At 46.4% G+C, this 144,179-nt stretch overlaps 1 protein-coding gene, 2 long non-coding RNA genes and 2 pseudogenes across 5 annotated transcripts; 2 read left to right on the top strand and 3 right to left on the bottom strand.

Moving 5' to 3' along the window:
- The first annotated feature begins 24,175 nt into the window (after window positions 1-24,175).
- Window positions 24,176-38,901, top strand: LOC144371702 (uncharacterized). The gene is made up of 2 exons (XR_013431705.1): window positions 24,176-24,538; window positions 38,245-38,901. It is a non-coding gene; the product is annotated as an uncharacterized LOC144371702 (long non-coding RNA).
- Window positions 38,902-42,735: 3,834 nt separating this feature from the next.
- Window positions 42,736-94,693, bottom strand: LOC110597949 (uncharacterized). Of its 3 annotated transcripts, none has more exons than XR_013431703.1 (6): window positions 94,448-94,693; window positions 83,875-84,066; window positions 80,253-80,318; window positions 75,373-75,440; window positions 49,286-49,362; window positions 42,736-43,863 (listed from the first exon to the last, which is right to left on the bottom strand). It is a non-coding gene; the product is annotated as an uncharacterized LOC110597949 (long non-coding RNA). The 3 variants fall into 3 exon arrangements; XR_013431704.1 differs by lacking the exon at window positions 42,736-43,863 and adding an exon at window positions 45,727-46,523; XR_013431702.1 differs by lacking the exon at window positions 49,286-49,362.
- A 1,321-nt stretch (window positions 94,694-96,014) lies between these two features.
- Window positions 96,015-97,187, bottom strand: LOC101975764 (L-lactate dehydrogenase B chain-like; annotated as a pseudogene).
- A 23,156-nt stretch (window positions 97,188-120,343) lies between these two features.
- On the top strand, window positions 120,344-120,973 carry LOC144371618 (ORM1-like protein 1; annotated as a pseudogene).
- Window positions 120,974-134,809: 13,836 nt separating this feature from the next.
- LOC101964922 (RNA polymerase II subunit A C-terminal domain phosphatase SSU72) lies at window positions 134,810-136,639 on the bottom strand. The gene is made up of 2 exons (XM_078033983.1): window positions 136,556-136,639; window positions 134,810-136,094 (listed from the first exon to the last, which is right to left on the bottom strand). Exon 2 carries the CDS (start codon window positions 136,003-136,005, stop codon window positions 135,379-135,381), a length of 627 nt encoding a protein of 208 aa, XP_077890109.1. The 5' UTR covers window positions 136,006-136,094; window positions 136,556-136,639; the 3' UTR covers window positions 134,810-135,378.
- Between the last annotated feature and the right edge of the window lie 7,540 nt (window positions 136,640-144,179).

Raw genomic sequence — 144,179 nt, 5'->3', positions numbered from 1 at the left:
CTTTTTTTTTTTCCAATACTAGAGATTGAACCCAGGGGTGCTCTACTACTGAGCTACATGCCCAGTTCTTTTTATTTTGTATTTTAAGACAGGGTCTCACTAAATTGCCCAGTCTAGTCGCAAACTTGCCATTCTCCTGCCTCTGCCTCCTCAGTAACTGGGATTACAAGTGTGCACCACCACACCCAACATGAGGGATTCTTTTTTTGCATGTTTATCATAAAATCAATTTTTTTTCTTTGTTTTGGAATAGTTTTTCACAATTCCTTTGATAAGGATGTCTTCTTTTCTAGAAGTAGAGTGTTAGCAGAAGTCATTGCATAGAATTTATATGCTAATCATTGCTGGGTGCAATGGTGTACTCCTGTAATCCCAGCAATTTGCAAAACCCAGGCAGGAGGACTGCAAATTGCAGGCCAGCATCAGAAATTTAGCAAGACCCTAAGCAACTCAGCGACACCCTGTCTCAAAATAAGAAATATAAAGGGCTGGGGATGTAACTCAGTGGTAAAGTGCCCCTGGGTTCACTCCTCAGTACCAAATAAATAAATAAATAATAAAAATAAAATGTTTATCATTTATCTATACAAGTCTTTTGCACGTACTGCTAGGTCTTTAGAAGTTGATAAATTGGAGTTTAATACATCCATGCTGGGAACTGAACCCAGAGTCTTATGCATACTAGATAATCACTCTATCACTGAAGTATACCCCCAACTCCTCAACATATAATAAATTTGTATTACAGGAGCATAGCCCCTCAGCTTGCTCATAAATTTCAGGATCTTTCCAAATACAATCCACAGGCAAATAGAGGGCCATCCCCAACACCAACTCCCCACTATCCCTTCTACCTGGATAATAGGATTATTCAACTTCTAACTTTACTATACTTAACTGTTTAAACAAATTACTATGTGAGAATGCTCAAATTTATGCCTCTCAATAAAAATTAGAATTTTTCTATTGCACCGTGAATTGTCTAGCATCCATAAAGAGATGCTACACAAAATCAGATGGCAGAATTATATATACTACAATGGCATTATCCCTGCACTGGCTAACCAAAACACACATGTAAAATATTACAAGTGGAATGTGCAAGGTTAAAATGCAGTGGTGTTTGCATGTATTTTGGCACATATCCACCATTATAGGTACCATACACAAGTGCAGTATTATGCCAGAAAGACCATCTGGCCAGGTGCAATGGCGCATGCCTGTAATCTCAGCACCTCAGGAGCATTGCAAGTTCAAAGCCATCTTCAGCAACAGCGAGGCGCTAAGTAACTCAGTAAAACTGTCTCTAAATAAACTACAAAATAAGTCTAGGGATGTGGCTCAGTGGTCTAGTGCCCCTGAGTTCAACACCTGGTAGCAAAAAAAAAGACCATCTGAATGGTGAACTCTTCTAAAGCATCCTGTTCCAGCCCCTACCTCTGCCAGTTCTCAAAATAGGTCCAAATAAGCCTGAATATTTATAATGAACACTCTCAAGTCCTATCATAGAAAGATAACACATTTATTTATTTTGGTGCCAAGGATCAAACCCAGGTCCTTATACATGCAGGGCAAGCACTCTACCAACTGAGCTATATCCCAAGCCCCACATGTCTTATTTGATCTTGGTTGCCAATGCCATCTCAAGCCAGGAGAACACACACACAGGATGACCTCAAATTCTTTCCCAGATCTGAGTCTTCATTCACATCTGGCTACCCTGATAGCCTTGAAAGATCTCTGGTTACTGAAGTAGCCTTATCTTTCTGTACTCCAAGTTAAGCACTAATAACATAGCCAAGGTACTAATTGAAGACTAATGGACACACAATTTCTACCAAACCTGAACAAGTTGAACTAAGATATTTCAGAAAGTCTTGCCTCTAAAACTCAGGAATTCTGCTTTAATTTAATAATGGCTCTGAGCCTAAACTGGTTCAGGGGTGTTGGAACTTATCAAATTAAGTTGATCTTTCCAATTGCACAGGGAGGATTCTCACAATCATCACAATTAACAATGAATAGCTATTGAGTATACATGGACACTGTGCCTACCCCAATATTAACAAAGAAGGTTTTGATGGTACAGGGAAGATAGTAATGCTGCTGAAGGGCATATTTGTAACATGTGACCAATGCTGCCAGTGGACCAGACTTAGGACCTTGACACAAGGCACTGTGTCAGGGTACTGTAGCAGAACCCCTTGGTGGTGTTTCCATCTGCACAGGTGGTGGAATGGAAGCAGATTCCCAGAATGTAGTCCCACAAGACGGTGTCTAAGGCCCATTCCCAGAAGCAGCAACAGAAGGAGCTGCTTCTGATGTCCCTGTCCCATAAACCCAGATCTAAGTCTTCATTCACATCTGGCTACCCTGGGAAGAGGTGGGGCTTTGCTAAAATATAAAGCTTTTCCTGGGGACAGAAGGCAGAGATGATGTGTTCTTGAGAGTTGTCAATCCCTATTTTTCTTCCTGCTTCAAAGCAGGATCTTAACTTCCTTTTCCATCTCATGGAGGAGTTTTTTTCAGTACAATCTGCTGGGTTTTATTATTTTTATTTTATTTTTGCATTATGCAGAATAAGTGTCCCCTTTGGAATTTGTTTCTGTCACTATGAAACTCTTTGAGTCTGTCTCAGTAAAAGGATATTGGTAATTACCCACCTTTTTGTTTCCACCCACAACAGTGTAATGACTACAGTTAAGTTCAGGCCATTTCTGGAAAAGCAAAGGAAGATCCTGTTGGAAGGAAGGTCGCAGGATAATTCACCCAAAAGTTTTCTTCTTTTCGCCATCTGGAGTGCATAAAGGTGTTGCCAGTTGACAAGCTGAAAAGTATTACTCTTAGTAATTTGAAATTTGATGCTATCAAGGATTGATCCAACCTAAAAGCCCCACAAAAAATAATTGGTCAGTGGTTACACATTGTGTCACTAAGTGCAGAGAACTAGAATTTCTTGTTTGAATCTTATGGCAACTTATCTTAGGACAACAAATTTTATTTAAACAAAATTCAAAATGCTACTGCATTTTCCTCTTTTTTTGTGTGGGATTCTGGGGATTGAACCCAGGGCCTTGTGCATGCAAGGTAAGCACTCTATCAACTGAACTTATACTCTCAGCCCACCTAATCTCTTCTTGAACACTTTATACCTATGTTGTCTTTGGAAAGAATCCTAAATTTTTCATTTTATTAGGTTTCAGGGCAGTAACTCATTTTTAGTGGGAGGAGGGTACCAGAGATTGAACTCAGGGGCACTCAACCACTGAGCCACATCCCCACCCCTATTTTGTGTTTTTATTAGAGACAGGGTGTCACTGAGTTGCTTAGCGCCTCACTGTTGCTGAGGCTGGCTTTGAACTTGAGATCCTCCTGCCTTAGTCTCTCAAACTGCTGGGATTACAGGTGTATGCCACCATGCCCGGTTGCTAGTGAAATTTTTAAAAGTATATAGTCCTTTGGCATCATGCTTACAAAAGGAATTGAATTTTTATTTGATAGTAATTTATATAAAGAGTTTAGAACTTTATTTTTTTCTTTTTGGTACTGGGGATTGAATCCAGTGGCATTTTGCCACTGAGCTACATCCGCACCCTTTTTATTTTTATTGGGGGACAGGGTTTTGCTAAGTTGCCAAGGTTACCAAGGCTTGTGATGAATTTATGATTCTTTCTTAGCCTCTTCAGTAGCTGAGATTACAGGTGTGTACCACTGGGCCCTGCTAGAGTTTTCATTTTTTCAGTTATCCCAAACCCATTTGTATTTATTTGTAATGCACTGAGGATAGAGAATTAATTAGGTAAATAAGGCTGTGCTTGGCCTAAATCAGTGTCCAATCTTCATCTGTCCTTGAAGTCCAGGAGTCCAGATCACTGCAAGTTGGCACTAGCTGTGAATTTTCTTTAATACCAAATTAAACTATCTTTAATTTTCTTATAATACCATGACTTGAACAACAAAACAAGTATTATTAAATACCTTTGCTACAGATAAAACGGGAAGGTGTAAACCCCATATTTACCTCATACAGTTTCTTTCTCCTGCTCAGTTTGTTGCATAGAATATGGAACTAGTCATCATTATTGATATCTTATTGGTTGTATTCATAGCTTATTAATTGTATTTTCTCAATCTCCCCTAGTAGAATGTGAACTCTATGTGAGCAGGGACTTATTTTTGTCTCTTTCAGGGCTGTACTTCCAACATGAAAAACATGATTGGCATATAGTAGGTGCTCAACAAATGTTATTGAAGGAATTAATGAAAATTATCTTTGGCCAAACACCCTAACACTTATACCATTCCCAGAAATGACCCTGTTAACACTATAGTGTGCTTCTTTCATAATTTTCTTCCACATATATATGTTCTGATACAAGTCTCCATTAAAAATGAATACCATGTCCCTCAAATGAGGTGCTGAATATTTCTACAAGTTTTCTTTCTTTCTTTATTTCTTTCTCTCTTTCTCTCTTTCTTTCTTTTTAAGATACTGGGGATCAACTCAGGGTCTTGTGCATATCAGGCAAACACTCTACCAGTGAGTTATACTCCCAGCCCTCTACAATTCTTTATTTTTTAATTTTTTATTTTTAGGTGAACACAATATCTTTATTTATTTATTTATTTTTATAGCAATATTTTTTTAAGAGAGAGTGAAAGAGGAGAGAGAGAGAGAGAACTTTTTTTAATATTTATTTTCTAGTTCTTGGTGGACACAACATCTTTGTTGGTATGTGGTGCTGAGGATCGAACCCGGGCCGCACGCATGCCAGGCAAGCGCGCTACCGCTTGAGCCACATCCCCAGCCCTCTTTATTTTTATTTTTGTGTGGTGCTGAGAATCAAACCCTGGGCCTCATGAATGCCAGACGAGAGCACTACCACTTGAGCCACATCCCCAGCCCCCTCTACAATTCTTTAAACAAAAATTACCCTTCTTCATTCCCACTTGGAGACATAACCAATTAAAGCTATAAATGTAGCTATAATCAGTTCTTTTAATTTTGGTATTTTCACTCATATTTCTCAGTAATGTAGTTACATTATAATTTAGTTATTCTTGTTTATTTTTTTGTACCAGAGATTGAGCCCAGAGGCACTTAACAACTGAGTCACATCCCTAGTCTTTCTTATTTATTTTACTTTGAGACAGGGTCTTTCTAAAATTGCTTAAGACTTCACTAAATTGTTGAGGCTTGCCTCAAACTTGCAGTTCTCCTGTCTCAGCCTCCCAGGTTGCTGGGATTACAAGTGTGCACCACCACATCCCGCTCTTATTTACTCTTTACCATGGATACTTTTAAACAAAATAAATGGAACAATATATGGAAAACTTCACATACCCATGAACCAGCTTAATAGTAATGAATATTTAACCAATAATATTTTATTTGCTATTTTGTTACTAAAGTTGTATTTTTTTCTTTTTTCTTTTGTACTGGGGATTTAACCTAGGGGCTCTTCACCACAGAACTACATCCCCAGTCCCCCAGTCCTTTTTTTTTTTCAGACAGGGTCCCACTAAGTTTCTGAGTTGGTCTCGAACTTGGGAACTTGGGATCCTTCTTCCTTCTGCCTCAGCCTCGTGAGTTGCTGGATTACAAGCATGCACCATTGCACAGGGCTTTACTGGATTATTTCAGATTATATTGCAAGTATCATATAATTTTATGCATGAAATCAAACAAATTATACAATTCTTAGTCTATTTTATTTTTATTATTATTATTTGGTATGAGGGACTGAATTCAGGGGCACTTTACCACTGAGCTGGATCCTCAGTCCCTTTTATTTATCTTTTAAATTTTTTTTAATATTTATTTTTTAGTTGTAGGTGGACACAATATCTTTATTTCATTTTTATGTGATGCTGAGGTTCAAAGCCAGTGCCTCATATGTGCTAGGTGAGCACTCTACCACTGAGCCACAACCCCAGCCCCTATCTTTTTAAATTTTGAGACAGGTTCTCACTAAGTTGCTGAGGCTGGTCTCAAATTTGTGATCCTCTTGTCTCAGCCTCCCAAGTCACTGGGATTACAGATATGCACCACTGTGTCAGGTGTTCATACAATCTATTTTAATATATATTCTAACCGATAAGGACTTTGGATAAAATGATTAAAATAGCATTACTGTATTTAATAACATTATAGTTATTCTCTAATGACACATGAAAACTTCCATTTCCAATTTTCCTGTTTGACCTAAATGTATCTCTTAAATTTAATGTGCTATTATTAGGATTCAAAAATTATTGTACATGAAATTGTCAAATAAATATTTCCTGTTCTTCTTTTAATCTACAACACATCCTCCCCTTTTGTCTTTGTTATTCCTTTAAAGAGACTATATTATTATTATTATTATTATTATTATTATTATTATTATTATTATTATTTTGCCAGTACTGTGGATTGAACCCAATTTCTCATGTATGCTAGGTAAGAATCCTATCACTGAACTATATCCCCAGCCTGTGTGTGTATGTGTGTGTGTGTGTGTGTGTGTGTGTACACCAGGGATTGAACTCAGGGGCACTGGACAACTGAGCCACATCGCCAGCCCTATTTTGTATTTTATTTAGAGACAAGGTCTCACTGAGTTGCTTAGCACCTCGCTTTTGCTGAAGCTGGCTTTGAACTCTCAATCGTCCTGTTTCAGCCTCCTGAGCTGCTGGGATTATACGTGTGCGCCACTGCTCCCAGCCAGTTTAATTTTTATTAAAAAAATAAAAGGTACTGAGTATTGAACGCAGGGGCCATGATACTATGTTCCCACTGAACTATATCCCTAGATAGTTTTTATTTTTATCTTGCAACAAGGTCTAAGTTGCCAAGGGTCTCACTAAAATTACAAAGGCTGGCCTCAAACTTGAAATTCTCTTGCCTCTGCCTCCCCAGTCACTGGGATTACATGCATACACCCCCACACTTTGACCAGAGGGGATTATTTTTGTCCTATAGAGTTATTCTCATTCTATATTTCACTGTGCATATCTTTGTGCTGAATGTGTTCTACTACAAAGTGCATATATTGTACTCATATGTATTCACTTGGTTAGATTTAGGCTCAATTATTCTAGGAAGAATAGTTGATGCTTTATACTCCAATTGCATCAGATTACAGCCAAAGTTTCCCATATTTCCCATCGTTTTACTGTAAAGATTGATCTGTGGTTTGCATATTCTTACCTTGATTTGACACATTATAAATTTTGCCATCCATATTTTGCCTGAATTTTATTCATTGGTGTACTAGTTTGCTATTTTGTTGATGTACAGTCCATGTATCATATAATTCACAATATTGAAGTGTACCAGTCATTGTCTTTAGTATGTGCACAAAATTGTATATCATGATCAATTTTAAGCACTTCCATTCCCAGAAAATAGCCCAAACCCAATATCTGTCATTCCTCATTCTCTCCTTCTCCAGACCCTGGCAAACACTAATCAACTTTTTTTTTATTTATTTACTTTTATGGTGTGTGTGTGGGGGGACACCAGGGATTGAACTCAGGGGCACCAAACCACTGAGCCACACCCTCAGCTCTATTCTGTATTTTCTTTAGAGACCAGGTCTCATTGAGTTGTTTAGTGCCTCACTTTTGCTGAGGCTGGCTTTGAACCCGTGATCCTCCTGCCTCAGCTTCTAGAGCTCCTGGAATTACAGATGTGCACCACCAACGCCAGCCAATCAATTTTCTTTATCTATTGTAAAGATAAAGAAAATTCCATAATTTTATAATTATACAATCAGCCATAGTATGGATTAAACATTTTGTTTCACATTCATCAGCTGATGGGCATTTGGGTTTTGTTTCCCCTTTTGGCCTTATGAATAATGCTGCCATAATCATTTTTGTGACAAGTTTTTGTTTGAATATCTGCTTTCAATTTTCTTGGCTGTATAACTGAGAGGAAAATTGCTGGATTATGTGGTAACTCTATGTTTAACTGTTAGTGGAAGTGCCAAACTGCTTTTCACATTGTTTGCACCATTTTTATATCCCACCAGCAGTGCATGAGGATTCCAATGTTTTTCCACAACCTCACCATTCTTGCGATTTTACTTTTTTTTTTTTTTCTTATTCTAGCCATCCTAGTAGCCATGAAGTGGTATCACCTAATGGCTTTGATTTGTATTCCTCTAATGACTAGTGATGTTGAGTACATGGAGAGAGCAAAGGATTTGCAGCCTGGAAGCCCTGTGCATGTGAATCCCCCCTGGTTCACCTTGGCAAAGCCATTCATCCACTGTGGACCTCAGTTTCCTGGCACAATGAGTAGTTACTGAATCTGTGTCTGTCCAGGATATGAGGATAGGACAAAAAAAAAAGGCTTTGACTTGACTGAAGGAGGAGAAAAATTGGAAAGAATCTCATAAAGGGGGTCCTGATTCATAGCCCAGGTGTTTGTGGTATAATTCCCCCTGGGAGAAGTTGGAAGATCTTTTCCCTTCCTACTACCTAGAAAGAGGAATTTTGACAGAGTGTTAACCCCTCCCCCAACATGTCCCTCACCAAAAGGTAGGTGGGTGGTGTGAGATTTCCTGTTTACCTGAAAGCAGGAAAAAAGGCCTTTGCTTAATCAGGAGTTAGTATCACATAGGCCTCTTTATTGTCCTCACCCTGCCCTGGTTAATTCCTACCCATTTTTGTCTAAACAGCAATAGAATGGATAAGAAAAAAGGAGTTTGAATCAGAGCTGAGCCCAAGGCTGAGAGTAACAGCCAGCAGGTGGTCTTGAGAGCAGGGTTCAGATGGTGAGGGTTGGGGAGGAGAGAAGAGTAATGGAGGCAGGAAGTAATGTTGAGTTACAGATGGTCAATGCCCAGTTGTGCTGCCCTGGGGGTTGATGGGTGAATTTCTTTAAAAAGTGTTTATGAATAGTTACACTAAAGAATGTGACTGGGGCAGGAGTGACTTTTCTCGCTGGAAACACTCCTATATTTGTGAAGGTTTCTTTTGTTGTTGTTAAAAACAAACAAGAAACAAGGACTACATTGTCTGTGGAAATAAAATAAGGATAAACAAAAATGCTTCAGAGGTCAATTGTTTGGTAACCAAATACCTGGTAGGCTACACAGGGCCTAAGGAGCTCAGAGATTAATGTTTTAAAAGACTGCTCCCTCCAACCCATTCCACCCCTTAGATAAGGTGCTGGGTGGTTACAAGCCATACTTCAATATTTTCACTTCTTTAAACATAATTACATGTGTCTCCATTATGTGAACATTTTGTTGCAAGAGAACATATCCCTTTTTTTCAAAAGAAAGGAAGATATATATTAGGGCACCAGTTTGGCAGAGGAAACCTAAGAGTTTTTGCATTCCCTTGGACCCAACACATCCCCACCCACCTAGGTGGTGTGCATGCCACCTTGAAGCAGCCCCTGAAAGGGCTTAGAAAAGGTGCTGATCGCTTACCAGTTGCAAGGAATGAACGGGAGGTGACACTTGGTCTTGGAAAATCACTTCTCAGTTGGGGAAGGTCCAGTTAAGTCTTTATACAAATGGTAAATTTAGAACAACATCATTTGAAAGTGTACTTTTTAAACTTCTTTTTCCTCTAAATATTTTTGCGAATGTTGAATGGTATTTTTTTTTGGTGGTGCTGGGGATTGAACCCAGGGCTTTGTGCATGCAAGGCAAGCACTCTACCAACTGAATTATATTCCCAACCCTTGAATGGTAAATTTTCTGTCTTATTGTACCTTCAGTAATCCTTTGACCTCTCGTCAGTAGGGGACCTTACTTAAAGGTGACAAATAAGTTCTTCTGAGCAACTAGCAAGAAGAGATATTTGCCCCTGGAGTTTCTCAAGCCCACCTTTCCCCGCCCCTACTTGTACCTGGAGTCCTCTAGGATTTCCCACTCCTCCCCTGGGCGGGGCCGGTACTTAAGATTTCTCCTGCCTCTCTGCTCCTTGGATTCTTTCAGCCCTCACCCCCAACCGTGAATGAGAAGTAAGCGTGAAGCGCACTGAGAGCTATCGGTGTCAGCCACCTCAGGTCCTCAGGCAGCATGGCCTCATCCAGGTAAGTCCTCAGAGCCTTTTCTTTCATTGATGCGGAAGGCTGAGGCCGGGCCCGGGTTGTAGCCATGGCAGAGCCGGGGCCTGGGTCAGAATCAGGAGTGCTCAAGTATCAGGGGATGTCCTGAGCCAAAGTAGGGTGATTTGGACCCGCCCGTGTCTTGTGTTTGGGGGGCATTAAATTTTTACCATTGCCTAATTTTGGGGCTCTGGCAAGGGTAGGGAGAAACTCTAAGAAGAGCCCCTTTGGCAGGCCCCATCGGTGGGCCCGGTAGGTGTCCCTGTGGCCAGAAGGCCTGCGGGGAACCAAAGGAGAGGATGTTCTGGAGGTATTCCTTCGCTGCAAGCAATTTCTCTGCACCCACTGCACTGGAATCTCGGTCGCTTTGGGCCGAGTGGTGAAACGGCACTGATGCCCTTCGCTCAGGGTCCCAGGCTCTCCAGAACTTACCTCTAGAGCACGAACGTTTACTTTAATGAATGTTTGATCAAAAAGATCAAACATTCATTAAAGTTTCTGCTTTTTTTTTTTTCCTGTTTATTTATTTAACCCAGGGGAAGTAAGCCACTGAGCCACATCCCCAGCCCTTTTTATATTTTTAGAGACAGGGTATCGCTAAATTGCTTAGGGCCTCGCTAAGTTACTGAGGCTGATCTGGAACATGTGATCCTGCTGCCTCAGCCTCCTGAGTCGCTGGAATTACAGGCGCAGACCACCATGCCTGGCTTCATATCTTAATCAGAAAGACAAATCCCCAAATTTTCAAGGTGGTCTCACAATTTCATCTTTCTAGTTTTGTGAAATAGGAGGATCTGAAATATTGATCAGCAATACTATTATTTTTCTGAACTGAGGCAGGAAGCCAGAACCTCTGGCATGCTAGTCAAGCAGTCAGCCATTTTGCTACACCCCTAGTTCATAATTAGTAATGAAAGAAATAAATAAGGAAGCTATTCAAAGAAATAATTTCAGATACCAAAGATTATGAAACTTAATGGGAATAATACAAGATATCTCTTAATTGAACAAATTATATGAAGTCAAAACCTCCAAAAGGAAAGAAAACACATGATGGTTATTTCTTTTAAAAAATATTTATTTTTAGTTTTTGGTGGACACAATATCTTTATTTTTTTATTTTTATGTGGTGTTGAGGATCAGGATTGAACCCAGCACCCCGCGCATGCCAGGCGAGCCCGCTACCCCTTGAGCCACATCCCTAGCCCCATAATGGTTATTTCTAGTCAAGTATCTGTGTGTGTGTAGGTGTGTGTGTGTGTGTGTGTGTGTGTCTGTGTGTGTGTGTCTGTGTGTGTGTCTGTGTGTGTGTGTCTGTGTGTTTGGGCTGGGAAAGTATTCCTGTGTATGCTTGTGTTTCTTGTTACCTTTATTGAGGCAGAAGCATGATATTATTACAAAATTTTAAAACCTATGGAAGTTCTAAGGATTTTTAATTTTTTTTTCCTGTTTGTCATTGGTTGCTTGACTTGGATTTTTTGGTTTTAGTATGGGGGATTGAACTCAGGGACACTCAACCACTGAGCCATATCCTCAGCCCTATTTTGTATTTTATTTAGAGACAGGGTGTCACTGAGTTGCTTAGCACCTCTCTTTTGCTGAGGCTGGCTTTGACTCATGATTCTCCTGTCTCAGACTCCTGAGCTGCTGGGATTACTAGCCTGCGATACCACACCAGGTTATCAGCCTTTTTTAAAAAATTTTGAGACAGGCTCTCATTACATTGTGTAGCTGGCCTAAATCTTGCAGTACTCTTGCCTCAGCATTGCCAGGAGCTGAGATTATAGGCATTAGCCACTGTGCTCACTTCTTCTTCCTCCTCTTCTTTCAACAAGATGAATTTTTTAAAAACATTTATTTTTACTTATACGTGAACACAATACCTTTATTTTATTTTTATGTGGTGCTGAGGATCAAACCCAGGGACTCACACATGCTAGGCAAGTGCTCTATCTCTGAGCTACAACCCCAGCCCCCAGTTTTTATTTATTCATTTATTGATTTGTTTGTTTGTTTGTTTGTTTTGGTGCCTGGCATTGGACCCAGGGTGCTCAACCACTAAGTAGCATCCCCAGCACTTTTTAAAATATTTTATTGAGAGACAGGGTTTCCCAGAATTGCTTAGTGCCTCACTAAATTGCTGAGGCTGGCTTTGAACTATGGATCCTCCTGCTCAGCCTCCCCAGCCCCTGAGATTTCAGGCATGCACCACCATGCCCAGCTAACAAGATAAGTTTTTTGTGTGTTCATATTTATCCATGTTTTCTTTGATGAATTTTGAGTCAAATATAAGAAGACATTCCTCAGTCTGTAACCATATAGGAATGAACCTAGGCTTTTAAAAATTGCTCACTATATATTTAATTCTTGGTTCTATATACAATTTATCCTGGTTTCTTGTATAAGATATGGAACTAAGTACTTTTTTAGATATTTTATTAGTTGTTGTTGACCCTTTATTTATTTTTATGTGGTGCTGAGAATCGAACCCAATGTCTCACACATGCTAGGCAAGCACTGAACCACAATCCCAGCCCTGAACTAAGAGCTCTTAGTGAATGGATAACACTGTCCCTCCTCACTGGGGAGGTTACCTTCCCATTTATTAAAATTTTGTTTATCTCTAGGTAAACACTTCCATGTTGTGTTCTACCATATATTTTCATTTGTGATGTTTCTAATCATTTCACCAAATATGTATAAACTGTCATATCTCCCCCTGGATATTCCTATTGGTGTATTTTCCTTTATTAAAAATGGGGGGGGGCAGCTGGGGAAAGAGTCTCAATGGGGGGAGGAGTCTTCAAAAGTCCTTTGTACTTTAATTGGTTTTAGGATAAATTGAATAACTGATGATCCACATAATCATGAAAATGAATCTTTTTCTTGTAGTTGCTGGTAAGTGAACACAGGACCTTATGCATACTAAACACATGCTCTATCACTGAGCTGTACCTTTGCTATTAAATCCTTTTTAAAAAATATTTTTTAGGACCTGGGATTGTGGCTCAGTGGTAGAGTGCTTGCCTAGCACCGGCAGGACCCAGGTTCGATCCTCAGCACCACATAAAAATAAAGGCATTGTGTTGTGTCCATCTACACCTAAAAAATAAAATATTAAAAAATATACATATTTTTTAGTTGTTGATGGACCTTTATTTTATTTATTTGTATGTGGTGTTAGAATCAAACACAGTTACTCACACATGCTAGGCAAGCACTCTTCCACTGAGTTACAGCCCCAGCGCCTATTAAATGTTTAAAATGAAAAATATAGTATATTGTACATTTATTCATGAATGTCTACTTCCTGTTTGTCAAGAAATGTACAGTTTACTTCATGTAGATTTGTGTTTTGTTTTGTTTTGTATTTGAGGACACACAATCATTGAGCAAAATACCCTGAACTTTTCACTTTTTATTTTATGATAGATCTCAGTTGCTCAATCTGGCCTCAAACTTGTGATACTCCTGACCCAAACTACAAAGTAGTTGGAAATACAGGTCTGAAAAACTATGCCTGGATATGTAGATTTTCTTTATTTTTGTTAGATTATTGTTGAACATGTGAACATTTATCTACGTACATTGAATACTTTTGTTCCTATTTTCTAATTAGACATAGATTCCAGGAATTGTATCAAAAAAAACTTTGATAAGTTCCTTCACTGTAAGAAATTTTAGTAACTAGAGTTAAGAAGAGAAGGTGGGACAGAGACAGACAGAAACACAAACAGGACATAGAGACAGGGCTACCAGGGGATATATACATTTTGGTTGCTGGGGAATGGCAAAAAGGCATAGTTCTGTTTCCAAGTGCAGGAAGAGGGCAGGCAGGAAGAATCTAGTATATACTGTTTCTTTTCTCTTTCACACTCTCTCTTTTTTTATACTTTTTTGTATGAGGGATTTTTTTTTAGTGCCATGGAGTGCTTAACAACTGAACCACATCCCCACCCCTAATTTTATATTTTATATTTTTTATATTTTTTATATTTTGATTAGACCATCCATAAGTTACTCAGGCTGGATTTGAATTTCCATACTCCTGCATTAGCCAAGCTTCCCACTGGAATTAGAGGCTTGCTCCACCCTGTCTTCTCCTGACAGTATACTTCTTCAAAGCTACCCTGTGGGCAGTCTGTCCTCTCCTTTCAAAACATGTTGGGGTACTACCAGTATTAATCTTGTCCAGGCAAAAAAAAAAAAGGAACTATCAAATTCCACTTGATTTTACAGCAGGCCCTTGGGAGGGGGTGGTGGTGGTCTTAAAAAGACACAGTCAAATTGTGCCTTGGTGGTTGACCCCAAGTACACGAAGTATAAAAAGGACTCCTCAGGGCATCTAGTCCAGCAAGCATGGTGGGACCTGGGGACAAATGAAAATAGGGCTGGTTAGAAGCAGGAGTGTGTGACAGTGTGGGTACCTGGGTATCTTCACAAAAGACTTACAATAGCAGATATGGGGTTGGGGGGATTCTGTGAGCACAAAGGCTCAGCCATCAAAATTTCAAAACACAATGCTGCCTATGGTTTCTGAGCCTTTCATTGAGTAAAAGACAAAACTAAGGAGCAGTAATGGGCAGTGCCTTCCTGCACTACCCTCTACTCAACCACCTCTAGAGTGGAAGGAAGGCATAAAGTGAAAGAGGAAATAACACAGTTTCGGAAACGAGGGACCAATGAGTGACACACAACACTTATATAGTTGGGTGTCAGTCCAGTCCAACGCTAGCCATGGCACATTTCACCTGGAGATCCTCTCACTGATTAAAGAGAACAGTGAAGTGATACTACCAGGGAAGTGTGGGAGGAAGAATTAATTCCTAATATTACTTTACACTATACTATGGACAAAGGGGTTGGGTCCTATGTGTTCAGAAACATTGAGGGTACTCCCAGTAATACAATGCTTCAGGCAGAAGGAGGGGCCCATCAAAGGGACTTTAATGCGCAAAGGGGTGAGGTTGTTGTTGGTGGTCATGATGGTAAAAAGTCACTAAGTGACCTTGAGGGAGTCCGAACCCTACAGAAGGAAGCTAGGGTTCTCTAGTGGGAGCAAAGGTAACAGAAGAGGTCCCCGAGGGGCAGATGTGGGGTGTCCCTCCATTAGAGTGAGGACCATCCAGGGAGACCCACTGGAATACAGGTACCTGGAGTGTTTTTCCAATGGCACACTCCCGCTGGGTGGACATAGGCTATGACACCAAGACCCCATGGATTCAGTGCCTGGGGTGGGCTTTCCCAGGAGGAACAAGACCAATTCAACAGTGACTTGGGGCCAAGTGGGGGGTGCTGAGAGAAGGTGGAAAAGGCACAGGCAGTTGTACTAAGCGGGCCTTGACATTGATTGGAAAACGGGGATGTGGGCTCCGGGTTCCCTGGGTTGGTCCTTCAGGGTCCTCGCTGTCTCTTGTAAATGCCTCTCTGATCCTTCCATGCCTGTGTCCTGCTTAGAGGTGAAGTGGTCCTGGTCTGGTCCCTGGAAGGGAAGAAATCCAGAAAGACCAGGAGAATCTCAGGAGAGAAGTATCAGAGAGAAAGGTATGGAGAAATCAGAGGGAGCAGAGGGTAGAGGTAAGGGGGGGAGAGAGTGAGAAACTAAAACACAGAGAGAGAAGGACTATAGATAGATAGAGAGGGCGGGTTCTGGGAGAGATGCGGGGTGGGGGTCTGAGCTCAGGAATAGGCCAGGCAGGCAGGTGTCTATATATAATGTGCTTCTACTCTCCACAGGATACTTCTTCCAGGCTACTTACTCTCTGGGCAGAGAGGTTGGGGTCCTATGTGTTCAGCACCGGTTGGGGGGACTCCCAGTGATACAGTGCTCCATGCAGTAGCACTTGATGTGGGAGCAACAGCTGCACATGGTGGGGGGGGGCGGCGGCGGTGGTGGTGATGGTAAGAAGTCACAACGTGGGATTCTGCTGTCCACCCCAGGGTTCAGGGTGTCCAAACAGGAGGGAGGCCCTTAGGTATCCAGCCAGGCATACCTGGTGGGAGTTGGCGAGGGACGCCCACTGAGATCAGTCCACTTGGCAAGGAGAACTGTGTGTGTGTGTGTGTGTGTGTCTGTGTGTCTGTGTCTGTGTCTGTGTCTGCCATCAAAGTGCATCTGGGTATCCTCCCAAGGGACCTACCCCTGGCAGGGTTTGGGAGTTGGGTGGGTGGGAGGCCTGTGTGAGCAAATGGGTCCGGGTGCCACCGTATCAGCCCTGACTTGACTCCTGTGGTTGTCTGTGTCTGTCCTTGAGCCCACGCTGGAACAGGGCCCCGAGTGTGCCCTGTGAGTGTGCCATTCACGATGCTTCCAAGCCCCAACTCCCCAGCCACCCAGGGTAGGCATTGGCCTTGGCAGCAACGGGCGGTGGGGGGGGGGTAGGGCAGTGCCCTCAGCCCAGCCTTTCCTGGTGGACTCTCCCAAGCAGTGCGTGCCAGGCCAGAAGGTGTGGCCACTGCAGCGGGTCAGGGCTACTGGCTATTGTGTGTGTGTGTGTGGGGGGGGGGGAATCCATTCCCTTCTTTTCCCACAGGCCGTGGCAGAGGGCATCCCCTCGGGTCCCTGCCTTGTGGGTCAGAGCCCCGGAGCCCAGGAGCCCAGGAGGTGGGATGGAGACCGACCCGGGAAATCTGGCTTCCCCAGGGTGGACAAGATGGCATAGCCGCTGCCGCCATGTTAAGAGTCCATGTTGTCCTCCCCTCAGAAGCAGATTGGCGTTTTTTACTCAGCAAAGGGCGGAGGGAGCAGACCGCAGCGAGGGCAGTTGGCATTCCTGGAGCAACACTGCCATCAAGAGGCACCCGTTTGCCTTCCCGCCAGTATGGCGGGTGCCATCTTGGTAACTGGCGGGTGGGGAAGGGGCGCTCGGGGACCCCGGCTATCAAGGGGAGCGAGGAACACTGGGCTCAGGGCAGGAGCTTGGAAGGCCTCCCTGGGAGGTCCCTCCAGCTCTGGAGGCCAGGCAGAAGCCAGGAGGAAGGAGCCCCCGTGGCCGCTGGGGACTGCGCAAGCGCAAGCTCCAGGGCAGGCAGCCCGCGGAGGCGGTCAGCCATTGTGGCTGGCGGGTGCCGCTCGCTCGGGAGTCCCAGGATCAGGAGTCCTGGGGCGGCTCCCTGTGTGAGGGATCCGGGTTGCTCCTCTCCCGAAGGGTCCCACGAATCCCAGGGGTGCCGGCCTGGGGGCCGGGCAGCCCTTTCTGGGTTCGGGAGGGGGCGTGTCCTTTCAGGCGGGAGGGCGGGTGTGGGGGGCTCTGGTCCTCAGCCTGGGCCCTGCCACCGCCGTCCCCAGGGCGCAAACCGCAAACCCTGAGACCACCAACCGCCACCCAACCTCCAGACCATCCCGGGCGACCCCACCCCTAAGCCCCCACCCACCCGCTACTTCCTTGGGGCCTGGTGGCTGAGGGGATCAGGCCAGTGGATCAGAGGCGTGTGTCTCTCCACCCGAGGGGATTCCAGAAAGTCAGCTGGGGTCTGAGTGTGTGTGTGTGTGTGAGGGGGCGGGTCGGGCAGGTCAGCAGGCATTAGGGCGTCCCCCACGGGGTCTCCGTTGGTCCTGGAGTTTGGGTGGGTTAGCCTGAGCAGGCAGGAAGGAAATAGGTCCCCTTGGGGGCAGAGAGCCAGCCTGCAGGCCCTCCTCCCCACCACCATGCAGGAATGCCCACCCGGGTCCAAGGGGTGACAGGGCGGCCGGAGATGCTTGGCGAGTGCGGGCTCATCTCCGCAGGTTCCACAGAGGGAGCCGCGAGTGGCACCAGAGGCGATTCCCCACCCGTTCCCCTGCCCCCCGCAGGCCTGTGCCATAGCACACAGGTCAGGGACTGCTAGTTGGACTTCTCCCTTCCAGTCACCTTGCGGGAGAGGCCCAGCGGCCCCCAGGAAGCCTGGCCCGGGCGTCACCGGGAGCCCAGCCCCTGGGTGCCAGCCTGGTTCTGTGCGGTGCCAGGTGGGCCACAGGGGAGGGGAGAAAGCTGGGCAGCAGTGATGGGGAGGGCGGCCCTCCTCTGCCCCTCTGCCCGCAAAGTGGGAAGGCAGGCAGGAAAGGTCCAGAGGGAACCTCGGGCTCCACCCTCCGCGAGGGCCCCCGTTTGTGAAACTTGGGATGGGCTTCCTTCCTAGGGGGTCCGCTGCCCTGGGCGGCGGGCAGTGGCGCCTTTCACCTGCGCGCCCCCGCCTTTTCGGGAGCTCAAGTGGACGCCGGGTGTGAGCGTTCTATATCCACAGGCCTCCTCATCTTGGATAGCACCCCCGCGCGTGCAAGCGTGCCCGACTGTGGCCCTTTCCCCTGGCCTTCTCCGACCTGGGCGCACCTAGGTCTGGCCAGCAGGGTGGGTTTCCTCCTGGCTACCTTGATCTTTGCGTGGGTGCTTGAGGAGTGGTGGGGAGCGATTCCTAGGAGGGAGCAGCAGACTTGCGCCTTGCCCCTGTAGGTCCCCCCCCCCCAAGGGTGGTGGAACTCTGGAGCGCCAAGGGACCTCTCTGGACTCTCTGGAGGACACAAGTTGGGGTGTGTTGTTACTCTTGTTTGTGGACTTGGTGGGGAGAGCCACAGCTGCACATGGAGAGCTGTGGTGGTGCTGGTGCTGGTGGTGGAGGAGGTGGTGGTAAGAAGTCACAAAGTGGTATCCTCTTCCGCTGTCCACCCCAGGGATCGCGATGTCCAAAGAGGCCTTTAGGTGTCCAGCCAGGCACACCTCATGGGAGTTGGGGACAGACCCCCACTGAGAGCGCTGTGTGTGTGTGTGTGTGTGTGTGTGTGTGTGTGTGTGTGTGAGAGAGAGAGAGAGAGAGATTCAGCGGTGGACAGTAGACCGAGGAAGTGACCTTGTGGAGTCCGAACCCTCCAGAGGGAAGCTGGGGTTCTCTGGTGGGAACCAAGGTAACAGAAGAGGGTCCCGAGGGGGAGATGTGGGGTGTCTCTTGCATCCAGTGAGGACGATCCAATGGGACCCACTGGGATGCTGGTACCTGGAGTGTGTGTTTTTCCTAGAGCAGACTCCCGCTGGGTGGACATAGGCTATGACACCAAGACCCCATGGATTCAGTGCCTGGGGTGGGCTTTCCCAGGAGGAACAAGACCAATTCAACAGTGACTTGGGGCCAAGTGGGGGGTGCTGAGAGAAGGTGGAAAAGGCACAGGCAGTTGTACTAAGCGGGCCTTGACATTGATTGGAAAACGGGGATGTGGGCTCCGGGTTCCCTGGGTTGGTCCTTCAGGGTCCTCGCTGTCTCTTGTAAATGCCTCTCTGATCCTTCCATGCCTGTGTCCTGCTTAGAGGTGAAGTGGTCCTGGTCTGGTCCCTGGAAGGGAAGAAATCCAGAAAGACCAGGAGAATCTCAGGAGAGAAGTATCAGAGAGAAAGGTATGGAGAAATCAGAGGGAGCAGAGGGTAGAGGTAAGGGGGGGAGAGAGTGAGAAACTAAAACACAGAGAGAGAAGGACTATAGATAGATAGAGAGGGCGGGTTCTGGGAGAGATGCGGGGTGGGGGTCTGAGCTCAGGAATAGGCCAGGCAGGCAGGTGTCTATATATAATGTGCTTCTACTCTCCACAGGATACTTCTTCCAGGCTACTTACTCTCTGGGCAGAGAGGTTGGGGTCCTATGTGTTCAGCACCGGTTGGGGGGACTCCCAGTGATACAGTGCTCCATGCAGTAGCACTTGATGTGGGAGCAACAGCTGCACATGGTGGGGGGGGGCGGCGGCGGTGGTGGTGATGGTAAGAAGTCACAACGTGGGATTCTGCTGTCCACCCCAGGGTTCAGGGTGTCCAAACAGGAGGGAGGCCCTTAGGTATCCAGCCAGGCATACCTGGTGGGAGTTGGCGAGGGACGCCCACTGAGATCAGTCCACTTGGCAAGGAGAACTGTGTGTGTGTGTGTGTGTGTGTGTGTGTGTGTGTGTGTGTGTCTGTGTCTGCCATCAAAGTGCATCTGGGTATCCTCACAAGGGACCTACCCCTGGCAGGGTTTGGGAGTTGGGTGGTTGGGAGGCCTGTGTGAGCAAATGGGTCCGGGTGCCACCGTATCAGCCCAGACTTGACTCTTGTGGTTGTCTGTGTCTGTCCTTGAGCCCACGCTGGAACAGGGCCCCGAGTGTGCCCTGTGAATGTGCCATTCACCATGCTTCCAAGCCCCAACTCCCCAGCCACCCAGGGCAGGCATTGGCCTTGGCAGCAACGGGCGGTGGTGGTGGTGGGGGGGTAGGGCAGTGCCCTCAGCCCAGCCTTTCCTGGAGGACTCTCCCAAGCAGTGCGTGCCAGGCCAGAAGGTGTGGCCACTGCAGCGGGTCAGGGCTACTGGCTATGGTGTGTGTGTGTGTGTGGGGGGGGAGAATCCATTCCCTTCTTTTCCCACAGGCCGTGGCAGAGGGCATCCCCTCCTCGGGTCCCTGCCTTGTGGGTCAGAGCCCCGGAGCCCAGGAGCCCAGGAGGTGGGATGGAGACCGACCCGGGAAATCTGGCTTCCCCAGGGCGGACAAGATGGCAGAGCCGCTGCCGCCATGTTAAGAGTCCATGTTGTCCTCCCCTCAGAAGCAGATTGGCGTTTTTTACTCAGCAAAGGGCGGAGGGAGCAGACCGCAGCGAGGGCAGTTGGCATTCGTGGAGCAACACTGCCATCAAGAGGCACCCGTTTGCCTTCCCGCCAGTATGGCGGGTGCCATCTTGGTAACTGGCGGGTGGGGAAGGGGCGCTCGGGGACCCCGGCTATCAAGGGGAGCGAGGAACACTGGGCTCAGGGCAGGGGCTTGGAAGGCCTCCCTGGGAGGTCCCTCCAGCTCTGGAGGCCAGGCAGAAGCCAGGAGGAAGGAGCCCCCGTGGCCGCTGGGGACTGCGCAAGCGCCAGCGCCAGGGCAGGCAGCCCGCGGAGGCGGTCAGCCATTGTGGCTGGCGGGTGCCGCTCGCTCGGGAGTCCCAGGATCAGGAGTCCTGGGGCGGCTCCCTGTGTGAGGGATCCGGGTTGCTCCTCTCCCGAGGGGTCCCACGAATCCCAGGGGTGCCGGCCTGGGGGCCGGGCAGCCCTTTCTGGGTTCGGGAGGGGGCGTGTCCTTTCAGGCGGGAGGGCGGGTGTGGGGGGCTCTGGTCCTCAGCCTGGGCCCTGCCACCGCCGTCCCCAGGGCGCAAACCGCAAACCCTGAGACCACCAACCGCCACCCAACCTCCAGACCATCCCGGGCGACCCCACCCCTAAGCCCCCTCCCACCCGCTACTTCCTTGGGGCCTGGTGGCTGAGGGGATCAGGCCAGTGGATCAGAGGCGTGTGTCTCTCCACCCGAGGGGATTCCAGAAAGTCAGCTGGGGTCTGAGTGTGTGTGTGTGTTTGGGGCGGGGGGGTCGGGCAGGTCAGCAGGCATTAGGGCGTCCCCCACGGGGTCTCCGTTGGTCCTGGAGTTTGGGTGGGTTAGCCTGAGCAGGCAGGAAGGAAATAGGTCCCCTTGGGGGCAGAGAGCCAGCCTGCAGGCCCTCCTCCCCACCACCATGCAGGAATGCCCACCCGGGTCCAAGGGGTGACAGGGCGGCCGGAGATGCGTGGCGAGTGCGGGCTCATCTCCGCAGGTTCCACAGAGGGAGCCGCGAGTGGCACCAGAGGCGATTCCCCACCCGTTCCCCTGCCCCCCGCAGGCCTGTGCCATAGCACACAGGTCAGGGACTGCTAGTTGGACTTCTCCCTTCCAGTCACCTTGCGGGAGAGGCCCAGGGGCCCCCAGGAAGCCTGGCCCGGGCGTCACCGGGAGCCCAGCCCCTGGGTGCCAGCCTGGTTCTGTGCGGTGCCAGGTGGGCCACAGGGGAGGGGAGAAAGCTGGGCAGCAGTGATGGGGAGGGCGGCCCTCCTCTGCCCCTCTGCCCGCAAAGTGGGAAGGCAGGCAGGAAAGGTCCAGAGGGAACCTCGGGCTCCACCCTCCGCGAGGGCCCCCGTTTGTGAAACTTGGGATGGGCTTCCTTCCTAGGGGGTCCGCTGCCCTGGGCGGCGGGGAGTGGCGCCTTTCACCTGCGCGCCCCCGCCTTTTCGGGAGCTCAAGTGGACGCCGGGTGTGAGCGTTCTATATCCACAGGCCTCCTCATCTTGGATAGCACCCCCGCGCGTGCAAGCGTGCCCGACTGTGGCCCTTTCCCCTGGCCTTCTCCGACCTGGGCGCACCTAGGTCTGGCCAGCAGGGTGGGTTTCCTCCTGGCTACCGTGATCTTTGCGTGGGTGCTTGAGGAGTGGTGGGGAGCGATTCCTAGGAGGGAGCAGCAGACTTGCGCCTTGCCCCTGTAGGTCCCCCCCCCCCAAGGGTGGTGGAACTCTGGAGCGCCAAGGGACCTCTCTGGACTCTCTGGAGGACACAAGTTGGGGTGTGTTGTTACTCTTGTTTGTGGACTTGGTGGGGAGAGCCACAGCTGCACATGGAGAGCTGTGGTGGTGCTGGTGCTGGTGGTGGAGGAGGTGGTGGTAAGAAGTCACAAAGTGGTATCCTCTTCCGCTGTCCACCCCAGGGATCGCGATGTCCAAAGAGGCCTTTAGGTGTCCAGCCAGGCACACCTCATGGGAGTTGGGGACAGACCCCCACTGAGAGCGCTGTGTGTGTGTGTGTGTGTGTGTGTGTGTGTGTGTGTGAGAGAGAGAGAGAGAGAGAGATTCAGCGGTGGACAGTAGACCGAGGAAGTGACCTTGTGGAGTCCGAACCCTCCAGAGGGAAGCTGGGGTTCTCTGGTGGGAACCAAGGTAACAGAAGAGGGTCCCGAGGGGGAGATGTGGGGTGTCTCTTGCATCCAGTGAGGACGATCCAATGGGACCCACTGGGATGCTGGTACCTGGAGTGTGTGTTTTTCCTAGAGCAGACTCCCGCTGGGTGGACATAGGCTATGACACCAAGACCCCATGGATTCAGTGCCTGGGGTGGGCTTTCCCAGGAGGAACAAGACCAATTCAACAGTGACTTGGGGCCAAGTGGGGGGTGCTGAGAGAAGGTGGAAAAGGCACAGGCAGTTGTACTAAGCGGGCCTTGACATTGATTGGAAAACGGGGATGTGGGCTCCGGGTTCCCTGGGTTGGTCCTTCAGGGTCCTCGCTGTCTCTTGTAAATGCCTCTCTGATCCTTCCATGCCTGTGTCCTGCTTAGAGGTGAAGTGGTCCTGGTCTGGTCCCTGGAAGGGAAGAAATCCAGAAAGACCAGGAGAATCTCAGGAGAGAAGTATCAGAGAGAAAGGTATGGAGAAATCAGAGGGAGCAGAGGGTAGAGGTAAGGGGGGGAGAGAGTGAGAAACTAAAACACAGAGAGAGAAGGACTATAGATAGATAGAGAGGGCGGGTTCTGGGAGAGATGCGGGGTGGGGGTCTGAGCTCAGGAATAGGCCAGGCAGGCAGGTGTCTATATATAATGTGCTTCTACTCTCCACAGGATACTTCTTCCAGGCTACTTACTCTCTGGGCAGAGAGGTTGGGGTCCTATGTGTTCAGCACCGGTTGGGGGGACTCCCAGTGATACAGTGCTCCATGCAGTAGCACTTGATGTGGGAGCAACAGCTGCACATGGTGGGGGGGGGCGGCGGCGGTGGTGGTGATGGTAAGAAGTCACAACGTGGGATTCTGCTGTCCACCCCAGGGTTCAGGGTGTCCAAACAGGAGGGAGGCCCTTAGGTATCCAGCCAGGCATACCTGGTGGGAGTTGGCGAGGGACGCCCACTGAGATCAGTCCACTTGGCAAGGAGAACTGTGTGTGTGTGTGTGTGTGTGTCTGTGTGTCTGTGTCTGTGTCTGTGTCTGCCATCAAAGTGCATCTGGGTATCCTCCCAAGGGACCTACCCCTGGCAGGGTTTGGGAGTTGGGTGGGTGGGAGGCCTGTGTGAGCAAATGGGTCCGGGTGCCACCGTATCAGCCCTGACTTGACTCCTGTGGTTGTCTGTGTCTGTCCTTGAGCCCACGCTGGAACAGGGCCCCGAGTGTGCCCTGTGAGTGTGCCATTCACGATGCTTCCAAGCCCCAACTCCCCAGCCACCCAGGGTAGGCATTGGCCTTGGCAGCAACGGGCGGTGGGGGGGGGGTAGGGCAGTGCCCTCAGCCCAGCCTTTCCTGGTGGACTCTCCCAAGCAGTGCGTGCCAGGCCAGAAGGTGTGGCCACTGCAGCGGGTCAGGGCTACTGGCTATTGTGTGTGTGTGTGTGGGGGGGGGGGAATCCATTCCCTTCTTTTCCCACAGGCCGTGGCAGAGGGCATCCCCTCGGGTCCCTGCCTTGTGGGTCAGAGCCCCGGAGCCCAGGAGCCCAGGAGGTGGGATGGAGACCGACCCGGGAAATCTGGCTTCCCCAGGGTGGACAAGATGGCATAGCCGCTGCCGCCATGTTAAGAGTCCATGTTGTCCTCCCCTCAGAAGCAGATTGGCGTTTTTTACTCAGCAAAGGGCGGAGGGAGCAGACCGCAGCGAGGGCAGTTGGCATTCCTGGAGCAACACTGCCATCAAGAGGCACCCGTTTGCCTTCCCGCCAGTATGGCGGGTGCCATCTTGGTAACTGGCGGGTGGGGAAGGGGCGCTCGGGGACCCCGGCTATCAAGGGGAGCGAGGAACACTGGGCTCAGGGCAGGAGCTTGGAAGGCCTCCCTGGGAGGTCCCTCCAGCTCTGGAGGCCAGGCAGAAGCCAGGAGGAAGGAGCCCCCGTGGCCGCTGGGGACTGCGCAAGCGCAAGCTCCAGGGCAGGCAGCCCGCGGAGGCGGTCAGCCATTGTGGCTGGCGGGTGCCGCTCGCTCGGGAGTCCCAGGATCAGGAGTCCTGGGGCGGCTCCCTGTGTGAGGGATCCGGGTTGCTCCTCTCCCGAAGGGTCCCACGAATCCCAGGGGTGCCGGCCTGGGGGCCGGGCAGCCCTTTCTGGGTTCGGGAGGGGGCGTGTCCTTTCAGGCGGGAGGGCGGGTGTGGGGGGCTCTGGTCCTCAGCCTGGGCCCTGCCACCGCCGTCCCCAGGGCGCAAACCGCAAACCCTGAGACCACCAACCGCCACCCAACCTCCAGACCATCCCGGGCGACCCCACCCCTAAGCCCCCTCCCACCCGCTACTTCCTTGGGGCCTGGTGGCTGAGGGGATCAGGCCAGTGGATCAGAGGCGTGTGTCTCTCCACCCGAGGGGATTCCAGAAAGTCAGCTGGGGTCTGAGTGTGTGTGTGTGTGTGAGGGGGCGGGTCGGGCAGGTCAGCAGGCATTAGGGCGTCCCCCACGGGGTCTCCGTTGGTCCTGGAGTTTGGGTGGGTTAGCCTGAGCAGGCAGGAAGGAAATAGGTCCCCTTGGGGGCAGAGAGCCAGCCTGCAGGCCCTCCTCCCCACCACCATGCAGGAATGCCCACCCGGGTCCAAGGGGTGACAGGGCGGCCAGAGATGCTTGGCGAGTGCGGGCTCATCTCTGCAGGTTCCACAGAGGGAGCCGCGAGTGGCACCAGAGGCGATTCCCCACCCGTTCCCCTGCCCCCCGCAGGCCTGTGCCATAGCACACAGGTCAGGGACTGCTAGTTGGACTTCTCCCTTCCAGTCACCTTGCGGGAGAAGCCCAGCGGCCCCCAGGAAGCCTGGCCCGGGCGTCACCGGGAGCCCAGCCCCTGGGTGCCAGCCTGGTTCTGTGCGGTGCCAGGTGGGCCACAGGGGAGGGGAGAAAGCTGGGCAGCAGTGATGGGGAGGGCGGCCCTCCTCTGCCCCTCTGCCCGCAAAGTGGGAAGGCAGGCAGGAAAGGTCCAGAGGGAACCTCGGGCTCCACCCTCCGCGAGGGCCCCCGTTTGTGAAACTTGGGATGGGCTTCCTTCCTAGGGGGGCCGCTGCCCTGGGCGGCGGGCAGTGGCGCCTTTCACCTGCGTGCCCCCGCCTTTTCGGGAGCTCAAGTGGACGCCGGGTGTGAGCGTTCTATATCCACAGGCCTCCTCATCTTGGACAGCATCCCCGCAGGTGCAAGCGTGCCCGACTGTGGCCCTTTCCCCTGGCCTTCTCCGACCTGGGCGCACCTAGGTCCGGCCAGCAGAATGGGTTTCCTCCTAGCTGCTGAGATCTTTGAGTGGGTGCTTGAGGAGTGGTGGGGAGTGATTTCTAGGAGTGTGTGTGTGTGTGTGTGTGTGTGTGTGTGTGTGTGTGTGTGTGTGTTTGTGTGGGGGGGCGTGGGGAGGTTGGGAATTGGGGAAGTGGGTGATATGTGTATGTTTTTGTAGAATGTCCAGGAGCCCTGGTTGGTGGTTCCCAGTGCATAAAAAGGCCTTGTAAGTAACACGTGGTGTATATGCTGTCTTCCTTCTTTTTACACTATGTTTTCTCCTGGTTACTGTTTTTTGTGGCCTGTCTTATCCACCAGTTCATCCCTTGTTTTTACTGTGAGCTTAAAATGGTCCATGCCCAGGGAGTGGTGTCAAAGTTTAGTAGATTTTCTTGGCAGCTACTGTGGCTGGGGTGGAGGTGTTAGTGGTGCTTGGAAGACAGAGGTGTTGGCTTCTGTCCTGGCTGTCCAGCCAAGCATTCAGGATGTTCAAACAGGATGCCTCTAGGCATCCAAGTGGTTGGCCTGGTGTGAATTGTGGAGTAACCTAGTGAGAATAAGCCGGCCGCTAAGTGTGTGTGCGTGTGTGAGTGTGTGTCTGTCCCTGGAGTTGTACCCGTGTGCCCTTTTAAAGGACATAGGTTTGTTGTATTTTATTTTGGGATTGCAGAGTCCAAGCCCTAGGTGTGGAAATGGGCCCCAGGCAACAAAGGTTTAGCACACACTGATTCCTCTGGGTGCCTGTTTCCGTCCTTGTGCCTGAGGTGGAAGTGACCAAGGAGTGTACCCTGCCACTGTCCCAGCCACAATGGTAAATCTGAGGGCAGGTGGAGGCCTTGGTCACAACCAGGTACCCAGAGTCCAGGAGCCCATTGTTTACCTGAGGACTCCCCCATGCAACTGGTGCCAGGCCAGGGGGTGAAGGCACAGAGGCGTGCAGGTAGGCACACTTGCTTGGGCATCTGGGGTGGGGGATTCCTCTGGTTTTTCTCCCTTGCATACCTCAGGTTGCAAGACCTGGATGTGAAGGGTCGGGAGAAGAGGGCTTCTGGCTTGCTCTGGGCAGCCAAAATAGTGGCTTGTATAGTGGACCCAATAATTTTAATGCACAGTGGAGCCAAACATGGGAGTAATAAACAGGTTAATAGCACTATACCCAGTATACATACCAATTAAGTTTTAACTCTACCAAGAACTGAAAACCATCTCCCAAAAGTGTATTTGGGACCCAATCTTTAATGTTTTTCTGGGTATGAACTATCATATATGCTAGTTTTTTTATGTTGTTGGCTATATCCTTAACTGTCTATTGGTCATTTATTTGGATGCAACAATCTGAGCTGTTGAACTCTCCACATATTTCTTTTTTCTCAGCCAGTAAGTAATCTAATGTTAAGCATTTTTGATAGTTAGGCACTTGCATCTGGGTGTGTTGTGTGGTTAGGAGGTCAAAGGCTGTGGCAGTCTGATTAATAAAATTTTTTTCCATCTGATATTTAACCTCTTGGCCAGTACACCATGTGAGTAATTGTGTTTAGCATATCAATAGGATTCTATCACTTCAACTGCCATTCTGTGCCCAGGTAGTGGTACGTACCATAAGTGGCAATAATCCTCTGGTGTGGCTAATTATCTTTACCCCAACATTGGTGACCTCCTAAATCAAATTCCTTCCCAATGGACTTCTATTTGTTTTCCAAAGAGTCATCCATTATAGCATTCTTCTGGCAGGACAGGTCCTAAATATATGTTTTACCACCTCTTGGTTATAGTGGATTGTCTTGACACATAGTTCACATAATCTCCATGGTTGGAATAGGAGTAGTGCAGAACCCCTTAAGGTTATTAAAAGAAACCAAACCAAACAATAGAGTATCATTTTGGTTAGCATAGGTTAAACAGCATAAATTAACTTATAAACTAAGCCAAATAATATCCAACAAATCCTAGAAACTTACATAAGCAAGATTAAAAAAAAAAGTACAAACGCAGTTTTGTTACTCAGAGTCCAGTCAGTAGTAGTTACTGTTATTAAACCAATTGCAAAAACCAATTAGAGAACTATTTGTGTATCTAGAAGCAAGGGGTGGTAATGCATTACAGTATAAAATCTTAGAGGTTGAAAGAGTTCATTAGTCCTGGGGGAAGTTTATCTTTCACTACGCATTGATCAGCCAGTCCCTTCCATGTGATTGAAACAGGGCCGAAGTCTCCTCACGCTTTGGCCATGAGTAGACCAGTCAGCTTCCTGAGTGACTGGAGTAGGGCTGTTGTCTTTCTGATCTTCAAGCTTCTCTGGTGCTCCTTTTTTTTTCCAGGTAGATGGTTAGCTTCAAGGGCGTAGCAGCATCTGGAGTGCATTCCGCAGCTGCAGGCTTCAGTGTGATGTAATGAATCCAGGGACCTATCTCTACAACCTTACTGCAGTTTGGGTGGATAAAATAACAGTGAAAGGGCCCTTCCAAAGAAGTTTAGGAGTTGAATATTCCATTCTTTGATCCAGACTCAATCTCCAGGCTTGAAGGAATGTGCATCTGTGGTCAAACTTACTGGCAATCTTTCTCTAACCCATTGGTTGAGAACCTGTAAAGTTTTCCCTAAGGCCTAAAGCTGTCATCTCAGGGCTAATTCTCCTATCTCTCTTAAGTCTTCCAATGGTCCCCTAATAAGAGGGGGGCCTCACGTACATTATCTTATAAGGAGAGAATCCAGTCCTCCTAATGGCAGTGAATCTAATCCTCAACAGTGTAATAGGGAGACGTTCATCACCATGTGTGTCTCCTGACACAGCTTACCCAATTGACACTTAAAGTCCTGTTCATCCCTTCAACTTTACCAGAACTCTGCAGCCTATAGGCAGTATATAACTTCCATCTGATATTTAAACTCTTGGCCAGTAATCACCTCTGCCCAAAGCTGGCCAATAGTTATTGGGATACCAAATCTGGGAATAACTTCCTGGAGAAGCATCCTGGTTACCTTCCTAGCCTTTTCAGCCTTTTGGCTTCCACCCAGTCAGAGTATAAGCACACAAAAACCAAAAGTTATTTATAGCCCTGTGAGCTGGTAGTTTGGTGAAGTCTACTTCCAAATCTTCAAAAGGTACTCCTCCTATAGTTTGGATTTCTGGTGGAAGCTTTGGCCCCTGACAAAGATTGTTGTGAGCACAAACCTCACATTGTTTACAGATGCTTGTGAGCCGGGGGGACATAGAATGTTGACTCAGAACTGTCTCAAGAGCTGTATGTCCAACATGTGTACTCCTGTGGAACTGTCTGATAAAGGCTGGCGCTAGAATCTCCGGGATGGCTATGCTGGTCCTCAGAAATCTCCACCATCCACCTGGGAGAAAATTTTCTCTTTCAGTCTTAAACCATTTACTTTCATGTTAGGAATATGGCTCCCATTCTATTAGAAGGTCGGTCAGGCAGAAGGGCAACATTAACCTGGGGCTGGATTTTTTCCCCATTTCTTGCAGGCAGCTAACCTGGCCTCTCTGTCAGCTCTCCAGTTGCCCTGAGCAACCACAGTGTTTCCCTTTTGATAACCATGGCAATGTATAATTACAACCTCTCTGGGAGCCCACGCTGGGTTCAAAAGTTTAAGAATTTCTTGCCCATACATTATGTGTGGTTTTTTTTTTTCTTCCTGAGCTAATTAGCCCCTTTTCCTTACATAAGGCCCCATGAACATGAAGGGTAGTGAACACATATTTTGAGTCTATGTAAATATTCACAGACTCCTGCTGTCAACTGAGGTACTCAAGTCAAAGCAATAAGTTTTGCTTTTTGTGCTGAAGTTCCCTGAGGCAGAGGTTCTTCCTCAACAGGGGAGTCCAGGATGACCACTAACACATACAGAAAAACATACCCGATCTTTTATAATACTGCTTTCATCTGTGAAGTAGTCCACATCAGGGTCCCTGAGGGGCAGATCTGTCAGGTCTGATCTGCTAGAGAACACTTCATCAATGACTTCAATATAGTTGTAATCAGGTCCAATGGGCAGCAAAGTTGCTGGGTTTACAGTCCGGATGACTTCAATATGGATATGTGTATTTTCACATAACATGTCCCGGTATTGACCATTCTCTCATAAGTCAACCAGTATTGTCCATTGTACTCTAACAATGTCAAAATTGAAGGAGGAACCCTGAAAACCAATTTTTGTCCCATAGCCAGTTTATCAGCTTCCAACACCAGAAGATCTGTGGCTTCAAGGGCCCATAAACAAGGTGGCCAGCCTTGGGCTACAGAATCCAGCTATTTGGATAGATGTCCATGTCCCCAGCACCTGAGTCAAGACTCCTACAGCCACTCCAGACTGTTCATGGATATACAGAAAGAAAAGCTTTGTGAGGTCAGGGACCCCTAGTCTAGATGCACTGGGAATGCTTGTTTAATGTCCTCAAAGGCCTTTTGCTTATTTGGCCCTCATATTAGAGGATCCCATTCTCCCCCCATTGTGCGTTCATAGAGGGGTTTTGTCATAACTGAAAGTTGGAGATTTGTATATGGCTGAATCCAGCAGCCCCCAAGAATTCTCTAGTCTGATGGCAGGTTGAAAGGACTAGAATTGAGCAGATCTCCTGTTTCTTTTGAGGTCCCATTGCTGTTGTCTGTTCTGTTGCTGAGTCAGATGGTAATCAAGGTATTTGACTTTTTTCTTGATAGATGTGGGCTTTTAAGTCAGAGTCCAGTGCTGTCCCAAGGATGGTGTACCCAACCCCCTAAGCGTACATAGAGCCTCTGGCGCTTTAAGATGCAGATTTTTATTTTATTTTTGTTATCTCCCAGTGCAGGATCTTGGCTAGTGGGATTTTCCAACTCTTAAATCTAATGTAAATCTTAGCAGAGATTGATGACCTGGGACATCATTTGTATAAAAGGCACCTATGTAAATCTCTGTTTGGGCTGTTTGCTGAGGTTGGAGGGCAGTAGTGTGGTCCCCTGCATGTCCTGGTAAGGCAGCCACGTTGTGCCCACCTAGGAGTTGCTCTTTGCGTGGTTTCCTCCTCCAGGTGGGAGCCTGCTCTAATTGTATATAGTAGTTGCCGCGCTTGTGTTTTTGTTCGCTATGTCTGGGTGCATGGGACTCTGTGGCCCTTTCTGCTGGCTCACAGCATGTAGCTTGGAGCCAGGGTGGCATCTCCTTTTGGAGTGTGTGTCCTATGGCCCACTATTGGCTGTTAACATAAACTTATTCCCAGTGTATTCTTGGGCCTGCAGCAGCTGAGCCCTCCTGAGGCCCTGGGTCCTGTACATCAGATACAGCTGTGTGCATCTATCGGACCCCTGCCGTTTTCCTCCCTCATCAACTTCCAAGCAAGTGGGAAGAAACTGAAAGGAGGGGCTAGGGCCAGAGGCTGGAGGAACACATTCGATCCTACTCTGTTCAAGGCTTAGCTTTTGAGCATGGTAGTGGGTCCTTGCCCGCCGGGGCCACTGGTGGGTTCCCTTTTTATCTAGCCACTTTTTTTTTTTTTAAATAAACATTTGGACCATTGGCTTTTTTTTTAGTGAGACGACCCCCCCCCTTTGAGTGACCTCTAGGTTTCTGGTGAGCGCAGCTGTAAGGAGTTCCATCCTCCTCTTTATCTTTTTGGTCTACCTGTCTTTGAGTTTCTGGGTCTCAATTGATGAAAACTGGTGGCTACCTTAATCAGCTCACTGGCATACTACGTCTCAGTAAAGCCCTCTAGTTTTTGCAATTTTGGGGAAATGTCACTCTGAGCCTGTCCCACAAAGGCTGCACCTATTGCTTGCACCTGTACATTTCCTCACTGATAAACTTGCATTGCAGCTGCTGTGCTTGTAGGTGCCCCTCCTCCCCCAGGTGCCTCTGGGCAAGGAGAGGGGTGGGAGCCACAGTGGCCTGGACACTCAGCTCTGAGTTACTTGGGCACATCTCTTTTGATCATTACTGCCAGTTTCATAGGGCAAAGGGGCCTTAGGCAGATGTGGGTGGGGCTGAGAGAAAAGTTCAGGGCTATCAAGGGTGAGAGAAGGGAGATGCTGGAGCAGCAGGAGGCTTTGCTGGTCTGTCTACAGATGCGCTCTGGTTTAGGACTGGCTCCGATTCCTTATTACTCTTGGGCACAGGTTTGTTTGTTTGTTTTGTTTTGTTTTCCTCTTAGACTTCCAATGAGGGCATCTTGATATCTCTTTACCTTTAGATTTTCTTCTTTGTTGGGGCCCCATCCTAGGTCTGGATAATCATATCATATCAGTCATGGTCCAGGGTTTCTCTGTGTAGGAGGAAATATGATTTTCCCAGCTTATGAGCTCAATGGTGGAGAAAGGCTGGCACACAAAACTGCCTTGTCTCCCTCAGACGTTTCCCTTATGGTCAATATAGGCAGGTCCTTTAGTCCCTTGCAGGGGCATCTGGAGTGCTCTCATATTGTGGCTCTGGTCTTGACAAATCTCCCATCTTAATCTCGGGAGGTGAAAGAGTCTTTGGTTCTAGGAAGCCTTTGGCTCTGAGGACATCAAGGAGGAAGGAATAGCCAGTATTGAGGGCCATCATTTGTTGCCTCTGAGGATGAGGAGGCTGAGGGGATAGTCTGCTGTCCCAGTGGTCTTGGCAAAGTTGGGTAGAGTGGCACATAAGGTGGTGGGTCCTCTACTGGCTCGTGGGGAAAACTGTTTCCCTTCCTGTCTTTCCTCTCTCAGGTTTTCTGTTTAGCTGCTTTCCACTGGGTCTTGGAGACCACCATGCTCCTGGCTAACATCAGCTTGGACTGTCCATCTAGACAAGCTCTAAACCAAGAGGTCTGTTTCTGTACTCTCTCTCTCTCTCTTTTAAAATTCTTGCTGGATTTTTAAAAAATTTTTTTTATTATTTTTTTATTATTTTTTTTTTACTGGTTGTTAAAAACCTTACAAAGCTCTTGACATATCATATTTCATATATTAGCTTCAAGTGAGTTATGAACTCCCATTTTTACCCCAAATACAGATTGCAGAATCACATCCATTACACATCCACATTTTTACATATTGACATACTCATGTCTGTTGTATTCTGCTACCTTTCCTATCCTCTACTATCCTCCCTCCCATCCCCTCCCCTCCCATCTTCTCTCTCTACCCCATTGGATTTTTAAAAAATATTTATTTATTTTTTTTAGTTTTTTTCAGCGGACACAACATCTTTGTATGTGGTGCTGAGGATTGAACCTGGGCCGCACGCATGCCAGACGAGCGCGCTACCGCTTGAGCCACATCCCCAGCCCTCTGTACTATCTCTTGCCAGCAATCAGTATAAGAGAATTGGGTCAGAGGTTCCAACAACAATCAAATGAACCTCAGCAATGACTCTCTTGGGTGGGCCATTCTAATTCATAGAGTGTGTGCAACCTTTGTGGAGTGAATTTTGCCCCACAGTTACCATTTTAACCTTCCTAAAGGTTTCTAACACACATTTCAGAAGGCTCAGTTTCCTTTGTATGCCTCCCATGTTCCAGCCTGCATGGGTGTCGCCCATTTAGGACAAGACTCATCTCCAGCCGTTCTCCCCTGGGGACTTAGGGCCTTCTTAGCCTTGCAGGTCAGTATCAACCCCCGACCTGGAGCTTTCACCTAGACATTGGTTGGTGAAATTCTGCCATAGACTATATGAGGTGCCACAGAACCACAGATCAGGACTCCGCACTTGCTTCGGCCTTCGGGTTGGGTCGGAACCCTTCCCTTTGTCTGTCTCATTCATATACTTTCACACAGACAATGCCAGAACAAAATTTCTATACCATCCAAATTCCAACAATTCCAAATCAAACAAAAAGGGAGTCACAGTTTCCCCTCTGCTCACTGACCCCAAACAGAGACTATTCAGGCGACACCCCAGGTCCGTTTCAGCTCCAACCACTTTGGAGGGTACTCAGGACCCAACAGAGGTTGATCAAGCCTCTCTTCCACCTGCTTAGGCCTCTAAGGGGAAGTCAGATGGGCTGCAAAAACAAATGGACCTGGGTCCTACTTGTTCAGTTGGGTGGTGCTCCAAACCCTAATTCTGGTTCCTGCTCCTTGTGGGTTCCATTGTGCTCCAGGGCGGTAGCTCCAGGGTGCCAGTTGAGTGGCCTCTCCTTCAGGCCAAGATTTGCCTGTGCATGCTAAGGGGAAATACTGTCTCCCACTGCCCTGGGGAAGCTGGTCCCCTGAGACAAGAACGGCAGAACAGCAATCCCTATGTCTCATGTCCCATCTGGGTCACCAAAAATGTTGTAAGGACAGATAGGGCAAGGCACTGAAGATACCAGGAAGCAGTTTTATTTGGCTACAGCCAGGTTCAGAGGACACAGATTTTACCACAATCAATCAATCCCCTGAATCCGGTTCAGGTAGTTTCAGAATTTTATACTCAGCATATAAGGGGAGGGGCTCAGAAGTTTACAGTCTGCAGAAGTTCTCATAAAAGCAGCTTTTTCTTTCACTGTTTTGAGCAAGTCAACCCTTCAAGGACAGTACCCGAGAAGGAAAGAGCTTCTTCTCCCCTTTCTTTCCTCCCTCTGCCAGCTGTTACCATGGAGCCCAATTGGTAACTTCTCTTATTTTAGAAATGTAGACACCTCTGTGAAGCCCCAGCTGAAGGCCAGAGGCCTTGCTTGAACATTTCTACAAACTATTGGGTACGTTTGTGAAAAATTAGTAAGAGGGTGTCCAGCACCCAGTAGCCAAGTAATACAGGGCAACATGAAAATAGGAAGTTTATCTACAATGAACTCTTTTGTAGAGACTCTTTTGCTGACAGTACTAAGATAAGCCACGGTTAAGATTTCTGGAGAAGCCCAGTTAGGAGTTTTCTGTGGAAAAAGGGGGTGCCACTACACTGGCTTAGGAAGGGAGACCCTCCAGGGCACCAGTGGCTAGGGTCCTCCTCTGCTTATCCCCTGTCACTGACCCCCTGACCCATCACACATCATCCTTCCCCCCCCGCTTACCACCCCAACAGACCAGCAACTGCCACGTGATCGGGCCATGCCTCAGACCTCTCATACAAGGGACCCAACTTCCCTCCAACCCTGCCCCACATCCTTCCCCCACTTCCTCCAGGCCACTGTGGTTGGGGAGCCTGTCCTGTCCTGTCTGTTCAACCCTGGGTGGTGGTCCTCCCAGGCTTCACTAGGGTCCAGGCCCAAGAAGTGGGCTGTCAATGTCCAGTAGACGTCCTCAGTAGATGCTGCGGCTGGGGTGGCGGTGGGTGTTATTGGTGGTGGTGGTAAGAAGACAGAGCCGTCGGCTTCTGCCTGGGCTGTCCAGCTCAGCCGTCGTGGCGTTCAAACAGGAGGCCTCTGGGGGTCCAGGTGGTGGAGCTGGTGGGAGTTGGGGAGGACCCACTGAGATGAGGCCAGCCAGGAGGTGGCAGCATCTCTGTGCGGGCGCCTGTGCGTGTTCATGTGTGCATGTGCGAGTGTGTATCTGTCCCCAGAGTGGTAACTGGGTGCCCTCCCAAGGGACATCCATTTGGTGGATTGGAGGTGGGGTGGGGAGAGACCAAGCCCTTGGTGTGGAAATGGGCCCCGGGGCAACAAAGTTCCAGCACACACTGGCTCCTGTGGGTGTCTGTGCCTGTTTTTGAGCCCAGGGTGGAAGCAGACTCATAGTGCTCCCTGCCACTATCCCAGCCACAGTGGTAAACCCGGAAGGCAGGCAGAGGCTTTGGCCGCAATCGGGCGCCTGGAGACCAGGAGCCCGGCCTTTCCCGGAGGATTCTCCCAAGCAGCTGCTGCCAGGCCAGGAGACTAAGCCAAGGAGGAGTGCCACTCAGGCGCTCTGAGGGCGGGGAGGATCCTCTGGCTTCCCTGCCTTGCAGGCCCTAGGCAGGGAGACCTGGATGTGGGAGGGATGGGAGAAGAGGGCATCTGGCTTGCCCTGGGCAGCACAAACAGCAGAGCTGCTGCCATGTTAGACACCAACAGGGACTCCCAAGTAGCTTTTCTGCTCTCTGCAGAGGGTGGAGGGAGGGAACCTTAGGGATGGCGGCTTGGCCTTCGTTGACCAATTTCAGCCATCCAGAAAACTAGGATGCTGTGCCACCTATCTGGCAGGTACTATTGTGGAACTGGCGAGCATGGGCAGGGGGTCCATCAAATCACCCCGGCCTACCCGCTAGGCACTCAGCCAATTCCTGACCAGGATCCTAATTGGGACAACAATACCACTGCAGGATTAGCCCTGAGACACCAATTTTCCACCTGCCTAGTTGTTTGGTAATGGCATATGCCATCGTCTCCCTCTCAGAGGTCATAGAAGCCAAACCTGTACCACCCCACACGACTAACCAGCAGTTGGAACTCATGGCAGTCACCTGCACTTTTCAACTAGCTGCAGATGTTTCCCTCTATATACTGATTCCAGGTGTGTCTTTCATATTCTCCTTTTGCATTTGGCCGTATGGAAATAGAGGGGACTGTTGACCACCAAAGGCACCTCCATAACTAAATCAAGCTTCATCATTGATCTTCTCAGGGCATCTATGCTTCCTTCAGAGATTGGGATTGTTCATTGTCAGTCCCATCAGTTTGACTCCTCACCCATCACTATGGGTAATTCTAAAGCTGACCAGGCTGCCTGGCAGGCAGCCATGTTACCATGCCCCACTATTGCTGTCATAATTTCAAGTATACCCCCCACCTCATCCCCATCTAAACGGGACCTCTTCTCCTACTTACATTCCCTGTTCCATACTAGCCCTCAGAATCTCAAATTCCTCTTACAGACATTCTTCCCACTCACCTCAGATGATGCTAGGCTCATCCACAACTCACCACTAAATGCATCATTTGTCAAAGAACGAATCCTAATTCCCTTCTCAAGCCAGTCTCCTTTCCTGCCCACCAGGCTCTATCTCCCATCCTTGTAGACACCTTCTCAGGATGGGTGGAAGCTTTTCCTACCACCAACAAAAGGGCATCTCCGTTTGCCTCCGTTTTGCTCTCTGGTATCATCCCAAGATTCGGGGTCCCCACCTCTTTGCAATCAGATAATGGCCCTGAGTTTACCTCTCAGATCACACAATGAATTGCTGGGGGCTCTCCACGTTCCCTGGAATCTACACATACCCTATCATCCCACCTCTTCAGGCAAGATAGACTGTGTTAACTGCACCCTAAAGGAGACCCTCATCAAGCTCTCCCTCGAACTACATCTCAACTGGGTCAAACTGCTCTCAGTCACCCTGTTTTGCCTACGGGCATTCCCCAAAAGACCAACTCAAACATCCCCTTTTGAGGTGATGTATGGACTCAGACTCCTACCATCTGGGGTGACCCGTTCACCCTGAATTCTTTCAGAACATCTCAGTCATCCCCTTCTTAGTCTTGTCTGAACACAGATTTGGAAACACCAGGAAATTCTATTACCTGATCCTTCCAGGTCACACGTCTCTTTCCCCTTAACCCTAGGTCCTCCTTCTGGTGACATACCTACCCTGACACCTAAATAGAAGGGTCCCCTAAGGGTTATATTGTGCACTCCCACCACTGCCCGACTACATGAATCCCCAGGCAAACTGACTTCATGGATTCACATTTCCAGGCTGAAACCGGCCCCGCATCTGACCAAGGGAGCTCAGACTGACCGTCCACTGTCCCTCCCACAAATACGTCTGCTCCACCACCCCTGAGAATCCTTTAAAGCTCCACATCTCACTCCTGAGGATTCCTTCCCCCCCTTCCTGAGAAGGACCTTCCTCAACCTGAGAATCCCTCACAACAACATGCCTCACTCTAGTTCCACCCTTCTCTTTGCCACCCTCCTGGCATCTACTTCGCTCACACATACCTCCTCTGCTTCATGAGACATCCCAGATTGCCCCAATAACTGGGATTTTCTTGTTTGGGGCCTTTATACCATGTATCATAAAATTCCTACAGAATCAAATAGGCAAAATATCAAATCAGACTTTAACCAGCTTCTCAGGAATTACTAGCTACTTGCTACCTCTGAGAACACCCATCCCTTACGTGAAGGCCTCACCAACTGCTGATGGAACTTCACCATCATGGATATGGAACTACAAAAGGGAAGCAACTGGGGAACTTCACTAGCTTGTCACCCAGGATTTCTAGGCCCATTCACATTTGTGTGCCTCGTCCTGGCAGCTGGTCTTTTCTCAGCCAGTCCCTCTCACTGGACCTCTGGACAGAAGCTAATGTGGTGTCTCCTCTTCTCTCTTCTTCTCCTTGCCTTCGGGTATCTTTGGTGTTTTTAGCTTCACCGAGTGGCACTCCCGGTTCCTGCAGTTTGTGGAAGCCCTCCAACAGGACAGCTGGCTGATTCCACCCATTTATAGGGACAAGGATTGGATCGAGGCTATCCATGACCTATGGCTTCAAGGAACTTTCATCGATTTCAACGCCAAGGAAATTCGCATCTTCAGCGCCCTGGCCTTTATAGCTATAATTCTCTTGTCCCCCCAACCTGACCATTCCTCCCTTCCTTCAAACTCATCTTCCCTCTCCAATAGGAAGTAGCCAGATGATTTCAATGCCCTGAGTCCAAACACAAAGAAGAAGGGAGGAATGTTGGGAGACCTTGACATTGGGTTTTATTTGCCCCATAGGGTCACTCCCCCACTGAACTTTCTGTTTCTACAGAAAAATATTACACAATCCCTTACCCCTCCACCTCTTCTCTCAAGAACGCCAAAGTCAAAATTTTTCGCCAAAAATTCCCTCAAGACACATTGTCCAATCACTCTTTCCTACCAAACCCTGCCAATCACCACCATTGCTGAGTCACCCTGCAAATCAGTAACCACCACATGGCCTAATCAACACGTCTAAAGCCAAAACTGGCTCAAGGGGATGCACTCTACCTCTCCTTTTCTTCTCCTTCATACAAACCTCAATAAAATCTCTTCGTTCAATTACCGTCTCCTGTGAGTCACTTGAATATCAGCAGGTACACTCCTACAACTGGGGAGGCTAGGGAGTACTCCCTGACACTCTCCCAGACGCAATGGTAAAGCAAGAGGCAGAGAGGCCTGGGCCAAGGAGGCCCAGGGGCACTGGCTAGGGCATCAGGCAATCCTGCTATCCAGAAAACTAGGATGCCCTGCCAGCAGTCTGTCGGGCAGGTACCTTCCTGCAACTGGCGAGCAAGGGGAGAGGGCCCTGGGACCCGCTCTGGGAGGGGAGTGCAGCCTCCCTGGTCTCAGAGCCTGGGGGGCCCTCCAGGCAAGAGGTAGAGAAGCCTGGGGCAAAGTGGCCCGAGGCCGGCCACTAGGGGGCTCCGCCAACGCTAATGGCAGTGGGCAGGGGAGCCTGGTGGCCACTGTGGCTGGCTGGCGGAGGAGGTGGTGGGGGTGGGGGGAGGGCGAGACGGGAAGCCCTGGCCCAGGAGTGCTGTGGCAGCCAGCAGTTGGGGGGATGCGGACGCGGGATGGGGGATGTCCCCCTCCTGTCGCGTCCCGAGATTCGGGGGGGGGGCAGGGTGCCCTCTGTCCCTCTCTGGCTTAGGAAGGGGGATCCTCCAGGGCGCGGGCGGGCTGCTAGGATCCTCCTCCCTCAGCTCATCCACCCCCCACCCCCAGGCCCCACCCGCCACAAAGGACCAGAAACCATCATCCTGCCAAGCCAGCCATGCCAGCCATGCCACCCGGCCATGCCGGAGACATGTCACAGGAGGGACCTACCCCCATACCCCCCCCATGCCGCCCCACATCTCCCCTCCCCCAGATCCTAGGGCCCCGGTGTCTGTGTGCATCTTGGGGAGGCAGGGACTGCATAGGGGAGGTGTTCTAAGTGAGGAAGTGTTCCAGCGTTCCCTGTCCCCCGCAGCACCTCTCCTGGCTGGACTTGGAGTCCGGGTGGTTGGTTGAGTGTGAGAGAGGGCAGGAGCGCAGTCCGGAAGGGAGTGGGCCCCTTCAGGGCCGGCTAGATGTCCCTCAGTTGCTCCCAGTGGCAGCGTGCCCCACAGCGGCCAGGCGCCCCTTCGCCTCAATGGACCGCGACCTCAGGGTCCCCGGGCGCCAGGGCGTGTTTCCTGGTGGCTGGGCAGTTCTGGGGGAGGGGGTGGGGGGCCGGGGTTGCCGAACAGGATTCCCTGGAGAGGGCAGAGTGTCGCAATGTCCCGGCGGTGGTCCCTCCGCCCGAGATGAGTTGGGTGCCAGTCTGGAGGCCAAGGGGCCTCTTGGCTTGAAGGGACAGGTGGGCATGTGCCCTGGGTTCCCAGAGGTGGACCCTGGAAGGAGCGCCTGAGCCTCGGGCGTGTGAGCCCTCCGGGGCCAGGCGCGGGCTCTCTGAAGGGGGAGGCAACGAGGCAGAGAAGGCGCCCAGGCCCACACTGGCTTCCCGAGGGGAGGACAGGGCTCCTCTGCTTGCGTGCCAGGTGCCCACAGGCACACAGTCAGCTGAGGAAAGAGAGTCTGGTCCTTCCCGGAAAAGGACACTTGGGCTCCCTGGCTCCAGCCTTGGGTGGGTCTCTCCAGAAGGAGCAGGACCCAGCCATAGCGTGGCCTGGGGGGGGAGGGTGGGGGAAAGTGGGAGGGGGTGCGGGCAGTGGGGCTGGGGTGGCCGGGGTGATGGGCTCTGGCTTCCCTGAGGTGGGCCTCCAGGGGTCTCTCGGTCTGTTCTGAACTCCCCTGGGAGCCTTCCATGGCCTGGGTCCAGCTGAGGGCTGATGGGGTCCTGGGCCAGGGAGGCAAGAGATTCTCAGGCTGGGGTGCAGAGCGGCGAGGAGAAGTACAGAAGGGAGGGATGTGGAGAGAGAAGAGGGGGGCACGGGGTGCTGGGAGGTGGAGTGGGGTGGGGTGGGGTGGTGGGGGAGAGGACAGGAGAGGGAGAGGCAGGTAGGTAGGCAGGTAGGTAGGCAGGCAGGCGTGCAGGCAGGCAGGTCAGCCTGAAGGCCGACTGCCAGCCAGCCAGCCAGCCAGGGGCCTGGGCCTGATACACATTGGTTGCTGGAGAAGGGCGAGGAGGCCTGGTTGGGGGAGTCCAAGCGCAGAAAGAGGCCTGGCAGTCGGCAGGCAGCAGCTGGTATATTCTGTCCTCCTCCTCTTGACAGTATACTTCCTCCAGGCCACTGTGGTTGGGGAGCCTGTCCTGTCCTGTCTGTTCAACCCTGGGTGGTGGCCCTCCCAGGCTTCACTGGGGTCCAGGCCCAAGAAGTGGGCTGTCAATGTCCAGTAGACATCCTCAGTAGATGCTGCGGCTGGGGTGGCGGTGGGTGTTATTGGTGGTGGTGGTAAGAAGACAGAGCCGTCGGCTTCTGCCTGGGCTGTCCAGCTCAGCCGTCGTCGTGGCGTTCAAACAGGAGGCCTCTGGGGGTCCAGGTGGTGGGGCCGGTGCGAGTTGGCGAGGAGGACCCACTGAGAGGAGGCCGGCCAGGAGGTGGCGGCGTCTCTGTGCGGGCGCTCCTGCGTGTCCCTGTGCTCGCGTGTGTGTGTGTGTGTGTGTGTGTGTGTGTGTGAGTGCCTGCCCGTCCGCGGGGTGGTACCCGGGTGCCCTCCTAAGGGACATCCATTTGGTGGATTGGAGGTGGGGTAGGGAGAGACCCAGCCCTCAGTGTGGAAATGGGCCCCGCGGCAACAAAGTTCCAGCACACACTGGCTCCTGTGGGTGTCCTCCTGTGGGTGTCCGTGCCCGTCCTGGAGCCTGAGGTGGAAGCGGCCACGGAGTGCTCCCTGCCACTGTCCCAGGCACAATGGTAAAGCCGGAGGGCAGGCGGAGAGGCTTGGCCGCAACCTGGGCTTGGGGAAGCCCAGCAGCCCAGCCTTTCCCCGAGGACTCCCCAAGCAGCCGGTGCCAGGCCAGGAGGGGAAGCCACGGAGGCGCCCCCGCCGCCGGTCAGGCGCACTGGCTGGGGCATCTGGGGGTGGGTGGGGGGAATCCTCCGGCCTCCCTGCCTGCAGGCGGCAGGAGGGGAGAAGAGGACACCTGGCTCGCCCTGAGCGGCCAAAAGGGCAGAGCCGCCGCCGTGTTGGACACCAACAGGGACCCCCAAGTGGCTTTTCTGCTCTCTGCAGAGGGGGGAGGGAGGAACCTGCGGGCCGGGTGGCCGCTTGGCCTTCCTGGAGCAATCCTGCCATCCAGAAAACTGGGTTGCCGTGCCCCGCCCGGGTCGGGCGGGCAGGTACCTTCCTGCAAATGGCGAGCAAGGGGAGAGGGCCCTGGGACTGGCTCTGGGAGGGGAGTGTGGCCTCCCTGGTCTCAGAGCCTGGGGGGCCCTCCAGGCAAGAGGTAGAGAAGCCTGGGGCAAAGTGGCCCGCGGCCGGCCACTAGGGGGCTCCGCCAACGCTAATGGCAGTGGGTAGGGGAGCCTGGTGGCCACTGTGGCTGGCTGGCGGAGGAGGTGGTGGGGGTGGGGGGAGGGCGAGACGGGAAGCCCTGGCCCAGGAGTGCTGTGGCAGCCAGCAGTTGGGGGGATGCGGGCGCGGGGTGGGGGATGTTCCCCTCCTGTCGCGTCCTGAGATTCCCGGGGGGCCAGGGCAGGGTGCCCTCTGTCCCTCTCTGGCTTAGGAAGGGGGACCCTCCAGGGCGCGGGCGGGCGGCTAGGATCCTCCTCCCTCAGCTCATCCACCCCCCATCCCCAGGCCCCACCCGCCACAAAGGACCAGAAACCATCATCCTACCGAGCCAGCCATGCCAGCCATGCCACCCGGCCATGCCGGAGACCTCTCACAGGAGGGACCCACCCCCCATACCCCCCCAACCCCCCCAACCCCCCACCCCCCCCACACGCCGCCCCACATCTGCCCCCCCCCAGATCCTAGGGCCCCGGTGTCTGTGTGCATCTTGGGGACGCATAGGGGAGGTGTTCTAAGTGAGGAAGTGTTCGAGCGTTTCCTGTCCCCCGCAGGCCCTTTCCTGGCTGGACTTGGAGTCCAGGTGGTTGAGTGTGAGAGAGGGCAGGAGCGCAGTCCAGAAGGGAGTGGGCCCCTTCAGGGGTGGCTAGATGTCCCTTAGTTGCTCCCACCTGCAGTTTACTGAGGATGGAGGTGCTTGGGGCGAGGAGGTTGCCTGAGTCATCTCAGATGTTTTCGGGGAGGGCGGGGGTGCCTTTTCCAGTGCCTTCCTCTGGGCTATTTCCTGGGAGCTGGGCATAGTTGGGTGCTGGAGGCCTGGACCCCTCAGGGGGCTCAGAGGCATTGTGAGGCTTGTTTGCTGTGGACCCGCCCCTTCTTTGGGGTGAGGCTGCGTGGAGGTAGACACTCAGCCATACAGACTGGGGTCAGGGCCTTGGGCTTGGCTTGATGTGTGTTGGTTGCTGGGGAAGGGCGAGGAGGCCTGGTTGGGGGATTCCACGTGTAGAAAGAGGTTAGGCAAGCAGCAGCTGGTATATTCTGTCCTCCTTCTCTTGACAGTATACTTCCTCCAGGCCACTGTGGTTGGGGAGCCTTTCCTGTCCTGTCTGTGCAACCCTTGGTGGAGGTCCTCCAGGCTTCACTCTGCTCCAGGCTTAAGAAGTGGGCTGTGAATGTCCCAGTAGAGGTCTCAGCAGCTGCTGCGGCTCGGTTGGGGGTGTTAGTGGTGGTGGTAAGAAGACAGCTGTGTCTTCTGTCTCGGCTCTCCAGCTCAGCCATCCTTGAGTTGAAACAGGAGGCCTCTGGGGGTCCAGGTGGTGGGACCTGTGTGAATTGGGGAGGGATCCAGTGAATGTAGCCTTTCTCAGAAGTTATTGGAGAAGAGGGGTAGAGGTGTTGGTGTGGATAGCTTGTTGTGTGGAATAGCAATCCAGAAGATGTAGGCAGTGTGGTTGTGCTGGGTGCGTAGGGTAGTTTTTAGTTTGGTGTCTACGTTGTAACTCATTTCTTTTTGTGTGTGAGTTGCGAAGTCGGAAATCTGTGATTTTCTGCCTTGGAATCCAGAGTCTTGAAGGTCTGCGTGTCCTAGAAGGTGGAGAAAGAGATACCTGATGTTGGGAAGCTCTCTGGAAATATATACCCTTAAGTCCTGAGCAAGATATATTGAAAAATTATCGTGCTGTGCAATAACTTTGGTTTCCCTCTGCTGGGATAATGAGCCTTGTCTCCAGGAGTAGAAGGCACCTGGTGGAGTTGAATTATACTCACCTGTTTCTTTGTAATCCTATCCCTTTGTCTTTTTCACGAATTCTTGGAACCTACCTTTGTGTGTCCCCTATATAAAAATAAAGAATTCCAGTGGCTCTCTTTCTTTTCATGGATCCCTAAGGGCAGACAGCCGTCTCTGGATTTTCAAAATGTACTTTTGTGATTTTGCGTGCTTTCTTCACCATTTTCTTAAGTTAACGGCATAATCATTTGTGAACGTAGCACAGTTTATCAGCTAGAATAGATGGCAGTAAATATAGGCCCTACTGGGAATCTATGAAGGTAGTTGGTAAAATGTATATGTTTGAAGTGTAGCCCTATCCCATAAACAACCTTTTTGTGACCTATGGTTTAACTAATGTGGAGTTTTTGTATTTCAAAATGGCTAAGTAAGAAGTTTTGATTTTATGTACTTGAAATTAATGTGTAGAGAATGAAGGGAGAGGAGAGGTTGTTTTATTTGTGGGATGTTAAAATTCTAGAAGTTCTCTGTTCATTTTATTTTTACTTTCTAGATTTATTTAAGACAATTTGGCAAATAAATCTGCTGAGTGTCTCACTACATCCTTACCAAAAATTAAAATTGAGTTAGCTATAACTCAGCTCCTGTCACACAGATTCAAGGCTCTAACCTGCCCTTGGCAATCCTTTTAACCTTTAGATAACCTGGGGTGGGTACCAAACCCACACTTGGTGGCCAGCATCTTCCGCTGGAACCAGCTTTTGAGTTGGGAGACTTTTGGGGTGCCCACAAGCTTTGAAGGGAGAGTGCAAAAGACAGAGGCACAACTGCTCTGCGAGCTGGCTAACTGGTGAGGACAGTTCACATAGAGAAGGCAGGCCACCTCCTACCCATGGGATCCTGCCCAGGCATGGGAAGTCTGTGGCGCCAGGGGAAGCTCCGCACAGCCATTTGCTCACCTTTTTCATGGGCACATGCCCTAATGAGATGGAGGCAGCACACAGGGAAACCTGGCTTTCCGTTCCCCCTTCTTGCCAGCTGGCCTGTCAGTCAGGGGAACACAGTGCCACCACTCGAACCTCTGGGACCCCGGAGGGCTGGTGAAATGCCTACACACTGTGGCCATAGAGGGACTCCATGCAGGGGAAAGCAGACAAATCCAACGGAGTTCAACCAACAGAGGAAGCTCTTTGGAGGCTTTCCCAAGACCCTGCCTTGGGCAACAAGTGGACTCAAATGGTAGAGGGAGCTTCGCAAGGCAGTAGCAGCTGGTGGCTGCTCCCAGTGGCCACATCCACAGGCTCCAAGCTGTTTGGTCAACATGACAAGTGCCCTCAAAAGCACATACTAAATGGTGCAAAAGCCTTGGCAGGATTTCAACCCTGTAATCTGACATGTGAAATGGGTCGGGCTCTGCCTCCATGCTTCTAACATTCTTCTTTCTCACACAGGCTGGCCACAGGAATTACAAGGCCTGCACCCAAATGTTATAAGATTCCTTCATAATTTTTATACATTGTAACTAAATACGACATCTCTTTTTCAGGCAAAATCAGGTTTCACAAGCTTTTATGTTGCTGCCCTAATCCTAATGTGTTCTCAAAGAGATTTAAAAAATCTGATTTTTAACCCTCAATAGGTTTCCTTAGAAATTCTTTATGGCTGTGTTATTAAGGAAAATTACAGAGATAATATTACATTTATGAGTGATGCCTGTGTTTGGTTTTTATTTTTGGTTTTTATTTTTGAAGATTATAAGAGTACATTTGATCATCATGTGATTTAAAAAAAGACCAGCAATCTGAGTATAATTTTCTCACAACCTCTCATGACAATGAAATATCTGTATTCTCCTTGGTTTCTAACTATGTAAATACAGAATATAGACAGATATGTGCACAGAAATTTTGAGATTAGACTGTACTCCTAGTTAACAATAAGTTGAAATGGATCCAAATATTTTGAGAAGCATGTGGTTTCATAAGATAATTATAACTATACATTTTATTGTTAATACATATTTTTCCAATTATTTAATTAATCTATATTCTTTAATTCATAGGATAATTAAAATATATCTATTTGTTTATTTAATAGGAGTCTATTTTCTTCCAATTATTTTTCAATAGAAAACACATAATTTATACCTTTTTTACATGCATTTATCTGACACTATGCTTTTTTGGTTACAAATGTTTAAGATAAATATATTTTACTAGAAAAAAATTTTTTTCAAGAGATAATACAACCATCAAGTAATCTCTAATTCTCAAATTATTATTTTTTTCTTATTCAAATTATTGTACAAAATTTTATAAGATTATAAACAAATATGATTCTGTCAACAGAAATGTCCAAGGGCTTTAACTATATTTTCATTGAGATATTTCTTCTTATCAAGGTACAATAAATTTGTTTAGATGCTAAGATTTACAGAAATTCTTCCAAAGTGTAATAAAGAAATATTCTAAAAGGAGAAGATACTTTTACAGAGAGGAAGCACACATTGGAGGTCCTACAAAGAAGAAAGAAATCATCTTTGGGTAAAACATAAGTCTTTATATTCTAGACTTTAATGATAAAGGGATCTTCCTAAATAGGGAAATATTTATATCATTATCTAGACAGATTATTTAGAAAGTTAAAACAATTGAGAAACAGATTTATGTATAACTGTACTGGCTATATATATAGACTAATCAATTCTAGGATATTTCAGGCTATTTCCTTGACTTTGTTATGCTGATGTAAACTAAGATTTTTGTCTACATTCTGACATGACAGAGCTTATTAAAATATTAAGCTTATACCTAATAATTCTTGCTGTTTGAACAAGGACCAATTTTTAATGAATCCAATTCATACATCCTTAGTCAAACAATAAATGAGTTAAATTCCAATATTGACACTTCTCCTTGGAGGCTAAAATTGATTGATTCAGACATCAGTAATGATTACTGCTGATTCTTATGTATTACTTCTGTTTGTTGGATGTTTGTAGGATTTGGGAGAATACTCTATTAGGACTGGTGTCCTCCAAATTAAAGTCAAATGTTAGTTTTGAACAATAAATGTTACAAACTTTGTGGGAAATTTATTGTATTACATAAATTCTCTGATTGAACTTATAATCCATGAAACATTGTAAGACTTGTATATTGCTCCCTACACTGGGAAGTAACTTTAATCATATTTTTTAACACACAATTAAGAGTCACTTATCTAAAGATATGAGGATATTTTGAGACCTTGTCTCAGATTGAGAGTTCTTTTTAAATTGTCCGTTTGCATGTAACATCAAAATTGATCAACTAGTCTATATACTAAAAAATTACAATGATCAATAAAAGGTATGTCATTTTCTTTTTAAATATTTAATTTCTAATTGTAGTTGGACACAATACCTTTATTTATTTATTTATTTTTTTATGTGGTGCTGAGGATCGAACCCAGGGCCTTGTACATGCTAGATGAGCACTCCACAACTGAGCCACAACCCCAGCCCCTGTCATTTTCATGTGTAGCCTCAGCTACTATTAACAGAGATGGCTTTAAAAAATCACCTACTGGAAAGAAAGATCAAAGGGAACCTCTCAAACTTAATATAGACCAGAACAAATTCAGGGAGATTTTTGAGAAATCCAAATTCACATGTATTGTAATATTTCAAAATTTATGCCAGATGTCTAACCTTACCTAGAGAGATATTATGCTACTACTTAGCTAAACTTTATAATAGAGGGCCACCTTAAAAACAGTTTTAAAGGAGGTTTACCTTAACCATGTCCCAATAACACAGAATAGGAACAAACCTGATAATCTGTCTAGAGCACAGACAGCTCCCCAAAACAGATATCCAACAGGTAAGCAGAATCTCTAAAAACTAATTTTAGTAAGCCTTTACAAAAATCCTGTTTTCATAGAGAGACTCAAAAAGACAGTACAACACCCTGGATTTATAGGGGGCCACCCATTTTCAAAAGATGAGTTTATCATCCAGTTAGCCCTAGAATTTCCAAGGGATTTACAAAGGTTAATATAGTCCTAGCCAAGTTTGAATGTTACACCATAGTCAAATGGAGACCAAATGAAGAAAAGGAAAGACAAACATACAGGCAGAAAGAGATTAAAATGCTAATTTTACCCCCCCCCCCCAAAATAAACTTCCTGGTTAAAAATTTTACTCCTCTTCTAAGTTTTAAACAGATTTTGGAAGCCTCTAAACATTGAAACAGGGCCTTATTTCAAGTCTTGTCAACAGTTTGTCACTGAGGAAAATAACCCTAAAAATTGTTACCCCTAAAATATTAGCCAGACAGCCATAAATTAATCAGCTGGATAGCCAATAACTTCTTTCTTTTTTTTAAACTGAGTGAGGCACTGGATTAGATTCTGAGCACCACATATAAATAAATAAATAAAAATAAAGATCTATCAACAATTAAAAAAAAAGAAATTTAACATGATAGATCTTTTCTCAACTTTAATGAGATGATGCCCTACATACATTGATATTTTTAAAATTGGTAAAGCCATGAATTATACATAATTATTAATTTTACTACATTAAATAATGTTATTAAAGATGATCATACAACTGTTTCTTTATATACAAAGATTGTTTTGACATAAAATCCCTAAAAATGTTATTGCTATCTCAATGTCATATAAAATTCTAAATTAGATCACTGTCTTAAACAAAACTGTTGACTTGTCTTTACCCATTAATATTTGAGATGCTAACTCACCCTAATTAGGTCAACACTAAGTTTGATAATAATAACAACAGTTTTACATAGATTGGTAAATAAAAGACTATTCATTTTTTGTATTAATGGTAAAAAACAAAATATCTTCTCTAGACTTATTTAACTTGTATACTTCCTATTCTGGATATATGTTTATATATTTCTGATGCCCCTAGTAAAGTCCACAGCTGCTAAGTTTTCTCTGTCACTAGCCTTACCCCAAATTAAGATAATTATTTAAGTAAATCTAGAGCTAATTTCAAAGCACAAATTTTTCATATATAATTTATTATATTTTCCATTTTTGATAATTCTATTAAAGTAAAAATCAAGTCATACAATTAATAAAAACTAAGTTTCTATTTAATATAGCCCCTTTAAGTGATTTTTGCCCAAATTCAAGACCAACTAAAGATGTTAAATCTTTTCTTATTATTTAAATACTTGATTTTAGCCTGCGACCCGCGCTGGCTTCATGAAAGAAGGTTCCAATCCTGAGAAACCGCTAGGGAGTCAAGACTCTAATTACCTTTAAAACCAGCTCCAGGACAGATCCTCCTAGCTCCAGCCTGCAGCCACCTAATGCGGTAGCGGTAGCGGGGTTTACTGGAGAGGGAGAGAGAGGGAGAGAGAGGGAGAGAGAGAGAGAGGGGGGGGGGGGAGGCGGAGGGGGAGGGGGAGGCGGAGGGGGAGGGGGAGAGGGAGAGGGAGAGGGAGAGGGAGAGGGAGAGGGAGAGAGAGGGGATTTTTATTGGGGAACAAAAAATAATTCTGAGGAAAATCCCATCCAATGAAGATTAAGGGGGGCAGCATCCCAAGGTCAGGGTGACTTGGGTCTTCTGGGTAATGGCCAGACAGGCCTCTGTACTGACAAGTCCTCGGACTTGGAGAAGGGTGGGGAAAGCTCTGACACAGCTGTGCCTAAGCGCCTCTCACCCAGCCAGGGAGGTAACTCAAACCACATGTGGGGATGGCCTCCCACACTTGGTATTCTAAAATTTAAACTAATGATATTATGACTTATGCCAGTCTTTTATTCAGTGTTAATAAATTTAAAAGCAGGAAAATAGGACCCCATACGCACACCCTAGATCTTACAAAATACTTAAGATTTTTTTCCTTAAATTGTAATATTGAGAGTCTTACTGCTGCTGAACATGATTCAATAACTTAAATCAGATTTCAAAGGAGAGTTTAAACCTGTCATCATGAAAATGACTGAAAAAAACTGGTACAGGAAGGTAAATTTCCAGCTGCAGAGTTTACAACCATGCAGCTTCATGAGTTTACCAGGTAAGTAAAAATTACAAAGAGACTCTGTGGATCCACTTCTCAGGTCCACCTTTAATGAGCCTTGCAGTGTGGACTGGAAAGGCCACCCATAAAACTAGAGTGATTGTACTGACTGTAATGGTCAGTTATACCTATATGTTGATCTTATGGTAAACAAGCTGTCTGGGAGTATCTTTTGAGAAAAAGATAGCATATGAGAAACCTAAACCAGCCAATCATGCTGGTCCTTAGAAATTAAGACTATATACCAAGACAATTGTCAAAATAGATTGTTGAAATAGATTTTTCCTATACAGGCCAGTTATTTACATAAAATATCTACCAATGTATTATTGCCCTAATCATTCTATAATAGAAATTGGCACTTTTCCTAAGTGGATTGGTTGTGCAAATGTCTTGCCAGTATAACAAAAGGTGTCTAGAAATAGTGGATATATTTTAGGCTGGTCTCCTAGAATTACATGAGGATGTCATAATTCCTAGCAACTTTAACCCTTCCTGAGATGGCATCCAAAAGGATGTTTGATGTTTGACTTCTGCCTTCAGAAGTTTTACATTAATGAAAGACCTATAAGACTCCTTAAATGTGAGAATTGAGAGAAAGGATGATTAAATATCCTGTAACCTATAAAATATGCAACTTGCCTAACTTTATCATTAGTTATAGTACAGAAAAAGGACATTGATCTTTCATCAACGTTCCTTTGTCCTATTGCCAGCTAGTATGCTTAAAGTTAACAGTTAGGCTTTGAAACAGGTGCATGCCATTAACCAGACCTAGGCAACTCTTGATCTTTTGGTCCTTCTATAATAAATAAATATTAATAAATAATAATATTATTCATTGTTTCTACAATTACAGCCTGTGGGAGGCCACTCTGAATGATTCGCATCTTCCGTCTTGGAGCAGAGAGGCTTTGACCGTCGCTGCATCTCGCAGTAACTTGGACACTGCCACTGTCCCGAAGTTTGAGGACATGTCTTCAGATATAGACATCACCCTACAGCCCTTGGGTCGAATTACACTAACAACTCCCTTGTAACCCCACCTCTTCTACCATTTTTGGATGGAACTTTCTAAGAATGAGGGTTCTCCCAATAAAAGCCTACTTCTGAACGTGTTCTCTCTCTCTCTCTCCAGCCTCTGGTGACTTTCCTCGCTCTCCCATTTGGGGAGCTTGAGGCTGAGTGTGGAGGAGCCGTCCTGAAGCTTGTTTTAAGGTAAAGTGTATGTCTGCATTTTATTTGGTATCCCTGGAAATTCACACGAGTGACCTTCAGTTCAGCTGCCTCCGCGGGCCAGGGGTGGCAACAGCCTTTATGGCTATGTTTTAAAACTTATGACAGCATGCGAATTTTCTTAATAATTTGACTTAAATTACTCCCAAGATCCTTCATAGATAAGTGCTGATAGAAGGACTGGAACTAAGTTAAATGCTCTAGAAGCCACTATAAAGAATAATGCAGATAAGCCCTCTGCTGTATGGTTTGAGGAAAGGCTTAAAAGCCATGCCAATTAAATATGTCTGTGTTACTATGGCCAAACACAATGCTTCCCAATAAAATTGGGAAAAGATTAAGAATCTTCTGATGAGTATTTGGCAGAGTAATAATAATAACCTGATCTTTTAAAGTTAATTAAATGACTTTAATCCTAAAAAAAGTTCAAATATTCTATATGATATATTATTCAAATAATATTTTTTTTTTGTGTGTGTGTGTGGTGCTGGGGATTAAACCCAGGGCCCAGGGCCTTTTGCATGTGAGACAAGCACTCTACCAACTGAGCTATATCTCCAGCCCAAATAATATGTTTTCTACTAATTCCTTTTGTGTCTCAGTAGTAGGTCAAGAAGACCTTGAACCAATAATCCAGTGACTGGAAGATATAATTCTCCAATTGCTTTTTTATATTAAGAAAGGGGAAATATGTTGGGAGCGCTCTGGAAATACACACCCTTAAGTCCTGAGCAAGAACTACTGAACAATTATTGCGCCCCACAATAACTTGGGCTTTATGTACATAGGATAATGAGGTGTGGCTCCAGGAGTAGGCATCACCCATTGGGGTTGAGTTATACTCACCTGTTCCTCTGTAATCCTATCCCTTTGCCCTTTTTTGGGAATGTTCCAAGGAACCTCCCCTTGCGTGTCCCCTATGTAAGAATAAAGAATTCCAGTGGCTCTCTCTCTTTCCATGGACCCCTAAGTTTAGAGAGCCTTCCCCGGATTTTGAAAAGGTACTTTTGTGTGTTTGAGAGCTTTCTTCACCATTTTCTTAAGTTACTGGTGTTAGATTGGTGGTGTTGACTTAGAACAAAGCAGCCCGCATGGGAAAGGAACATCAATCAGATGCCAGCAGGAAAGCCTGTCAATCAGCTAGATCTCCTGACTAACACTTGTCAATCATCAGGACCCCCTGGCCAATCCTGGAGTTCAGCCAACTCCCCTGACCAACTCCAACGGGACAAAGGACCCTAAAAACACCTTTTCCTGTCCCAAGCCCTTCCCTTCCTGATATGTTACTCAAATAATATGTTATTTGTCAAGCTTCCACGTGGTTTCTCCTCAGACCCTTCTCCTGTCCACTCTTGTCTGTCTGATGGAGTTCCACGCGCGTGGGAGTGTATCTCAATAAAGCCTCTTTAGGCAGCCTTTTTCAATCTGCCTCTTTTGGTCGCCGCCTGCCTCGCCTGATCTGGCAATTGGAATAGTTAAATTTGTGAACCCAGTATAGGTCACCAGCTAGGATAGATGGCCACAATATGGCATCCCCTGTGTGTTCATAATGGCAGAACTGGTGTGGTGCTGGAATCCTTGTTGGTGCACCTTGAACAAAGGTTGTCTTTTTTTTTTTTCTCAGCAGAGGGCGGAGGGAGTGGGCCTGTGGGAAGGGTATGTTAGCATTCGTTGAGCAATACTGCCATCCAGAGGAACTTTTGAGCAGGCCCTCCAAAATGGTGGTCGCCATGATGGCACCACCATGGACTGCGTCCAGACTGCCTAAAAAAGGGAATGTAACTCTGGGCAGGTCCATGAAAGGTGTCTTGGAGATTCCTCAGGTTACGGATTCTAGGCAAAAGCCATAGGAAGATGAACCAAAGCCACAGGGGTTTGGGCAAGCGCCAAAGGCAGGCAGCCATTGTGGCAAGTGGGTGGGACACCGGAAGTCCAGGCTCAGAAATCCTGTAGCAGCCAAGAGGGGGAAACTCCCAAGAGCTCTGAACATTGTAGGAACACCATCCTTTGGCTTCCCTGAACCCAGACTCCCTTTGTGAAGCACAATTTCCCAGAAAGAAAACTAGGAGAGCTGGAGGACTGGCAAATGAGTTTCTATTGATGATAGTATTGTATCAAGAATGACAACCCCCCCCCCCAAATGAACAAATCAGATTAAATAAAAAAGTTAAAAAAAGGAATGACAGCCCACCCTTTCCCCTAGGTGTATTCCTTCTGCCTCCCAGGGACTCCTTAATACCTCCCCACTCTTCCACCCACCCTTGACCCCAGCATCTGTGCTCAACACCCCTTGGATGGAGGAACACATCTCAATACAGGCCACCACCACAGGCAGAAAAGATTTTCAGGGCTGTAAAAGGTCTACGTGTCAGAGGGAGGGGGTCAAGACATGAGACCATGACCTTTAGTGCAATGGTGGGCCCCTGGTCCCACTGGGGAAGAGAATTCCTGCTTCTTCTAACAGAAGGGTATACGAGGCAAACAGTCCAGGCATGGGATCCATCCAACCCCTATGCAAAGATCCCTCACAGAGGTGGCCTTCATAGGACTCCAGAGTATGGGTTTCTGGTGTCAGACCCACTGCCAATCACAATGGCTGTTTTGTCTCTGCCCACTGCCTGCCTCTGGTGATGCCATAGCCCCAAATGGCCAAGGGTCACCTCCCTTGCCTCCTAAGGCCATCACACCTGCACATTCCTCCCTGCCCTTTCCTGACTCAGACCCACCTTGTAAGCCACTCCCTCCTAACCCATCCCCAAGAATTCCACTAGTATTAGTAGGATAGTCAAATGAGTTCCTCTTGATGGCAGTATTGCTTCACTAATGTTAAACTGTCTTTCCACTAGGTCCTTTCCCTCTCCCATTTGTTGAGCAAAAAAAATGCAAATTATTGTCCAAGTGGTTTCTAACATGATGGCAGCTAGCTACCATAGCCACCCCGGAGAAGCATAAGCCCATTCTGTCATTTTTCCCACACTGCAAGGTAGAAACAAACCTAAGGGCTGTTTGAGCAGGCCCTCTACACTTCACCTGCTTTCAAAACAAGAAGGGAGATCTACCCTACAAGACACCCTAGCCTTGCATCTGACCTCCAGCTTTCCTGACTATACCTTCTAGCACACGAAGCTTCGGGGAGACTGCAGGGAAAGGCTGGTCACAGGAATCAGAGCTTGCAGTTGGAACCAAAGTTATCATGTGCCTTCTGGGTAAACATTGTGACTTGGACACTCACATGGAGCATGAGGGGCCATTTCCTCCCTGGGCTTAAGGGTGGCCTACAGACACACAAAAGCCAAATGTGTGGTGAAAACATGGTGGTTCTCTGGGGATGGTCAAGGGTAGGTTACAGGGGAGAGTACCATGTGCCCCTCAAGATATCCACTGCAATCTAACACTGGGCCTAGACTCACTAAGACCCTATACAACTCCCATCAGAAAGAGTACATGGGTGAACATATAGAGGCTTGACAGGCCTCCTGTTTGAAGACCAGGAGCCCTGGAGTAGACAGTTGAAGCAAAAGCATGCTTGTGTCCCAACAGACCCCCTCAGTTTATATTCTCTCAAGAATGCTTCAGATAACATCAAGTGGACTTTGACAGCCCACTTCTTGTGCCTGACACATAAAGCTAGGAGTACAATTAACACCTCTCTTCTCATCCCTTTTGTACTTCTCGAGTTTTCTTCCAGCCAAAGACTCTCTTTCTGCTTTCTTCCTTTCCCGGGACCAGACCAGGATCCCTTCACACCTAAGGAGGACACAGATCCTAGAAGGTTCAGACATTAGAACAGACTGACACCCATTGAGGCCAACCCCAGGGAAGCCAGAGCTGATATCCATATCACCAATGCCAATGTCACCACAGGACCCCTCCTGCACTTTACCTCCTTCCTCCAGCCTTCATCAAGTCACATTTTGACTTGGTCTTTTTTCCTCCTGGAAGGGCCAAACCCAGCATGGGAGCCATGGGCCATGGAGCCAACACATGTGTCCATCAAGCCAGAGTCTGTTTTCCTCCTCAGGATGTGTGCCATGGGAAAAATAGCTAAGCCTGACATACACATCCCAGTGGATCTCCATTCAGGATGCATGGGTCACCCCACAACTACCCTTCGGGTCCTGTCTCCTTGGGTCCCACCAGAGAATCCAAGCATGCCCCTTACATTGAGGGGTAAGACTCTATAAGCTAACTTTCTCCTTCTACTATCCACTCCTAAGAAAGAACACTACCCAACCTGTTGCCTCAAGAATGTCCTATGAGAGGTTCACAAAGAGTTGCAAAATCTCAGGTAGAGGGACCACTGACAAGGGACAATGTGCAAATATGCTCCCTCCTAGGACTCACTCCCCCCACCCAACAACCCACATAAAGATCCTGGCAGCCAGGAGGAAATCCACGCGGCCCACCAGGTCAGATAAGACCAGGGGGAAGGGCCACAGTCGGGCACGCTTGCATGCCCAGGGGTGCTGTCCACGATGAGGAGGCCTGTGGATATAGAAAGCACACACCCGGCGTCCACTTGAGCTCCCGAAAAGGCGGGGGCGCGCAGGTGAAAGGCACCAGTGCCCCCCGCCCCCGAGGAAGCCCATCCCAGGTGTCACAAACGGAGACCCCACGGGGAACGCCCTAATGCCTGCTGACCTGCCTGCCTGCGCCCACCCCCCCCCCCCAGATCCCAGCAGACTTTCTGGAATCCCCTCGGGTGGAGAGACACACGCCTCTGATCCACTGGCCTGATCCCCTCAGCCACCAGGCCCCAAGGAAGTAGCGGGTGGGAGGGGTCTTAGGGGTGGGGTCGCCCGGGATGGTCTGGAGGTTGGGTGGCGGTTGGTGGTCTCAGGGTTTGCGGTTTGCGCCCTGGGGACGGCGGTGGCAGGGCCCAGGCTGAGGACCAGAGCCCCCCACACCCGCCCTCCCGCCTGAAAGGACACGCCCCCTCCCGAACCCAGAAAGGGCTGCCTGGCCCCCAGGCCGGCACCCCTGGGATTCGTGGGACCCCTCGGGAGAGGAGCAACCCGGATCCCTCACACAGGGAGCCGCCCCAGGACTCCTGATCCTGGGACTCCCGAGCGAGCGGCACCCGCCAGCCACAATGGCTGACCGCCTCCGCGGGCTGCCTGCCCTGGCGCTGGCGCTTGCGCAGTCCCCAGCGGCCACGGGGGCTCCTTCCTCCTGGCTTCTGCCTGGCCTCCAGAGCTGGAGGGACCTCCCAGGGAGGCCTTCCAAGCCCCTGCCCTGAGCCCAGTGTTCCTCGCTCCCCTTGATAGCCGGGGTCCCCGAGCGCCCCTTCCCCACCCGCCAGTTACCAAGATGGCACCCGCCATACTGGCGGGAAGGCAAACGGGTGCCTCTTGATGGCAGTGTTGCTCCACGAATGCCAACTGCCCTCGCTGCGGTCTGCTCCCTCCGCCCTTTGCTGAGTAAAAAACGCCAATCTGCTTCTGAGGGGAGGACAACATGGACTCTTAACATGGCGGCAGCGGCTCTGCCATCTTGTCCGCCCTGGGGAAGCCAGATTTCCCGGGTCGGTCTCCATCCCACCTCCTGGGCTCCTGGGCTCCGGGGCTCTGACCCACAAGGCAGGGACCCGAGGGGATGCACTCTGCCACGGCCTGTGGGAAAAGAAGGGAATGGATTCTCCGCCCCCCCCCCACACCCCAGCCAGTAGCCCTGACCCGCTGCAGTGGCCACACCTTCTGGCCTGGCATGCACTGCTTGGGAGAGTCCTCCAGGAAAGGCTGGGCTGAGGGCACTGCCTCCCCTCCCTGCCCCTTGCTGCCAAGGCCAATGCCTGCCCTGGGTGGCTGGGGAGCTGGGGCTTGGAAGCATTGTGAATGGCACATTCACAGGGCACACTCAGGGCCCTGTTCCAGCGTGGGCTCAAGGACAGACACAGACAACACAGGAGTCAAGTCTGGGCTGACACGGTGGTACCCGGACCCATTTGCTCACACAGGCCTCCCACCCACCCAACTCCCAAACCCTGCCATGGGTAGGTACCATGGAAGAATACCCAGATACACTTTGATGGCAGACACAGACACAGACACACACACAGTTCTCCTTGCCAAGTGGACTGATCTCAGTGGGCGTCCCTTGCCAACTCCCACCAGGTATGCCTGGCTGGAAACCTAAGGGCCTCCCTCCTGTTTGGACACCCTGAACTCTGGGGTGGACAGCAGAATCCCACGTTGTGACTTCTTACCACCACCATCACCCCCCCCCCCATGTGCAGCTGTTGCTCCCACATCAAGTGCTACTGCATGGAGCACTGTATCACTGGGAGTCCCCCCAACCGGTGCTGAACACATAGGACCCAACCTCTCTGCCCAGAGAGTAAGTAGCCTGGAAGAAGTATCCTGTGGAGAGTAGAAGCACATTATATATAGACACCTGCCTGCCGGGCCTATTCCTGAGCTCAGACCACCGACATCTCTCCCAGATCCAGCCCTCTCTATCTATGTTCAGTCCTTCTCTCTCTCCCCTCCCTCTCTCTCTATTTCAGTTTCTCACTCTCTCTCCCCCTTACCTCTACCCTCTGCTCCCTCTGATTTCTCCATACCTTTTTCTTTGATGCTTCTCTCCTGACATTCTCCTGGTCTTTCTGGATTTCTTCCCTTCCAGGGACCAGACCAGGACCCCTTCACCTCTAAGCAGGACACAGGCACGGAAGGATCAGAGAGGCATTTACAAGAGACAGCGAGAACCCTGGAGGCCCAACCCTGGGAACCCGGAGCCCAAATCCCCATCCTCATCGTCAATGCCACAGCCAGCTCAGCACAACTGGCCTGCACCTCTTCCACCTTGCCCAGCCGCCCCCCCTCCCCCGCCCCAAGTCACTGTTGAATTGGTCTTGTTCCTCCTGGGAAAGCCCACCCCCGGCACTGGAGCCATGGGGTCATGGTGTCAAAGCATATGTCCACACAGCGGGAGTCTGCTCTAGGAAAAACACACACTCCAGGTACATGCATCCCAGTGAGTCCCAGTGGATCGTCCTCACTGGATTCGAGAGACACCCCACATCTCCCCCTCGGGGCCCTCTTCTGTTACCTTGGCTCCCACCAGAGAACCCCAGCTTCCCTCTGGAGGGTTCAGACTCCACAAGGTCACTTCCTCGGTCTACTGTCCACCTCTGAGTCTCACACACACACACACACACACACACACACACACACACACACACACACAAAGGCTCCTTGCCACACAGCTGGCTCTCAGTAGGGGTCTCTCCCCAACTCCCATGAGGTGTGCCTGGTTGGACACCTAAAGGCCTCCTTTGGACGTCGCGATCCCTGGGGTGAACAGCAGAAGAGGATCTGACTTTGTGACTTCTTACCACCACCATCTCCACCACCAGCACCAGCACCAGCACCACTCTCCACGTGCAGCTGCGGCTCCCCCATCAAGGCCACAAACAAGATTAACAACATACCAGAACCTGTGGCCTCCAGAGTGTCCTGAGAGGTCCTTTGGCGCTCCAGAGTTGCACCACCCTGAGGGAGGGGGGGACACCGACAGGGACAAGGCACAACTCTGCTCCCTCCTAGGAATCGCTCCCCACCACTCCTCAAGCACCCAAGCAAAGATCAAGGCAGCCAGGAGGAAACCCACCCTGCTGGCTAGACCTAGGTGCGCCCAGGTCGGAGAAGGCCAGGGGAAAGGGCCACAGTCCAGCACGCTTGCACGCGCGGGGGTGCTGTACATGGTGAGGAGGCCTGTGGATATAGAACGTGCACACCTGGCGTCCACTTGAGCTCCCGAAAAGGCGGGGGCGCGCAGGTGAAAGGCGCCACTGCCCGCCGCCCATGGCAGAGGGCCCCTGAGGAAGCCCATCCCAAGTGTCACAAATGGGGCCCTCGCGGAGGGTGGAGCCTGAGGTTCCCTCTGGACCTTTCCTGCCTGCCTTCCCACTTTGCGGGCAGAGGGGCAGAGGAGGGCCGCCCTCCCCATCACTGCTGCCCAGCTTTCTCCCCTCCCCTGTGGCCTACCTGGCACCGCACAGGACCAGGCTGGCACACAGGGGCTGGGCTCCTGGTGACACCCCGGGCCAGGCTTCCTGGGGGCCCCTGGGTCTCTCCCGCAAGGTGACTGGAAGGGAGAAGTCCAACTAGCAGTCCCTGACCTGTGTGCTATGGCACAGGCCTGCGGTGGGCAGGGGAACGGGTGGGGAATCGCCTCTGGTGCCACTGGCGCTCCCTCTGTGGAACCTGCGGAGATGAGCCCGCACTCGCCACGCATCTCTGGCCGCCCTGTCACCCCTTGGACCCGGGTGGGCATTCCTGCATGGTGGTGGGCAGGAGGGCCTGCAGGCTGGCTCTCTGCCCCAAGGGGACCTATTTCCTTCCTGCCTGCTCAGGCTAACCCACCCAAACTCCAGGACCAAGGGAGACCCCATGGGGGACGCCCTAATGCCTGCTGAATGCCCGACCCGCCCCCTCACACACACACTCAGACCCAGCTGACTTTCTGGATGGCCCAGAGGTTGGGTGGCGTTTGTTGGTCTTGGGGTTTGCGGAAGGTTTGCGTCCTCGGGGGTGGCGTGCTGGGCTGAGGACCACAGCCCCCCACACCCGCCCTCCCGCCTGAAAGGACATGTCTGCTCCTGAAGCCAGTAAGGGCTGCCAGGCCTCCAGGCTGGCACCCCTGGGATCCCTGGGACCTCTCGGAAGAGGAGCAACCCGGATCCCTCACACAGGGAGCCTACACAGGATTCCTGAGCCTAGGCCTCCTGCGCTGGCACCAGCCAGCCACAATGGCTGACCGCCTCCATGGGCTGCCTCCCCTTGCGCTTGCGCAGTCCCCGGCGGCCAGGCTGCACCTTCCTCCTGGCTTCTGCCTTGCCTGCAGAGCTTGAGAGACCTCGCAGGGAGGCCTTTCAAGCCTCTACGCTGAGCCCAGTGTACTCCCCTTGTTAGCAGGGGTCCCTGAGTGCCCCTTCCCCACCCGCCAGTTACCAAGATGGCACCCGCCATACTGGCGAGAAGACAAACGAGTGCCTCTTGATGGCAGTGTTGCTCCAGGAATGCCAACTGCCCTCGCTGCAGTCAGCTTGCTGCAGTCGGCTCCCTCCGCCCTTTGCTGAGTAAAAAAACGCCAACCTGCATCCCTCAGAGGGGACAACAACATGGACTCTTAGCAAGCAGGTGGCTCTGCCATCTTGGCTTCCCTGGGGAAGCTAGATTTCCCTGGTGTCTGACCTCTCCCACATCTGGGACTCTGGGTTTCTGACCCACAAGGCAGGGACCTGAGGGGATGTCCTCTGCCATGGCCTGTGGGACAAGAAGGGAATGGATTCTTCCAGGCCAAACTCTGTGACCATTGGAGTTCCCAGTGGGTAAGCCCTAATGCTGGCTTACCTCTCTCAATGGCCCCTCCCCAGCACCACACATGTCTAGTGAGAACCTAGCTGACTTTCTCCAATCCTGTGATATCATGGCACACACCTTGGAGCCACTGGTGTGATGCACTTTGTCACCAGGACCCTGGGATGTAGGGGGTAGGAGGGGGCTTAGGGGGCAGGGTGGCCTGGGATGGCCCAGAGGGGTTCCTGGGGATGGCCTGTAGCCTGGGTGGTGGTTGGTTGTCCCCGGGTTTGTGGTTTTTGGGGTGTTGGTGGGCTGGGCTGATGACCCTAGCCACCCCCCAAAAGACCTGCCCCCTTCCTAAGCCAGAAAAGGATAAGGGGCGACCTGCCTATGCCCCCAGGCCGGTACCCCTGGGATCCCTGACACAGGGAGCTGCTATGGGGCACTTTAGCCTGGGAGTACTGAGCCTGCGCCTCCTGCGTGGCACCTGCCAGCCACAATGGCAGACTGTCTCCCTAAGGCTCCACTTGTTAGCCAGGGCCCCAGCACCCCTTCCCCATCTGCCAGGGCAAAAATGGAACTTGCCACACTGGCGGGAAGGAAAATGAGTTCCTCTTGATGGCAGTATTGCACCACGAGTGCCAACTTCACTTGTTGCAGTCCGCTCCCTCCCCCCTTTGGTGAGTAAAAAATGCCAATCTGCATCTGAGGGGAGGAAAGGGACTCCAATATGGCAGAGGCTCTGCCATCTTGCCTGCCTGGGAAGCCAGATTTCCTCGTCTCAGGCCTCTCCCACATCCAGGGCTCCGGGTCTCTGACCCTCAATGCAGGGATCCGATGGGATGCCCTCTACTAGGGTCTGGGGGACAAGAAGGAAATGGATTCCCAGCCAGTAGCACTTAGCGGGCCGCCTCAGTAGCCACACCCTCTGGCCTGGCATGCACTGCTTGGGAGAGTCCTCCAGGAATGGCTGAGCTCATGGCACCCTGTTGCTGCTAAGGGCAGCATGTGCCGTTGGGTAGGGAGCCATGGGGAAGCATTGTGACTGGGACACTCACAGGGCACACTCGGGGACAGCATCCACCCTTGGCTCAAGGACAGACAAACAATAGAGGAGCCAAGTGTGGGCTGAAACGGTGCCACCCAGATCATTTGCTATGCAGGCCCCCGACCCAACCCTCACACCCTGATGCCCCCAATTCTCCTTGCCACCTGGCCTGCTCTCAATAGGGGTTCCTCCCCAACTCCCACCAGATGTGCCTTCTGAATACCTAAAGGCCTCTTGGTTGGACACCCTGATCCCTGGGGTGGACAGCAGACGTGGAATTCCACTCTTACCATCACCACCATCAGCCCCATCTGCCCATGTGCAGCTGTGACTCCCCCATCCAGGTGACAACAAGAGTAAAAACACATCCCAACCTGTGGCTTCTAGAGTGTCCTGAAAAGACCCTCAGGGCTCCAGACTTGCACCAACCTTGTGTTGCAGACCACCCACAGGACAATGCACCACTCTTCCTCCTAGGAATCACTCCCCACCCACCCACACAAAGATCTCAGCAGCTAGGAGGAAACTCATCTGGGCAGTGGACAACTTGCTACTCCAGAAGGGAGGTGCTGTCCAAGATGTCCAAGCCTGTCCAAGTAGAACCAAGGGACTCGGTGCATGGGGCATCCACTTGAGCTCCTGAAGGGGGGTGTGCAGATCAAAGGCACCAGTGCACACCACCCACCGCAGTGGGCCCCCGAGGATGTCCATGCCAATTCATGCTGTGTGCCTCAAATGGGGCCATGAGGGAGGGTGGAGCCCCGAGGTTCCTTCTGGACCTTTCCTGCTTGCTTTCCCACTTTGCAGGCCGAGGAGCAGAGGAGGGCTGCCCTCCCCATCACTGCTGCCCAGCTTTCTCCCCTCCCCTTTGGCCCACCTGGCACCGCACAGGACCAGTCCGGCACCCAGGGCCTGGGATCCTGGTGACGCCCGGGTCAGGCTTTCTGGGGGCCCCTGGGGTCTCTCCTGCAAGGTGACTGGAAGGGAGAAGTCCAACTAGCAGTCCCTGACTTGTGTGCTATTGCACAGGTGTGCAGTGGGCAGGGGATGAACCTGCACTTGCCATGCGTCCCTGGCGGCCCTATCACCCTTGGACCTGGGTGGACATTCTGGGCTGGTGGTGGGGAGGAGGGCCTGCAGGCCGACTCCCTGCCCCAAGGGGACCCATTTCCTTCCTGCCCGCACACGCTAACCCACCCAAACTCCATGAACAACAGAGACCCCATGGGTGGGATGCCCTAATGCCCACTGACCTGCCATGCCCCCCCCACACACACACACATTAAGACTGCAGCAGACTTTCTCCAATCCCCTGGGGTGGAGAGGCACACACCTTGGAGTCACTGGCCTGATCCACTCAGCCACCAGGCCCCAAGGATGTAGGGGGTAGGAGGAGGCTCAGGGGATGAGGTTGCCCAGGATGACTGGGAAGGGTCCCAGGAGGGGTCCCAGGGGATGGCCCGGAGGTTGGGTGGCCCTTGGTGGTTTTGGGTTTGCAGATGGTTTGCGTCCTCCTGTGTGGCGGACCGGGCTGAGGACCATAGCCGGTCACCCCTGCCTCCCCCCCCGCCCCCCCCCCAAAGGACAAGCCGCCTTCCAAAACCAGAAAGGGCTGCCTGGCCCCCAGGCCAGCACCCCTGGGATCCCTTAGTACAGGAGAGGAGCAACCTGGATCCCTCACACAGGGAGCCTCCACAGGACTCCTGAGCCTGGGCCCCCAAGCTGCACCCGCCAGCCACAATGGCTGATGGCCTCCATGGGCTGCCTCCCCTGGCGCTTGTGCAGTCCCTGGTGGCCATGGGGCACCTTCCTTCTGGCTTCTGCCTCACCTCCAGAGCTGGAGGGACCTCCCAAGAAGGCCTTCCAAGCCCCTGCCCTGAGCCCAGTGTATACTCCCCTTGTTAGCCGGATTCCCGGAGTGCCCCTTCCTCACCTGCCAGTTTCCAAGATGGCACCTGCCATACTGGCGGGAAGGCAAACGGGTGCCTCTTGATGGCAGTGTTGCTCCACGAATGCCAACTGCCCTCGCTGCGGTCTGCTCCCTCCGCCCTTTGCTGAGTAAAAAAACGCCAACCTGCTTCTGAGGGGACAACAACATGGACTCTTAACCGGGTGGTGGCGGCTCTGCCATCTTGGCTGCCCTGGGGAAGCCTGATTTCCCCAATCTCTGGTCTCTCCCACATCGGGGGCTCCGGGGCTCTGACCCACAAGGCAGGGACCCGAGGGGATGTCCTCTGCCATGGCCTGTGGGACTAGAAGGGAATGGATTCTTCCCAGCCAAATTCATGACCATCTTAGATCCCAGGGGGGACTCCCTAAAGGCCGCTTACCTCTTGCACCTGCCCCTCCCCAGCACCAAACACCTCCACTGAGAACCTAGGCAGACTTTCTCCAATCCCGTGGGATGGAAGCACACACCTAGGAGTCTCTGGCCTGATCCACTCAGCCACTAGGATCCAGGGATATAGGGAGTAGGAGGGGGCTTAGGTGGTGAAGTTGTCCAGGATGGCCCAGAGGGGTCCCTAGGGATGGCCCGGAGGCTGGGTGGCGGTTGGTGGTCCCAGGTTTGTGGTTTTAAGGGTATTGGCGGGCTGGGCTGAGGACCCTAGCCCCCCTCCTGACCCGCCTGAAAGGACACGCCCCCTTCCTAAGTTAGAAATGGGTAAGGGGCCACCTACCCAGGCCCCCCAGGCCCACCTCCCTGGGATCCCTGACACAGGGAGCTGCCATGGGACACCTGAGCCTGAGACTTCTAGCCTGAGTTTCCTCTGGGGCACCTGCCAGCCAGAATGGCTGACTGTCTCCCCTAGGCTCCACTTGTTAGCTGCCTGCCCCCCCCCCTCCCCAGCATGCCACACTGGCGGGAAGGAAAACGAGTTCCTCTTGATGGCAGTATTGCACCATGAGTGCCAACTTCACTTGCTGCAGTCCGCTCCCTCCCCCTTTGGTGAGTAAAAAAAAAAAAAAAAAAACGCCAACCTGCATCTGAGGGGAGGAAAGGGACTCCAACATGGCAGAGGCTCTGCCATTTTGCCTGCCTGGGAAGCCACATTTCCTTGTCTCAGGCCTTTCCCATATCCAGGGCTCCAGTTCTCTGACCCTCAATGCAGAGATCCGAGGGGATGCCCTCTGCCATGGCCTGTGGGACAAGAAGGGAATGGATTCTTCCCCCCACCCCCACCCCCGCCCCAGACACCCCAGCCAGTAGCCCTGACTGGCCTGCCACAATGGCCATATCTTCTGGCCTGGCATGCACTGCTTGGGAGAGTCGTCCAGGAAAGGCTGTGCTAAGGACACCCCCCTTGCTGCCAAGGCCAACGCCTGCCCTGGGGGGAGGCCGAGGGGGGCGTTGGAGAAGCATTGTGAATGGCACACTCACAGGGCACACTCGGGGCCCTGTTCCAGCGTGGGCTCAAGGACAGACACAGACAACCACAGGAGTCAAGTCTGGGCTGACATGGTGGTACCCGGACCCATTTGCTCACGCAGCCACCTCCCCCAACCCCAAACCCTGCCAGGGGTAGGTCCCTTGGGAGGATACCCAGATGCACTTTGATGGCAGACACAGACACAGACACACACACACAATTCTACTTGCCAAGGGGACTGGTCTCAGTGGGTGTCTGTTCCCAACTACCACCAGGTGTGCCTGGCTGGAAACCTAAAGGCCTCCCTCCTGTGTGGACACTCTAATCCCTGGGGTGGACAGCAGAATCTGACTTTACTTTGTGACGGCTTACCACCACCACCACCATCACCACCATCACCATCACCCCATGTGCAGCTGTTGCTCCCACATCAAGGGCCCTTTGAGGGTCCACTCCTTCTGCCTGGAGCACTGTATCACTGGGAGTCCCCCAATGGGTGCTGAACACATTGGACCCAACCTCTCTGCGCTGAGAGTAGCCTGGAGGAAGTACCGTGTAGAAAGTATAAGAATATTATATATAGGCGCCTGCCTGCCGGGCCTGTTCCTGAGCTCAGACTCTCCAACATCTCTCCCAGATCCAGCCCTCTCTATCTATGTATAGTCCTCTCTCTCTCCCCTCCATCTCTCTGTGTGAGTTTCACTTTCTCTCTCTCTTTTTCTCTCCCCTACCTCTATTCATTCCCTGTGCCCCCTCTAGTTTCTCCATACCTGTCTCTATGATACTTCTCCCCTGGTCTTTCTGAATTTCTTCCCTTCCAGGGACCAGACCAGGACCCCTTCACCCCTAAGCAGGACACATGCGCGGAAGGGTCAGAGAGGCATTTGGAACAGATAGCGAGAACCCTGAAGGCCCAACCCTGGGAACCTGGAGCCCACATCCCCATCCTCATCGCCAATGCCACAGCCAGCTCAGCGCATCTGCCTGCACTCTTTCACCTTCCCCCAGCCTCCCCCAAGTCAGTGTTGAATTGGTCTTGTTCCTCCTGGGAAAGCCCACCCCCGGCACTGGAGCCATGGGGCCATGATGTCAAAGCCTATGTCCACCCAGCGGGAGTCTGCTCTAGGAAAAACACACACTCCAGGTACCCGCATCCCAGTGGGTCCCAGTGGATCATCACTAGATGTGAGGGACACCCCACATCTCCCTTTTGGGGACCTCTTCTGTTTCTTTGCCTCCCACCAGAGAACCCCAGCTTCCCTCTGGAGGGTTCGGACTCCACAAGGTAACTTCCTCCGTCTACTGTCCACCGCTGAGTCACACACACACACACACACACACACACACACATACACACACAGGATCCTTGCCACCCGGCCTGCTCTCAGTGGGGGTCTCTCCCCAACTCCCATGAGGTGTGCCTGGCTGGACACCTAAAGGCCTCCTTTTGGAACACCCGATCCCTGGGGTGGACAGCGGAAGAGGATCCAACTTTGTGACTTCTTACCACCACCCACCTCCACCACCAGCACGAGCACCAGCACCACCACCACTCTCCATGTGCAGCTGTGGCTCTCCCATCAAGGAGACAAACAAGACAAACAACACACCCCAACCTGTCCTTTCCATTGTTTCCTGAGAGGTTCCTTGGTGCTCCAGAGTTGCACCAACCTCCGGTGGCAGGACCACTGACAGGGGCAAAGGGCAACTCTGCTCCCTCCTAGAAATCACTCCCCCCACCCCACCCATCCACACAAAGAAGAAACCCACCCGGCTGGCCAGGATCTCAGTCCGCCCAGGTTGGATGTGTGCTATGGCACAGGCGTGCAGTGGCTAGGGGAACGGCTGGGGAATCGCTTCTGGTGCCACTGGTGCTCCCTCTGTGGAACCTGCAGAGATGACCCCGCACTCGCCAGGCTTCTCTGGCCGCCCTACCACCCTGGGTGGGCATTCCTGGATGGTGGTGTGGAGGAGGGCCTGCAGGCTGGCTCTCTGCCCAAAGGGGTCCCATTTCCTTCCTGCCTGCTCACCCTAACCCACCCAAACTCCAAGACCAAGCTGGACCCCATGGGGGACTGTCTAAATGCCTTCTTACCTGCCCTCCCCCACACACTCAGACCCCAGCTGACTTGAATCCCCTCTGGTGGAGAGACACATGCCTCAGAGCCACTGGCCATGAGGCCCCAAGGATGTAGGGGGTGGGAGGGGGCTCCAGGGGTGGGGTCGCCAGGGATGGCCTGGAGGTTGGGTGGAGGTTGGTGGTCTGCGGTTTTCATATGGTTTGCGTCCTGGGGGTGGTGCAAAGACCATAGCCCCCCCCTCGCCCCACCCCCTGAAAGGAAACATATCCTTACGAAGCCAGAAAAGGTTGCCTGGCCCCCAGGCCAACACCCCTGGAATTCGTGGGACCTCTGGAGAGGAGCAACCCGGATCCCCCCCACACAAGGAGCCGCCCCAGGACTCCTGATCCTGGGACTCCCGAGCGAGCGGCACCCGCCAGCCACAATGGCTGACCGCCTCCGCGGGCTGCCTGCCCTGGCGCTTGCGCTTGCGCAGTCCCCAGCGGCCACGGGGGCTCCTTCCTCCTGGCTTCTGCCTGGCCTCCAGAGCTGGAGGGACCTCCCAGGGAGGCCTTCCAAGCCCCTGCCCTGAGCCCAGTGTTCCTCGCTCCCCTTGATAGCCGGGGTCCCCGAGCGCCCCTTCCCCACCCGCCAGTTACCAAGATGGCACCCGCCATACTGGCGGGAAGGCAAACGGGTGCCTCTTGATGGCAGTGTTGCTCCACGAATGCCAACTGCCCTCGCTGCGGTCTGCTCCCTCCGCCCTTTGCTGAGTAAAAAACGCCAATCTGCTTCTGAGGGGAGGACAACATGGACTCTTAACATGGCGGCAGCGGCTCTGCCATCTTGTCCGCCCTGGGGAAGCCAAATTTCCCGGGTCGGTCTCCATCCCACCTCCTGGGCTCCTGGGCTCCGGGGCTCTGACCCACAAGGCAGGGACCCGAGGGGATGCCCTCTGCCACGGCCTGTGGGAAAAGAAGGGAATGGATTCTCCCCCCCCCCACACACACACCATAGCCAGTAGCCCTGACCCGCTGCAGTGGCCACACCTTCTGGCCTGGCACGCACTGCTTGGGAGAGTCCTCCAGGAAAGGCTGGGCTGAGGGCACTGCCCTACCCCCCCCCCACCACCGCCCGTTGCTGCCAAGGCCAATGCCTGCCCTGGGTGGCTGGGGAGTTGGGGCTTGGAAGCATGGTGAATGGCACATTCACAGGGCACACTCGGGGCTCTGTTCCAGCGTGGGCTCAAGGACAGACACAGACAACCACAAGAGTCAAGTCTGGGCTGATACGGTGGCACCCGGACCCATTTGCTCACACAGGCCTCCCACCCACCCAACTCCCAAACCCTGCCAGGGGTAGGTCCCTTGGGAGGATACCCAGATGCACTTTGATGGCAGACACAGACACAGACACAGACACACACACACACACACAGTTCTCCTTGCCAAGTGGACTGATCTCAGTGGGCGTCCCTAGCCAACTCCCACCAGGTAAGCCTGGCTGGAAACCTAAGGGCCTCCCTCCTGTTTGGACACCTTGAACCCTGGGGTGGACAGCAGAATCCCACTTTGTGACTTCTTACCACCACCACCACCCCATGTGCAGCTGTTGCTCCCACATCAAGTGCTACTGCATGGAGCACTGTATCACTGGGAGTCCCCCCAACCGGTGCTGAACATATAGGACCCAACCTCTCTGCCCAGAGAGTAGCCTGGAGGAAGTATCCTGTGGAGAGTAGAAGCACATTATATATAGGCACCTGCCTGCCAGGCCTATTCCTGAGCTCAGAACCCCCTGCCCCCAAACACATCTCTCCCAGAACCCGCCCTCTCTATCTATGTATAGTCCTTGACTCTCTCCCCTCCCTCTCTCTCTGTTTCAGTTTCTCACTCTCTCTCCCCCCTTACCTCTACCCTCTGCTCCCTCTGATTTCTCCATACCTTTCTCTCTGATACTTCTCTCCTGAGATTCTCCTGGTCTTTCTGGATTTCTTCCCTTCCAGGGACCAGACCAGGATCCCTTCACCTCTAAGCAGGACACAGGCATGGAAGGATCAGAGAGGCATTTAGAAGAGACAGCCAAAACCCTGGAGGCCCAACCCTGGGAACCCGGAGTCCACATCCCCATCTTCATCGCCAATGCCACAGCCAGCTCAGCACAATGGTCTGTACCTCTTCTACCTTGCCCAGCCACCCCACCTTCCCCCGCCCCAAGTCAGTGTTGAATTGGTCTTGTTCCTCCTGGGAAAGCCCACCCCCAGCACTGGAGCCATGGGGTCATGGTGTCAAAGCCTATGTCCACCCAGCGGGAGTCTGCTCTAGGAAAAACACACACTCCAGGTACCCGCATCCCAGTGGGTCCCAGTGGATCGTCCTCACTGGATGCAAGAGACACCCCACATCTCCCCCTCGGGGCCCTCTTCTGTTACCTTGGCTCCCACCAGAGAACCCCAGCTTCCCTCTGGAGGGTTCGGACTCCACAAGGTCACTTCCTCGGTCTACTGTCCACCTCTGAGTCACACACACACACACACACACAAACACACACAAAGGCTCCTTGCCACCTGGCCCGCTCTCAGTGGGGGTCTCTCCCCAACTCCCATGAGGTGTGCCTGGCTAGACACCTAAAGGCCTCTTTGGACATCGCGATCCCTGGGGTGGACAGTGGAAGAGGATACCACTTTGTGACTTCTTACCACCACCACCTCCACCACCAGCACCAGCACCACCAAAGCTCTCCATGTGCAGCTGTGGCTCCCCCCATCACGTCCACAAACAAGAGTAACACACCCGAACTTGTGTCCTCCAGAGAGTCCAGAGAGGTCCCTTGGTGCTCCAGAGTTGCACCACCCTTGGGGGGGGGGACCTACAGTGGCAAGGCACAACTCTGCTCCCTCCTAGGAATCGCTCCCCACCACTCCTCAAGCACCCACGCAAAGATCTCGGCAGCCAGGAGGAAACCCACCCTGCTCTGCTGGCCAGACCTAGGTCCGCCCAGGTCGGAGAAGGCCAGGGGAAAGGGCCACAGTCGGGCACGCTTGCATGCGCGTGCAGGGGTGCTGTACATGGTGAGGAGGCTTGTGGATATAGAACGCTCACACCCGGCGTCCACTTGAGCTCCCGAAAAGGCGGGGGCACGCAGGTGAAAGGCGCCACTGCCCGCTGCCCACAGCAGCGGCCCCCCGAGGAAGCCCATCCCAAGTGTCACAAACAGGCCCTCGCGGAGGGTGGAGCCTGAGGTTCCCTCTGGACCTTTCCTGCCTGCCTTCCCACTTTGCGGGCAGAGGGGCAGAGGAGGGCCGCCCTCCCCATCACTGCTGCCCAGCTTTCTCCCCTCCCCTGTGGCCCACCTGGTACTGCACAGAACCAGGCCGGCACACAGGGGCTGGGCTCCCGGTGGTGACGCCCGGGCCAGGCTTCCTGGGGGCCCCTGGGTCTCTCCCGCAAGGTGACTGGAAGGGAGAAGTCCAACTAGCAGTCCCTGACCTGTGTGCTATGGCACAGGCCTGCGGTGGGCAGGGGAACGGGTGGGGAATCGCCTCTGGTGCCAATGGCGCTCCCTCTGTGGAACCTGCGGACATGAGCCCGCACTCGCCAAGCATCTCCCGCCGCCCTGTCACCCCTTGGACCCGGGTGGGCATTCCTGCATGGTGGTGGGCAGGAGGGCCTGCAGGCTGGCTCTCTGCCCCAAGGGGACCTATTTCCTTCCTGCCTGCTCAGGCTAACCCACCCAAACTCCAGGACCAACGGAGACCCCGTGGGGGACACCCTAATGCCTGCTGACCTGCCCGACACCCCCCCCCACACACACAGACACACACACACACACTCAGACCCCAGCTGACTTTCTGGAATCCCCTCCAGACCCATGTCTCTGATCCACTGGCCTGATCCCCTCAGCCACCAGGCCCCAAGGATGTAGGGGGTGGGAGGGGGCTTAGGGGGTGGGGTCGCCCGGGATGGCCTGGAGGTTGAGTGGCGGTTGGTGGTCTCAGGGTTTGAGGTTTGCGCCCTGGGGACGGCGGTGGCAGGGTCGAGGCTGAGGACCAGAGCCCCCCACACCCTCCCTCCCGAACCCAGAAAGGGCTGCCCGGCCCCCAGGCCGGCACCCCTGGGATTCGTGGGACCCCTCGGGAGAGGAGCAACCCGGATCCCTCACACAGGGAGCCGCCCCAGGACTCCTGATCCTGGGACTCCCGAGCGAGCGGCACCCGCCAGCCACAATGGCTGACCGCCTCCGCGGGCTGCCTGCCCTGGCGCTGGCGCTTGCGCAGTCCCCAGCGGCCACGGGGGCTCCTTCCTCCTGGCTTCTGCCTGGCCTCCAGAGCTGGAGGGACCTCCCAGGGAGGCCTTCCAAGCCCCTGCCCTGAGCCCAGTGTTCCTCGCTCCCCTTGATAGCCGGGGTCCCCGAGCGCCCCTTCCCCACCCGCCAGTTACCAAGATGGCACCCGCCATACTGGCGGGAAGGCAAACGGGTGCCTCTTGATGGCAGTGTTGCTCCACGAATGCCAACTGCCCTCGCTGCGGTCTGCTCCCTCCGCCCTTTGCTGAGTAAAAAACGCCAATCTGCTTCTGAGGGGAGGACAACATGGACTCTTAACATGGCGGCAGCGGCTCTGCCATCTTGTCCGCCCTGGGGAAGCCACATTTCCCGGGTCGGTCTCCATCCCACCTCCTGGGCTCCTGGGCTCCGGGGCTCTGACCCACAAGGCAGGGACCCGAGGGGATGCCCTCTGCCATGGCCTGTGGGAAAAGAAGGGAATGGATTCTCCCCCCCCCCCACACACACACACCATAGCCAGTAGCCCTGACCCGCTGCAGTGGCCACACCTTCTGGCCTGGCATGCACAGCTTGGGAGAGTCCTCCAGGAAAGGCTGGGCTGAGGGCACTCTGTTTCTGCCCAGGGCAACGCCTGCCCTGTGGTGGGAGGCTGTAGGGAAGAATTGTGACTGGGACACTCACAGGGCACACTTGGGGAACGCTTCCACCCTTGGCTCAAGGATAGACCAACAACCAGAGTAGCCAAGTGTGGGCTGAAACTGTGCACCCCGACCCATTTGCTCAAGTAGTCCCTCACCCAATCCTCATACCTGACAACACACACACATACACACACAGACACACACAATTTTCCTTGCCACAGGGCCTGGTCTCAGTGGGGGTTCATCCCCAACTCCCACCAGGTTTGCCCTGATGGACACCTAAAGGCCTCTTGGTTGGACACCCTGATCCCTGCGGTGGACAGTGGAAGCAGAATCCGACTCTGCGATGTCTTACCACTACCATCAACAGCCCAATTTCTCCATGTGCAGCTATGGCTGCCCCATCAAGGAGAAAACAAGAGTAAAAACACATCCCAACCTGTGGCTTTTCAGAGTGTCCTGAGAGGACCCTCAGCGCTCCAGATTTGCACCAACCTCTGGTTGTGGGACCATCCACAGGGCCAATGCGCCATTCTGCTCCCTCCTAGGAATCACTCCCTACCCACCCCCCCCAATAGATCTTGGCAGCCAGGGAGAAAGTCATCTGGGTGGCCAACAACTTGCTATGACACAAGGGGGGCGCTGTCCAAGATGACCATGCCTGTCCCTGTAGAATGGAGGGACTTGGTGCATGGGACATCCACTTGAGCTCCTGAAAGGGGGCGCCTAGGTGGAAGGAAACAGTGCCCACCACCCACTGCAGTGGGCCCCCAAGGAAGCCCATCCAGACTCATGCTGTATGCCACAAATGGAGCCCTGGTGGCGGGGATGGCCGAGTTTCGTTGGACATTTCCTGCCTGCCTTTCCACTTTGCAGGCCCAGGGTCACAGGATAACCACTCTCCCCATCATTGCTGCCCACTTTTCTGCTTTGGTACACCACCGGCCACACCTCTTTGCCGCTCTAATATCCTTGACCCCTGGTGGGCATTCCAGGGTGTTGGCAGGTGGGAGAGACAGCCTGCAGGCCAGCTCCCTGACCCTGGGGTGCCCATTTCCTTCCTGTCTGCTCAGGGTAACCCACCCAAATTCCATGACCATCGGAGATCCCAGGGGACACCCTAATGCCATTACCTCTCCCAACCCCCCACCAGTACCACACACCTCCACTGAGACCCCAGCAGACTTTCTCCAACCCCATGGGATAGAGGCACTCACCTCAGAGCCACTAGCCTTATCCATTCAGCCACCAGGCCCCCGGGATGTAAGGGGTGGGAGGGGGCTTAGGGGGTTGGGTCGCTAGGGATGGGCCAGTGGGGTCCCTGGGGATGGCCCGGAGCCTGGGTGGCAGTCGGTTATCCTGGGGTTTGCGGTTTGAGTGGGGGTTGCCCGGCTGGTCCGAGGACCCTATCCACCCTCCCCACTGCTTGAAAGTACATGTTCCCTTCCTAAGTCAGAAACAGATAAGGGGCATCCTGCACTGGTCACCAGGCAAGTACCCCTGGGATCCCTTAGACTCCTCAGGAAGGGAGTAATCTGAATCCCTCACATAGGGAGCTGCCTTGGGACTCCTGAGCCTGGGCCTCCTGTGTGGCACCTGCAAGCCACAATCAATGACCGCCTCTGTGGGCTGCCTCCTGTGGCACTTGCATAGCCCCTGGAGGCGACAAGGCACCTTCCTCCTGGCTTCTGCCTTGCCTCCAGAGCTGGAGGGACCTCTCAAGGAGGTCTTCTCTTCCCTTGCTCTTAGCCCAGTATATGCTCCCCTTGTAGTTGCGGTCCTGATTGTCCTTTCCCCACCTGCCAGTGCCAAGATGGCACCCGCCATACTGGCGGGAAGGCAAATGAATTCCTCTTGATGGCAGTGTTGCTCCACGAATGCCAACTGCACTCCCTCCACCCTTCGCTGAGTACAAAATGCTAACTGGTGTCCAAGGGTGTTGAGAGCCACAGCCAAAGGGGCCCCAGCAAACTTCCAGCTGGCAGTCTGAAGGGCAGGGAAACAGCCCAATGAACATCACCGCAGCTTTCCTCACAGAAATCCCAGGTAGTGCATTAGGGTTGAGCCTCCCTGGCTCCACCTTCTGGCTCTTGCTTCTTGGAAGGGCACATAATTTATGCATAAGCCAGAGTCTGCCCACCCAAATACATTGTGACTAGAATCTTCCATTATTCAGTTGGTTCTATTTGCTTTAGCATCTTTGTCATCCTATAGTCCCATTGGGCATGTAAACAGTGTTCTCACATGCTTTTCTTTTCCCTTTGCTCTGTCATTTTCATACTAGTGTGGGTCAGAGTCATGTTCTACACCAAGAGCACTATTCTTTTTGATATTTGACCATTAGTCAATCATTCCACAACCTATATCAAAATTTATGTAGTGTAAAATACTTGTGTCCATGTGATTTTAAGGGTTTTTTTGGTTGTTATTTTTTCTTGAAAGGGAATGATATCAAGATATTACAGCTCTTTCAAATTACTTTGTATATCATAAGAAAGTGAAGGCTGGGTGTGCTGAGGACACCTTTGATTTCAGGTACTGTGAAGGCTTAGGCAGGAAGATTGAAAATTTATGGCTGATGTGGGTAAGTTACTAAGACCTTGTCTCCAAATTTAAAATTTTCAAAAAGGCGGGGGCTGTAGCTTAATGATAAAGTACTTCGGGACATATTCCCATCAAATAAGTAAATAAATAAATAAACATAATAATTATAATAAAAATAAAAATAATTAAGGTAGAGTGAGAGAGCTATAGTGAGAAGGCATGGAGACATTGATTTCATCTGATAGGCATGTGCACGTATCCTTTAGCACAAGCTCACTGTTCATATTCAACATTGTCCTCCCATTTTCACTGGCTTTATGAAGGGTCAGAGTATAGGGAGCTTGGAGTAAATATCAATAAGGAGGAAAAGAGAAACAAGCAGAGTTGGGAGAGGTGCTGTACTCAACAGCAGTAATGCAACAATTGGAACAACATGATTCTCCTCCCTGGTCTGTCACAGTGAATCTGCAAAGGTCCACTCTGTGGTAGATATTCTCATGGGGATCCAGGCCCAATTCTTTGACATTCTCTCCTGCACAATAATATGCTGATCTCACATTCTTTGGACTGATCTCAATAAACTTAGGTAGTCACACATTGCCTAGATTATCATCCATGTGACTCCAAATTTGATTCCCTCCATTTGGACCTCACTAAAGGGCCTTTTCTAGCACACATATTAGAATGTACAGAATTAGATTCCATTGTCCCCATTAATGGAATCCACATACTTTATCAATCTGTCCTTCTTCAGGGGAACTGAACCACTGATGTTTTCATATGATCAAATAGACTCCTTTTGCAAAATAAAGGAAGAAATCAAAGAGCACTCACCCATAATGTCAGCATCTGAAGATGACCTGTATCCCAGTGGATTCCTTTCTCTCCCTGTACTGTTTACCCTGGAAGAGACATTGTATAATTCACCAAAGTATTAGGGAAACTGAGTTTGTTGTGGGCATATTTGGGGGCTTCGTGACATCATTCCAAATAGCATATTTATATTTTCATTTATTTATTTAGGTGTTGGTCATCACACTCAGGACCTTGTACATGTTAAACACATGCTCTACCACTGAACTGAAAATCCAGAAGTGTCTCTTTTTAATTATTTTTTATTAAGATACAATTTTTTAATTTTTTTAACATTTATTTTTTAGTTGTAACTGGATATAATATCTTTATTTTATTTATTTATTTTTAGGTGGTGCTGAGGATGGAACCCAGGGCCTTGCACGTGCTAGGTGAGTGCTGAACCTCTGAGCCACAATCCCAGCCCCAAGACATAATATTTGTGTGTGTTTATAGGATTCAGTAAAATAATTCAACAAGTATGTAATGTGTAATGATCAAAGTCAGGTCTTGACCTTTCTTGATTCTGAGTTCACTGTACAAGCTTTGGCCTGAGACCTAGAGAGCTGGAGTGAATGGAAACCAAGAGCTGTTCCTGCTTATTGCCTGTTCCTGCTCCTGGGGGGATGTGGCCAAGAATGGAGATTTCTCTGAAGACAATGGGCCAGGTGGTGGCTGCAATTGAGTATTGGAACCTGGAATGCTAAGAAGAGGCCTTGCTGGAGTCCAGTAACTCAGGGAGATGTCCCTGGAGCTTGTGAATGAACATGAGACAACATGTCCAAAGCCCTATAACTGGACTCCTTGGCAGAGTCTTCTGCTAATGCTACTCACAGGGGAGCCCCTTCAAAGGAGTCATGATCAAATAAAGTTCTGATCCCTGTTCTATCCAGGACCCTGACTTTTGCCACCATCCTATTGCTCCCCAGGAAGCTACCTCAGGGAAGTAAGTCTGAGATTACTACAGAAGATCCTCTTGATGGCAATATTGCACCACAAATGACAACATGCCCTCCATGTCCTCTCCTATATCTTTTTCCTGTAACATTTTCCACTAAAAATAAACAAACAAATAAAGCAAGCAAGCCAACCAGTGTTCATTTTGGCTAAAAACTAAATGGCATTTACCAGATCTCTCATCTGGCCTTCCATGCTGCAAGCCTCTTCCCTGGATGGTAGTCTTAGGTTTCCTCCACTGGATCACAAATGTCCATTAAGTTAACTTAAGAATGCACCTAAACACATCCAACCACATTTCTTTAGCATGGAGGTTGATTCAGACCACAGGAAAGTCCTTGATTCTGGACACAGAGGTGGAATCAAACCTACCTACCACCTGTAGGGACCCTTCTGACTTGGGCATTTTCACAAATTGCTCCAAGTTTAGCTGGACCATAATATCACTTACTTATATGGAGCCACCAGGTTTTCCTCCTGTCCTAAGGACTCTTAACATGTTAATATCAATGAGAGTAGCCTTCTCAGATGCCTATAGTTAAGCTAAGGCTTCATTCCTGCTGTCTTCTTACCTGATGTGTCCCTTATCCATTTCTGCTGCATTACAATGGTCTACTCCTTCACAGGGTTGCTCTTGAATGCTTAACTAGGCCTTGCTTGGCTCCATGAGGAAAGAAGAGAAGCAATGGCTCAAGAATAAGCAGGGAAACTCAGAGACTCATCCCATCTTAAGCTATGAGTCAATGTCCCTGTGAAAGTAACAATACTACCCAAGACACTGGACCACAGGATACCCACAAGCCAGCCAAGACAATTGAGGAATAGTGAACATAATATTCAGACTTAAAAATCAAGACAATCTGAGGTAGCAATGCATAAGAGATAAATCTATTCCTTTTAGTGTTACCATACAGATTTATATTCCCCATGGAGAGCTTGAGAAGAAAGTATACAATGTTACCTAGCAACAGAGTAAACTCTATTTCTCAGACTAGGTTTTCTTTTGGATCTGCATTGGTGTGTTTTTCAGCTACAAAGAACAGAGGGAAAGGCGTGAAACAAGGGTGACTGGCATTTCTAGAGCAACACTGCCATCAAGTGGAAGCTTTTAGCATGTTGCTTCCACCTCCTCCTCAAGTGTTCAGCAAAGGTAGATTGGGGCATTAAGCAAAGGTAGATTGGGGCATTCAGAGAATTCTGGGACAGGCTCTTGCTTCTACACCACTTACCTCAGAGTCAGTATAGAAGCCACAGAGGTAGGCCTGCTCCCCAAGGACTGCGGGGTGACCAAGGCCTATCAGGCTCAGGAAGTGATAAAGGCCAGGCCTTGGTGGCTGCAATGTTTAACAACCATGGGACAAAACTACTTCAGGGCATTTGACTCTTTGATCCCTGGGCTTATAGCAGGAGCAAGGTTAACCAGTATGAGCCCTGTCCTAGGGTTATCAGAGCAGCAGGGAACCTGGAGTCCAACATCCAGACAAGGAAAAGAAAAGCAGGGGTGGCCACCCTGTCAGGGGTAGCCTATTGTGGAGAGAATAAAGACTTCCTGATTACTGAGTACTAGTTTGAGACAAAGAAGAATAAGGCAGGGCTGGGGATATGGCTCAAGCGGTAGAGCGTTCGCCTGGCATGTGTGCGGCCCAGGTTCCATCCTTAGCACCACATACAAATAAAGATGTTGTGTCTGCTGAAAACTAAAAAATAAATATTAATAAATTCTCTCTCTCTCTCTCTAAAAAAAAAAAGAAGAAGAATAAGGCAGATTCATTATAATTCAAGTTTTGTCTGCTTGTTCTTATTCCCTTCAAAGAAAGTCTGGGTCAGACTCCAAGGGATGCCATTCTGCACCTCTGCCACAGAGGAGAAAGGGCTCCCTACCAAGTCACCCTAAGAATGAGCCTAAATATATCCAAGCACAGCTTTATCTGTACCACTGGAGGTTGGGTGAGACCATAGTACCAACTTCAAGAAAAGATGAGTCTCCAAGAATGAGCCCAAGTAGCTAACTGGGCCTAATGTTCAAAATGGAGCCTGGTAGCCATTTGTTGACTGTGGAGTCACATAGTACTTTGTGTTTCTACAAGGACCATTAGCTAAACATGTGGCCTTTGCCTGGCCATGTTCCCATACCACTTGCAAAGATAAATAGCCTCTGGACCTGACCAATGAACTATATCTGCATTTATAGTAATATGTAAATGTTAACCAATCAGGAATGGGTTTAGTTACTTACCTATTTACATAAAACAAACCAATCAGGATTTAGCATAATTTCATCCTTTGTGTGCATAAGCCAACTAGAGTATCTACCTGGTTATTATATAGGTGGAACTTCATCTATATAAGCTAGCCACTTTGCTTTATTATCTAAGGCTGCCTCTCCCCATTTACAAACTGTTTTCTGTTAAAAATGTAAAATAAAATGTCTCTTTTTATTTTTTATCTTAAGCATTTTCCCTAGTGAGTTTTTGTTGATAGTAAGTTTAATAACTTGATGCTGGGTATAAAGTTAGAACCAAGCTACCAACTGTCTCCCAAGGAACCTTCTGAATTGGGCATTCTCAGGAGTCACTGAAAGGCCTGCTCGACTATGAGGTCTCAGGCAGTCAGAAACGAAGGGCAGAGTGCCAGAGATATCAGGAATGGTGTAAAAGCAGATGAGAAACTGCCATTCCAAGAAAATGGGAGCACATGGCTCCTCTCCCATTGCTGTCTCCTGGTTTTCAAATACTATTGGTCCCACACTTAAGACCAGTCAGAAGAGAAGCCAGGGAGCACACTAGAGTCATGGGTCCTTGCATCTGACCCAGGTTCAATCAGTCATCTTCCATCAGAAGGCCTATAGTAGAAAACATGTAAGATGTATTGTGCTTCTGAGGACTCTAGTGTTTTAAAATGAAGTGATACATCAAAACATTACACTTCTTGGCCAGGTATGGTGGTGCACCCCTGTAATCCCAGTGGCTTGGGAGGCTGAGACAGGAGAATCACAAGTTCAAAGCCAGCCTCAGCAATAGCGAGGCAACTCAATAAGACCCTGTCTCTAAATAAATACAAAATTGGGCGGTGGATGAGGCTCAAGGGCCATGTGTCCCTGAGTTTAGTCCCCAGTACTTCCCCGACCACAAAAATAAATAAATAAATAAATAAATAAATAAATAAATAAAACACTACTCTTCTCTAAGTTCCCTGGCACATCAGAGATAGATTAAGGGCCATGGAAGAGATTAGCCTTAGGCTGTACAAGTGAATGAATATTCCGATCTTCAGTAAAGCATCCTCGTAAAAATCTAGCAAGAGAAAGCTTCCCATCCTGACTGATCTGGTGGAGGGCCACAGTACAGAGAGCTGTATCAAACAGAGATCACAATATGATAGATGGCATAGGCATTGTGGGAAGGGAGCTACAGTTAATGTCAGAAAGGCAAAGGCCCAAAAGATCTGGCTCTCCTCCTGGGATGTCTGTTCTTTGTTTCTTGGGTATGCAGGGCCCAGTCTTCTCTTTCCCAGGTTCAAGTAGGGAGCTCAAGTGTTCTTTCAGTAGTACATGGCCCCACTGGACCCAGGCACAAACCTTTTCCTCTCCTCACTACACTGTAGAACACATGTCTTAAGTTTCAGGGACTGATTCCAATCCCTTTAGGTGGACACGAATTCCCTGGATAATCATCCATGTGTCTCCTACTTTGGGTCTCACCACAGGGACCTCACTCAAGGGTCTTTTTAAATTAAACATGGCTGAAAATTCTGGAAGACAATACTATTGCCCCTATGCCAGAAATCTACCTACCCTGGCAGTGTCTCCTTGCCAAGGAGCACTGACATACCATAATAATTACAGTTTTTGTAGGATAAAATTGACAATTTTTTAAAGCAGAAGGAAGAGAACAAAGATAACTCACCATAATACCAGCACCCAGCAGTGATCCAGGATCACAGTGGCCCTTTCTCTCTGTGTGCTATTCAACCTGCAACAAGACACCAGATTGTTCTTCACTTCATTTGGGAACACTAAAGTGATGATCAAAAGGTGGCATGGTACATCCCATCCAGACAACCTAGAAAGTGTTTTCAGGCTACCATGTTGGTTTTGGGGTCAATTGTGATTTTTGAGGAAAGCATAGCAAGAAATCAAATCTATTCAACTTTGGGAATTTGTATGGATGCAACTTGGGGTTGTTTTTGAAAAAGATGCAGCACAAATAAAATAGTACTTTGTAGAGCCAGATGATACACTGTCCTATGATCTCATTTCTGTTGGGAACCAAAGCCATCTCCTTGGGTATATCCTTAGAGAGCTTCACTCCTCATCTCTGTATTTATATGATTACAGTTGACTAGCTATAAGAATATTATCACAAGCCTGTTTCCTCCACCACCCTAAAATGGAGAACCAGCCCTCTGACTGACCAGCAATTTATCTGGCTCAAGTGTAGATGAAGGAAACCAGATATCTCCATTCTGGGTGCACAGAGATCTGCTGTACTGACTTTCTATGTAAGGGTGAACATGCAAGGATTGGCTATGTCTCATTCTACCAGGCCACTCATTTGTAGTTGGACAAGGACACTGTGACCATTGCACACACACTTTGTACACAATCTCACAACTAGTTGTATTTCTAAAAAAACAGAGGAGGGAAAGTTGCATGTGATGGTGCACACTTGTAATTCCAGCAACTCAACAGGTTGAGGCAGGAGGATCACAAGTTCAAAGCCAGCCTCAGCAAACTAGTGAGACCCTATCTGAACATAAAAAATTAGAGAGAGAAGAAAAAGAGAAATTTAATGTCTAGAGAATTGGGACACCATAAATACACAATGTTCCCAACCCCAGGAAAAGACATGGGCACCTTGTGCAGTTGTTGGTGGGGAAATGGAAAGGATCAGTAGGATGCTGCACAGATATGTAACAGCCAGGAGACAATTATTTTATGAAAACACTGAAATATAACATTCTATTTGTGAGCTTTGTGGGATCAAAGAGAAGGGCAAAAGTAGATTTACCTCTTTATTTGTTTATGAAAAATTATATCTGGTCTCATAATATGCAGGAGGGCTGGGAGATAAAGAGACAACATGAGAACAGTAACACTACAATGTTATGGGCTATCACTTTCATTGGGAGCAATCTCTATCCATAGTGGCATCTCTAAAGTGGTTGTAGGAGAAAAGAAATGAGAATATGCACACACACACACACACACACACACACACACGAAGGTAAGTGTGTATGTATACATTTGTGTATGCATTCATGTATGAAGGACCAAATACTGGGGTGTGTAAGTGGAGAACACAATAGGTTGCACATAGAGCTTCTTAGAATGGGCAGAAGAGAGGCTTTGAGGGAAAAATGAAGGGAAAGTTCAGGTTTTTTCATCCTACCTCAAGCAACCATTGGACCCAAGATGACCTATCAAACCCTTGAAATAACTGCAATTGTACCCCGCAAAATGGCTCTTTTAACATATTTGGATTTAAATCCCCAAGGAGGCTAGGTATGGTGGCATATGACTGTAATCCCAGAAACAGTAGGATCACTGGTTCAAAGCCAGCCTCATCAACCTCGAGGCACCAAGCAACTCAGTGAGACCCTGTCTCTAAATAAAATACAAAATAGGGCTGGGGATGTGGCTCAGTGGTCAAATGTCCCTGGGTTCAATCCCTAGTAACCCCCCCAAACCCCCAAGGAGATGATGTAGTGATTTATATATAGATCCACTTATTCCTTCAGATATTTCTTCATAGACATTTTTGCTTCCCTCAGAGAGTCTGAGAGGAAAGGACACTACCTCTTCCAGTACCCCAACAACTTAAGAGGCAATTCTAGGGCTTGGATGGCTTTTGGGCCTGCCTTTATCTTTTTTTCATCTGCAAAGGGTGGAGTGAGAAGAGCAGAAAGCTAGGGTGGTTGGCATTTTTGAAGCAATAGTGCCATCAAGTGGAAACTTTATGAGCACAGTTTCCAAGAACTTTGTTTCCAGAAGAAAAGTTTTCTGATATGAGAAAGCGTAGGTTTGATGTATGCAGGGAATTCAGGGACTGGCCCCAACCAACTCACTGAGTAACTTCAGAGTCACCATGAAAGCCATGAAGTCACACTGACCCACCAAAGAATTCTCAGCAGTTGGGCTTGCCAGGCTCTGGAGGAGGTGGGGTGACAGGTCTAGGTGGCTGCCATGTTTGGCAATGAGAAACAAGGCTACTACAGGGCATTTGGCTCCTTGATCCTTGTCCTTGGTATAGAATAGAAGTCAGTCAGCAGGGCTGTGCTCTGGAGTCTCAGTATCTTGGGAAACCTGGGACTCAATTTTGCATCTAATAGAAGCAGGTCTAGCCAAGTAAAGGGGAAGCAAGAATGTCCACCTCATCAGGGGCATCCTCTTATAGAAAAGATGGAAACTATTGTTATAATTATAGAGTACAAGACTTAAAAAAACAAGAGTAGAGCAGGTGTATTACAGTTCAAGTTTCCTCTGCTTTAATCTAATTCAGGTCAAAGACAATCTGGGTTACACATCTTAATCATTCCACACATCTTTTCAAATATGGCAGGGGTGGCAACAATACCAACTAGGGACACATAATTCCAAAGGCACATCATTTTCCGGAATTTGGGGACCCAAGTCTGTTTTGTGCATGTGGTTATGGCTACTGAGTGTGTGACCCAGTTCTTCTCCTTAGGGAAGACACCTGGTTCACATACTCGGGGTGGGGGCAAGGGGCAGAGTTTATGATCTTTGAGTATGGCTATCCCACAGTGCAGCTCTAGATCAAAGAATGCACATAGAGGGGCTGGGGCTGTAGCTCAGCGGTAGAGCACTTGCCTCCCACGTGTGAGGTACTGGGTTCAATCCTCAGCACCATATAAAATAAATAAATAAAGATATTTAAAAAAAGGAATGTACATAGAGACCACCATACTCACAACTTTGGGCTGGGACCTATAGATCTAAACTCTGCCCTGGGGCTTGTCAAATAAGGTTGGTCTGGCTCAGAAGGCTCTATACATTAAGATCACTTGGCGACATTCTGAAAAGACAAGAGTATGAAATGAAGAGGGGAGAGAGAGCACTTTTCAGCCTGTCTGAGAGAAAAGGAGAAAAGGAATATAGGGCTGGGCCTTTAGACTTGCCTTGGGAAAGCACCAACCAGGGAACACATCCTCAGTTAGGTAGGAGCTGACAAAGCACATATCTATACCAGATGTTCTCCAGAAATAGAAATCAGGGGTCCATAAGGAAGGGCTGTGTGCTCAGGAGTATGAATCTTGTTCCTACCCTTGGCAGACATGCCAGAATTATGGTAGATCTTGGAGAGATGGGTTAGGAAGATGGAAAGGAAAAGGGCTGGATGAATAGGGACGAACAGGGAAATACGACATACATAAGAAGGTAAGTAAGTGTGTGTATATACACATATGTGTGCATTCACCTGTGAGAGGATGAGTGAGTGTTTGAGTAGAGAATACAACCACTGTTCTAAATAGAGATGCAAAAGCAAAGGCCTTTGCTAAGGTTACCTGCTTCTCTGAGGCCACTGAGCCCTCCTCTTGACCCAAGAACCCCGAACATGGGGCAATTAATGGATAGCGAACTGCTGAGATCCCTTAGAGGTGAGCCAGGACATCAATCTCTCTGTCTTCTCACTTGATTTGCCTCCAATTAGGGTCTTGCTTCTCTCTACTCCTTTTAAGTGCTGGTGCTCTTCAGTCCTTAAGCAGGATGAGGCCACTGGTTAGGAATTGGTTAGATGAGGACAGAAGAAAAACAACAGCACAGCAATAAAAGGGAACTTATCCCACCTTGAAGCATTAAGTCTATTTTCCCCATGAAAGCATTAGGACTTTATGCACAGTCACCTGATCCATATAATATCAATAGGTGAGCTGAGAAAACTGGGATGCTACGAACAAGACATTTGGACTTACATAAGGAGATGATATAGCAATGGTTTTCCAGGTCCATCTATTTGTTTTGGTGTTTTCCCTTAGATATTAACATTCCCTATGGAAAGCCTGAAAAGGACACCATTTTGTAAGTATCTCACCTTAGTATTCCCAAATTTAGTGCCTAGATGGCTTTTTGGCCTGCATTCAAATTTTTGTCCACAAAGGATGGAGAGAGGGGCCTCAGGGCAAAGGTAGTTGGCATTTTTAAAGCAACAGTGTCATCAAATGGAAGGGTTTTGAGCACGGCTTCTAGCCTCTCTGTGTATTAGGTGTGGAAGGCCTCTGATATGAGGAAAGGTACGTTTCTAGCACTCAGAATTTGGGGACTGGCCTTAACCACTCCACCAGGATCCTCCACTGTCACTGTTGAAGCCATAGGGCTAGACTTTCTCACTGAGGAATCCTGTATGTTCAGGCCTAACAGTCTCAGGAGGAGGCAGGTGGGAGTGTGGAGACTGGAAGAGTTTGCGGAGTGTGGCAATGTTGACAGAAATGGTGGCTGCCAAGTATGGCAAAGGGAGCTGAACTACTGAAGGGCAGTTGGTTCCATGATCCTTGCCCTTGGTACAGAAGCAAGGTTGGCTAGTGGGGATCCTGCATGTGGGGTTTAGGACCACAAGCAACCCAGGACTCCATGTCACATCTGGAGGACCCAGGCCCAGCTAAGTAAAGGGGCAACAGGTTGTTACCCTGTTAGGGGCAGATTCTTACAGAGAAGATAGATGTCTTAATTGCTGGATACTAGATCAAGGCAAGGAAAAGTAAGGCAGGTACATTATGGTTCAACTTCTGTCAGCTTTACTCTTACATCAAAGAAAGTCTGGGTTATAGGCCTCAAGGGATGATCCTCTTCACATCTTCTCATATAGGATAAAGGGTACTGGAGATACCCATTTAGTATTGGTAAGTCCAGAGAAACATCATTCTCTGGAGTTGGAGAATCAGGTCTATTCTGGATGTATGCTTGTGATTTGAAATAGTCCAATAATGCCCTATTTCCCAATCTCTCAACATTGGATATAGTTTTTCTTATTGGGTAGTGTTTTAGTCAGCTTTTTTTTTCTGTTGTGACTAAAAGACCTGATAAGAACAATTTTAGAGGAAAAACTTTTTTGGGGGCTCATGATTTCAGAGGTATTAGTATTAGCTAGTTCCATCCTTGGGGCTCAAGGTGAGGCAGAACATCATGGCGGAATAGTGTGGTGGAGGGAAGTAGCTCACATGATGAGAGAGAGAGAGAGAGAGAGAGAGAGAGAGAGAGAGAGAGAGAGAGAGAAGACAGATAGAGATAGATAAACGGATATATATATAGATATATAGATAGATAGATATACACTCCACTCACCAGATACAAAAGATATAAACCTTCCAGACACACCCTACCTCGCTTATAGTTACCACTCAGTTAAGCCCTATCAGGGGTTTAATTCATTGATTGGATTAAGACTCTCATAACCCAAACATTTCATCTCTAAGCCTTCTTATATTGTCTTATGCAGGAGCTTTTGCGGGACACCTAATATCTAAACAATAACATGAAGACACTAGGCTTCTAGCCTCTCTGTGTATTAGGTGTGGAAGGCCTCTGATATGAGGAAAGGTAGGTTTCTATTCTGGCACTCACACATGGCAGGACCAAAGTGCTGTGGTCCAGCTACACCCCAGCCTTAACTCAGGCCAAAGGAGCAAATTGAGAACACCAACTCATGGCCTTAGGCTGGGGACTTATGAGAACTCATGGATCTAGATGCTACTGTCTGGGACTTGGCAAAGAAGCCTGCTTAGATCCAAAAGGCTCTTCCCATTTAAGACAATTTGGCAGCACTTCAGAACCTTCAGAAATGTGAAATGAAGGGGGACAAAGAATAGTTTTGTGCATACATCTGGGAGACAGACAGAAACACACACACACACACACACACACACAAACAAAAACAACAAAAAAATAAGAAAGCAGTAGAGGGTCCTAGACCATGAGACTTTCTACCTGAGACCTAGACAAACACTAAACAGGGCACATAGCCCCAAGCAGGAAGGAGATGGGAAAAGGCAGCAGTTAACCCAGAAGCTCTCCAAAAGTAGGGTGTAGAGAGAATCAGTGTAGGCAAGGGAGGGCTATGTGCCGAGAAGTATGCACCTTATTCCTGGCTTTGGCAGGCAGTCATAACAGGTGGGGCATCTGAAGGATATCAGAAGGAAGAATGTTATTCTGGGTGTGAACACAGAAATAGCTACTAAAGGCTATGGAATCAGTGGGAGCTTCCGAACCCAATAGTAGTGAGCTTTATGCAGCATACTTGGATGTCTTCTTGATTATCAGATACAGGGGAATTCATGGGCTTGAAAACTTGAGAGCAATATTGAATATAAGGTGCCGAAGTCTGGCTTGGCACAAATCAGGAGCCACTTGTCAAAAAGAAACTAACTTTATTTTTAGAACTACAAACGCCAAACAAAACAGCTCCAGGGAAAAACCCTCAGAGCCCAACTGCCACCACCGGCTTCCACAAGCCTCTCTCTCCCACACCAGCCTCTCAACCTCCCCCAATCCTCCTGCTCTTGAAGCCGATTGGCTGGGTTGCGTGGGCAGAGCCAAAGAAGTCACCCAATGAGCAGCTCCGTGGAGGAGCCAATCAGCTAGATGTTGCTGGGGCCGCTGTGAGCCAATCATCAGCTGGAAGTCTGAAGGGCAGGGAAACAGCCCAATGAACATCACCGCAGAGGAGCCAATCAGCTAGATGTTGCTGGGGCCACTGTGAGCCAATCATCAGCCAGCAACTGGAAGTTTGCTGGCAGCTGGATCATCAGCCGGCAGCTGGAAGTTTGCTGGGGCCCCTTTGGCTGTGGCTCTCAACAATAAGGTAAGCCATTCTTCCTTATTTTCCTGAGGATCCCAGGACACAGGGACACAGGGAAAAGAAGCCAAGAAATGAGAAATTCACATAACAGAAGAAACAAACCAGTAAAAATCATTTAGAGGGGTAGAATCTAGAACACTGAAGACAGAAACCTGCCAGAAGCTCGACATACAGGGGCGCTGACCACACTGAACAGGCGTCCAACACGGCGGCGGCTCTGCCCTTTTGGCCCCTCAGGGCGAGCCAGGTGTCCTCTTCTCCCCTCCTGCCGCCTGCAGGCAGGGAGGCCCGAGGATTCCCCCACCCCCACCCCCAGATACCCCAGCCAGTGCGCCTGACCGGCGGCGGGGGGCGCCTCCGTGGCTTCCCCTCCTGGCCTGGCACCAGCTGCTTGGGGAGTCCTCGGGGAAAGGCTGGGCTGCTGGGCTTCCCCAAGCCCAGGTTGCGGCCAAGCCTCTCCGCCTGCCCTCCGGCTTTACCATTGTGCCTGGGACAGTGGCAGGGAGCACTCCGTGGCCGCTTCCACCTCGGGCTCCAGGACGGGCACGGACACGGACACCCACAGGAGGACACCCACAGGAGCCAGTGTGTGTTGGAACTTTGTTGCCGCGGGGCCCATTTCCACACCGAGGGCTGGGTCTCTCCCCACCCCACCTCCAATCCACCAAATGGATGTCCCTTAGGAGGGCACCCGGGTACCACCCCGCGGACGGGCAGGCACTCACTCACACACACACACACACACACACACACACACACACACACACACACACGCGAGCACAGGGACACGCAGGAGCGCCCCCGCACAGAGACGCCGCCACCTCCCGGCCGGCCTCCTCTCAGTGGGTCCTCCTCGCCAACTCGCACCGGCCCCACCACCTGGACCCCCAGAGGCCTCCTGTTTGAACGCCACGACGGCTGAGCTGGACAGCCCACGCAGAAGCTGACGGCTCTGTCTTCTTACCACCACCACCAATAACTGCTTGCCTACCTGCCTCTCCCTCTCCTTCTCCCTCTCCTGTCCTCTTCCCCACCACCCCACCCCACCCCACCCCACCCCACCCCACCCCACCCCACTCCACCTCCCGGCACCCGTGCCCCCCTCTTCTCTCTCCACATCCCTCCCTTCTGTACTTCTCCTCGCTGCTCTGCACCCCAGCCTGAGAATCTCTTGCCTCCCTGGCCCAGGACCCCATCAGCCCTCAGCTGGACCCAGGCCATGGAAGGCTCCCAGAGGAGTTCAGAACAGACCGAGAGACCCCTGGAGGCCCACCCCAGGGAAGCCAGAGCCCATCACCAATGCCCCGGCCACCCCAGCCCCACTGCCCGCACCCCCTCCCACTTTCCCCCACCCTCCCCCCCCAGGCCACGCTATGGCTGGGTCCTGCTCCTTCTGGAGAGACCCACCCAAGGCTGGAGCCAGGGAGCCCAAGTGTCCTTTTCCGGGAAGGACCAGACTCTCTTTCCTCAGCTGACTGTGTGCCTGTGGGCACCCGGCACGCAAGCAGAGGCGCCCAGTCCTGGCCTCGGGAAGCCAGTGTGGGCCTGGGCGCCTTCTCTGCCTCGTTGCCTCCCCCTTCAGAGAGCCCGCGCCTGGCCCCGGAGGGCTCACACGCCCGAGGCTCAGGCGCTCCTTCCAGGGTCCACCCCTGGGAACCCAGGGCACATGCCCACCTGTCCCTTCAAGCCAAGAGGCCCCTTGGCCTCCAGACTGGCACCCAACTCATCTCGGGCGGAGGGACCACCGCCGGGACATTGCGACACTCTGCCCTCTCCAGGGAATCCTGCTCGGCAACCCCGGCCCCCCACCCCCTCCCCCAGAACTGCCCAGCCACCAGGAAACATGCCCTGGCGCCCGGGGACCCTGAGGTCGCGGTCCATTGAGGCGAAGGGGCGCCTGGCCGGTGTGGGGCACGCTGCCACTGGGAGCAACTGAGGGACATCTAGCCGCCCCTGAAGGGGCCCACTCCCTTCCGGACTGCTCTCCTGCCCTCTCTCACACTCAACCACCCGGACTCCAAGTCCAGCCAGGAGAGGTGCTGCTGGGGACGGGGAACACCGGAACACCTCCTCACTTAGAACACCTCCCCTATGCCGTCCCTGCGTCCCCAAGATGCACACAGACACAGGGGCCCTAGGATCTGGGGGGGGCAGATGTGGTAGCGGTGTAGGGGGGGGGGTCCCTCCTGTGAGATTATTTTTATATATTTGGCAGGAGATGTGAATGAAAATGTGAAAGCTCTTGTCGTTCAATGCATTCTTCCAAATGGAGCCGTTTCTTTATAGTTCATTCATTAAAGGAAATGTTCCTGGGAGCTCACACCTAGGTTCTTCAGACCGCGGTTTAACCGCTCAACTCAAACCGACCTAGCTCACTGTGAGTGGGGAGAATCCCGGTGGGGCGAAACGATCTGCGATCCGAGATCAGAGATCAGCTGGGCAGCATCTCTTCCCTCTCGCTCTTTGCCCACCAGCTACCGGCCCACAGACGGGGAAGGGCAGAGGAATTCTCCTTGGCACCTCTCTCTACACTTGTCAGGAAAACTAGGCAGCGGTAAAAACCAGGGGCACCCAAACACAAGACCCGGGAGGTACACGTGGCCCTGCCTAGGCCACCGAGTCTTCTGATGCACTAGAGAGGACCATACTGTGGACCTGCAGTTAAAAAAAAAAAAAAGGCAAAGGAGACTTACTTGGGGGAGGCCTCGCGTCAGTGAGAAAGGCCTGACAGCTCGGATCTCAGAGCTGGGTGCAGTTGGACCCCACGGTGACCTTTGTGGTAAATCCGCCAAGCGCTACCACCTGAGTCACATTCCCAGCCCCGCACACAAATTTTTTAAAAATATTTTTGTTAGTGTGATAGTTATAAATAACAGTGGGGTTCATCTTGACATATTCCTAAATGCATACTATAATTTCCTCCACTTCAGTCGATGGGGACATAGTAGGAAATGAAATCTGAAATGAAGCAGATACAAGATCCCCCTCTGCCTCCGCCCCGCCCCGCCCCGCCTCGCCATGCTGAGGATGGAACAGAACATAGGGTATTGTGCATGCTAGGCAAGAGCTCTCCGCCACTCAGCTCCATCCCCAGCCCGGGATCAATTTTTTTTTCCTACTGCAAAACCTATGCTAATTCTATGTTCACTACTATAAACGTTTTAATACCCTGGATATCTAACCGATTTTTATTTATTTATTTGGCGGGAGATGTGAAGTGAAAATGTGAAAGCTCTTGTCATTCAATGCATTCTTCCAAATGGAGCCGTTTCTTTATAGGTCATTCATTAAAGGAAATGTTCCTGGGAGCTCACACCTAGGTTCTTTAGACAGCGGTGTAATCTCTCAGCTCAGACCGACCTAGCTCACTGTGAGTGGGGAGAACCCCGGTGGGGCGAAACGATCTGCGAACCGAGATTAGAGATCAGCTGGGCAGCATCTCTTCCCTCTCGCTCTTTGCCCACCAGCTACCGGCCCACAGACGGGGAAGGGCAGAGGAATTCTCCTTGGCACCTCTCTCTACACTTGTCAGGAAAACTAGGCAGCGGTAAAAACTAGGGGCACCCAAACACAAGACCCGGGAGGGTCCACGTGGCCCTGCCTAGGCCACCGAGTCTTCTGATGCACAGGAGACGACCTTACTGTGGACCTGCAGTTAAAAAAAAAAAAAGGCAAAGGAGACTTACTTGGGGGAGGCCTCGCGTCAGTGAGAAAGGCCTGACAGCTCGGATCTCAGAGCTGGGTGCAGTTGGACCCCACGGTGACCTTTGTGGTAAATCCGCCAAGCGCTACCACCTGAGTCACATTCCCAGCCCCGCACACAAATTTTTTAAAAATATTTTTGTTAGTGTGATAGTTATAAATAACAGTGGGGTTCATCTTGACATATTCCTAAATGCATACTATAATTTCCTCCACTTCAATCGATGGGGACATAGTAGGAAATGAAATCTGAAATGAAGCAGATACAAGATCCCCCTCTGCCTCCGCCCCGCCCCGCCCCGCCTCGCCATGCTGAGGATGGAACAGAACATAGGGTATTGTGCATGCTAGGCAAGAGCTCTCCGCCACTCAGCTCCATCCCCAGGCCGGGATCAATTTTTTTTTCCTACTGCAAAACCTATGCTAATTCTATGTTCACTACTACAAATGTTTTAATACCCTAGATATCTAACCGATTTTTATTTATTTATTTGGCGGGAGATGTGAAGTGAAAATGTGAAAGCTCTTGTCATTCAATGCATTCTTCCAAATGGAGCCGTTTCTTTATAGTTCATTCATTAAAGGAAATGTTCCTGGGAGCTCACACCTAGGTTCTTCAGACCGCGGTTTAACCGCTCAACTCAAACCGACCTAGCTCACTGTGAGTGGGGAGAATCCCGGTGGGGCGAAAGATCTGCGATCCGAGATCAGAGATCAGCTGGGCAGCATCTCTTCCCTCTCGCTTTTTGCCCACCAGCTACCGGCCCACAGACGGGGAAGGGCAGAGGAATTCTCCTTGGCACCTCTCTCTACACTTGTCAGGAAAACTAGGCAGCGGTAAAAACTAGGGGCACCCAAACACAAGACCCGGGAGGGTCCACGTGGCCCTGCCTAGGCCACCGAGTCTTCTGATGCACAGGAGACGACCTTACTGTGGACCTGCAGTTAAAAAAAAAAAAAAAGGCAAAGGAGACTTACTTGGGGGAGGCCTCGCTTCAGTTTGAAAGGCCCGACAGCTTGGATCTCTGGGCGTTGGGTCCAGTTGGACCCCATGGTGACCTTTGTGGTAAACGATGCCTGCATGACCCCAAGGAAGCATCAGTTTCCCTGGAGGGCCAGGGGGTTGGAGGCAAGCTGGAAGGAGAGGCGTTCGGAATCCGAGTCATATTTCAGCCCCTCTTTGGTGTGTGGTGGAAGACAGTTCCAGATGCCTGATAGGACGGATATCACCAAATGGATATCCCCAGTTGTGCTTACTAAGAAGCCTGCAGCACCCCTGGATTACATGAATTCTCTATTGTCACACCATGTACCCCCTTTCTGTGCTGAGAGGGAGCAAGGCAATAGGCAGCCTACCTGCAGGGAGACTGTCAGTCACTTCTCTTGCCTTTCACTATGAATCATTTTTCCTTCCAAGAACATGGAACTGCATAGAAATGGGACTGCACACAGACATTTACAAGATGGAAGTGTTTTTTTTTTTTCATAAAGAATTAAGGTAAGGCTGTGGCAGTTGTCTACAAGTCTGGTAACATTGGGAGGGTAAGGTAGGACGAAATACTCAGAATACTCAGCAACCTAGTGGGACCTTGCCTTTAAAAACAAAACAAAACAACAACAACAAAAGGACAAGGATATGAGGATGTCACTAGTAAGACACCTCAGGTATTTAATTCCCTGTACAAAGAAAAAGCAAAAACATAGGGGTGGGGTGCCGGGCAGGGCTAGAGTGCTTGCCTAGGAGGTCCCTGAACCTGGGTTCGATCCTCAGCACCACATTAAAAATAAATAAAATAAAGGTATGGTATCCATTTACAACTAATAAATAAATATTAAAAAAAGAAAAGAAAAAGGAAAAAAACATAAACCATGGTAAATCATGCAGTACAATGCAGGGTTAAGTCCTTGTATTTTCAGCTACACAGGAGGATTGCTTAAGCCCAGGAGTTCATCCAGCCTAACCAACACATAGCAAGACCCCTGCCTCAGAATAACCAACAAAATAAAATGATAACAAAACAACATTCAGAAAATGAAACAACCAACAATATGTGCTTTCCATAGAGCTGCAACTTTTATAATTTGTATGCTTATGAGTAATTTCTGATGAATGTGCTCTCATAATTAAAGATTTTCTTTTTTCATGATTAGAACTGGTAGCCAGTATATGATGTTAAAATAAATGAACTGGAAAGAGATTCAGAATCATGAAAACATTAAAAAAAAACTATTGAACAAGGCTTAAAGGTAATTAAAACAGAACTATTGTATAAGATAGAATTTCTACATAGATTTTATGCTATGGCAGAGGAAAACAACTGATTAAAATGCCATTCATTTTGTTTTTGTCTGTGATACTCAAGGATGCTTCTTTTCTCCTTGGGGTATTGAAATTGAGTTGGTAAAAAAGTCAGTTGAACATTGTTTTAATTTCTTTCTATAACATTTTCCATTTGGTTTTTTGGACACTGGAATTATAAGTTTTAACTGTCTTCTAAAAATTGAGGTTTAACACCATCTAGGGTTAACTGAACAAGATAGTTCAATTCCACACGGACTTTTTTGCACACAAAATTTTTTTTTAAAGAGAGAGATGAGAGAGAGAGAGAATTTTAATATTTATTTATTTATTTTTAGTTCTCGGTGTTTGTATGTGGTGCTGAGGATGGAACCCGGGCTGCACGCATGCCAGGCGAGCACGCTACCGCCTGAGCCACATCCCCAGCCCCGCACACAAATTTTTTAAAAATATTTTTGTTAGTGTTATAGTTATACATAACAGTGGGGTTCATCTTGACATATTCCTAAATGCATACTATAATTTCCTCCACTTCAATCGATGAGGACATAGTACAAAATGAAATCTGAAATGAAGCAGATACAGGATCCGCCTCTGCCTCCGCCCGGCCCTGCCTCGCCATGCTGAGGATGGAACCTAGGGTATTGTGCATGCTAGGCAAGAGCTCTCCGCGCCACTCAGCTCCATCCCTAGCCCGGGATCATTTTTTTTTCCTACTGCAAAACCTATGCTAATTCTATGTTCACTACTACAAACGTTTTAATACCCTAGATATCCAACCGATTTTTATTTATTTATTTGGCGGGAGATGTGAAGTGAAAATGTGAAAGCTCTTGTCGTTCAATGCATTCTTCCAAATGGAGCCGTTTCTTTATAGGTCATTCATTAAAGGACATGTTCCTGGGAGCTCACACCTAGGTTCTTCAGACAGCAGTTTAATCTCTCAGCTCAAACCGACTTAGCTCACTGTGAGTGGGGAGAACCCCAGTGGGGCGAAACGATCTGCGATCCGAGATCAGAGATCAGCGGGGCAGCATCTCTTCCCTCTCGCTCTTTGCCCACCAGCTACCGGCCCACAGACGGGGAAGGCCAGAGGAATTCTCCTTGGCACCTCTCTCTACACTTGTCAGGAAAACTAGGCAGCGGTAAAAACCAGGGGCACCCAAACACAAGACCCGGGAGGTACACGTGGCCCTGCCTAGGCCACCGAGTCTTCTGAAGCACAGGAGACGACCTTACTGTGGACCTGCAGTTAAAAAAAAAAAAAAAGGCAAAGGAGACTTACTTGGGGAAGGCCTCGCGTCTTTTTGAAAGGCCTGACAGCTCGGATCTCGGCGCTGGGTGCAGTTGGACCCCACGGTGTCCTTTGTGGTAAAGGATGCCGCAAGACCCCAAGGAAGCATGGATTTCCCAGGAGGGCCAGGGGGCTGTAGGCTAGCTGGAAGGAGAGGCGCTGGGAATTAGGATTTCAGATGTTGGCCCCGCCTAGGGGCGGAGTGGAACATCGTAAGATACTTCCTGATGCTGATGCCTGAAGGGAGAGGAGAGGGGCGCCTGGGAAAGTCAGGTGGGAACTATGTCTTAGTTGCTATTTGCTCAGGAGAACCCATTTGTCTCCTTTGAGTAAGGCGCTTGTTGGGAAGAGGGCAAAGGATGACTAAAGGATGGCTGGGGTTGTGTCTCCGTAGTAAAACGCACAAGGGTAAGGTACTGGGTTGGATCCCCAGCCTCATGTTAAAACCAACCACCAAAACAACAACAAAAACCACCTAAATAAACAAAATAAAGGTATTGTGTCCATGTGCAACTAAAAACATTAAAAAAATTACCAAAGGAACAACAAAACTGAAGATTTACTATTCAACATCCACAAAAATATTTGGAGCTTTCACATTTTCACTTCACATAGCCCCCAAATAAGTAAATAAATTAATAGATCTAGAGTATTTAGATGTTAGTAGTAGTGAAGATAGAATTAGCATAGGTCTTGCAATAGGAAAAAAAATTTTTGATCCCGGGCTGGGGATGAAGCTGAGTGGTGGAGAGCTTTTGCCTAGCAGGCACAATACCCTAGGTTGCATCCTTAGCATGGTGAGGAATCCTGTATCTGCTTCATTTCAGATTTCATTTTGTACTATGTCCTTATCGATTGAAGTGGAGGAAATTATATTATGCATTTAGGAATATGTCAAGATGAACCCCTCTATTATGTATACTACAACACTAACAAAAATATTTTTTAAAAAATATTTGAAGGAAAAAATGTTCAAATAAATACCTTTTCATTGGGATTGGTGCAAATCTGTAATCCCAGCAACTTGGTAGGCTGAGGCAGAAGGATCTGAAGTTTGAGAAGAGCCTCATCAATTAGTGAGATTCTGTCTCAATAAAGGAGGGTTAGAGGTTTGCTGGCTATGTAGTTCAGTGTTAGGATTCAATCCCTAGTACCACAAAAAGTACCCTTTCAAATTCTAAGTTCATGATTCATTTTCCTAAGGTCATTAAAGCTCTAATTGGTCCCTCCTTGACTGTGAAGCTAGTTCCCAAAACTAGGCACTCCCAGCATTATTACTCCCTGCTCTTTATGGGACCTGCACCTTTTTTGAGGCCTTCCAGGGCTGCTGCAGGTGATGTGAAACCACCTGACCAATTTGTCTATCTTCCTTTATTTTGAAAAAGTAATAACTCCTCTTCCACGTATAAGTTTATATAAGAAAATGGAAGATAGCCTACTATGATCCCCACACTGAGAAGAGGATTGTTGAATTGAGGCCTGTATCCTCCCAGCACTTTGATCTCTAAGAAGAGTATGTGTGGTGGAGGGAGGGAGAGAAATGCAAATAAAGATTCCATTTTTTTTTCCACACTAGAACAGTTAATTTTATTTGTTCAAGAGCTCTTATTGTAAGTACTAAAACGAGCCTGGGCTTTATCCTGTAGCCCATATCGCATATTAAAGAAGCAGTAAACTGACCCATGTACATGGATGCAGACTAAAGGCTCAGGTTTTCAATTTCTATAGCCTGGAGCTGGTAGTCACAGGTCTTTTAGGTCCTTCTGGATGTCCCACAGGGTATCTGCACTTTTCTTGAGGTAAGCAACCTCATCATCCTTCAGCTTCTGGTTGATAACACTGGTTAATCCCCCAGCATTGAGGACACATGGAAGGCTCAGGAAGACTTCATTCTCAATGCCATACAAGCTCTTTACCATGGTTGATACTGGGTGAATTCTGTATAGATTTTAAACATGGATTCAATAAGGTCAGCCCAATAGCCCAGTTGTTGTATCCTTTTTTCTTGATGACTTCATAGGCACTTTCAACAACCATCTTATGCACTTTCTTCTAGTTTTAACTATCATTGTCTGTTCCCATTTCTGGATTTAGTTCCTGGAGAAAAACACCAGCCACATTCACTCCACTTCACACAGCCACACTTGATTTGCCATGTTCTCCCAGAATCCATCTGTGGCAGCTGCTGGGATGAATGCCAAGTTTCTCAGCCATAAGATAGCAAAATCTAGCAGAATCCAGATTACACCCACTTCCAATCACACGGTGCTTGGGTAATCCACTTAGTTTCCAGGTAACATATGTAAGAATGTCCACTGGGTTGGAAACCACAATTATGATGCAATCGGGACTGTACTTGACAATTTAAGGAATAATGAATTTGAAGACATTGACATTTCTCTGCACAAGATTGAGACGACTCTCCCCCTCCTGCTGATGGACTCCTGCAGTTACTACCACTATCTTAGAATTGGCAGTCACAGAGTAATCTTTATCTGCCACAATTTTAGGTGTTTGAAGAAACAAGCTTCCATACTGCAGATCCATCATTTCTCATTTGAGCTTATCTTCCAAAACATCCACCAGAGGAAGTTCATCAGCCAGAGACTTTCCCAGAATGCTGATAGCACACGCCATACCAACTTGACCAACACCCAGTACAGTGATCTTATTGTTTGGGACTGTCACCTCTTCTTCTGCAACTGGTGCAGTGAGTTTTTCCTTGAGGGTTGCCATTTCAAACAGGCGATACAAGGCTCTGAGACTGCAGAGCCTTCTTGCGAAGACAATGTCAGCTGCGTGTCTCCTCGGGCGCCGGATCTCAAAGGATTCCATTTATTTATTTATTATTTATTTTTAAACATCAGAAATTTATTGGTTGCTCAAAACATTACATTGATCTTGGCATATCATATATCATACATTTGTTTCAAATGGGGTATGAATTCTTAGTATTCCCCCTTGTACAGATTGCAGGATCATGTTGATTATATAGCCACGTTTATACATACTGCCAAACAAGTGTCTGTTGTATTCTGCTGCCCTTCCTATCCCCTTCCTACCCCCCTCCCCTCCCTTCCCCTCCCCTCCCCTCTCTCTACCCCATATACCATAATTCATTTCTCTCACTCTCTCTTATTTTTTTCCTCCCCTTCGCCTCACATCCTCTTATATGTATTTTTGTATAACAATGCAGGTTTCCTTCCTTCTTCCGTGCAATTCCCCCTCTCTCTCCCATTCCCTCCCACCTCTCATCCCTGTTTGATGGTAATCTTCTTCTCATGCTCTTCCTCCCTGTTCTGTTTTGAGTGCCCCCCCCTTATATCAAAGAAGACATTCGCATTTGTTTTTAAGGGATTGGCTGACTTCACTTAGTATAATCTGCTCTAATGCCATCCATTTCCCTGCAAATGCCATGATTTTGTTGTTTTTTATTGCTGAGTAATATTCTGTTGTGTATAAATGCCACATTTTTAAAATCCATTCATCTATTGAAGGGTATCTAGGTTGGTTCCACATTCTAGCTATTGTGAATTGTGCTGCTATGAACATTGATGATGCTGTATCCCTGTAGTATGTTCTTTTTAGGTCTTTTGGGAATAGTCTGAGAAGGGGAATAGCTGGGTCGAATGGTGGTTCCATTCCCAGCTTTCCAAGGAATCAAAGATTCCATTTTTTAAACCATAATGTAGAAAGCTCTCTAGGCCCTGTTAGCCTAGGGCTATTTGGTTACTAAACAATTGACTTCCAAGATATTTTTGTTGATCTTTTTTATTTCTATGAACAAAGTAGTCCTTGATTTTCACTATTTTTTTTTAATTTTATTTTTAGGCTGTACTGGGAATTGAATCCAGGCCTTAGTGCAGGGTAGGCAAGCGCTTTAACACTGAGCTAAATCCCCAGCCAATTTCTTCCCTTCCTTTCTCCCTCCCCCCCTTCCTTTGTAAATTTCAAGACAAGATGGTCTCTAAGTTGCCCATGCTGATCTGGAACTTGTGGTCCTCCTGCTTCAGTCTCTTGAGTAACTAGGATTACAGGACAGCGCCACTCCACCAGGTTCCCCACTTTATATTTCTTTTTTTTTTTTAAAGAAAAATAATTTCCACAAATGCAGATACCTTACAAGAGAAAATGGAAGTCATGCCTGCTCATGTCCTGTGTAACCATTTTTAAGAAACCCATGGCCTCTGCATCAACCTGGAAGGCAGCACAACTGGGCATTGACTGCCAGTAACTCCTCCTTACATCTGCCTCCAAGCCTCACCCACTCAATTCCCCAGCTGATGACCATCTGAAACCCATACCCCAAGACTACCTGCTAGCTGCTACTTCCAGCCTTAGGCTCAGCTGTAATTTGTAGCCCTTTTTTTCTTACCTATTCCCTTGCTGTTTGGGCAAAGGTTGGAGGAAATTATCAGAGCAAAAGAAGGAGGAAAATGAAGGCCTTGAGATTATTACTGCTGCCAGGTAACTTTTTACATTTCAGGTAAATACCAGAAATCTCACGAATCCCAGCTGCTTTCTGTTGGTGAGGGGTAGGTTGAGGAAGAGGTTGAAAACTTCACCTTGTAGGAGGTAGGAAGGGAAAGAGCTTCCAATTCCTCCCACAAGGAATTATACTGCAAAGACCTGAGCTGTGAAACTCAGGGCCTCTTTTCTGGAATTTCTCCCTGTCTCCCCCCTGCCCCCACCATCCTGCTTTTTGTAGGCTATTCCCCTACAAAAAGAACCAAGTCAAAGCCATTTTTCTGTCTCCATTCTCTGAACTGACACAGATTCAGTTAACTGCTCATTGTGCTAGAAAACAGATTCACAGAGGTTAAATGACTTTGCCGAGGTGAATCATGGTGAATTCACTGTGTAGTGCTCCCAGGATGCCAATCTTTTTGCTTTCTCCATGCAAGAAAAAGTACTCATCATCACTAGTCATTAAAGAAATACAAATCAAAACTATGAACCACTTCACAGCTGCTAGGATAGCTAGAATAAGCTAGAATAGAAAACAAGTGTGGTAAGATAGTGGTGAAATTTTGGAATTCTCATACACTGCTGTGGGAAATAAAAATGATGTAGGCACTGGGGAAAGCAGTTTGGTGCTTCCATTAAAAGTTAATGAGTTACCACATGATCTCAATCCTAGTTATACAGCCAAGAAAATTGAAAGTGGATATTCAAACAAAAACTTGAATATTTATGGCAGCATTATTCATAAGGCCAAAAAACAGAACACAAATTCCCATCAACAGATGAGTGTTTAAACAAAATGTGGTATGTTAATACCATGAATTATTATTTTGGGCTGAGGATATAGCTCAATAGTACAGCACTTGCCTTGTGTGAGAGTGGTCCTGAATTTGATTCCCAGTACCACACACAAATCACCATGAATTATTATTTAGCCATAACAGGGATAGATTTATGACACAACATGGATTAACCATGAAATAGTATAATATGTTAGAGACAGTAGACACAGCATATAGCATGATGGTATTCACATGAAATATTCATGTGAATATCCAATATTCAATGAAACAAACAATATTTGTTTTGTGTATAGGCAAACCTAAAAAGTGGTTTAGTAGTTGCCAGAAGCCAGGAGAGAAAGGAATGAGGAATGACTGATAATAGATATAGTCTTTCTTTTGGAGGTGATAAAAAATGATCTAAAATTGGTTGTAGTAATAGATGTAAAATTTTGTGAATATGTTAATAAACAATGATATGTCTACATTTTTCAAGGACAAATGATATGGTATGTGAATTATATATCAATAATAAAGATAAGATAATTAACACATAGATTTGTTAAAATTTAGGGAAAAGATTGATGGGAAATTTCACAATGTGGGTAAATCAATGTGAGAATTCTGTGGCTTATGGATTACTATTTACAGCAAAAGTATACAAAGTATATGTTTTGAATGCAACATATGGAACTGGAGTACAAAGCATCTACTATGATTATTCTTGCCCAAAATTGCACCTTGATTAAACCAAATCCATAGATTGAACTGCAAGATCTTCTGTTTATGAAGGAACATATTTTGCACAAGGATGCAAAATATTCTGTAGTGAAATGTAAGAAAGTGAATATTTACAGGACAAATAATAAACCAGTCTCTCATCATAGGCATGGCAAATAAGGGGGCTGTTATGTATTAAAAGAGGAATGGGAGATATTTGAATCAATACTATTTATAATACTTCTTTGGGTTCTAATAAGGTCAAATCAAATTTAAGAGGTATATTTATTTCAAACAGGGAAATTGGATGTTTGTGTTTCATGTACCATTGGACAATAATTGTAATTTTTGTCTGATTCAGTGAGAGTATTTTTTTTTCTAAAATCCATATGTATGTTATTGTTGGGTTGGTGGTGGTGGCTTGGCAGCGATTTGGTGGCGACTTAGTGGGGACTTGGTGGCGACTTAGAACAAAGCAGCCCGTGCAGGAAAGGAACAGCAATCAGGTGCCAACGGAAACGCCTAATGCCTGTCAATCATCAGGACCCCCTGGCCAATCCTGGAGTTCAGCCAACTCCCCTGACCAACTCCAACGAGACAAGGGACCTTAAAAACACCTTTTCCTGTCCCAAGCCCTTCCCTTCCTGCTGTAAGCCCCATAAAAGTCCAGTCTAGTCGAGCTTCCATGCGGTTTCTCCTCAGACCCTTCCCCTGTCCCCTCTGTGGGTCTGATCGAGTTCCGCCCGGGAGTGATATCTCAATAAAGCCTCGTTCAGCAGCCCTTTTAAATCTGCCTCCTTTGGTCGCTGCCCTGCCCTGCCTGATCTGACAGTTATAATAGACACTATGTATTGCATAGTCTTTTAGATTTCATACATGAAGGCATATAAAACTTGGAATATACTTTGAAACACACCAGTGAAAAATAGCAAATGAAACATAATTGGTTGAATATTCATTACTGTTGAAGCTTGGTGGGTACGTGGAATTTTCCATATGTTGTTTTATTGGCTTTGTTTTAAAGTATCTATGATAAAGAGTGAACAAGAACAGTTGAGAGTAATAATTTGAATACATTACTGAGAAATATGAATGAAAATAACAAAACTGAAAGAGTCAATTATTAGCGGGTCATGATGGAAGTCACCTGTAATTTCAGCTACTTATGAGGCTGAGGCAGGAGGATCAAAAGTTCAAGGCTAGCCTGAGCAATATAGCAAGACTCTCTCTCAAAAATAAAAAAGTAGGGCTGGGGGTGTTGATTGGGTATGTCTCCATGTAGGACTAGAGTCAGATAATTCTTTTCAAGAATTGTAAAATTGTTCAACACTTTTTGAGGAGTATGCTATTAATTTTTAATGATAACTCATACCAGAGTGTAAATATGTGGAAGGAAATTCTGAAAGAAGCACACTGTAGGGCTGGGGATATAGCTCCATTGGTTGAGTGCTTGCCTCGTATGCACAAGGCCCTGGGTTCAATCCCTAGAATTGCCCCCCCCCAAAAAAAAGAAAGAAAGAAAAAGAAGCACACTATAGTGTTAATAAGGTCATATCTGGGAATGATATGAACATTTAGGTTTTTGGCCAAATGTGACTTTCATTAATTCCTTCAACAAACATTTACTAAGCACCTACTGTGTGTGAGATATCTTCTTCATGCTGAAAGTAGAGCCATAAAAGAAACTAAAGAGTCACTACTCAAATGGGCTTCATGTTCCAGTAAGGGAGACTAAGAAAATAGTCAATAAGATACCAATAGAACCAATAAGATATCGACATCATGATGGATATACATGAGCTATATAGCAGACTAAGCAGGGAAAGGGGACCCTGAGGTGAGAGTGTGAAATTTGTACCTTCAAGTAAATTGTACATTGAAGGCCTGACTGAGAAGGCTACACTAGAGGAAAGACCTGAGGTAGGCGAAAAAGTTGGAGATCTGAGGAAGAAAGTTGCAATGACAGGCACTGCCTGTACTGCCTACTGATTTTCTCCTTTAAATTTATTATTGATAAATAGCAATGTTCTCCTGAAGAGATGCTGTTTGTTGTTATTGTTTGGCAGTAGAGATTGGCCAGGATAAGGTCAAAATTTCCACGAAGGTTCACACTATGAGGGCATGGCTTAAGGCCCTGGATACTCTGAACAAATTGAGGCTATAGCCACATGTAGTAAGTGTGTGTTTCTATAAAATGAATCTTTTTGGAATGCATGTATAAGCAGATCCTTCCATTAGCCTCTCACTTATGTAGCTTACTCCAGTGTTGTAAGCTGTTGCTACTGTGGTGTGTGTGTGTGTGTGTGTGTGTGTGTGTGTGTGTGTGTGTGTGTGTGAGTGTGTGTGAGTGTGGTGCTAGGGGTAAAACCTAGGGCCTCCTGAATGTTAGGGAAGTGTTCTACCACTGAGATGCCCCTTCAGCCCATCATTTACAGCTGCTGTAGTAACAGTACTGTACAAAACCCAAACTTGTTTGATACCTGGTGCCAGGATGGTAACTATTATTGGGATCAATAAGCTATGAGTGGGCGGGCATATCTGTATTTGTAGATGTAGGGTCAACAGGCTATTTATTTAATTGACTTTAGGGACAATGACTTAAGTGAGCAGAAAAGGCTGATCAGTGTCTTTGACCATAAACCTGAAGGCCTGGAGAATACAGCATGAAGTCACTAAGTGGTCACAATGGATTACATCACAATGAACTCCTTGCTATAAAACCCAGATCACCTTGGGACTGAGGTTATTTCTCCTGAGGGTCTGTAGTGGCAAGTAGGGTTCTGAGTGGTGGTGGTGGTTAAATAGTTAAAAAAAATACTGGGTTTTTTGAAAAATGCTGAATTTATACTTTGGAAAATTATTTTATATCTGTGGCTCAGGTATGCAATAATACTTGTTTTATTTTTCAGGTCATAGTACATTGTAAACACACCACACTGTGATTTACAGCTAGTGCTACCCGGCAGAAGTTTGGACTCACTTCAAGCGTATAGGAAAGTTGGATGCTGATTTCACAGCATCCTATAGGTATGTGATACAATTCTCAGTTGTATTTTTTTTCTTTTTTTTTTCTTTTTTTTAAAGAGAGAGTATTTATTTTTTAGTTCTCGGCGGACACAACATCTTTGTTTGCATGTGGTACTGAGAATCGAACCCAGGCCGCACGCATGCCAGGCAAGCGCGCTACCACTTGAGCCACATCCCCAGCCCTCTCAGTTGTATTTTTGATTGTTGTACCACTTCTATACAATAGGTTCCTCTTTAAAGGTAGGTCTCTCACTGGACTTTCTTTGTTGGTATAGGCATTGTGTCCATGTATACTCAATAGCTGTTAATTATTATTATGATGATGATTGTGAGAATCTTCTCTGTGCAATGGGAAAGATCAACTTAAGTTGGTAAGTTCCAACACTCCCAAACCAGCTTAAGCTCAAAGCCATTATTTAACTAGATATGAATTCCTTGATTTTTAGAAGCAAGACTTTCTGATGTGTCTTAATCCACTTTGTACTGCTTCCATGGAGGGTTGGTAGGAATAGTGTGTCCATTAGGCTTCAATCAGTACCTTAGCTTTGTTCTTTTCTAAAAAAACATTTTTAATATTTACTTCTTTTACTTGTACACAATATCTTTGTTTTATTTCTTTTTTTATGTGGTGCTGAGGATCGAACCCAGGGCCTCGCAAGTATTAGGCAAGTGCTCTACCACTGAGCCACAACCCCAGCCCCTTTAGCTTTGTTCTTAGTGCTCAACATAGAGCAAAGAAAGACAGGGTTATTTCAGTACCCTAAGACCTTTAAAGGCGATCACAGTAGCCTGATGAAGCCTTAGAGCTAGGAAAGAATTGAGGTGATCTTGTGTGTCCTATGAATTGCTGGTGAAAGGTCCTCTATCATCCTACATTGTACTCTCTGAAGGCTGATCTGAGACTTGTGAAATGTACTGTCTCTTCTAGGTAAGTAGTTTTACTTATACCTAACTGAAATAGCTATTATGAGGGATCAAGCATGAACTCATTTGTCATGTCTTTAAGGGGAGAAACCTAGAGCTGTCCAATTCCTGTAACATATTCTCTTCTCCATAGCATACACAGAACAGGCTTAAAGTAATATTTAAAAGTGAGTAGCTTATTTATGATAATACCATTCTTTTGTAATTTTAATTGCAACATACACTTATTGTAGATGATTTTTGAAAGCTGATGATGAGGGAACTACCTTCAAATGTTTATATTGGTTTATACTTTCTTATGGATCACAAGGTTGACACACACTCTTGATGACTTGGGTTAGCTGGCCTAAGGTTCAGCCATTACTGGCTTTTAGTACTTTACTTTGTGCCATGTCCTTATGATTCTGTTCTGTTAAAACCATTAGTGTAAGGTGAGGTAAGGGGCCAGGTGATAAGAGGGTGATCAGCATCATAAAGCCATTATGACCTCATCAACTTGTCATCTCTGATATTGAGCCAATCATTTTACTTAGTTTCAGTTTCTTCAGCTAATAGGAGAGTCAAATAAATAAGTGTTTCTTAAAATATTATGACCAAGAAGCTGAAGAATGGTGTGGAAATTTTATTTTATAAAAGTACATGTTGACCTACACACAAAAATTCAAGAATTTTAAAGAAACCATTCTTAGTTTTCAATATCCAAACTCAAGTGGCTTGGTGTTTTAGTTTTACACATATGTGAGTCCAGTGTCATCTATTGTTCAAATCATTTCAGTTCCCTGCCTAAAACTCTTTAATGTTTTTTCTTTAAATTAGAATTTAAAATAACAATACACCACAGCCAACAATCAACAAGATCTGGTTATACTTCCATCATCACTCACTGTTTTCCTCCTGAGCTACTTTGCCCTAGCCACAAAGGTGTGTGTGTGTGTGTGTGTGTGTGTGTGTGTGTGTGTGTATGTATGTGTGTGTGTGTGTATATATATATATATATATATATATATATAAAATTTGGTACCCAGGGGCACTGAACTATTGAGTCACATCCCCAGACCTTTTTATATTTTATTTTGAGACAGGGCCTTGCTAAGTTGCTGAAGTTGATCTCACACTTGAAATCCTCCTGTCTCAACCTCTCAAGTATAGGGGTGTACACCTGTAATCCCACAACTCAGGGGGCTGAGGCAGGAAGATCACAAGTTTGAGGCCAACTTCAGTGACTTAGCAAGGTCCTGTTTTAAAACAAAAAGATTAAAGGGTTGGGGATATAGCTAGTGTTAGAGCAGCACCACTGGATTCAATACCCAGCACTGAAAAAAACAATTCTAGCCTGAAAAATGATAAATTTCCTAATATATATTTTTTCAATTTTCAAGAGAGTCTTGTGTCAACTAGCAAACGTTGAGAGAAGTATTAAACAAAAAGGAGTACAATTTTCAAAAGGTAAGGCTATTAGTATTAGATATATTTGGTTTTCAGATAATTTAATCTTATCACATATCCTTTCCTTTCTTTTTTAGAAGACCTTTTAAAAAATTTTTTGGTACCAAGGATTGAACCCAGGGGTACTTAATCACTCAGATACATCCACAACTCTTTTTATTTTTTTATTTTGAGAGAGGGTCCTGCCAAGTTGCTGAGGCTGGCTTTGAGCTTGTGATCCTCCTGCCTCAGATTCCCAAGTCACTGGGATTACAGGTGTGAACCAACACACTTGGCAGTAGTTCTAAGTTCTGATCTCAGTATCAGATCCCATGTATGGTAGTAAAGCCAGACAAACTTATATTGGAGGACACCATCTTTTCAGTGAACTAGCACACAAGGTCATTCACTGACCATGAATGCCCTGAGGTGGGTTTAAAATTTACACTAAGTAAGAGAGTACAGAAGACTTGGATCAGCTAATATGAAACATTTCTCAGGGACTTCAGTATTAATGAATAAAACAAGAGTATTTCAAATTTGAGTCCAAATATTTATTAACCAGTTTGCTTACCCACTCTTCCTTCAGACTTGGATTTGAAAGACTTATAATTTCTAAAGGTCAGATATATATTTAACTGAATCAATAGTGAAAGCACTTTGGGGAACATCAAATCATTTTATTGAGGGGTTTGTGGGTAGAGAGGATGGGGTTGAAGAGGACAAGGAGATCTGATGGCTTTGTCAGGGCCAGATCTCCCCTGACTCACCAACACTGAAAAGCTGGAAACACTTGTTGTTCCACATACTCAAAAGTCAATTTGAGACAAGGAGATGTATCAAGGAGAAACAGAAGGAACATCTTTGGGATTTGTGTGTAGACTTCTAGAATCAAAAGGTAACATTGACAACCAAGGGCAAGGAAGATGTTAACAATATTTCTCTTTAATTGAACTTAAATAGTGTTTGCTCTAAGTGTCATGGCTATAGACCTGAGAACTCATGAAATGAAAAATGTTCCATTTATTTCACCTATTATTTTGTCTAAAGTTTTCTGGAAACTACACTATTTAAAAAAATTTTGGGGGCCTGGGGCTGTGGCTCAGCAGTATAGTGCTCACCTAGCACGTGCAAGGCACTAGGTTTGATCCTCAGCACCACATAAAAATAAATAAAATAAAGATATTGTGTCCAATTACAACTGAAAAAAAATGTAGTTGTAGATGGACAGAATGTCTTTATTTTATTTGTTTATTTTTATGTGGTGCTGAGGATTGAACCCAGTGCCTCACGCGTGCTAAGCAAGCGCTCTGCCACTGAGCTATAGCCCCAGCCCTTGGAAACTATATTGTTAACTGTGCATTTATGGTGGTGATTATTGCAGAATGAAGAATTTAAAGCCTAAATATAAAAACAAGAAGCGATGCCAAAAAAGAAAGAAAAATCGAAGAACTTGGAACAGAATTCCAGTAACACCAAACCCAGGTATTCTGACATGATGTAAAGGAATATATGATGAGAACCAGGCTTTCTGGTAAATTCATCTTTAACTTTATTTATTTGTAGTGCTGGGGATTGAACCCAAGGCCTTGAGCATTAGAGGCAAGCACTCTACCAACTGAGCTATAGTGCCAGCCCCCTTTTAACTTTAAATAACTCTACAAATTTGATTTTTCAAGGCAAATAATTTCCATGTAGGGAAAAGACTCAAGTATTAGTTTATTAAACTGCACTAGATATTTTGTGGCAGAATATATTACACAAGTAAAGTGTTTTTTAAGAGCAAGATATTGTGATTATTTGAAAAGTCGGGCCTGCTGTTGTAACTGTCAGGTTTATTCGGAGAAACAGAACCAATAGGATACGTGTGTGTGTGTGTGTGTGTGTGTGTGTGTGTGTGTTGTTCCATAACTTAAAGACCATGCTGTAAAGTAAATAATCTTAAATACTATGATATAGTCAGTGCATCTTAAGTTACCTGATGAGAGAATACACACACACACACACACACACACACACACACACACACTCACACTCACATACTCACATATGAGATAAGGTTAAGGTCAAATGCTAAGATCTGCAAAGTGACTCAGGAAGCTAGAGGCCTAGGAAATCCTGGATGCTTTAGTTCCAGACTGGCTTTAATATGCCTGAGAATCAGGAAAGCCAATAGTGTAGTTCCCATCTGAAGGTCTGAATGGCCTAGACCCAGGATAAGCCAATGTTTCAGTTTGAGACCAGAGGTTGGAGAAAAGCTGATGCCCCAGTTTGAAGGCAGTCAGGACTGCAGGACTTTCTCATACTAGGGGAGAATCTTTTTTGTTGTTGTTGTTGTTCTATTTAGAACAATTGATTAGACGAGGCCCACCCCACATTAGGGAGAATAATCTGCTTTACTCAGTATACTAATTTAAATGTTGATTTCATCCCAAAATACTCAGAATAATGTATAATCACATATCCTGGTATTCCATAGCCAAGTCAAGTCAAGTTTACATAAAATTAAGCATCCCAAGTCCATCCCTTATTAATTTGGTACCTATATACATATCTTTAATATTTAATTTCCAAATAAAGATAATAACAAGGTCATAATTCTACCTAAAATTGTATACATATTCTCTTTATAAACAAAAAACATAAAATTCTTTCACAAAAAAGGAGGTAAAGTCTTTCAGTCATATTTACTCTTTTCCTTGATGTTCCATAATTTGAATACCATGATTTAACATGAATAATACTTAAATACTATGATACAAAGTATAAGTACATCTTAAATCACCTGATAAGGAAATAAGAGGGACAAAAAGAAATTCGAGATACACCACACACACACACACACACACACACACACACACACACACACACTTAAAACAAATGCCTGGGAACCTCACAGCTCAGTCAAGTTGACACATAAAATTAATCATCACAACTATATTTCCTTTCATGAAGAAAATCTTCACTCATCTAAATGATCCTCAAAGCTTTTGAGGACCTCTGGTAATCATAACTACCATAAGGTCAAACCTGTAAACTTTACATTTCTACCTATATTCAGTTTGACTAAAGCTCCCATGCATACTTAAAAATTTCACCAGGTAGTCTACACTTCAGAACTGCTCAAGTATTTTCCCCAGGACAGCTTATATATTGGGAATATATAGAAAATGGGAATATATAGAAAATGAAGATTCATCTTAAAACATTGTATATACAAGGCTCAGGCCATATAGAATACATCTTTGTGCATATTTATCATAAAGTCTAATTTCTCAGAGCCAGGTGCAGTGACACACACCTGTAATCCCAGCGACTTGGGAAGCTAAGGCAGGAGGACCGTGAGTAAAACCAGCCTCAGCAGTTAGTGAGGCCCTAGAAACACGCTGCTCAAAATAAAATATAAAAAGGGCTGGGGATGTGGCTCAGTGATTAAGTGTCCTTGGATTCATTCTCTGGTACCAAGAAAAAGTCTAATTTTTCAATTGATTTACTGTGGTACCAGGGATTATACTCAGAAACTTGCACATGCTAGGCTAGCACTCTATCACTGAGCTACATCCCCAGCCTTATAATTTTTCATTATTTTAGAATAGTGTTTAACAAGGCCTTTGAGGATGCCAACTTTCCTTGCATTAAATTTTTAGCAAAAGTAATTATTGTGAAGAGCCTGAAATGCTTATCAGTATAATTCTTTTACAATTACTAGTATTTCTTTTACTATTGATAAATTAATAAAAGCATATAACCTTAAAAATGATCACAAACATTCACTGTTATGTATACTGGGCTCTGTATATTATTGAAACAATTCAAACATTCAAACATGTTTTTTATCACTTATGTTATAGGAATCTGGATCCACAGGTTCATCATTGCTTCCAGGATTTCTTACATCGCATCTACTGGCAGATGGAAGGCAGAAGAGTTTCTCCTTGTCCAACTTGTTTATCTGGAATAAATGGGAAACCAGCCTTACCACTACTACCTTTGCTTGAGGACCTCCTTATCTAATACCACCTTTGTTGAGGGACCTCATGATCCAGAATCATTGCTTGTTCTAACTTATGAAACGAATCTGAAATAAATGTCTAAACCCCAAACTCTATGAAAAGATTTTTGAATTGCATGACTTGAGAATTGGTTGATCAAAGGCAAAACTTTGACTACAGTTTGGGGCATTTTTCTAGTCATTGGTGATCTTTCATGTGTGGACAACTGTGTAGTTGTGTACAGGTTAATGTTAGAGAATATGACTGCTGACACTTTATTTTCTTTGTCATCTCATTGTCTTATGTTCTTTTCTCAGTATAGTATGTCAATAAGTGGAAACTCCATGGAGAATATGGAATTCATATAGAAGGCAAAAGGGAATTCATAATGTTGTATAAGAGCAATTATATCAATTTCCTAGAGGTGCCCTAAGAAATTACCACAAAGTATTACCACAATCTAATCGGATTTTTAAAAAATATTTTTTCATTATAGTTGGATACAATATCTTTATTTTGTTTATTTTTATGTGGTGCTGGGGATCAAACCCAGTGCCTCACACATGACAGGCACTCTACCATTGAGCTACAACCCCAGCCCATAGACCTTTATTTATATGCAATGCTGAGAAATGAACCCAGTGCCTCACACATGCCAGGCAAGTGCCAACCACTGAGCCCCAGCTCCAACCCTGGGCTTTGATATGGTGCATAAAAAGTGCCTTTTTCCTGTATATTTACTTAATTATCATCAGTGTTTTTAAAAATGTTTAAAGGTAAACATAGTTCCCATTAACTATGAACTAACTTTCTAATAAATCACTTACCCAGCCCACCATATGGGGAAATGATTCATCCATGTATATTTCCTACAAAGGAAAAGTAGAATGACAATTTCATATTTAAAATTATTTTGTTGTAATTTGTTATACATGAAAGCAGAATGCATTTCAGTTCATAGTACACAAATGGAGCACAATTTTTCATTTTTCCTGGTTGTACACAAAGTAGAGTCGCCATTTGTATCTTCATACATGTACCTAGGGTAATGATGTCCATCTCATTCCACCTTCTTTCCTACCCCCATATCCCCTTCCTCCACTTTCCTCTCCTTTGCCCTATCCAAAGTTCCTCCATGCTCCCCCACCCCACCCCCATTATGGATCAGCATCCACACATCAGAGAAAACATCCAGTCTTTGTTTTTTTGGGATTGACTTACTTCACTTAGCATGATATTCTCCAATTCCATCCATTTACCTTCAAATGCCATAATTTCATTCTCTTAATGCTGAGTAATATTCCATTGTGTATATATACCAGTTTCTTTATCCATTCATCCATTGAAGGGCATTCAGGTTGGTTCTACAATTTAGTTATTGTGAATTGTGCTCCATGGATGGAGCTGCACAATTTCATTTTTTGGTTTAATTTATCATTTAAGTATTTATACCTAGCATCAGGAAGATCTCATGAATGAATGCCATATATGTTGACTGTTCAGTTTATGTAGCTTTGTTGTATAATTTGTAATAACAATTCTATTTCCTTGCCATTGTGCTTCATTGATTTTCATTCTCTGGACAGCCTTTCTGGGATCTATTCTAATTAAGCACAGTTCTCAGGATACTCTCTTTCCTTTGAATTCAAGTACACATTTCTGCCCTTCTGCTTACAACCACTCAACAAATTTATCTTAGCTGCATTTCATGGTGTTCTTTACTAAGATAATGAACATTTGTATATTTTTTTCCTGCAGGAAAAACATAGTTTTTCACTTTTAAATTCCTTGGTATTATAAAATCATGTCAGAGTTGATGTTATGAGGTAGTGTCCCCCTTCTCCACATGGGATGTTACCTAGTAGGAAAAGGGTGTAAGCTTGGCAAGGTAGTGTTTCCTCACCTTCTCAACTAGAGAATAAGAGACCGATTTTGGAAGGCAAATATAGAGAATTCTTACAATTTTATGCTGCCTCATCATCCACTTTAAATATGTTTCTTATACTAAAAATAAGGCTTCATCATCCTTAATAACAGTTTTCAATACTATGTTTCCTCCAAGTTTCTAATGTAGTTGATATGAATATTTACCTCATAAACTGCATCATGGTGGCCAACTTCCTATAGGACAGCTAGATTATGACCTCCTTGACTCATCCCTCTTACCCCCTACTCCACATGGACTGTGCATATATGCCATAGTGACCACTACTTAATTATAGCATGACCCCCACAAAACTTCATTCCTTTAAATACAATAAACACAACACTACCCAGGAAACCTGCTTGGGTAATGCCCAATAAAATATTGGCCTATGGGTTGGCCCCCCCCTCTCTCTCTGCCCCCCTACCCTCACCCACTAGTTGAGAATACGTCAGTTTATAATAAAAATGAGGCTCATTTGTTGACTAGAGCCTCCAGTTCTGAGACTGAAGTTTGAAATGTATTGGTTTTGAGGTCCTGTACTTTATTAGGAACATTCTTTCAAAGAGATAGAAAGAAGTAACTTTCCATTAACCTCTGTCATGTATAATGGTTATCAGGGCCATCTGCATAGTCTATGAAATCCCACTTTTGTTCATGGAGTTAATTCCAAAGGGCTTTCCAGGTAGTCAAGGAGTCTGGGGAAGGGATAACTTCCTCCAGTACTCAACATCTATGTTGCTGAGACTGACTTGAATTCCTGAGCTCAAGTGATCTTCCTGCCTTAGCCTCCCCAGTAGCTGGGATTACAGGTGTGTGCCACCACACCTGGACATCTTTTTTTTTTTTTTTAAAGAAAAAATCTGTAGACTGGCTTGTATTTATTGATAACTATTTTTTTTTCTTCTCTCTTTGGACACTTACCTGATGACCTCCTGGTGGTGTCAAGTGATCCTTCTTGTAATTGGGGGCCTCTGACTTCTTCCTTTTTGATAGTAAGCAGCCAACACCCTCTTACAGTGTCCCAATTGACCTCATCTGGTTTGGATCATCCCCCACTAGTTCATTGGTGGTAGGATCATTTGGCAAGGCCCCAATCCCTACCAAGCATGAGACTAGGACTTTAACATGTTGATGAGCTGCTGCTTTCAACAGAGTTCAGGGACCCTAGATAGACATTTATATTTCTTTGACACTTTGCCGATTTCCCAAGGGGTCTTGGGAGAGGAGGGGAAGGAAATATTTTAGCTCTTAGTTTGAGTCATCAAGTTCTTTGACACCCCAGGCTAGGGGTTAGACCCTCAATAACATATAGGGTAGAAGAATGAAGAAAGCAGAAGCAGGAGGAGGTTCACAATATAGAGACAGCAGGCCTTCATCATATTTCCCTCTGAGTGGCAGCATTGATTTTTGGTTATAAGCTTATTCCCCTTGTTGGGGTTAGGATGTAAATAGTCTGGATATGACCCATTCACTTAGTGGTCACAAGTGGAAGTCTTCTTCTCTTGCTACAAAAATTAATGTCAGCAAAACCAGCTAAGAGCATCACCTAGGTTGGAAGCAACAGTCTTATAATCTGATCCACCCTCCTTGACGCCTCATTGCCCAATCTGTGAAGGACTATCTCCACTTGAAGCAAGCATGCTTATGGTGTCTCTCATAAAGTGTTGCTGTTGCCATTATCAGAATAAATTCTCTTGAACAAAGCAAAGCAACCTAGCACTTCTAGAGTCTAACAAGGATACTTGATCTGTTGATGCTCCTGATTGACTGGAATAGAACACCCTAGAGAGGAAAGTGGCTGCCTAGAAGGTGGGCAAACAGAGCATCCCTAATTTTTTTTTGTTAAACATTAGAAAGATTAAATCATCACGGGGACATAAGGAGAAAGAGATGGAGAATAAAACTTAATTAATGGTTGAAATACACAATTTCCTCAAAATTGGTGTCCAATGGGGACACCAAAAGGGACATAACTGGTTGGTTCAGAATGACAGTTTACTCCTGCTAAGATGCACCAACTGACAGGAATTTCTACAGATTCTAAAATCCATAATCTGTTAACAGCCATACTGGACTCAGTGCAAATTTTCTGTGGCTAGACCCGCCCGAGTCATCCTCCAAGGGAGGCTGATTATGCACTTTCAATGTGGATAGAGACGGGGGGATAGAAACTCAGCCTTGTGATGAGTACAAGGATACCCCTGCCCTTTGTTGAAGGGCAAAGCTCCTGCTTATTTGGATTTTTGTGATCTGGCACAACAGAGCCTCCCGCTCCGTAGATGTTATTTCTGCCAAGACCCTCTGTAAATGTACCACCATGGTGGAGGCCCCAATTTTCTTATTTTTATTCTAATTTGTTATACATGACAGCAGAATGCATTTCAATTCATATCACACATATATAGCACAAATTTTCACATCTCTGGTCATACACAACATGGAGTCACCCCATATGTGTCTTCATACATGTACTTAGAATAATAATGTCCATTCATTCCTCATACTGCCTTCCTTCCCCTCTCTCCCTTTTCCCCTATCTAGAGTTTCTCTATTCCTCCCATGCTCCCCACCCCGCCATCCCCACTATGAATCAGCATCCTTATGTCAGAGAAAACATTCAGCATTTTTTTTGGGGGGGGGATCGGCTAACTTCATGTAGCATCACATTCTCCAACTCCATCCATTTACCTGCAAATGCCATGATTTTATTATCTTTTAATGCTGAATAATATTCTATTGTGTGTATATATACCACATTTTCTTTATCCATTCATCTACTGAGGGGCATCTAAGTTGGTTCCACAGGTTAATTATTGTGAATTGTGCTGCTGTAAACATTGATGTGGCTATACCCCTGTAGTGTGCAGGTTTTAAGTCCTTTGGGTATAGACCAAGGAGTGGGCTAACTGAGTCAAATGTTGGTTCCATTCCTAGTTTTCCAAACTGCTTTTTCATGCAACTGTACTAATTTACAGTCTTACCAGCAATGTATGAGGGTGCCTTTTTCCCACATCCTCACCAACACTTATTATTAGCATTCTTGATAGATGCCATTTTGACTGGTGTGAGATGAAGTCTTCAGAGTAATTTTGATTTGCATTTCTCTAATTGCTAGAGATGTTGAACATTTTTTCCTATATTTGTTGACTGTATATCATCTTCTAAGAAGTGCCTGTTCAGTTCCTTGGCCCATTGACTGATTGGGTTATTTGTCTTTTTGGTGTTAAGATTTTTGAGTTTGGTGCTCTCTGTGGTGTGCATGTGGTAAAAACTTGCTCCCATTCTGAAGGCTCTCTATTCACTTCACTGATTGTTACTTTTGCTAAGAAGCATTTTAGTTTGAAACCATCTCACTTACAGTGTCCCAATTGACAAAATAACATCCCACTACATCTTCTTCAAGGACACCCCCTATTGTCAACTATGTTGGGGCACCTAATGCTTTAATATCTGGCAAACCAGACAGCAATTTATTTTTTACCAAAGGGTCTTATTGCCCCTCCAGAGCCCCTGGGGCTGAGGGCCTTGTTCAAAAACCTGAGCACCACCCCTCCCTCCCTAAGAAGGATAACCTTTCAAACATGAATGCCACTGAGAAATGAGCTTCCACAGTTAACCCTGCATAAAGATAGGAAGACATTCTTTCATTTCTGTCTTCTGAAGCCTAAATTGATCTTGTAGTAGCATGGAAATTCAACAGGAATATATATATATATGGAGAGTGTCAAAGAATGTATTGTTCTGGAATAAAAAGGGATATCCTTTTATTTCAGTTTTATCAAAGGCAAGATTATGAGAATCTCAAGATAACGCCTGTGATAATCTAAGCAGATGCCTCCCTCTAGTGGGGATGTTTGATAAAGCAAAACATATCTGGTGCAAAAGTCTTATTCCATTCTGGCTGCTATAGGGAATGTCCTAGAATGGGTAATTTATAAACAACAGAGATTGCTCACACTTCTAGAGGGTAGGCAGTCCAAAAATCAAGCTGCGGTTTGACTTGGTGCTTGGTGAAGACTTGTTTCCTGCTTTGAAGATGACACCTTCTTGCTGGATCTTCACATAGTAAAAAGGGCCTTTTTTACTTACCATCAAGCCTCTTTTATAAGTTTATTAATCCCATTCATGAGGGCAGAAGCCTCATAACCTAAGCAACTCCCCAAGACCAGAACTCTTAACACTGTAACATTGGGGATTTAATTTATTTTGGGGGCACAAAACATTCAAACTATAGCATTGTTTCTTAAATAAATTGTAATCGTTGTAGGGAAAATTTTTTGTGTGCTTCATTGGAAAACCATGCATTATTCAGAGCACAATTTGTTACCTTATTCTGATTATTTGGATTATACTAGGGTTCTCAAGAGAAACAGAGCATATAAACATAAATTTATTTTTTGTCCTGAGGATTGAACCCAGGGGCACTTAACCAATGAGCCACATCAATAGATTATTTTTGTTATTTTGAGTCAGGGTCTTGCTAAGTTGCTTAAGGCCTTGCTAAGTTGCTGATGCTGGCCTCAAACTTGTAATCTTTCTGCTTCAATCACCTGAGTTGATGAGATTCCAGGTGTGTGCCATCACACCTGGCTCTATATCATTATTTTTTCGTTTTCATGGTGCTGGGGATTGAATCCAGGGCCTTGAGTGTGTGAGGCCAGCACTCTACCAACTGAGCTATATCCCTAGCTGTCTATATTATTTTTTAAATAAGAAATTGGCTTACACAATTATTTGCTCATCTGGTGGAGTGTTGTTGCTTGGCCTCTGCCACCCTGGGATCCATTGCCTTGACCTTTTCCAACTTAGTGATTGTAGTTCTTGTAAGATCTGGACTACAGAGAAGAATGCTGATAGAGCCCTTCAAGTCTGCTGGGGCTCCTAATAGGTTTATTTCTCACAGGTTCTGTGAAATGTATGTCTTTTGGGCCCTGGGTAAGCACTTCTCAAATGACAAATCCACTCTCCCCAACATTTCAAACCAATCTTCCTAAGCCTTCAAATTCTAAACCAAGGCAAGGATGCCATTTTTACCTTGTTTACTGTGGATAACATGTATTTTTTAAAAATACTTTTTAGTTATAGACACAATATCTTTATTTTCTTTACTTATTTTTATGGGCCGATCAAGATTGAATTCAGTGCCTCACATGTGCGAGGCAAGCACTCTGCCACTGAGCCACAACTCCAGGCCTGGATAATCTCCTGATCTATGTTTTAGCTAACCAATCAATCAAACTGTTAAACACTTTTTCATTCTTCAAGATACACCTTTAAAAGCACATTCTCTGCTTAGTGAGCCCAAATAAATTCAGTCTGGTCGAATTTCCTGTTCTTTTCCCATTTTTCTACATACTAGTAGTATCTATTCCTACAAATGTTCCTCAGATTTTGGTCTCTATAAATCAAGTAGATATTTTATAGTGTTGTATCCCTCATTATGGGTAAACTTCATACATATGTACATATATATATGTAGGCATACACACACATATATGACTCACAAAACCCAAAAGGAAAAAACCCCACAACCTGATGGAAAAATGGGCAGTTGATCTGAATAGTCATTTTCCCAAAGAAGACATAAAAATGGTTAACATTTGTAAAATGCTCAATATCACTGATCCTCAAGGAAATGCAAATGAAAACCATAATGACATATCCCCTCCCATCTGTCAGGATGTTGGGATAGCTATTATCCAAAAGATGAGTGATGGTAAGCATTGGGGAGTGTGTGGACAAAAGTGAACCCTTATACACTATGGTAGGAATGTAAACCAATAGGGCCACTATGGAAAACATTATGAAGTTTCTTCAAAACACTTAAAATAGAATGACCATATCATCCCACAGTTCCTCTTCTGGGTATACACCCCCCCACCACACACACATGAAATCAGTGTTCGAGGGGGTGGGGAGAGAGACCTACACTCATATGCATTGAGGCACTATTCACAATATTCAAGATACAGAAACATTAATGTCCGACAATAGGTGAGTAGTTACAGAAAATGTGGGATATACACAATGGACTTTAGCTTTAACAAAGAACAAGATCATAGCATTTGCAACAACATGTATGAACCTGGAGGATATCATGCTAAGTGAAATAAGAAGACACAGGAAGACAAATAGGGCATCATATCACTTATGTGTGAATTCTAAAAATCTTAGAGATATGAAAAGTGAGGCTAGAATGCAGGGTACCCAATTTAGAGATTTAGGGGACATGGGGAGATATGAGTTAAAGTGTCTATATAGTGGGAATATTCCAGAAGTGCGGCTTTCGGGTGCCCTCAACACATGCATGTGCACACACGTGTATGCACATGCACATACAAGGTGACTCTCCCAAGAATTTGATGTGTTAATTTGACCATACTGCTCATTTCAGTAAGCATACGTACAGCAAAGCATCATGATGCACACCTTTATTTAAAACAACCAAAAATAACTCAAATAGGTCAAATATTATAACATAAAAGCAAAAGCTATAATATTCTTGGAAGAAAACATATTTTGAAATTTTCATCACTTTGGATTAGGTAATGGACTGTCAGTTATAACACTAGGAGCACAAGGAACAAAATGAAAAATAGAGAAATTAGACTTCATCAATGTTAAACACTTTTGTGCTCCAGAGGGTGCTATCTTTAAAGAAGACGACAAACCCACAGAATGGAAGAAAATATTTGCTAATATCTTACCTGACAAGGGAATTATATGCATCATATATAAAGTCAAGAGCAAAAGGCAAAAAATCACAAATTAAAGGCAAAATATTTGAATAGACACTATTCCATGACAGATATGGAAATAGCCAATAGGTACATGGAAAGACAGTAACATCATCAATCAGTAGTGAAATGCAAGTCAAGTTCAAAATGAGATAATCTCTAACACTAACTTATATACTCACAATAAAATAACTAGATGATAACATGCATAGCCAAGGATGTGGAGAATTGAGAACCCTTACACATTGCTGGTAGGAAGGCATATGGTGTATCTTCTTTGGAAAAGGGTCTGGAAGTTTCTTCAAACCTTTTAACATGGAGTTCCCTATTGCCTAGCAACTAGACTCCTACATACACACCCAAGAGAATTGAAAACTTAGGTCTCTACAGAAATTGGTACAGGAATGTTCAGAGCAACATTATCCATAATAACTCAAATCCAAGAAGTCAAAACAAGTCAAATGTCCATCAACTGATGAATGGATGAACATAATGTATTATACCCATTCAATAGAATATTATTTGGCAAGAAAATATGAATCATATATCAGCCTTCATAAAACATTATGCTAAGAAACAAAAACTCACACATTGTATGCTCCTATAAATTATATAAAATGTCCAGAATAGGCAAATCCATAATATAAAGTTGCAAGTAGCTGGGCAGGTGAGTGTGGAATGAGTTCTAATGGGCACTGGAGTTGTTTTTGCTTTCATAAATCTTTCCTGAAATTACAGAATGAGGATGGTTCCACAGCCTTGTGAGTATAATAAAACTCACCCCTTTAAAGGGTAACATTTCTGTTGTAGTCATTTTAATAAAAATGAGGCACATTCAACTCTGATTATCACAAAATATTTTATGAAACAGAACATTTTAGCAAAAAATATAAAGAAGAATTTAAGATATCCTCATGTAGACAAAAACTGAGAAGAGTTATTGCTATTAGACCTGTCTTATAAGACAACTAAAGGAAGTCTTCCCGCTGAAGGAACACTGGGTTGATACATGAAGAAATCTACATGAAGAAATTAAGGTCACCAGCAAGGGTAACTGCATATGTAACAAGAAAAATTATAAATACGTGGTTTGTCTCTTTTTCTCCTAATTGATTGAAAAGAGAACTTTTTTAAAAAAGCAAAACATAATTATGTGTTGATAGGCATAGAGTGCATAACATCAATGTTTATTCATTTAATAACAGCATAAAGGGAAATGACTGACAAAATGATGCTATGTGTCTATAGAAAGACACTACAGTTCTTTCCACCTTTATGTGTATCTATAATGTTCCAATTAATGATAAAGAATGGAAGAAATAGAAGTAGACCAATAAAGGATTGAGAGTAGGGATAGGGTAGAGGAGAGGGTAAGAGGAGGCACCTGTACTAAAATGGAGTAAATTAAATTCTATGATGTTTATATATGTCAAAATGAATGTCCAATTATATATGTCCAATTATGTATAACTATAGTGGAGTAATAAAAACATTAAAATAAAATGAAATAAGATAAAAAACAACAGCATCATCTTCTGAGAAGTGTTTGTTCAGTTCCTTGGCCCACACCAAGAAAACAATTAATGCAATCAATAAATGGGCCAAGCAAGTGAACAGGCATTTCTCAGATGATGTACAATCAACAAATATATGAAAAAATGTTCAACATCTCTAGCAATGAAAGAAATGCAAATCAAAACTACTCTAAGATTTCTCACTCCAGTCAGAATTTCAGCTATTAAGAATACCAGCAAGGGTGGTGAGTGCACTAGGACAGTGACGGCTTGAGGTGCTGCGCTGGGGCAGACTTGGCTTTCGAAGCATGAGTGTAAGCTGAGGTTGCCACTGGGCTGGTCTTATGCAGTGCCGGCCATCAGGAACCAGGAGGTGGAGCAAACATGAATGTTGGAGTTGCCCACAGTGAAGTGAATCCAAATACCCATGTAATGAACAACTGGGGTATGTGGCTGACATATGCATTGGGAGTTGGCTTGCTCCATATTGTCTTTTTATTAATTAATTAATTAATTAATTATTAGTTGTTCAAAACATTACAAAGCTCTTGACATATCATATTTTATACATTTGATTCAAGTGGATTATGAACTCCCATTTTTACCCCGTATACAGATTGCAGAATCACATCGGTTACACATCCACGTTTTTACATACTGCCATACTAGTGTATGCTTTCATATTGTCTTACTCAGCATTCCTTTCTTCAGTGTTCCTGTTGCTTGGACCTTAACAAATATTATACATAATCTGGGGATGTATGTATTTTTGCATGCAGTAAAAGGAACACCTTTTGAAACTCCTGACCAAGGTAAAGCAAGGCTCCTAACATCTTCATGGAAGTTTTTCACAATTTCTCCAACAATTCTATATTTTCTGACAAGTTTCTAAACAAAGTATGATTCAACTTACTTCATCCTAACACAGCTTCTCTTCTGAGTGTGCTTATTCCCCAAATGCCACAACTACATGATGTTCGGATCTTTGGAATTAATAGGTATTGAAATGTTTCTTTTTTTTTAATTTTTTATTTTTTTTATTGGTTGTTCACAACATTACAAAGCTCTTGACATATCATATTTCATACATTAGATTGAAGTGGGTTATGAACTCCCAATTTTACCCCAAATGCAGATTGCAGAATCACGTCGGTTACACATCCACAATTTTATTGAACAAAATTTTTACAGCTACCGGGTTTCCTGTAAGGAAGGAGTAGTTGGTAAACTGTACTGTTTCTGTGATAATGTGAAATGAGAGGTATCTACATCAGAGGACCACTTGCTGTTTCTTCATATGCTGTCTTGAAGTACAGAATTCTACTAAATGATGCCTCTGTTTAATACATCTGGTATATTTTGGAAGAAAGGCTTTATAGGCAGGCTGGGCAGGCCCAGTGTATAAGTTAATTGCAGTACACTAAGGGTATAGTAGATAAATCCAAGGAAGTAATACATTTGTAAGAAACTAGGGCCAGCTTAATTATGATGGGCATGACATGAGGAAAAGAAAATTTCCAGTCTTTCAGTGACAATTAGTTTAGGCAGACTTAACATGTAAATTGGAATCATCTCTATAAGTTTATTATAGATTACTTTTATTACTATATATATATATTTCTCTTATATAAGAGGATATATACCTTCTTATTTTGTACAAACCAGTTTCTTATGAGTTATCTTATGAGTGTGGGGTTTTTTGTTTTTGTTTTTTTTGCTGGCTCAGTGTTATGTGTTGATAGATGAAATTATTTTTGCATTTATTATATTATATAGTTTGTGAAGGTCCACCTTCATAAGTGGAAGATAGCATCTGAGTCAGCATTCTAATTTTGGAAAAAATAGATTTACTTTGTTTTCCAGACACAAGGCTGCTAATAAACCAATTAAGAAAATAATTTATTTCAAGAAGTTAAAGTACAGGGTTGTTTATAGGTGCCTGCTTTTTTTTTTTTGAGAGAGAGAGAGAGAGAGAGAGAGAGAGAGAGAGAGAGAGAGAATTTTTTAATATTTATTTTTTACTTTTCAGTGGACACAACATCTTTATTTTTATTTTTTTATGTGGTGCCGAGGATCGAGCCCAGCACCCCATGCATGCTAGGTGAGTGTGCTACCACTTGAGCCACATCCCCAGCCCAGGTACCTGCTTTTTAGGTTAAGAAACTTAATTGGTAAAATCTGTCATTCCTTAGAAAAGTAAATATAAAATGGACAGCTACATAGCTACCTGTGGTCTAGCAGTAACTGCTTCTCTAGCCATAGTACCAAAGTAAGTAATAGATATTTTGTTTTAGTAGGTCTGTAGTAAAAGATAAAATTGTCTTTCCTTAGTCCTGTTCTCAATCCCCATAGTTTGCTTGTTAATATTTTGACTTTAAACATGTGAGTCTTAGTATAGGTAACTCCAAATGGTAACTATTTAGAGTAGTGGTTACATTGAATTCTTGTGATTTAGGCAAGTTACCTAAAGTTGCTAACATTAATTGCAAGAAAAAAACTATACTTGAGAAGGGATCACATTAAAAAAACAACAAAAAACCCACAAAAAACCAAAGTTCTGATATATGATGAAACTGAAAAACTGAGTAATATATATATAAACAAACTGAATGAAAGGGGTTTTTGACCAACTTAAAGATCAAGTTCTGTCAACAAACTGACTTTTCAGGGTAGTTATCATTGTTTTGTACTTCAAAAGTATTGAGGTTAGAAATCAGTTTTATGATACTGCCTTTGTATATTTGTCTTTCTCATGTATTTTGAAATAACTGGTAATGTATACTTTAATAAAATTTTTTCCTTGGTGGAAGATTAAAAAAAAAAAGAATACAAGCAATAGGGCTGGGGTTGTGGCTTAGCAGTAGAGTGCCTGCCTAGCATGTGTGAGGCCCTGGGTTTGATCCTCAGCACCACATAAAAATAAATAAAAATAAAGGCATTGTGTTCAACTACAACTAAAAAATAAGTATTTAAAAAAAAGAATACAAGCAACAATAAGTTTTGGCTAGGACGTGGGGAAAAAAGGCACATTCATACGTTGCTGGTGGGACTGCAAATTGGTGCAGCCCACATGGAAAGCTGTTTGGAGATTCCTTGGAATACTGGGAATGGAAGCACCATTTGACCCAGATATCCCACTCCTTGATCTATGCCCAAAGGTCTTAAAAACAGCATACTACAGGGATGCAACCACCTCAGTATTTATAGCAGCACAATTCACAATAGCTAAACTGTGGAACCAACTTAGATGCTCTTCAGTAGATGAATGGATAAAGAAAATATGGTATATGTACACAATGGAATATTACTCAGCATTAAAAGAGAATAAAATCATGGCATTTGCAGGTAAATGGATGGAGTTGGAGAATGTAATGCTACGTGAAGTTAGACAATCCCCCCCCCCAAAAAACAAATGCCAAATGTTTTCTCTGATATAAGGATGCTGATTCATATTGGGGTTGGAGGGGAGCATGGGAGGATTAGATGAATTGTAGATAGAGCAAAGGGGAAGGAAGAGAAGAGAGAGGACTTGGGGGTAGGAAAGATGGTGAAATGACATGGACATCATTACTCTAAGTACATGTATGAAGACACAAATGGTGTGACTACTTTGTGTACAACCAGAGATATGAAAAATTGTGCTCTATATGTGTAATATGAAGTATAATGCATTCGGCTTCACACATAAGTTAAAATAAAAATTATAACATATTTGAAATTATAGCATATAAGAAGAAGATCTATATCTATCTACATCTATAAATAGAAATATCTCCATGTACTCTATCTATATCTATAGATAAACAGATGCTGGGTTTCTGTTCTTGCAACTAAAAGGCACAGGGTTTACTCCAGTTGAACTGGGCTGACTGGGCTGCACAAAATAATCACACAAGAGACACAAATACCTTTTTCTTTGGGGTCCCTGTGACGGCTCCTCTGACCTTAAGGGTCCTCAGGAAGAGAGAGCGCGAGAGTACGTGCTGACCCCTTTTATTGAGGAGAAGCTATTCAAATGAGGCAAGGGGTCAGGTTTCAGGGGGCTGAGACTATCTTCATGATGTCCACTGTCAGCAGGTTGACTGACACCTGGGTAGGCCACACCCAAGGGCACAGTAAGAGAAGGGGACACACACAAGGCACTTCCATGGAAGATTCTATCCTAAACAGGGCAAGGGGTTATATTACAAAGGAACAGGTGAGCATAGCTTCACCCATGGGGCTGTAGCAAGACACACCCATGCACGACACACCCACCCTCAAACCCAAGAAGGGTGGGGAAAGCTCTGCTACATTTCTGTGACTGAGCGCCTCAGCACCCAGCCGGGAGTGTGACTCAGTCAAGTGCAAGGTTGGTCTCCCACAAATACAGATTTTTTATTTATGGAATAAGTCAATGAAATACCAACAAATAAAACAATTAATAACAACAACAACAATAACAAAAAACCTCAACAGTATAAAGAAAAGTTGTATGGAGCAAATATTTTGTTTCTCATTGAGTAATCCTATAACAAGTGAAGATATTAAATTCGGGCTGGGGATGTGGCTCAAGCGGTAGCACGCTCGCCTCGCATGCGTGCGGCCCGGGTTCGATCCTCAGCACCACATACCAACAAAGATGTTGTGTCCACTGAGAACTAAAAAACAAATATTAAAAATTCTCTCTCTCTCTCTCTCTCTCCTCTCTCTTCTCTCTCACTCTCTTTAAAAAAAAAGATATTAAATTCATAATAAAAACATTCCTACAAAGCAAAGCCTAGTACAGATAGTTCTACTAACAAATTCTCCCAAACACTAAAAAATAGTAATTTCATTTTCATATAATTTCTTCAGGATAAGAAGAGTGACACTTCCCAATTCATATTATATAAGAAATATTACCCTAGTATTCAAATGAGATTTAATAGTTATAATAAAAATATACTACAAACTGATATCATTTTACAGATATAGATAAAAAATTTTCAAAAAGTATGAACAATCTGAGTCCAGCAACACTATAATAAAATCACAGTTTCACAGTTAATGGGGAAAACTGAAATTTTGCACTTTAGGGTCAAGATAAGAGAAATAAATCTTCTCTGTCCTCTTTAACTTTATACTAAAAGTTTTTGCCAGGATAACTAGGGAAGAATAAAAAATAAAAGATGCCCATATTAAAAAGGTAGGACTATATCTGTCTTTATTCATCAGTCCCTTGATCTTTTACATAGAAAACTGAAGTAATCCACCAAAATGTAAGTTCAGCAAGGTTGCAGGACAGGTTAATAAAAATAAATTGTACTTATATACAGTAGCAATGAACAATCCAAAATAGAATTAAAACAATGCCATTTATGATAGTATCAATCCACTAATTTTAAAATAGTTTGTCCATTTTCTTTTGAAATTACTTTCTTGGATACTTCTTAAACTTTATTTTTAAACCATTGTGCTGACATTTTCTTTTGATATTGTTTTTCTTTTCTTCTTTCCTTCTTTCACAGTACTGGGGGCTGAACCCAGTGGGGCTCTACCATTGAGCTATACCCTCAGATCTTTTTATTTTGAGACTATGTTGCTATGGTTCTTGTTAAGTTGATGGGCTGGCCTTGAACTTGTGATTCTCCTGGTGCACCCATGCCCAGCTTGTATTGACATTTTCATTTCCACTGTTGTGTTTCTAAAAACATTCTAAAAGCCTCTGTTTTGGTTATCCATTTTGTCCTTGTTTCATAGAAACAAATGCATTCTATCATCTCTCCAACAAGATGAATGTATTTTTGAAGTTTTCCTTCTATCTACATAGCACCAAATAGCATGTGTTTCCTATAAATGTTTTCTTTTTTTTTGGATTATTTTGGTCTATGATTGATGTTTGAGGGTCTTACTGCATATCTGGTGATTCTTGGCTTTTTGGTAATATTTAAAAACAAGTAATGTTAATCTTTGGTTATTTGCTCATAAATAAGTGTAAATAAAGTTTCTTTAGCTTAATCCTAGTACCAAGAATCTATTTTTTACACACACACACACACACACACACACACACACAAACACCCTGGAGACTGAACCCTGGGTGCTTAACCACTGAACAATATCCCCACCCCTTTTTATATTTTATTTTGAGACAGGGTCTTACTAATTTGCTTAGGGCCTTGCTAATGTGCTGAATTCAGCTTTGAATTTTTAGTCCTCTTGCCTCAGCCTTCTAAGTCACTGGGATTATAAGTGTACACCATCATGCCTGGCTATTATGTTTCTTGTGAGTCAAATGGCTGTGATAATTTTTCAAATTATTAATGTAAGATTATTAGTTTTTATTAGCATTCTGGCAACAGAATAGGAAATAAGGATTTGCAGGATTCCAACATGGCAGTGGGCGCGGAGAGATCAAGTCTCTGACCTCTTCAGCTGTGCGGGCATAGGGAGTCGTAAACAATCTAAATTCTGTTTGCTCAGGATCACTAGGCAATGCTGAGCTGACGTGGTTCTGGGGCGAACAGTCTAGGCCTCTCAGAACACACACCGAGCCCGGGATCGGCTGAATTCAAGCTCCCGTTCGCCTGCTTCCCGCAGACAAACAGCTGTGACTCAGCACTAATCCATCCGGCTGAAACAACCGGTCAGCCCTTCTGATCCCACGGAGGTAAATGCAAACCGAGCCTTCATAGGTAGTGGCCACAGGTTTGAAAAGGGGCTTGGGAGAGACAGTAAGGACCCACCTGTTGCATTGGTCACCCGGCAAAGGGAAACGAACTATCGCCATTTGCAAGAGATAACACCATGGCAGAGAACTGACGTCACCAGACTGCGGCGGAGGAGATAATTTCATTGAAACCTACGGCTACAGGTGTGTAATTCCCTAGCCTTCCCTCTCCACACATCGGGGAAAACCTTAAGGGCCCCTCCCAGCTCTCCCGTGAGTGTGATAGACAGACTGAGGGAATCAGACGTGGCACGGGACCCGCGGCGCGGAACTCCCGGCTACCGCTCCCACCAGTGCTGACAACTGAGGTCACTTGCACCAGCTACCGCGGGCGTGGCTACCGGAGGGCAAGTAAAATTCGCTGAGGATTCTCAGCCCCAAGCTCTACAAACTTAGGGTCTGAGGGAATGGCAAACAGGGAGAGTGTGCCCAGTCATTCTTGAAAACAGGGCTCCCGGGAGCACCAGACCTGACATGTAGCCAGTATTGTGGTGAGTGGCACCCGTGAGAGGGACCTGGATAAAGGAAAAGTAGGGAAGTGACTAGACACAAGAGGAGGCCCTAGGCACTCAGGATTGGAGACTCGCCCAGTCTGGGAGGAGGAACTGCTGCACAGTGATTGGTTCCTGCGTATTGACAGGAGAAGCTTGGCCTGGTGGGCACAGCGCCACCTACTGGAAGAGAAGTTAATCAAACTCTAAGACTGCATTTATTAGTTTTTTTTTCTGTTTTTTGATTTGGGTTTTTTCTTTCATTTTCATTTTTCTTTCTTGTTTTTTAAATTTTTTTTCATTTTTAAAAAATTTTTTTCTTCTAATTTTAATTTTTTTAATTATTTAAAAAATTTTTTTTCTTTTTTATTTCCTATTTTTTTCTTCTTTTGTCTTTTCATTTCTTTTCAATTTTCTTATTCCCCCTTCCTTGAATTCTACCTGCTTACTCTCATTCTCTTTAGCGACTTCTTCCCTTCCCTTCTAATACCTTTCCTCCCAAGCATCAAATAAATTTATAGGAGTAAACAGTAACTCAGCAGTCAAACAGAACAAGAAGTAACATGAGCAGCTTGAAAAAGCAAGGAAGAAAAGGAGTACAAACAATGCAGGACAGCCTAAATATTCAGGAGGACCTAGAGTCATCAGAAAAATGGTCATATAAAGAACTCAAGGAACACCTTAGACAGATGGAATGGAACCTTAAAGAGGATACGAGACAGCAAATTCAAGCAGCAAAAGAACACATTGAGAATGAATTACATAAACAGATAAAAGAAGAAGTTAAGCATCTTTATCAGGAGATAGAGATTATAAAAAATAATCAAACAATCAAGGAAACGATAAACCAAATTAAAAACTCAATTGAGAGTATCACTAACAGAGTGGAGCAAGTAGAAGCCAGAAAGTCAGATAGTGAAGACAAAATATATCATCTTGAAAAGAGTCTAGCCAACTCAGAAAGGCTGGTAAAAAATCATGAGAAAAACATCCAAGAGTTATGGGATAACATAAAAAAACCAAACTTACGAGTCTTTGGGATAAAAGAAGGTACAGAGATTCAAACCAAGGGAATGAGTAACCTGCTGAATGAAATAATTACAGAAAACTTTCCAGAAATAAAAAAGGAAACAGATATACAAATTGAAGATGCATACAGGACACCGAGCACACAAAATCACAGTAGACCAACGCCAAGACACATTGTTATGAAGATATCCAATATACAGAACAAAGAGAAAATATTAAAAGCTACAAGAGAAAGGAGGCAGATTATATTCAGGGGTAAACCAATAAGGTTAATAACGGATTTTTCATCACAGACGCTGAAAGCAAGAAGGTCATGGAACAATGTATTTCAAACACTGAAAGACAATGGATGCCAACCAAGAATTTTGTATCCAGCAAAATTAAGCTTCAGGTACAACAACGAAATAAAAATCTTTCATGATAAACAAAAGTTAAAAGAATTTGCAGCCAGAAAGCCAGCACTGCAAAGCATTTTGAGCAAAACACTACACGAGGAAGAAATGAAAAACAATAACCAAAACCATCAGTGGGAAGTGCCTCGGTAAAGACAGAGGGCAAGGGGAAAGATAATCATGGAGAAACAAACTAAATTTTTTTTAAAAAGGATAAATAATCAAACATGGCTGGAAGTACAAACCATATATCAATAGTAACTCTGAATGTTAATGGCTTAAATTCTCCAATAAAGCGACATAGGCTGGTATCATGGATTAAAAAACAAATACAACAATACGCTGCCTCCAGGAGACACATCTGATTGGAAAAGACATACACAGGCTGAAGATGAAAGGATGGGAAAAATTATACCATGCACACAGTCCTCAAAAGCAAGCAGGGGTGGCCATCCTCATATCGAATAAAATCGACTTCAAGACTAAGTTAATCAAAAGGGATAAGGAAGGACATTATATACTGTTAAAAGGAACCATTCACCAACAAGACATAACAATTATCAATATTTATGCACCAAATAATGGTGCTGTGACATTCATAAAACAAATTCTCCTCAAGTTCAAGAATCAAATAGACCACAACACAATAATTATGGGTGACTTCAACACACCACTCTCACCATTGGACAGATCTTCCAAACAAAAGTTGAATAAAGAAACTATAGAACTCAATACCACAATCAATAACCTAGACTTAACTGACATATATAGAATATATCAACCATCATCAAATGGATATACTTTTTTCTCAGCAGCACATGGATCCTTCTCAAAAATAGACCATATATTATGCCATAGGGCAACCCTCAGTAAATATAAAGGGGTGGAGATAATACCATGCATTTTATCTGATCATAATGGAATGAAACTGGAAATCAATGATTAAAGAAGGAAGGAAAAATCCTACATCACATGGAAAATGAACAATATGTTACTGAATGATCAATGGGTTACAGAAGACATAAAGGAGGAAATCAAAAAATTCTTAGAGAAAAATGAAAATACAGACACAACATATCGGAATCTATGGGACACAATGAAAGCAGTTTTAAGAGGGAAATTCATTGCCTGGAGGTCATTCCTCAAAAAAAGAAAAAACCAACAAATAAATGAGCTCACACTTCATCTCAAAGCCCTAGAAAAGGAAGAGCAAAACAACAGCAAATGTAGCAGAAGGCAAGAAATTATTAAAATCAGAGCAGAAATCAATGAAATTGAAACAAAAGAAACTATTGAAAAAATTAACAAAACTAAAAGTTGGTTCTCGAAAAAATAAATCAGATCGACAGACATTTAGCCATGCTAACGAAGAGAAGAGAGAGATCTCAAATTACTAACAAACGGGATTAAAAAGGCAATATCACAACAGATGCTACAGAAATACAGAAGACAATTAGAAATTATTTTGAAAACCTATATTCCAATAAAATAGAAGATAGTGAAGACATCGATAAATTTCTTAAGTCATATGATTTGCCCAGACTGAGTCAGGAGGATACACACAATTTGAACAGACCAATATCAATGGATGAAATTGAAGAAGCAATCAAAAGACTACCAACCAAGAAAAGCCCAGGACCAGATGGGTATACAGCGGAGTTTTACAAAACCTTTAAAGAAGAGTTAATACCAATACTTTTCAAGTTATTTCAGGAAATAGAAAAAGAGGGAGCTCTTCCAAATTCATTCTGTGAGGCCAACATCACCCTGATTCCGAAACCAGACAAAGACACCTAAAAGAAAGAAAACTACAGACCAATATCTCTAATGAACCTAGATGCAAAAATCCTCAATAAAATTCTGGTGAATCGAATACAAAAACAGCATGGTACTGGTACCAAAACAGGCGAGTGGACCAATGGTACAGAATAGAGGACACAGAAACCAATCCACAAAACTACAACTATCTTATATTTGATAAAGGGGCTAAAAACATGCAATGGAGGAAGGATAGCATCTTCAACAAATGGTGCTGGGAAAACTGGAAATCCATATGCAACAAAGTGAATCTGAATCCCTTTCTCTCACCATGCACAAAAGCTAACTCAACATGGATCAAGGAGCTTGATATCAAATCAGAGACACGGCGTCTGATAGAAGAAAAAGTTGGCTCCGATCTACATATTGTGGGGTCGGGCTCCAAATTCCTTAATAGGACACCCATAGCACAAGAGTTAATAACAAGAATCAACAAATGGGACTTACTCAAACTAAAAAGTTTTTTCTCATGAAGAGAAACAATAAGAGAGGTAAATAGGGAGCCTACATCCTGAGAACAAATCTTTGCTCCTCACACTTCAGATAGAGCCCTAATATCCAGAGTATACAAAGAGCTCAAAAAATTAGACAATAAGATAACAAATAACCCAATCAACAAATGGGCCAAGGACCTGAACAAACACTTCTCAGAGGAGGACATACAATCAATCAACAAGTACATGAAAAAATGCTCACCATCTCTAGCAGTCAGAGAAATGCAAATCAAAACCACCCTAAAATACCATCTCACTCCAGTAAGATTGGCAGCCATTATGAAGTCAAACAACAACTGCTGGCGAGGATGTGGGGAAAAGGGTACACTTGTTCATTGTTGGTGGGACTGCAAATTGGTGCAGCCAATTTGGAAAGCAGTATGGAGATTTCTTGGAAAGCTTGGAATGGAACAACCATTTGATCCAGCTATTCCCCTTCTGGGTCTATTCCCTAAAGACCTAAAAAGTACAGGGACACTGCTATATCGATGTTCATAGCAGCACAATTCACAATAGCAAGACTGTGGGACCAACCTAGATGCCCTTCAATAGATGAATAGATTTAAAAAAGTGGCATTTATACACAATGGAGTATTACTCTGCATTAAAAAATGACAAAATCATAGAATTTGCAGGGAAATGGATGTCATTAGAGCAGATTATGCTAAGTGAAGCTAGCTAATCCCTAAAAAACAAATGCCAAATGTCTTCTTTGATATAATGAGAGCAACTAAGAACAGAGCAGGGAGGAAGAGCAGGAGGAAGAGATTAACATTAAACAGAGACATGAGGTGGGAGGGAAAGGGAGAAAAGGGAAATTGCATGGAAATGGAAGGAGACCCTCATTGTTATACAAAATTACATATAAGAGGTTGTGAGGGGAATGGGAAAATAAACAAGGAGAGAAATGAATTACAGTAGATGGGGTAGAGAGAGAAGATGTGAGGGAGGGGGAGGGGAGGGGAGGGGGGATAGTAGAGGATAGGAAAGGCAGCAGAATACAACAGACACTAGTATAGCAATATGTAAAACAGTGGATGTATAACTGATGTGATTCTGCAATCTGTATTTAGGGTAAAAATGGGAGTTCATAACCCACTTGAATCAAAATGTGAAATATGATATATCAAGAACTATGTAATGTTTTGAACAACCAATAATAAAAAAATAAATAAAAAATAAAATAAAATAAAAAAATTAAAAATAAATAAAAATTCCCCTGCACCAAGTTTATTAAAATTATGTGATGCCTTCTATTATTTTATCTGTAAGTAATTCTAATTAAAATAAGCTTTTAAGGCTTTATCATGTTAAAAAGCACAATAATTTCAGAAAATGATAAAGTACAATAATTTCAGAAACGCTTAATAAAGGGGTTATTAACAAACCTGAGAGCATGGTATAGAGAACTAACAGAACATCATGTCTTACCTTGGGGCCAATAACATTGCAGAGAGGTGATGACCACTTCCAGGCCTAAAGCCATGAGGAGGGAAAGTTGTGTATGTAGGGCAACCTCAGGGACACTGTGACATGGTCAAGGTACACAAATTAGACTGTGGCAACCTGCAGTTGTTATGCTCAAATTCGGGACCCCCAAAACACCACCAGAGACTAAGATCGATGGAAGCAGCAAAGAGGTGTTTATTGCGAGCTAGCTCAGTCCTCCGCGTGCACACAGCAACTGGTGACAATGAAAGGCCCCGAGCCCAGGGTTTGCAGCAGTTTTATACATTCTTTGGGGAAGGCAGGGACCCCACATACATCATAGCATCTCTTAGCAAATCATCACCACTGCGGGAAAAATCAAACAAATCTAAAACATGATTAGCATATCAAGTGGCGGGAAAGAATCTGGAAAGGATTATTGGTTAGTTCAAGGGGTTGATGCACTTGAAAATGATTTAGATCGTGAGGGTGTCACAAGGGGGGTACGTGCCAAGCTGCAGGGCTTCTAGTTTAGATATTGGCCACCACACCTAGGTAGGGGCCATCTGGAATTTCAGATATTTCAATATCTTGGCCTATCTTAGGCGATCATCATCTGCGGCTTTTCTGAGAACTGTTTCCACAGAGCTTCTCTGTGGTATTTTCCTGACTTTAGGACTGCAGTAGGTCAGGGGTTAAGTTTCAGAGCAAAATGAGGTCCCAAGTAGAATGAGGTTGCTTAGGTCTTTCACAGGAAAGATGTCAGGGCAAGACAATAAGTAAATAGGGATAAATCCTCTATAAAATCATTTTCCTTCCTCTAATCTACCACCAGAAATCAGAGACCAAGGAAGCCCATGGAATTTATTTATAGTAATGAGCCTCTCAAGCAAGGAGTGTAGTTGATATTCAACCAGAGAAGCAGAACCAATGGGAGACACATCCAATACATACACAAATCACTTCTCAGTGAGAGTGTGTGTGCGAGTGTGAGTGTGTGTGTGTGTGTGTGTGTGTGTGTGTGTGCAGGGGGTTATTACAAGGAGTTTCCTTACCCAATCCATTGTCAGGCTGGCTGGAAAGTCCAAAGTCCATGGGGCATGCAATCAGGAAGGGAAGATCACAAGAAGGTAGACTCTCTCAATCAGGAGCTGAAGAGATTGAAGGAAGGTCCAGGGAAAGGCAGAGCAGTTGCAGACTCAACCACTACCTCAGGCCAACAGTCAGCAAACAGCCACAACAGCGTGAAGATCCCTAGATGGAGAGATGTTGAAAGGCTTCCTTCCTTCCTTTCTGCTGCTTTGTGTTTCTGTTCTCAGGGGGCTAAAGCCTTCCTTTTAAAGGGCTTCCATTGGAATAGGCCAGGCCCTAATAAAATCTGCCTTTCGACTTACTCAACAGAAACTGATGAGAGACTTTAATTACAACTGCAAAATACCTTCACAGCAGTACCTAGGTTAGCCTTTGATTGAATAACTCAAAGAAGGTGTGTTTTCTAGAAAAGAGCTATTGCCTCAGGGAATTCCCCTTAGCAGCTCACAGCAGAAATTCTGGGGACTGTGGTTCAACCTAGCCAAATTGACATGTTTCATGAACTATCTTTTGGGGCATAGAGCAGGATGTTAGAAGGGTGAAGTCACCTGGAGAAGCAAACAGAAGATAACCAGCATGAAACACCTGCTTATCTTTTTTTTTTCCAGTGTTGAACCCAGGGCCTCATATGCTAGGCAAGTGCACAGCATTTAGCTATATTCCCAGTCCCTTATCATTTCAATTGACAAAATGTGTACATAGTTGTGGTTACAAAATGATGTTTTGAAATATGTGTATATTGTGGAGTAGCTCAAAGTTAGGTATTCACTGGAGGATGTCATATGTAATTACATTTGTATTCCCACTTAAAAGATGGTTCTTAAAGATAGAAGGACTTGAAATCAGCATACTACAGTGACACAGCCACATGAGGGTTTATAACAGCTCAACTCAATAGCTAAACTATGGAACCAACCTAGGTGCCCTTCAACGGATGAATGGATAAAGAAAATGTGGTACATACACACTGTGGAATATTATTCAGCCTTTAAAAAAGAATGGAATTACACCATTTGCAGGTAAATAGAAGAAGCTGGAAAATATCATACTAAGCAAAATAAGCCAAACCCAAAAACCAAAGGCCGAATGTTTTCTCTGGTAAGTGGATGCTGATCCATATTGACAACAGGGGTACTAAAGAAACAAAGAACTTTGGATTGTGCAAAGGGGAGTCAAGGAAGGGGAGAGGGGGTGGGGATGGGAAGGATAGTGGAAGTAGATGGACACTATTACCCTATGTAATGTATGGTTACAGTACCTGTGTGATTCTGAACCATGTACAGCCAGAGGAAGGAGAAGTTGTGTTCCATTTGTGTACAATGTGTCAAAATGCATTCTACTGTCATGTATAATTAGAACCAATTTTTAAAAAGATAGAAGCATCTATTTTTTTGGCATCTATTTATTTATTGGCCAGGTTCCTTCTTAACATAACTCATTGCTTTAGTTAAGTACTTATTTAATACTTTAATGCAGGAACTTAGGAGGAGCAAAAAAGGAAAAACAGGAATAAAGACACACATATGTTAAGGGGATCTATCATACCCTTCTTTCTTTTTGGGTTAAAGAAAAACCCCCTTTATAATCTATATCTTCTTCATAAATAAAAAGGAAACAGAAAAAAAAAACAAATGGTTTTAATCTGGTTCGTATGTGCATCTTCTCTTTCCATATATGTTTGCAAAATGTCACAGTCCACTGGCCAAGTATCTAAAAGAAAAAGATACCAGGAAGGAAAAAAATTATTAACAAAAGAGCAGCTCAGGAGGCTGGGGCAGGAGGATGGCGAGTTCAAAGCCAGCCTCAGCAAAAGCAGGCTGCTAAGCAACTCAGTGAGAGCCTGTCTCCAAATAAAATACAAAATAGGGCTGGGGATGTGGTTCAGTAGTCAAGTGCCCCCAAGTTCAATCCCCAGTACCCCCTCAAAGAAAGAAAGTTCAAGAAGGTGGCTTTGGACGGTGTGAGGCAGCCGTCTTCAGTAAAAGCAGACAGTGTGCAGGAAAGCCTTGCCAGTCTTCTTCTCAAAATTTTGCAGCATGCCATCGAGGTCATTCTCCATGTCACTCAAGTGCAGGATACACATGCAGATCTCCCAGATAATGAGCCCTCCCCGGGTGGCCTCTCTATGGTTGTCCACGATGTCCACGTTGATCACGTGCACTGGACGGCAGGTTACCTGTTCTCTGGAATTAAGAACTTCCACCACCTGGTCGTAGACTAGCTCTTTACATGTGAAGATCAAATCAAACTCATCTTCACAGTCCTGGAACCTTTCTGGCCGGAGCTTGATTCTACTATTTCTGTCTAACATACGTAAAGTGCCATTCTGTGCATAGAAGTTTCCATCCTTCATAAGAAGATCGTGGAACATCTCATCATATGTGGTTCTGAAATCATAAACATTTTGCTTGCCAGGTGCTGGTCCTGGAAGCCTCACGTGAGCTCCTGTTCCAAAGGACCGGACATTGAATCCTTGTTTCCTGAGGAGGCGGTGAGCCACCATGCTCCGGTTCAGGTTATTGGAGCACACGACAGCCACCCGCAGACGTGACCAACGCAGATCCATCGCCATCCTGTACTTCCACCCACAGGCTTCAGCCATAGCACAATGGAAAGCAGCTAATCCCAGTCAGGGATGAAAACAGCTTTATGCAACTCAGAGTCCGGGAATGCCAAGCAGCCCGCTGGTCCCTAGAACCAAGGAGAGACCCCTGAGTTATAGTCAGGTTTTTTCCCGTAGCAATTAGGCCCTGAAAGAATTCCCCACGCAAAGACACTTTGCCGGGAGAATTCCAATTTTATTGCAAAAAGCTGAGTGCTTATATAGAACTAAGCGGGAGATGGTAGGGCTTAGATAAATGGCAGGCCACCCGTTTATTGGCAAGTTCTTTCAGATATCATCTCCAGAGCCCAGGAATTAGTTCTTATTGGGGCTAAGGTTCCCAGCCAGCGAGATTTGAAATTGGCGCCAGTGGGAGAGTTCACACGGGTGGGAACTTTTCACGCCACTGCAGAAAAGAGGAAGGTAGGAAGAAGAGGTCCTTAGGTTCCATGTTGGGGTTTTTTTCTCTCTGGGGTACGGCTGCCATTTATACTTTTCCCAACAGGCCCAACAAGAAAAATTTTTAGAGGAGGAAAGTTTGGGGGCTCACGGTTTGGGAAGTCTTGTCAGTAGAAGGCTGGCTGTATTCCTGGGGGCTTCAGATGAGGAGGAACATCATGGTGGAAGAACGTGGTGGAGGGAAGCAGCTCTCGCGATAACCAGAAGCCAGAGCCAGGGCTGCACTGGCCACATACAAATACATACCCCAAGGCCACGCCCCACTTCGCGCCTCCTCCAGCCTCGCTCCACCTGCCTCCAGTTCCCGCTCAGTTAATTCCACCAGGGATTAATTCACTGACTAGGTTAAGGCTATAACCCAATCATTTCTCTTCCAACCTTCTTGTGTTCTCTCTCCTGAGGTTTGGGGGACACCTCAGCTCCACACCATAGCACCCTACCTCTCCCAAGGGCAGGCTTCCCAAAGGTCTGGCCACAGTTGGCCAAGGCCAAGTGCTGTTTCCCGAGGCCCACGTGCTCTACACAGCTGCTGCTGGCCCACAGGGTCAGAGCCTGGTTAAGTGTGAAGGGAAAGCGACGAAGGAGAGCCGGTTACGCGAGAAATGAAAGATGGAGACCAGCTAGAGATACCACAGAGTTTATTTGTCAGAGGGGACAAATAAAAGCCATCTCTCTATAGGAGAGAGAGGCAAAACAGGCTTGAGTTCCAGGCAGGTCCTAATGCAGTGGTTAAGGGCTGGTTTGGAATGAGGGAGACCTCAGCCTTTCTCGGAAACGCCCTTGGGCGGGAAAGGGAAAATTTTTCCTTAAAATGGCGGCTGTTACTTAAGATAGCCATCCAGATGCTAAGCAAGGACCTTATAAAGAGTTTGGGTTTTTTGAGGGGAAAGATGGAGGATGAGTGTGAGCCAGCATTTCCCTTTAGCTCAGCTACCCAGAACTCAAACAGCAGAATTGTAACATGCCTCCCGGAGGCTCAGAGTGAAAAATCCTGAGACAGGGAGGGACAGTCTGCCCTGGATGAACCCCAGACTGCTTGATGCATTAAGTGAATATTTTAAAAAACCTTGGGCTGGGGATGTGGCTCAAGCGGCAGTGCGCTCGCCTGGCATGTGCATCGCGCTGGGTTCAACCCTCAGCACCACATAAAAATAAAATAAAGATGTTATGTCCGCCGAAAACTAAAAAATAAATATTAAAAAATTCTCTCTCTCTCTCTCCCTCCCTCCCTCTTAAAAAAGAAATAAAAAATAAAACTCTCCACCAGAGTTGATCAATCCTTTGTGACCCAGGAGCAATTTGAGGACTATAGAATGGCAGAGCTTAAAGAATCAGGAAACCCAGATCCATAAGTTTGCAGCTAGTTCTACGTGGGCCTGTCTGAGCCTCTCAATCCTGTGAAAAGTCAGAAACTGGGAGCATATCACCCAGGGGAGCACAGGTTAGAGAGGCTGGAGAGAGCCTGGCTCTCCTCAGCTCTGTGAGTCCTGAGGCTGGCACAGACCGAAGGGACTGGCTCCAGTGGGTCAGATGCTTGGAAGAGGCTGGGAGGGCATTTGGTTCTCAGCTCGCCCAACCGGTGGGTCCCGTGCCCACCAGGTTCCCGAAACACACTCAGGCCAACACTGACCAGGTCGGGACACAAGCGAGGCTCTGATTCCTTCCCCAGTTTGGCACCCAGTGGTCTCCTGGACCTGCCATGTCTGGCATCAGTCCAGAACACAATAGGGCCCTCAGGCTCCCAGTCCCCAGTCTCCCAAACCTTCTCAAGCCCCCAACTCAGCCCATCGCACTGAGCTTCATGGCCAACCCATGGGCCTCAGTGCCTGTGACACAGAACAGCTGAGCCCCAGACATGGCCGGGCTCCACATTCCTTTGGGCGGCCAGACCCTCCAGATCCAGCACACAGCTCTGAGACAGGTGTGCAGGTCCTGGTGCCCAGGTCTCAGGATGAGCTGGGAGAAAAGGACCTGCCCAGGAAAACAAAAGGGCTGGGATGAAAGAGATTGACTTTGGAGACTAAGTCAGACACCAGAAATCATGGGGTCCTCAGGCAACATAAGGGGCCAAGAATAGACTCCTACACCAAAGGAGTGGAACCCAAAGGAGATTCCTGGGGTGCCGTCTTCCAGTGTGGAATGGTAATTACTGGGTCCTAGTGGTACATGGCTTATAATCTCCAGACCAATTGTCACCCAGCCAAGAGACCAGAGCATACCTAGAAAACCCACCCATCCTGAGGGTGGAGCAAGCATCATACACCAGACAACCCCACCCACCTGCTGAGAAGGGAAGGGGAGAAACTTTTGAAGTTCAATGGAAACAATTTTTTAATATTTCATTGAGATCCTTTTTTATTATTTTTAACACACATTTCAACCATTTTTGAAACCAAGTGTTTTTCATGTGTCAGTTTATTGAGGAATGGGATGTCTGAATAGTATATTACAGTTTTGTTGTTTACTCTTTTTAAAATGTTTTAAAATTTTTACTTTATATATATTTTCCTCTCACTTTTCTGTTTCCTTGAATTCTCTCTCCTTTCTTCTGCTAACAGCCAAATTCCATTAATTCCTCTTTTTCTCTTCCTACAATATTTTACTTCTATATCCTCTCCCTCTTCTTCATAAATATCTCATCCTACACCTTTTCTGTTCTTTCATTGTCCACCACTTGAAATCGTAAACCATTTTGCAAACTGTTTATATTGTAGACAAAAATTGAGCACATCATTTCTGTTTATTTGCAACAAAACAGTAAAAGCTCTTATAGGAGCTATTTGGTTTACAGCTGTATGTTGTTTGTACTGGATGTTGTTATTATTTGTCACCCCGTCATAGGCGAGGTTCCCAGAAACATTCAGGTACACTATGTGCCTACAAGGTACAATCTGTACTGCCTCAGAAACACAGTGCTAGATGTGGGAGATGGGCATACATGACAAGAAAAAAACAACGAAACAAAGCGCCCCAAACAAACCAAGACACTTCAATAATAGAACCCACTGACAACACAGTAGAAGAAATCTAGAGGAGTTTATAATGTAAATAGTTCAGCCAATTCATGACATAAAGGATGATGTAAGGACTGAAATTAGAGACTGTTATTGTTAAAGCAACGTCCTGGGGTTTCATAAATTGACTTCCAGACCACTCACATATTATCAATCAAGCCTTTATGGAAGCACACGGGTGGCAACTTATTGGGAACATAAAGTCTGTTCTGGATCAGCCCGGAACAATTGCAAGGGTGCTCCTTTTAAGCCTGAAAACCACAAAAGGGGCATTTGGGGGTCCAGCCAATGCAATCAAGCCAAGTTACAGCAGTGGGAGAGTGTAGTCAGGTGGCGGGAATCTTAATCAATCACAATTAGCTCACTCACCCCAGTTACAGAAACACAGCCCCATTCTGATAGTTACAGAAACAAAGTCCTCTTAGGTAGTTCCATGTTCTTAAGGGTTTCTATAGCAAAAGGAAAAGAACAACTTGCCCTGGTAGTGACCTTTCTATTTGGCATGGTTGTTTTACAAAATAGAGTTACTAAACAAAATGAAGACACTTCTGCTTGACTATCACAAGACTAATTTCAGGAGATTAAAAAAACACTTCAATAGAGATTCTGAAAAGAAATCAAACAGAAATCCTTGAAATTTAGGAATCAATAAACCAAATAAAAATGCAATGTACAGCATCACCAACAGATTATGCCACTTGGAAAATAAAACCCCAGGCAATGAAGACAAAATGCATAATCTTGAAAATAAAGTTGTCCACACAGAGAAGATGGTAAGATACCATGAACAGAACTTCCAGGAATTGAAGGGTAACCTGAAAAGGCCAAATTTAAGATTTATCAGGATAGAAGAAGGCATGGAGATATAAACCAAAGGAATACAAAATCTTTTCAATGACATAATATCAAAAAATTTCCCAAACCTAAAGAACAAGATGGGAAATCAAATACAAGAGGCTTACAGGACCTCAAATGTACAAAACTGCAACAGACCCACACCAAGTCACATTATAATGAAAATACCTAACATACAGAATAAGGATAGAATTTTAAAGGCTGTTGTAATGCCAGATTCGTGGGACCCCAAAAGACCTCCAGGAGCCAAATCCGATGTAATCACACACGAGTCTTTATGGCATGCTCAAGCCTGGACTCTTAACTGTTTCTGTCACAGAGGTCCCAGGGAGTGAGTCCTGGTTCTTTGTCCACTGAGATTTTATAGGTTTAAGGGGGATAGTCTATGCTTCACAACAACACACAGCAAATCATTCCATACCGCGGGAAAGTCAAACAACAACTTTTAACATTGATTAGCACATTCACTGGTGGGAACAAGTTGGGCAGGGGTGATTGGTTAGTATAAGAGGGGGATAGTTTGAACTGATTGGTTTAGGCCACGAGGGGTGTACATGCTAAACTACATGGTTTCCCAACATGTTATCAACCACCATAAACTACTGGGGGGTCATCTGGCATCCCAGGTATTTTCCCTGTCTCATGCTGATTGGTGGTTGCTAGGGGGTTGCTATGGGTCCTCACCTAGCCTAACTGAGTCAGGGACACCTGGTGCCACAGATCTCTCCTGTTATTTGCAGACAAACCCCTCAGCAGGGTGGGTATGTACTTAGGAGTGCTCTTGTGGGTTTTTTCAAGGACAAGGGTCACGCCCCCTTCCTTGGACAGGCTTTGCTCTGAGGTAGAGGCTGGCTTCTCAAAAATGGAGTCACCTCAGTTTCTCACTGTGAGAAAAACATATCTGAAGGGGTTGGCTATAGTGGGTAAGAAGGTTGGAAGATGGTAGAGGGCATTTTGTTCTCAGCTCACCCAGCTAGCCAGTCCGGTAACCACTGGGTTCCTGGAACCCACTTATCCAGCAATGGCCAGGTCCCAGTACCACCCTGGTCCCTGACTCTCTCCAAGTCATGTGGGAGACCAAACTTGCACGGGACTGAGTTAACTCTCCTGCTGGGCAATGTGGCATCAGACAATCATGCTGCTTGACTGCCCCACTCTTCTAGAATTTGAGTGACTGTCTTTGTGCCTGGGCATGGCTTCCTACATTCCCAAGGGTGGAGCTACACTCACCTGTTCCTTTGTAATATAACCCCTTGCCCTGTTTAGGACAGCATGTTCCATGGAAGTGCCTTGTGTGTGTCCCCTTCTCTTACTGTGCCCTTGGGTGTGGCCTTCCTAGATGTCAGTCAACCTGCTGACAGTGGACATCATGAAGCTGGCCTCAGCCCCCTGATACCTGACCCCTTGCCTCATTTGAATAGCTTCTCCTCAATAAAAGGGGTCAATGCATGCTCTAGCTCTCTCTTCCTGTGGACCCTTAAGGTCAGAGGAGCCGTCACAGTGACCCCAAATAAAAAGGTATTTGTGTCTCTTGTGTGGTTATTTTGCGCAGCCCAGTTAGCCCAGTTCACCTGGAGTGACCCCGATCCTTTTAGTCACGAACAGAAACCCAGCAATTGGCTTCCAACATGGGGGTGAAAGGTCTCAGTTTTTAAGCTGCCAGGACCAAAAGCGACAAATGCTGGCTTGTAAGGGGGGACTCCAACTTAAATAATAAAAGTTTAGTGAAGTTGAAAGTTCTCTCCAGAAGTTAAGCATGCTTAGGATTGCAGAGTATTGTTGGCGGAATTGTAGAAAGTAAGTGAATTAGACGAAGGAAAATCTGTGACGTTAAAATTTTTAATATTGGGGTATAATTCTAGAGACTGTAAATAAATGTGAATAGTTATTAGTATGATTAATGGGCTGTGTTGTTGAGTCCTCTCCACAGAAAGAGCGCTTTTGTGGGTTTTTTTGTTTGATTGTTTTTGTGAATCTTTATAAAAATTTTTTTTGGCTTTATATTCTAGAAGTTTGCACTTGGAGAGTGAGAAAAAGGGAGAGAAAAAATGTTGTGATGTTTACCTGGAGAGAAGCAATTTCAATTTTCTATGTTTTTGTACTCGGGAAGTTTATACTGACTTCTTTGCTACATGATTGTCCAATGAATTCAAAAGGCTGTAACTCAGCCACTGGAGACAAAAGATTTTAGCCGCTGCTTACTATGGGGTCTGTAACTAGACCTGTGCGGTCAGCAATGCTTTTTAAAAAACATATTTATTTTTTAGTTTTTAGGTAGACACAATATCTTTATTTTATTTTTATGTGGTGCTGAGGATTGAATCCAGTACCTCACACATGTGAGGCAAGCGCTCTGCCACTGAGCTACAGCCCCAGCCCTAGCAATGCTTTTAATCCTTAAATGACTTGATCTGAATGCCAAATGCAGACTAGTTTAATACCTGATGGTAATGCTGGTGTCTGCTGATAAAACTTTTAAAGCACCCACGTGTTACAAGGAAAAGTAGAAAATATAAGAGGACATAGGCTGTAACCACAGGTTGCAAAGACAAAGCAAGCTGCTACCTGCCATAGGATCTTGGCCAGGTGGGGGAAAATGCAAACGAAACCAAAGGAAATGCAATCAGCTAGGAAAATTCAGGGAACTTTTGCCATAAATAGGGGAAGCAGATTCTTTGTTGTTTCCATCACCATGGTAACTGCAGGATGCCTGGTGGGAGGAGCCAGCTTCCTAGTCCTGCCTCCCATATTTTCCCAGGCTTCCAATTGGTTCTTCCATAGTCATTCAGACAGGACTTCTAGTCCCGCCTTCCAGCTGCTAACATGTACTTCCTGTTTCAGATTGCTATTGGAGCTGCTCAGAGCCTGCATTTTTAAAAATGTCCACCTGTAAATGCTAATGAAAAATATCTTTTTCAGACAAAATTTAATTCCACAGGTTTCTACGTTGCAGCCCTAAATTTAAGTTAGTTTTGAGTTAAATAACCTGACTTTTCTTTATAGTTGTGTTACTAAATAATGTTCTATTGATGAGAGACTCTAAACACGCTTTTTTGTATTTAACTTTTAAATTTGGAGGTTAAGGGGGTGCATTTGCTCACCACAGGAACAAAAGCCAGCAATATTCCTGTGATGACCAAAAAATATTTATTCTCATTCCTGACTATATAATTACAAGAAATAAATATGTATGCACAAGGATCTAATTTCAGTTACATCAAGTGATGTCACATAGAAGAGTGCACTCCTAGTTAAAAATAAATTGAAATGATCCAAATATTTTAAGAACCATGTTGTTACAGAAAGTTAATACAATGATAAGTTATGTCTTTATTCTTAATATATATTTTCTAGATATTTAGATAACCTATATTTGTTAATCCATAAAACAATTAACACATATGTCTAATTGTTTAATTAATGTATATTTGTTTAATTGTTTTTCTTCAACAGAAAACCCATAATTTATGTTTTATATGTACATTTATCAGATACTCTGCCTTTTAGTTACAGATATTTGAGATAAATATATTTTACTATAAATTTGCTTTTAAGTGAAAATACAATCTTCAAGTAATTTCTAATTTTCAAGTTATTGTACAAACTTTTAAAGATGATAAACAAAACTAAATTCTGTCTGCATAAATATCTAAGAATTTTAATTATAATTTTATTGACATTTCTTATCAAAGTATAATAATTTGTTTATAGATTCTAAGGTTTTCAGAAATTGTTCCAAAGTATAACAAAAAAAATTCTAGAAGAAAAGAATTGCTTTAATAGAGAGAAAGCACACATTGGAGATCCTAAAAAGAAAAAAAGAAAACATCTTGGGCTGGGGATGTG

The sequence above is a fragment of the Ictidomys tridecemlineatus genome, chromosome X, assembly GCF_052094955.1.
Source record: "Ictidomys tridecemlineatus isolate mIctTri1 chromosome X, mIctTri1.hap1, whole genome shotgun sequence".
NCBI lineage: Eukaryota > Metazoa > Chordata > Mammalia > Rodentia > Sciuridae > Ictidomys > Ictidomys tridecemlineatus.
Note: the sequence above shows the minus strand (reverse complement) of the source record. Positions and strands in the feature narration are given on the sequence as shown.

Coding starts and splice junctions, on each gene's coding strand:
- LOC101964922 (XM_078033983.1), bottom strand. CDS start 136,005: ATGGCTGAAGCCTGTGGGTGGAAGTACAGGATGGCGATGGATCTGCGT.